Source organism: Dipodomys merriami, unplaced genomic scaffold, assembly GCF_024711535.1.
Source record: "Dipodomys merriami isolate MVZ:Mamm:240054 unplaced genomic scaffold, mDipMer1.0.p SCAF_11, whole genome shotgun sequence".
Lineage (NCBI taxonomy): Eukaryota > Metazoa > Chordata > Mammalia > Rodentia > Heteromyidae > Dipodomys > Dipodomys merriami.
The window spans coordinates 30411963-30556141 of record NW_027202382.1 but is presented as its reverse complement, the minus strand read 5'-3'; the positions used below and the strand labels follow the sequence as shown (position 1 = coordinate 30556141).

At 42.4% G+C, this 144179-nt stretch overlaps 1 protein-coding gene across 3 annotated transcripts; it reads left to right on the top strand.

Annotated features, from left to right (window-relative positions):
• The first annotated feature begins 50158 nt into the window (after positions 1 to 50158).
• Positions 50159 to 134825, top strand: Tnc (tenascin C). 3 transcript variants are annotated; one of them, XM_070012291.1, is made up of 28 exons: positions 50159 to 50261; positions 72602 to 73190; positions 75879 to 77288; positions 77959 to 78222; positions 79668 to 79783; positions 80477 to 80633; positions 84230 to 84499; positions 85431 to 85616; positions 85883 to 85972; positions 87318 to 87581; positions 94286 to 94558; positions 95070 to 95342; positions 95954 to 96226; positions 98878 to 99150; positions 101425 to 101697; positions 107629 to 107901; positions 109288 to 109560; positions 114234 to 114356; positions 115381 to 115524; positions 117733 to 117852; positions 119479 to 119622; positions 120572 to 120702; positions 123607 to 123739; positions 125785 to 125936; positions 127125 to 127221; positions 128140 to 128301; positions 131329 to 131492; positions 134110 to 134825. In XM_070012291.1, exons 2-28 carry the CDS (start codon positions 72734 to 72736, stop codon positions 134218 to 134220), a joined length of 6606 nt encoding a protein of 2201 aa, XP_069868392.1. In that variant the 5' UTR covers positions 50159 to 50261; positions 72602 to 72733; the 3' UTR covers positions 134221 to 134825. The 3 variants fall into 3 exon arrangements, with proteins under 3 accessions (XP_069868392.1, XP_069868378.1, XP_069868387.1); XM_070012277.1 differs by lacking the exons at positions 94286 to 94558; positions 95070 to 95342; positions 95954 to 96226; ... (1 more) ...; positions 101425 to 101697; positions 107629 to 107901; XM_070012286.1 differs by lacking the exons at positions 94286 to 94558; positions 95070 to 95342; positions 95954 to 96226; ... (2 more) ...; positions 107629 to 107901; positions 109288 to 109560.
• The last annotated feature ends 9354 nt before the right edge of the window (positions 134826 to 144179 follow it).

Sequence of the window (144179 nt, the reverse complement as noted above, 5' to 3'; positions counted from 1 at the left end):
GTACTCAAATCTCTTTTGCTGTCTCTCACAAGCTGAATGAATATTTTAGCTGACATACCTCTCAGTTTGCTCATTCATAGAATGGAAATCATCATCATCATCATAAATAATAATAATAATCATACCTGCCTGTCAGAGTTTGGTAAGGGAGTGACCAAAATAATTCACAAAGTTTCTAGCAAGGAAAATATATTTCAATAGATTGTTTAATAAAGATTGTGTTTGACTCCTCTTGACAAAGATAAATCAAAGCTAGTGAAAACTATTTGGAAGATATGGGGGATAAGTAGAATGTAAGATGCTCTATCTTGTGTGCATAAAGAATCTTCTAATGTGATAGAGTGATTGATCAGTGCTGCTCTTGTCAATGATGATACAAGGAATCCAATAAGCCAATGGATTCAGGCAGGCACAAGAATCTAGAAAACACAGGAAAACAGACTCTGCTCCAAAGGCTCCAGAATGAACACAACCTGTAGGTGTCTTGATTTTATCCCTGCGAGAATGATTTCTGACTCCTGACCTCATCCTAGAGTTTGAAGCCAGGGCCTTGCACTTGCTAGACAGTCACTCTTATTTTGAGTCTCACTTCCAGTCCATTTTTTGGCCTTCATTGTTTTTTTCTGATAGGGTCTCATACGTTTGCCTGGGGCCCACCTTATACTACATATCAGAGACCAAGAAGATTCTTCCAGTTAAAACTGAATTCCCATTCATGTATAACAACCTGAAACTTGGTAGGAAGGAATACAGCTAACTCCTCTTTCCAAAAACATACAAATCTCTGTTCCTATGCCTGTAAAACTAAAGATAGACATGTTCTATGTTTGATTACACCCCCCCAAAGTTCCTCTGGGTTTTATAATGCACTGGCCAAGATGAGTAGGAACAGTGCAGCTGCACAATATGCATTTTGAATAGCAGTGCTCACTGAGACAGGTACCATGTCTTTTCCTTATTATTCTCTAGTATCTGGCTGTACAGAAAACAAGTTGACCCAGAATGAATACAGGCTCTTCACTAGTTGATGCTCCAAGTGCCAAGAAACATGTTTCAGAACATCATTCTTCCCTTGACACCTAGGGACATCCTTGAAGTAAAACAATACTGACATCACCAACATAAGTCTGTTTTCCTGCCAGTGAGAAGGATCAGTAATAGGACATTTCAGTAACCTTCCTGGAATTAGAACATTAAAACTCCATATATACATATATTTGTGTGTGTGTGTGTGTGTGTGTGTGTGTGTGTGTGTGTGTGTGTGTGTGTGTATCTTCCTTATCCAAGTTCAAAACCAATAGAGAAAGATAAAGGAATAAAGGCAAGAGAAGGTCAAAATATCACCTTAGTTACTGGTATATCTTAAATTGGTGACTACATCAATGAACAAATAAAACGGGGATTAGACAGCCCTATCTCCCAAAGTTGTAGGCCATCCTAAACCCAGAGAGCCTCTCTCTTGATCTCAGAGCAGGTGGAGAATATGTTTCTTGGAGGCAGCTCAATCCCATAAGAAAGAACGAGACAGATGCAGTTCCTATAGCCAAATTTACCAGGAGGATGAAATCCTCTGTCTCCCATGCTCAGAATGAGTCCCCTGACCTCTCCTTGGAGATACACAGAGACCAAGAAGATCATGCTATGAGCATGATTTTTCTCTCCACATGAATCATTCTTATCAGAACACCCACTGTCCCTTGGTCCTGGGCCCAACCCTCAAAGAGTATTACCTTTCCTGTGTGCTACTTGATTCGTTTTGGTCAACAAGATGTGAGTTGAATGACAAGAGCCATGTCTCCACAGGTGCTCTGAGCAACACTGTATATTTCCATTATGTTTTTTCTTTTATTTTTTGCTACTACCAGAGACTGGAATGTTGCCCATCAAAGCTTCTCCACCAGCATTGATTTAAGAATGAAGAAGTAAAGTGAAACTGTGGTTGACACATAGCAGATGTTAATTTAAGTGAGAAATACATATTGTCTAGAACCAACAAAAACTAGGACATACCTCCTTCATCCTACGCTTAAAGCTATATGGAGACCCTTCCCACACAGACCTCCCTCATCCTACGCTTAAAGCTATATGGAGACCCTTCCCACACAGAGCCATCCACAACAGGCAGCTACTCCTTTTTTCCGTCTAGGTCTTGTTTCCTCCATCGATCCATCCATTCACTGCCTATGGATTTGGTTAAGGCTCCCATGGTGATCAGTAATGAGTAAGACATGCATGGGGGAGTGAGTCATCTCAAGAAATGACTTCAATAGGAATGAGTGCTGTTTTAGAAGAATGTACAAAGAATGAAGAGGGCCCAGAGGAAGAAGGATGATTCAGACCCCAGCTGAGGGGACTGGAAAAGCTCCAGGCAATCTCTGTAGGGGTTCTTCTTCACTCCAGAGGGCTCCCACAAAGTGCCACTGACAGACCAGATACATCTTGTTACAGCTCTTGTTCTCTGGAACACAGATCTAGCAATGGCAACCAAGACTTTAGATGACTCACCAATATATACAATACAGAAAACATGTCAACTTAGGAGAAATACTAGCATTCAGAATAAAGGTTCCAACCTAGAAGGGAAAAGTTGGTTGGATTCATCCAGGAGAGGGCTGGACAACAGGTCATTTCAAAAGAAGAAAAGGAATGTGCCCAGAACTGGGAGCAGTTCTATTTGAGAGATTATATATACATGCATATATATATATATATATATACATGCATATATATATATATATATATATATATATATATATATATATATCAGGAAAGTAGGTGTTGGTGAAGAGGACCTCAGAACCAATCCTAAATTCATATCTATGTCTCAGTTGCCAGGAGCCATGATGGTTTCTAACAATGGAAGAAACATGATAGGGAAGGCAATTTAGGATAATCTAGGAAGATGGTGCTGGTAGTATAGAGTGTGGGATCAAAAAGTCAACTGAGGATGGGGCACTGAAGTATATAGTGTCCTAGCCGAGGGTTGGGGGAGTCAAAGGAGAAAAACAAACAAACAAACAAAAAAAGAGAGACTGAAGGTGTTACACAATTGATGACGTAGGGATGCTACAAGCAATTTAGGCAGCCTTGGAAGGTGGTCATGTAGAGTCGTGACCAATGAACAGAATCTAATCAAAGGTGAAAAAAAGGTGAGAAAAGACACCTTTTAAAAGTAAGCATACACATAGTTGTGCTGATACTTTCTTAAAGGTCCTCACTTGCAAAAATCTTCTTGCGACCCAGTACTTTGATTTCATGACCCACATGCAATTGCAAAACCTAAGATATTGAGAAGAGGCCATAGGTCTTGGAAATCCCCTCCAACTTGCATGTTATGTGAGACTTCCTGAGTTTGAGTTAACATGGTTGAGGATATGCTTCAATAGCAAACACCCCCAATTGTTTAGGTAGCTTAAGCCAGCAAAAGTTTATCTTACACTCCTGCTAACTGGGAGCCCAGTTCTTGTGACTGGATGATCCATGCTTCAGGAGCCTCAAATCTAGCCACGTGCTATCTTAGTTCACAGCTCTTGCTGTGTGAACCTGGGCAAGTCATGTGACCTGAGCATTGGCATGTGGCCCATGCAATAGCACAAGGCCCAGTGCTCCAAAGGGACTAGTGCTTGGATACTGCTGTTGTCACCGTCTTGCAATTAAATAAGAGGCTCTACATTTTAATTTTTCTCTAGGTCCCACAAATTATCTACCTCATTTGCAGATAATCTTTTTGAGACTCCAATGCCTCATTTATAAAATATACTCACAATGTAGAACTCACAGTGTTCATGAGAGGACTAAAAGAAGGAAGGCACAGTGGTCTATATAAGACTGCAGTTTTTCACTTATTGGACTCATCTGAAACACCAGAGAAAATTCTATTGAAACTAGTATGCTTACCAGTATGTGTGTTACATATCATAATGGTATTTTTGTGAAATCATTGTTATTGCATATGTGTTTGTGTTCAAAGTTGACCAATTGTCCTTTTGTCCATGGGTCATTGTCAGGAAATGGTAAGTCACCATTCTAAATCATGTTTTCAACATAAGAGGGAAAAATGAGGCTACACAGGTTGCTCCAACAGCTGGGAGACTCAAATCCCTTTGTAAATTAGCTACATGGGAGGAAATGGGAATGTTGGTGCCAACGTTGTTAATACATTGGACTTTATAGTTTCCCAGATAGGAAGTGTTCCAGATTTTTATCCAATGTGAAACTTAGGTTTGCAATGTGCCTCTGAAACTCCATTAATTCTCTACACCCTTCCCATCCCTCCCGCCAACTCTTATTCTGCCATAAAAGAACTATGAGGTCATCATTTCGGATACAGGGGACAAACCCTCATTGTCTTTTGACACAGCTGACAAATTCTGGGCACATATGTGCCGGCTGGGGCAACTGCAGAAGAAAAGCAATAGAGAAGCCACTATGTCATGTCACCAGGCCTGGGCCTGGAGCCAAGCTGCCCTTCTCCAAACCCATGCTGAGCTGAACCACTGGCAAGTGAGTGAGTCATGGAGGAGCTCCAGCATCTGCCCATGGAAGGAGACACAGTGCTTGGAAAATAGTGGGAAATACTTGTGCTTTTCTCGGCCAGGCCAGCAGCCGTCACATCCTCCTTCTCACCATGGCAACTGTGGAGCAGAACACCGCCTCTCCTCCCCCCCCCCCAACTCCCACCAACTTATGACCAAAAAAGGACCTGGAAATAGCCTTTTTACAATTACTTGCTGAAAACTCCCAGATGCGAGCTGTCGTGGCACACATTTCTATTCTGAGTAGGGGGATATTTTCTCTAATTGTCTCCCACTGCCCTGCAAACTGAGGCCGGGAGGACTTTTGTTAGTCATCTCGAAGGCAGACCCACTCATTGTTTTGTTTTGTTTTTTTATCTTTAATAGTAATACCTTTAAGTAGTTGTGCATAGGAGGTGCCATATAACAAGGCAGTTTCTGAAGACAGTTGTAGCTTGATCAGTGTCGCCCCCTCCAACATTCTTACCTACCTTCAACTTACTCCTTCCTTTATTCTTCTTAATGGTATGGCATATACAATGAAGTCTTGACTGAACCCCCTCTCCCCCCCCTTCATTTGTTTACCCCTCTCTCCTGGGCCCCACCCCTCCTCTTGCATGTATCTACTTCCTGGTGTTGATTTTGTTAGAGGCTTTCACCTAGTTTTTCTAGAAGATTATACTATTTCAGCTCTCCATAGAGCTTATTATATTTCAGTTAATTCATTTGTTATCACTTGCATGCCACCCAACATGTTTGCTTAGAGACTCGCTCTACCCCAAATGAAGTAAACCGTGCCAACTTTTGTTTCTATGGGTCTGGCTTACTTTACATAATATAATTTTTTCCAAGTCTTTCCATTTCCTTATGAATAGTACAATATCATCCTTTCTAATAAATGAGTAAAAATTCCATTATGTATATTATATAATATATAAAATTTTTACATATTATATATTATGTTTACATATAATATATATAAATATATTATATATAGCACCTTTTATTTCACAGGTCCTGGTTTCTGAATTGGAGATTTGAGAGGCACTGTTCACCAATTTACAGTGCAAGACGTTTGTCATGGACTTATAGGGTTATTAACTATAGAATGACGTTCTCTGAGTGAGTCCATCTCTCCCTGTATTTTCAGGCTACGTCATCTCCAGACTGGCTCTCATATCCCTGCCCAGCTCTGCTTTAACTGCAAATCACAACAGCCCTTAAGTCCTTCTAGCAGTTCCAGCAGCCCTCCCATGATAGACTATGCCTTACCATGGTTGGCGGGAAAGGAAAATCTTCCCCCTGGGATCTCAGGGCAACTCAGGCTACTCTTCACTGGCACTTGGTGTCTGGTGACCTTTCCTATTTGATCTTTGCTAAGTGAATCAATTGGTAAGTTGCCACAGAGTCAGGAGATCTGGGCCTGGATGATTCCCTCCACAGGTTTCCTTAATGCATCAGGCTCTGGCTGGCCTTGGGATCGTTTGCTCTGCTCTTCTTGATGAACACATTTTTTTCTCTGGGCTTCCCAGCAACCCATAATGTTGAAACTCAATCACCTTGCCATTCTCAGCTGAAACATCCTTTCCTCCAGACCATCTGCCTTGTTCCTAAAACATATCAAGTCTCCCCATGACTTCTTCCATCATCTAATTTTCTATAGTCACTGTCATTATCATGAGAAAAAAAGAGAATGATTTCTAGCATCTCCCCCAACATACACACACTAAGCCAGGCTTCACAAGAACAAGGTTAATGATTGCTCACTTTCCATATCCATGTCTTAGCATCCTACCTTGTACATAGTAACTAGTAACCAGATAATAGTGGAACAAACACTAAAGCCACTTGAAAAGAGATCTAAACACTGCATAATACTTTAGGCTTAGAATTACTAAGAGCAAACTCAAAGAACAAATGATTAAATCTGTTTCGTTGTTTCTTTGGATCCTGGAAAACAAAGCCACATGTAAGACACACACATGCCTCCATCATGTAGGCAGATGGGTTTGCATAATTGTATTTTCTCTGTCCTTGGTCTTGATTTTTATATTCCTAGTTGCATTGTCTCAGCATGGGCTTTTGCCACCTCCCTCCTTCATCAAGACGTGTGACACCACCACAGCTATCACTGAAAACCTGCACAAGGGTACTCATGACAGAAGTTGTAGTTAAGTTATTTGAAGAAAGGATAGACATGCATTCTTAGGGTAAAACATCTGAAGACCTTCCATAGTCAAGATATGATAAGAGAATAAAGAAACTACCACCAGAGTCAGGAAACCCAGGCCACATGTTGTTGCTATAGGATCTCTGCAAGTCACAGACTCCTCATTTGTGAATGGAGAAACTGTTCTTGGCTTAATACACAAGGCTAGATAATGATTTAGGTGTGAAAAGTACCACAGACAGACAGACACACACACACACACACACACGTGCAAACACATGTACAAGGGATACATGGCTGTGGTTGAGGAGGAAAGCTTTGATGAGGTCATATTTTATTTCTCCCTTCAAAGAGTGGTTCATGGGCAAGTGTTCAAGTGAGTCAAGTTTTCCACCATTGTGCTCCTCCAGCCTCCCTCCTGGGTCTTACTCATAAAGCGTCTCAATGCAGTTAGTCTCAGAGACCCCCACTGGGGCACAAAATGATTATACAGACATTTCTCTCTTACTTCTTATTGTCTTCTGTGAAAAATTCCCAGTCCTAAGGACAGTTTCCCTGTAGTCTCCAAATTTTAAAGTCTTCTGAATTCCTGCCTGATAAGATGTTTCTGGGAAACTAATTAAGGCTCAAGTTGACTGACAATGTAGAAAGACAGATAACTGAACAATCCATCATAGTACAATGGGGGCTATGATGAGGGAGGCCCAAAGGAGGAGAAGCTGGGAGTACAGAGGCTCCCAGTCAGCAGGGGATCCAGACTGAGCCCCGAGTAGCAGTTGGAATTGTGGAAGTATATGAGGATCCTTCAGAGAGAGAAAACATAAGGAATATCCTGAAAAGCAAAAGAGTGGATACTAACATGGCCTTACACCCACTAGTTCTGAGCCACATTAAATTCTGGATAGCTCACATTCCCAAACAGGTTGTGGGCTGCCAGGGGCCTGCCAGGAGGCCACAGTGCTTCTTCCGTGCTTTAGTCCATCCAATCTGCTTTTGTTTGAGTGACTTAAACAGCAGATATTTATTTCACACGGTCTAGTTGGCTGGGACGACTGAGACGGGCTCACCAAGAGCCTGGTGATGGTTCCTTCCTGGTTCACATAGAGCGGCTTTCTCTGTGCCCACACATGTTATAAATAGAGAAGCAAACAAACTCTCTTGTGATTTCTGTAAGGGCAATAATTCCACTTGTGAGAACTCCAGTCTCATAACCACATCCAATCCTAATTAACTCCCAAAGACTTCACTTGCTAGTAACACTACATTAGAACATAAGGTTTCAACACACAAGTAGGCCTGGGACAACCAAGGGGTTGACTGGTTACAGAGGGAAACTTATGATCAGGAAGCCTGACCTGCTCACAGTGTTTCTCCAAGATCCTTGCTGGAGAAGCAAAAGAAACTGACAACGTCAGGCTGCAGCAAGCTCAGGTTTTGTAATGCATCTTTCCTTAGGAACCCAGCACTTGTTGCCCATCTGCCAGAAAGCTGAGAAACACCCCTCTAGCATCAGTAGCCCTTACAACCCTCCCTATCAGCCTGTCAATCAGATCCTGTTATTTGGTGGGTACCAGGCCACGACCTATGGAGAAAGTTGCACGAAAGCTCTGAGTCAGTACAAACAACAGTCCAATATACTGCTAGTGACAGAACAGTGAGTGGAGAAGAATGAGACTTGATTCTCAAGAAGGGTCACCTGAGCTGGTTCCTAGAGGCCTTCCAGTGTCACCATGAGAGTGAAATGTGGGAAGACAGCCTTCAGTCCACAGCAACTCTCCTGCCCCTCCCCACATCTTCAATAAGCTTCAGTCCCTATTTAGAAGGTATTCCAACTATACAAGCTTGGAATGATTGCCTGTCATCCTGGTATCATCTGAGGTCCAGAGTACCCATGTATCCCAATACTTTTTCTATCTTACATCCTCAAGTGAACAATCAACGCTAGCAGTGGAAGGCTGGGAGCTCTATTTTTCATGACTCATTACAATAGGCACATACCTTGGGACCTTAAGTATGCATGGATCTAGAACCCATTGACTCATTTGATTAATCAGCACTGATAGGAGAAGCTAGGCATGATCTGGTCAGTATCTTTTAAGTATAAGGCCATCTGTAGACACCAGCAGTAAAGAATGCATATTCAATTACAGTTCTTTCACTTATATTCCTGTGACTTTCGGAATGCTACTTAGACCTGCAAAGGTGTGTTTTCCTCACATGGACATTGCAGCATCTCCTCAAGATTACTGTGAGGATCAAATGATATTGAACCTGCCATGTTCAGATGATAGTGAACATGGTAAGTTCTGAGGAAAGTATTAGCTCCTAATGGTAGTGGTAGCAGAAATGGGCCAACCCCTTAGTGTGTGTCAGGCAATTGGCTAAAGAAGTTTACATAGGTTTTTTTTTTCCTCTCTTTTAATACTCACACAGGCTTTACCAACCATCCACCGCCTGAACCAACTATCATTCCAACTTACTAAGAGAGAACACAGAAGCACCAAGAGTTCAAGCAACATGTCTAATGTCATGCATTGGTCTGAAGCTGAGCCACGGTCTCAGCCCACACCAGAGCCTGAGCTCTAATCATGACCTTGCTTCTCACATATGGTCTCCAGCTTTGCCCTAAGTGAGACACATGAGGACCAGGAAAAGTTTATGTGATTTCCCCAAGATTGCACCACTGATTGCTAACCCCCAGGCTCTGAATTATGGTAAAAGGACCTTCTCACCACAATTAAGCAACAGAACCCTCGACATCTCCTGGAAGTGATTTATAAGAATATCAGCAACGAAGGATACAGGTAGACCTGTTGCAACAATGAGAAGTACAAGTTGTCATGTTGAAAACAAGCTTCACAACGTTGGTGCGGGGGGGAGGGGGGGAGGATTGGGTGGGGGTGGGGAGGCTGGGAAGGGATGTGAAGGGTAAACAAAGGAGGAGGCTGCAATGCTTGATAAGAAATGTACGCATTATCCTACCCATGTAATTGTAACCCCTCTGTACAGTGTGTTCACAAAAAAAAATAAAATAATAATAATTAAAAAAAAGAATATCAGCAACGTTTCAATAATGTTCAATACTACTATTTCTCAGCTGCTAATGACTGAGCTTTTCCTTTAGACTCACAAGGAAAGGAGAGCAACAAATTGCAGCCTGTCCCACCACCAGCCACCAGGGAAGAGCACCCACACCCACATAGTTTGCAGGTGGCAGAAGACATACTTGGCTTCTCTAGTTGGAGGGAGAATAAAGTACTGCATGGTCTGGCTCCTGTCCTCACCATACTCTGTCAAAGGACAGAGTTTGCAAGTCACACCCACGAGGGCATCTGGACTCTGTCATCGCTCCCCCAAACCAGAATTTGCAGGCGATACCCATGGGAACATCTGGGCGTGGTCACTACCCCGCCCCCCACATACACAATATCTATGCCAGTCTAAACACGCTGTCAGAGCTAGAGTGAAGTTTAGCTGACAAATGATGGAATGAAGATGGGCAACAGAAGATTATTATCGCCAAAGTATACTAAAGCTTCCCTGTGTGGCATACTCACATTCAATAAGCATAACACTCCCATGGACAAGAGAATCTATTAATATCATACGATCATATCAATTTTACATATAAAGATGGTGGATCTAGTCATTTTCCCCATAATTCTAAGGATAATATGAAAGCTTTCCTTCTCTTGAAGTACTGACTATTGAACCCAGCTCTACCACCAAGCTATATCCCAGCTCTTGAAAATTTGCCCAGAATTTCTAATACTCACTCTGTCTCTCTCTGTCTCACTCTCTCTTATCTTAGTGGATAATATCCTTTTGCTGTTTTTTACTATCTCCCTCCTTCCTCTCTTTAGAATCTTACCATGGGAGGATAGCTATAAAAGAAAGAGGAAGCTCCATTTTTAAATAATCCATTCTTTACTAAAACTATGTCAGGGACTTATTTCACATCTTCTAAATGATTCTCACAAGACTAGATATTGTCATCTTCTTTTTGCAGATAGAAACAGTTTAGTTTACTAGTTTAATTGCTTTACTTAGAGAATATATTTTTTGAGTATGATTGTCTGAGGTCTTAAATCTCATGACCAGGATTCTTCTACCACTTAGGAGAGCAAGTTAACAAGAAGATAAGGGAAAATGTCAAACAATAAGCTGAGTCAAGTATTTCTGGATGATTCACAAATTGGATGATATATCCTACAAATATGTGGCAGTCTATTTCCACTAAGGTGGTCTCTCTCTCAGAGGGTAAAAGAAAAAAATAAACCTAATAAATATGGTTTTCAAAGTATGTGTGTGTTTACATACACACATATGGATATAAATAAACTTTTTAATATGAATATGTATGCATTCTTGGGAAGAAAAAGATTCTGATCTTCCTGAACTTCCAAATAGGTTTAGATGAAAAAGAATCTACAAGACTTCTTTGAGCTGAACCTATGTTTTGTAGATTGACTCACTTCATTACTCATATTTATTGCTTGCTTTGCATTGTATAAGGTGACATGTTGGGCCCAAAGACAGGAACTTAACAATATAGTGTCCACTACAAATTAGGAACTTGAGTATCACTTGTGGAAGAAGGCAAATGAAGAATAGAGAAAACAAATGAATGACATTTAGTCCCTGTCAGAAGTGTCATGGCCCATATCTGACAGCTGGAGGGTTTTGTTTTTGTTTTGTTTTGTTTTGTTTTGTTTTTTGTTTTGTGGTAGTACTGGAAATTTGAATTCAAGATTTTACACTTTGCTCGACAGGCACTCTACCATTTGAGCCATGCTTTCCAGCCTCTTTTGTTTTTGCTATGTTTTTACTTCAGCCCATTTTACTTCTGTAATTTTTTTAACAGGATCTCACTTTTTGCTAGACTAGCATGATTGATCACTGGTCCTTTTATTGACATGTGCCGAGTTGCAGGGATGACAAATGTATGACAATGTACCCAGCTTCTTATTGGTTGCAATGAGGTCTTGCAAAGTTTTATGCATGGGCTGCCCTCGAATTCTAACCTTCCCAATCTCAGGTAGCTAGGATCACTGGCACGAACCACTGCACCTAACATGGAAATTGGCAAGAACAGTGTGAAGCCTTAAGTTCAAACAGTGACACCACAAGTCATGGTATAGCCTCCATATTGTGTATATTTGTGGGTCCAAATGTAATGTTTCCAAATAGAGTAACTACAATAATAAGAATTTCCTCTAGTGACATAAATGTTGTCAGTGACAGTGTGCTCCCATTTTTCTTAAACCCAATTCCTGCTATCCAATAGGCATTCAGTAAATAAAGCCCTCATGTGGGTTTCCCAATAGTCCTTTAGGATAGACAGGAGAGCTATGGATCAGTATCTCCATTTGCCAGATGGGGAAAACGTTTACAAAAGGGAGATGGGAAGGGATAAGAAGGGGAAACAAAGGAGGAGGCAACAATGTTAATAAGAAATGTATTCATTATCATGCCCATGTAAGTGTAACCCCTCTGTATGGTATTTTCACAATAAAAAATATTTTATTAGCTATATTAGTTGCATGGGGATATTCATCGTGACATTTCCATATATGCCTACAGTATATCTACCCTTCCATCACTCTCTCAGTCTTCCTGAAATTGAAACAATTTCAGCAGGCTTCACCCTTCTGTTTCTATACTTAAATGGAAAATACTTCGACCTTATTCCCCCTCATCGACCCTCATCCCCTCCCACTGATTCCCCGCTGACAGGACTTGTTTTACATTGCTCTTGTTCATTTTTGAAGTGCATATTAATTGTTCAAAGCAGTTTCACTATAGTATGTCACACAGAGATCTACTGTATTTTAATACAGCCTATTAATCTCAGATGGGGAAATTGAGGACCAAAAGAAGCTGAATATCCAAGGGTCCAAGAAAATCCTTGAGCAAGGAATGAAACCAAGTTTTATGTGTCCTTAGGTGGCTATTCTACTTACTGTCATGCTGGAAGCTAAGGACAAGATTCTTGACACTGACAGTCAGAAATAGGAGTTGATGAGTATTTTTTTTAAGAACAGTTGATCTTAAAATTTATTTTTCAAAGAGTCCTTTAAGTGAGGATCTGACTGTGGGGTATACAAACACAGAGAGAAGGCCGAAGGAAGGAGATGGAGTTTAAAATGCTGTAAGGGGACTTAAAAATTATTTTTCAAAGAGTCCTTTAAGTGAGGATCTGACTGTGGGGTATACAAACACAGAGAGAAGGCCGAAGGAAGGAGATGGAGTTTAAAATGCTGTAAGGGGACTTAAAAATTATTTTTCAAAGAGTCCTTTAAGTGAGGATCTGACTGTGGGGTATACAAACACAGAGAGAAGGCCGAAGGAAGGAGATGGAGTTTAAAATGCTGTAAGGGGACTTAAAAATTATTTTTCAAAGAGTCCTTTAAGTGAGGATCTGACTGTGGGGTATACAAACACAGAGAGAAGGCCGAAGGAAGGAGATGGAGTTTAAAATGCTGTAAGGGGATTTTAAAAAGCTAAGGTCTTTCACTCAAAGCTCTGAACATTCAGATTCCACTGGCTCTTACTGTGCTAAGTTGACATCTATGCATGTTTATTACTACTGACAGGCGACGTTTCTGCTCATTGTCCCTGTCCTCAGATCATTCTCCCATGACCCTGTATATGCCAAGCCCTCCATCTGCCTGGAGGGAGTCCTGGCGGCTGGGATGTGCTGAGACAGAGCTGGCGGACAATGAGGATTTCCAAGGACTCTGACCGACCAGTTTCTATATTCTGCAATCACCCCCTTATAAACAGGTCAGGAAAGACACAGATGCTGAAATCTGTCTGTCTATAGCCTGAAAAGCCACATCCTGCCAGGATAATCTTGGCTCTGGATCCAGGACCCTTCCTGCAGACTCCCTTCTTGGGCCAGGTGGTGATGAAGTCAGCCTCCTGGCTCTTCCAACTTATCCTTGGATATTCAGCTCAGCCCACAGTTCTCCCATATCAAATGAGGTGAATGACTAGAAACTAGAGGAAGGGGAAAGGGGAAGAAGGGACTAGAAGCAGCACAGAAGATGGTCAGTTGCATTCTGCTCTGACTCCTTACGGAAGATGTCATTACTGTTTACCTACCCTAAGGAGGTGAACACTGCTCACTCTGTCAAGTGACCTGTTGTGGCCATAGAAGCAGTATCAGAAGAAATGTATGCCACTCCTGAGAAGAAGATTCTAATAGCTAGGGTGCACTCTCGGTGTGCTATTTCCTCTGCCCATATTCTAATTCAAGGCTGTTCACTCACCTTGGTACCAGGCTAGGTGGAAGTTGGAACAGAGCCACAGCATGACAGAGAAACAAATCTTGTGGTAGCACGTTGGAATCTTGGGGTGATTTGTTATCAAGCATAATCTAAACTATTCTCTCTGTTGCCTTTCTCTACCCCATAAGGCCGACCATGTGTTCTATCTCTTTCTAGATCCCTCAGTGAGCCACACACCTCCCCCTCTGTGTTGCTATATCACATGTATTATTATACTTTGGATTTTCTGTCTATATATTCCATGATCTGTACCTACACAATTTATAATTTGTGGATAACAATAAATAAATGTGTGTGGGATGAACAAAATTCAGGGTTTTTTTGCAATGCATAGCTTGTATTATCCTTTCCTTGGTCATGTCTCTATACTCCATACTTGTAAGAAATGAAGCAAATACAAATGTGGCCTTTATCTGGTTCTCACGAGAGTCTGATGGATGTGGAAAATGCTCAGGAATCTCTTTCACCTACTCCCTCCACAGAAGCTGGAACCCCAACCACAGATAATAACACCATTTGGTTCTAGACAAGGAAATTTACTAGTTATTCCAGTCAAACTACCTTTCTGGTGAAAAAAAAAGATTGAATGTAGATAAGGTCACCCAATCCTTTCTTCCTTAAAATGAAGTGTGACTGCCAATGGGAAAAATATGAGAAAAGAGTTAAATAAAAATGCCAACCTTTGACATTATTGAGACCAAACTTCTTGATAGGTTGAAAAACATTAGCCTATTTGTGCTTCTCATTGTTAGTCAGATTTTCTGTCACTGACAACCAAACACATCCTCACCAATACCAGGATGAGCTGTTTAATTTTGGAATACTAACTTTCACCATTTTCCTTTATCTCACTCCTACTGACCCTTCCAGATGCAACTTGATCTCCCATAAAGCCTGTTTTGTATGTCAGGGAACAAACCCTAGAACCATTCTGCCCAGATTGATCAAAAAGTCTTCATTATTTTTAAATAGATCTGATTATTTTATCCCTATGTTTCCTAAATCCTAAGGGCAAGTTCTGTCTAGATATTTAATTTCTATAGACTCCACCTAACCCATTCTTTCTGAACTGCATGTGTTTTAAGTTCCTCCTTCCCCCAACAGACAGACACAGACACAGGCACAGACACACAGACACACAGACACACAGACACACACAGACACACACAGACACACACAGACACACACAGACACAGACACACACACACACACACACACACACACACACACACACACACACACACACACACACACACACACACACACACACACACACACACACACACACACACACACACACCTAAACTTGAGAATCTTTTCTGTATACTACCATGGGCCTGGATGTAAACTGTTTCCACCTTGGGACAGTGGGCAAAATATAGGGCGTGGAGGATATAGTATATACTCCATATTGATGGCTATCTTCAGACCCAAGAGTGATCTCTAGACATGTGTTTAGTTGCATAGTACCTGGAAATTTCTAAAAGTTTCTCCAAGAAGCATTCTTCCATCTCCAGTTCTTCCCATTGACACTGAACTTGAGCAAATATGTACCTTGTTTGACTTCTATGAAGATTTGACAATCTTACACTGTCCTCTAACCCAGCAAGCTCCCTTTCTCCACAGTATCTAGGACATCCAGAAAATATCTGCATGTCTCATTGAGTAAAGGTGTCTTGGGGACCCCAGACCTGAGTACAACCCCAATCATAGTATATACTGAACAAGGAAAGAAGTGATCCTTCAGGAAGGTAAGTATGAAGAAATCTTCTAGACCCCTGTTCATGGAGATCATGATATATAATCGAATACTACAGGCTCATCAATGGACTCAGAAAACCAAAGCCTAAGTATTGGCTCAGAACTTACTGGCTATGTGATCTTAGAGATGTTATATAACTTCAACATGCCCCTCACCTAAAAAGTGGTGACTAAAAGAATACATAGTTCATAGGTTGCAGTGAGGATCAACTAACACATATAAAATAATTAGCACATTGTTTGCTCAGTAAAGAGCCACTAATGCTCCTAAGTCATAAAAATAGAGCTAAACTGGATGGTCCCTAACATCAGAGCCAGGAACATCTATGAAATTTTGAAAGTGAAAAATGCATGCAATCGGGCAGCCTAGACGAGGACAGGGAACATAAAAACATAATTTCAATGACACTAGATTCGGTCAAAATACAATTCTAGAAGCTGGATTTGTGAACTTATAGGAAGTATCTCTGGAAGGTGGTCAAGTCATTTGGTTTGGGTAAATAATTAGATGGCAGACTGGAAGCAAAAATGACTCAAAGGAAACCAGGGGTAGCTCACTGTTAGAGTTAAGAGCACTTCCTCACTGTGGTTCATGTTTTCTGGGGATGATCTCAGATTAAAAATTTGGTCGCCTCCACAGAGAAGCTGAACAGCTGCTATTCATTTTCCATTCCTGTCAAGGAAGTTGGATGAGAGAAGTTGGGCAGGAATGCAAGGATGTGACATTGAGAGATGCCATATTCACTATGGGGGGGGGTGGAAATGAGGTAGATTCAGAGGCATTCATGATTCCCAGGCTGAAATGTAAATTAGGAAATCCTCAATGTGGTGAAATAAATTGCTCCAAATGTGCATTTTTCTCTGTGTCAACTTGGAAGTGGTCAAGGTGCACCCAGGGTCGATGCGCTGTTTAGATGTGTAGATCTCTGAGCCAGGGTTGGGAGCCTGCTATCTCCAGCCAACTTGATGAGTGACTTGATGAGTAAATGCCTTGCTTTCTCTGGGTTGCCACCAACTCTAATATGAATGAGTAGGGCCCTGTACAGGCTCCCTACAACTTGAGATGTATATGACACCTGACCATAAGAATATAATTTGACTGTCAGTGCTTCTTTGAGTACTTCCCATAAATGAGACTCTGTTTTCTTCCCACCCTCAAACTCAAAACCAACTGCAAAATTCAAAATTAGAGTTTTATCCAGAATGAAGATAAAAAGCATGTCCACTTCATTAGATTTTGGTTGGGGGATATGGGTTAAATTTGTGAAATCATGAGTTTTCATCCCAACCCCTAACCTGAGCTTAGCTTATAAAACACCTGGTCGCCAAGTCCTCTCCTAATTCCCTTCTCAATCATGCAGTAGGAAGCACATTAGAACACAGCCCTTCCAAAGGAGAATCTGCAGAGAATGAAGAAACCCAACAGCCAGTATTTCTCCAACCAGAACCAGAGTCAGAATCAGCTGGGTCATTACCATTATTGAACCTAGAGTGTCTTATTCAACAAACTGCCTTAGCTAAAGTCTGGGAATCTGAATTTTTCACATATTTCCTAGTGATATTGATACTCCTAGTGCTGGAAACAGAAGGAGAAATTCTGAGCTAAGGAAACTGGCCAGCAGCTTCCGAAACCCTCAGTCTCAGTAAGTCCCTTCTTCCCTATGGGAATTTGGGGAACAGAGGAGAAGAGTAAAGAGATTCAGCAACTTCAGAGTCTCTAGTCATGTACCTCCATGTAGAGGGAAGGAGGACATCCCCTCCCTCCCCCCCCCCCACCACCAACCACTAGCGTCTTTCCGGACTTGTTCATATAATGCTTAGTGGTTTGTTAAAAAAAAATCTTTTAAACTGCTCTTATGATTGTGAATTATCTCGACTGCAGGAATTGATCAATCATTTGAAAACTAGTATAATTTTCAATGTGTTAGTCTATAATGAGACAGCAGAAGAGATAAAATGGAGAATTATCTTTGTAATTCCAGCCATGCTGAATTAGATTTCCATGGACCTTACACTTGCTATCAATTCAAACCCTTTGCAATCATCATTAAAGAATCCTGGAAGGACTTAGATTTTGACTTATTGAGTGCTTGAAAAAGTCATTGTACTATACGCTACAGATGAACAGGTCAGCATTGTAGTTCATCTTGGAGGCAGCATATATATGAATCCTCCATATATATGTAGATATATAAAAAGAGAAAACTCGTTAATGATAATATCTGTAGGCAACAGAAAAATCTGTAACCCTGTATCTTTCTCTGAACAGCCTTAAGCACTTTCTATTTTTTTTGCAGGCTGTGAAATCACTTGGTGCCTATTGATGAAGGGCCCTTAAAATCAAGCAATGCATCTCATGAAATAAAGCAGAGAGGAAAAATAATCATCGAGATTTAGGAGTTATGCTAGTCAAATGAAAGCTGTCAACTTGTCCTGCTTTTCAACCCCAATTGATTTGATTAAAGGAGAAGATGAGAGTCTCTATTGCCTGCAGGTCTAGAGAACTCTTTATGCTAAACAAGCAAGTAGAAGTTTAAACTTGCCTCTGCTTTAAGATTTCTCTCAAGTTGACAAGGCTAAATTGAGTTAATGTATATCACTATCAAATATTCAAGAGCCACAATTTCCATCATGCAATTATTAGGAGAGCACAGTTTCTCTGCCTTCTTGAGGAAGAATGTAGTAGGAAGACCAGATAGGAAGGAAACAGTAGATGGGACTGGAATAGAAATAAAATGCATCAAGGTTCAAAACCAGCTAGAAGAGGGAGTTGGCTGATACTTAGTATTCAGTGCCCACAACTGGGAACTAGCTACTGAGTCCAGGCAGGAGTAGAGAGTCAGAATCTATTTGAGTTCAAGTCCAGGCATGAATGCGAGTATGGCAGCAGGGGAGGGGGGTCTGGGGGGGGGAATGGACCTCAAGACAGAAAGGAGTTTCACACATAACAGCAAACAAGAAGGGACATTAGAATAATCAGAATTGTACAAGTAGGAGAATGGTACAAATATCTATCAAGGAGACTTGGATTTGAACTAGGACCAATTAACCATATGCATTTCAGTAAATGATTCTGGTAAAATAAGAACCAGGATAAAGGCCACTGGGTTTAGTAAGGTGAAGACTGGATTGACCTCAGTGGGAACAGACTCGGGGAAGAAGTGGAGAGGAATAGGATGATTAAAATGAGTTGACAAGTGACTGAGATGAGAACAGGCAGGGAATATTGACTCTGTAGAGACAAGTTAGCAGAGCCTGTCACAGAATATGTGATCCCAAACATAGGCGGGGAGAAAAGTAAAAGAAAAGAATGGGGTAAAGGAAAATTAAAGATGAGAATAAAATGTCACATGGGCGCAGCAGATGAAGAGGCTCAGGTTTCCAGGGGGCTCTCTTAGGTAAATTAAGTTATGTATTATTCAAAGACATGTATCCATGTATCCATGAATTAAATTACAAGCCTGAGGCAACAAGAAAAAGGGAGGTCTCTTCTCCCTCTGGAAAGATTCTTTGCATCTTTGGCACATTTTCTATTCAGTCTAAATATTTATGGAGACAGCTTTACTTGGAGTTACACTCTCTCCTTGATAAAAAGATGAATGCAATAAGACAAAAAGCCAGAGAAACAGAGAGAGAGAGACAGACAGAGACAGAGACAGAGACAGAGACAGAGAGACAGAGAGACAGAGAGACAGAGAGTACATGAACAGAGGATGTTTTGTAATGGTAAGAGTTGGGTCCTGAAGTTCTGTGGACTGCATTTTCCAGAGATGCACGGGTGGAATCTTGTTTACAAGCAGGAATGCATTTATGGCAACCCATAGCAACATCTCAAGATGTGCAATTAGAATGAGTCATTTGTTTCTAGCTTTCTCCTCCCCTATTCATTGAAGTCATGGTGTTACTGATAATGCTGACCGAGTAGGAAGCAATGAGAAAGCCCTTCTCCATTCTGTCATCTACTCACCTTTAACCTATATATCATATGATCTGGTCCTGCTCTACACATCTTTATCTCTTCCCACAACAACCTTTGCTAACTCCTTTCTACTCATACTGGATTTTCCTCTTACGTAAATTTACCACATTGGATCCTGACTCAAGATATTGTCTTGTCTTTTCCTTTGTCTGGTAAGCTCTCATTACAGGTATTTGTAAAGTTCATGGTCTTCTCCTTTCATTTTCTGATCAAATATGTCTGCTTTTTTTTTTTTTGGTCATGGGGCTTGAACTCTGGGTCTAAACACTGTCGTACCTCAGCTCTTCAGCTCAAGGCCAGTGTTCTACCACTTGAGCCACAGCACCCCTTCAGTTTCCTGAGTGGTTTATTGGAGGTAAAAGTCTTAAGGACTTTCCTGCCTGGGCTGGCTTTGAATTGCGATCCTCAGATCTCAGCCTCCAGAGTATCTAGAATTACAGGCGTAAGCCACCAGCTCCCAGCTCAAATATGTCCTTTTAAAAGTACCCTCCCTGAATACCCTTTAAAAAACTAAATCCCCAAGCTTATATATATATATATATATATATATATATATATATATATATATATATTATATACTCTTCTTCACTATTTCTACATTGAATAAGATTCTATTTATCTGTATGTGATATACATCTCTCTCACCAGACTGATGAAGGCTTTCACTTTCTAAGTACTACCTCATTTAATACCTATCTGACAGTGTAGAAGCACCTATTCAATATTAGTTGTGTGGGTGAAATCATTAGTTACCTAATTACTCCTCCAGAAAGGATCCTATGATTTCCCTGACTGGGGTAGGTGAATCTATATCTTCCAGGTCTATGCAAATGTGATTTTATAATGTATTTTACAAAAAGCTATTCTCATTTGTGACTCTCCAACTTCCTGAAGCTCATGAACCTAAGTGCTAATAACTCACAAGCTATTGTCCACTGAACTGAAGGGAAAAGGCTTGGCAGACCAAAGGCTGATAACCACCAGCTAGAAAAACAGCCCTGGGACCAAAGGCAGACTCCTGGACTTAGCACAAGCCCTTGTAATACATTACATTTTTTTTAGTCAATCAACAAAACAGATTAAGTATTCATTCAGAGGAAGCATTCTGGATCACTCAACCTGTTGGTTGCTCTGGACCTGGCCTCTGTGTAAGTCTGAGCAAGGCTTTTCCCTGCCCTTGGTCCATTCCCAATAGTACAGGGGGAAAATCTGACTTATCCTTGGCATCCCTGATTCTATAGACCTAGGATAGATTAAAAATAGATAGTGGAAGAGGAAAAATATAGTCCAGCTCCCCAGAGAAGCACCATAAGAGACTTAGAGTCAGATACACTTGGGTATCCAGAGCTTAACAAATACTAGGAACATAGGAAAAATCCCTTAATCTAAGTTTCCATAAAATGGAAATAGTAATCCCTACCTACATGCTCAGAAAATGATGACTTTGCTCTGCACTTCTTCTTCATCTACAGTACAGATGGCCTTTTAAGCCAAGCCGACTGCAAAATAAGAAGACTCTTCTATAAACACCATCCTAGCAGTCTAGATATCTCAAGTGCTGTAGTTAGCAACTTCAGCTAAAACTCCAACTTAGAAGTGGACAGCTTCTCCCTAAACTTTTCCACCACTCTCCATTCTGAACAGATTTTATTTGTGTTACCCAGGAAGTCTCTTGGACCATTTCTTTTGCTCGAATTCCATGGTAAACATTCTTAAAGATGACTTACAGCCTGCCACAACTCTCTGTTGCTCTCTTTCCAGAAAGAATTCCTGCAGAATGAGGTCAGTCGCTTATACAAACCATGACTTCCATTTTTTTTCACCCCTTTTGGTCTTGCTGTTCAGATGCTGAGCAACTGCTTCTAGTTACGTCAATGGATCACTTCCAACAGCTGTGAGAGCAAAATATTCCAGCGGTCTAGGACAGAGCCCAGGGGAATCATCAAGACGAAGCACAGATTCCAAATCCAACCATAGGGCCAGTGGGGGAGATCCAAAGTTGATAGATCTCATAGAGTAGAGTTAAATGAAAGAAGACGTCAAACCTGTTTCTAAAAGGTCTGGAAATTGATAATATACAAAGGTGATTACTATTTGATAAATTTCCTTCAATGGCCCCATGATGACAGAATGATATTTCTTCTCACTATGCTTCCCAAATGTAGAGGGCCTTAAAGAACACAGAGATCTAATGGAATGGTAGTGGCAACTCCTTCTCCCCAGCCATGTGGAAGCACCAGCAGAGGCCCTCATGGGAGCACCTCATACTATTCTCAGGAGGACCATATATCTCAGAACAGTATACAGGCATTGGCTCACCTTCCTGGTCTCATATTGCTAAACTATGAATAAAGAATGCTCTATCTTTCATCTCCTAGAGCTAAAGTCCAGCCCATGAAGGTAGTAGAAATAAGAGTTTATAGATGAACAAAAGACTCTTAGTCAACCCTAACTTAGAAAAACGATCCACTGGGCTGGGAAGGTGGCTCAGTGGTAGAGCGCTTGCCTTGCATGCCTGAGGCCCTGGGTTCAATTCCTCAGCACCACATAAGCAGAAAAAGCTGGAAGTGGCGCTGTGGCTCAAGTGGTAGAGCACTAGCCTTGAGCTGAAGAGCTGAGGGACAGCACCCAGGCCCAGAGTTCAGGCCCCACAACCGGACCCCAAAAAAAACAAAAACAAAAACAAAAAAAAACTGCTCCACTTTCCATCTCCGGTAGATTATTTCCTTATGATTTCTTACTTAAAATACTAACATTTCAGAAGTAGCACCAGAGAATCTCCATTTCATCTGATCAATCCATTTTGACTTATTTATTCAACAAGACTGTATAGAGGCTCTAGGAAAAGTATGGACTCTAAAGCTATGACAGTAATGACAAAACTATGTCCTGGTTGTTGGGAGGATTCAGAGTCAGCATACTGAAGTAGTGCCTCAATAATATTAGCCGTCATTCCTGGACAATGTATAGCAGGAATGACAGCTCTCATGGGATAGTAATAGGGCACTCGTGTTACTAGTAGGGTAATAGTACTAGTGTGTTATTGCTAACATCAGAGTCATACAGTAGCGGTGATAGTAATAGCTGGTTGTCGCACATGGGCAGTAGTGGTATAACACATAATAATGCAACAGTGCTAATAGCAGTGAGAATGCCAGGGTTATGTAGTAGCAATAGTAGTCAAGGTATCATGCTAGTACCACACTTGAAATAACCTCAGCATACGAGAAAAGTAATCATAGTAGTAATAGCAGAAATACTTGCCAGACACTGGTCCCTCCCTTTGTTTTCAAGGAGCTCCTACTCTATCCCAGATTCCTGACTGCCTAAGGTAGCAGGTAGCTTCAAAGATCATCTAACTTCTGGCCCACATGGAGTCACTAAGGTCATTAAAACTGAAGTGACCTCAAGAGTACCTCAAGGGTCAGTGTCTGAGTCTGGCCTCAAGTTCTGACCCCATTACTCAAATATTCTAGGCTGGAGAGAAGTGCTGGATCAAAGGCAGAAGAAGACCACAGGTATGAAAAGTTGGGAGGACAGCATGAGGAGGACAGAAGTGCCAGGACAGAGGAACAACCAAAGATGCTCCCAGAAAGGGAGGAACCGTCAATAGAGCATGCTCTGCAGGCCCCATCACTCAGCTGGCTAGTGTGATCTACTTTAAGCTCCTTGAGGATGGGGTTTTATCTGGCTAACTACTCACTTCTTCACGCCCAGCACAATGTCCAATGCAGAGTAAACACTCAGCAAATGACTGCATAAATGAACAAACAAAGAATACAGGACACAAATGCTTTGGAGAAGCTCCCTTACTTGCTTGCTTTCATGCAGTGCAGGAGGGAAGAGTCAGCTCTTTCAATAGAATAATTTCATCCCCAGATACTGCAAACATCAACTCTTTATTTACCCCTATGTCAGAAAAACAACCTAAGAGGGTATTATCTCAAGAAATAGCCCATAGCTTTTCAGTTTCATGAATCTGGACTGAAGATAGGTGTTTGGTGTTTTAGAGATAAGAGAGAGAGAGAAAGAGAGAGAGAGAGAGAGAGAGAGAGAGAGAGAGAGAGCAGATTCCAGAATAATATCAGACTGAGCCCAAGTGATAAGAGAAATAAATGCCTAGAGCAAGAACTGCATTGAAAGAAACTTTTTGAAAATACTCAAAGTACATGAATCATCCTCTAACCATGCTGTCCCAATTAGAAGCCCAAAATAGAAATCGTTTACTTCTCCACTAATATTTCTCCATAACAGCTCAAGACCCACGGGAGCCTGCTGTGTGAGGCATTCCGAGTTGGGAGCTGGAAGGATTGACGTCAGAGTGTTACCTTGCAGCCAGTTCTCAGGCAAAACCACAGCATGGAAGTGCGGGCTTCCAGAAGCCTTGTAGACACTTCTCATTCCAGTTGAGTTACAAGACAGGGCTCCCTTACGGGCTGGCTAACAAAAGAAAGAAACAAGTAAAGGGTAGAGTCGTGCCAGGTAGGGGGCCAATCCCCACATAGCCCTTAGGGATACAGTTAAGGAGCAGGCTGTCAGCACCCTGCCAATCAGTCATGATGCAGTACCCTTTAAGCCTAGGACAACATGTGGTCAAGACTGCAGTCTTTTTTTTCTGAATTAATATACATCAGTGGCACAAAGAGGTCTCATTATGATAGTTCCATATACACATATAGAGTACTATGAGCAAGTTCACCCCCTCCATATTCCCATTGCCCTCTTCCCCTTACCTAAGATTAAAGACTTGACCTACACACAATGGCAGAGAGGGCAGAAAGAGAGGTGGTTCTCCAGTCCTGTCTATGTAGATTCAAATGCCGGTCATACCATAATGCCTATCAAACTAACTTTCTCAACCAAACTAAATTTCAAAATTATTGATTGAAATTGTTCTAGAGAAGAAATGAAAAAGGTACAGTGGATAACCTAAAATTATACATTAAAACAGTTCTTGGCATACAATATAACCTCATTAAGTTTTAGTGCCTGTGCCTGCCTTCATTTATTATCAATACAAGGGTCTTTTAAAAGGCCCAGAAATTCAGGCAAATGCATGTAAACTAGCTGTACTACCTGACTCCCAAATGAAGATAACTCAGCAATGAGGGAATGGCTTACTTTGGTGGGGGCTAGAGGAACAGATATGCATCAGCTGAACGTTCAACACTCACCTGACCCTCATGACTAATCAGGCTCTGACAAATCAGAACCCTCCTGGTTTAGAGGTTAGATTTAGGACCAATAAGGCCTAAGTGCAAATCTCAGTTCTACCAATTGCCAGTTGTGGAATTCTGGAACTAACACCTAATCTCAACTTCCTTACCTATGAATGAAAATAAAATCTCTATCTCATAGTTTACGTAGTCATTGGCATCATGTGCATGAAGTTGCCCAGTACTTGAGATACTCATTAAATTCATTCATTCATTTATTCAACAGGTAGGCAGGGACCACCTCCAAAGTACCCAGGAGATATTCTAGAATCTAAAGACATATTATGTCAGTAACTACCCAATAGCCCTGCCTTTGTGAATCCTTTAGGAAGAGATAAGCAATAAACAGAGAGATTTCTATGAGTGCTACGAAGGGAATTAACTCAGAATAACAGCATGCACAGGAATCTCCTTCTCTGTGCTCACCCAGATCTCTCTGTCCCTGAACACAGGTCTCCAGGAAGGAGGTCTGTTGAACTGAGTGATCTCACACCCTTTAAATAAAGCTGTGGACACCAATAGAATAGTATATGGTCATCAACAGGACAGGCGTAGTTGGGTGTCGCTTTGGAGACCCTTGGAAACACACAGCTATGCTCTGTCTCCAGCCTTGTCATAGCTGAATTACAGAGGCAGTTTTTAGGGAGTGAGGCTTCCCCCAAAAGGAGGCAGGCCTCAATAATGCCATCTTTGTTGCAGCAGAACTTCGGAGACCTTGTTCTGAGCTGGGTCCAAGCTGAAGGGAAAGAAAAGAATGGCCAGCTGTGAAAAGATCAATTTGTTTCCAATCTACTCTTTCTTATGGTCAGAGAGGCTGGCTCCCCACAGTGACTGGGTCTGTCAGGGAGGGATGCCAAGTAGGGCATAGTCTAAAGAAACACCCCCTGTTCCCACTGAAGCAGGAGCATTCAGCCTTCTGAGTGGAGTCGATCACACACACTATCTCCCTACCTCTAGTGTTTTGGGGAGACACAGGTTGGGACAGCTGAGAGAGATGCTTCTAGTCTGATATCGATTCAGAACTACTATTCAAACCCTTGCTTATTCATGGTTGATCAACCCTAGTGTGGGCCAGATGTAGGAAAGCAGACACTCCCATATTATCAGAGTTGGGAGTGTAAATTGGTATGACCTCTTCACACATGCACTTGGCAGTATCTACGGAAATTGAGAGCACATAGATCCTTTCTTACAGCCAATTCACTTCTAGGAATTTATCCTTAAGATAAATTCTTAGAAGGGCACAGAGATAAATGCACCTGAAAGATGTTTATTGTAGTATTGTTTATGATAATCCAAGCCTAGAATCTACTAAGCATTTTAGGTAGATAAAAAAACAAAACAAAATATAGAACATATACACATACAAATGAGACTAAAAGAATGATAAATACAACATTGAATTTTGTATGCATAATTCAAAAATATGTATGTAACATTACCCCTCCATCTATGTATATGACCTATTGTAATTCTGTTCATACTTCTACCCCCATTGTAATCCTGAGATTTGTTAATACTCACATAGCAAGAGGACTATGTAGGCCTTATGGATGTACAAGATGCTAAGGAAAAATATCATAGGTAGACATAAAAGGATGAAACCCACATACCTCTATTAACTCTCCTCTGTAGACTTGTGCTCTTGAGCTATGAGGAGGTAAACATAATGAAATAAGGCTACTGGATCTAACCAGTGCCATCCTGGCCACATGGTGGATGATAGGGGATTGGGTCTATCTGGCACGATCTTGTCTTCATGGAAGAGGCAGGGAAATTCCACCCACAGGTGATGGGCATGCCTGAATTCCTAAAGTCAGGGGCAGGGACTTGGATGATTGGTCACTGGACTTGTCAGTCCTGTGCTTTGAACTTGCAAGACTCCTGAGTTTCCCATGACCCTGCCCCCTGCCCCTGGCCCTATTTAGGCCCAGACCAGCTCAGGTGCTATTGTACCATGTCTCATGTCTCCTGTCTTGTCTCCTGGCTCTCTTCCAGTCACTAAGGCATCCCACTTCAGCTCTCCATTAGAGTTGATCTGGTTTGTTAGTATTGTTTTTCATCTCTTTCTTTGCTTAACTACTCGGATTTCTAATAGCATTAAGTGTATTTGAAGGGCTGCAGATCTTTGAGACAAGAGTCCACCTGAAGAAACTGGCTTTCTAATAAAGACTCCCAATTCGGCCTTTCAAAATGTGGCTTCTCTGTATCTTGTCAATCAAGTTCTGGCACAATAATAATCACTAGATGCATACTGAGTTGCTTATAGGAGTTCTCCTGAGCTACATGTGAACTGGCAACTATGGCTGCACTCAGTCTTATTCATATTTCACTCTTTTCATAATAGGTGAACCATTTCCTCCTTTTATCAATAGTATAGAGGACAAGTGGGAAAGAAGCTAAAAAGCCCCATAAAAGAAAGCGCAGTTGATATTTGCACAAAGAGAACTTGCTCCCTTTCAGCTCTAAAACATCTTCAAATGTTCCATTTGCAAATGTTACCAGCAAGTTCACAACGAGTACCAAATGTTGAAGAAAAACATATGTAATTTCACTCATCCCATCACTAATTAGTTAGGATTCTGGTCAATCTCCCTGCTCTCACTAGGCCTGCTTATCCTCTGGTCCAAAGGATATGGACTATGTCTATGTCTTTGGACCAATTCAGGAATGTTGAATCAGATCACTGGGTTCCTTCCTCCCTGCTTCTCCCAACAGGCATAACTAATCAATAAGAGTATTTTCGACAGATCTGAAATGATTTCTCCAAATCCTTTTTGGAATAGAAATCTAAGTAATCACTAATAATCCATGTGGATATACAAAGCAACATGTCATTGTCTTCTCCAAACTGAGGAGTATCTGTAGTTCATTCCTGATTTAGTATTCTGTTTCTATAATTGAAAATTTTATTTGAATCTTAGCCTGATCATGAAAGCAACTTAGATAGTTAAAATGTAAGTAAGGTTTTCTTGCTTCTGAGTTTTGGAGACTGGTCCATATAAGCCCATGTGAACTTGACTTTAGCATCTTTGCATTGTGACCCGTAAAACCAAATTAATCACAGTAAAGCTACATCATGTAGCAATTTGCAAATTGTGTCACACTGTACCCTAACAGATATGTAAAGATTTTTCCAAAGGATGTAGTTGGCAAAGAGTTTTAAGAAAATTTCAGACACTCATCTTCCTTTTGGACCTTTTGGGAATCTGAGACTAGAACCCCTATCTACACATGGCTTTCTCCCTTTACAGAACAAAGTCATGCTTCTCATTTATCTTCAGTTGTCCTGGGATTTAAAAAAATTCAAAAGGTATAATTCAGCCTTCTGTTGTAAGCATCAAGAAAGGGAATACATTCTAATGACCTGATAACAGGCTATTTTGCAACTCAGATAATCATTTTTGATGATTTAGTTATTTAAAAAAGCTAAGGGAACTTAATGAAAATAACAGTGGAGAAGGCATCAAAATGATTTTTGAAATATAAATTGTTGTAGACTATAAAATGGTGGAACGAATTCCTCTTGGCTACTTATATTTTATCTAATTATATTTTAGTATCTGTTACGAGTCAGGAAATAACATATTAAAAATGATAAATATTTGAGGAAATAGCAGTACAAATTACCCTGATACAATTATTCTACAACTATACATCTATGAAATTTTTGTGTACTATCCCTCTGATATGGTTCTGATTATTTTTTTATTAAAACTCACAAGAGTAAAGCAGTTTTCTCTTGGAAATAAAACTTAACATTGCATTTAAATACAGAAAAATAAACTTAAAAATACTTTTCAATGATTCAATCCATCTGATTTTTGGCACACAACTTGGCAGGGAGATTTTAATGATAGTTCTTCTTCTCCTATGTATTTATTTCCATGATAATTTCCTCAGTGCTTAAAAACAAAAAGTAAAACTATGAATAAGACTCACCCAATATCATCTCCTGGTATGATAATGAACATTTCCGAGCAGATAGTTGAAATTTTTAACAATTCATCTCATTATTCAGAGAAGTGCTTCCAATAAAAGTTTATGTTTGTGACATATTTACCAAAATGTTAATAAAAGCTTAGAAAAACAATCAACTGGATACAACAAAAAAAATTATTCTAGTTTAGTCTATTTTCTGCCACAACAAAATGCTTATGAAACATTGAAGAGTTTTTAGTATCAATTTTATGCACATTTTGTTCCACAAGAATATAATAACATGATGAGAGAAAGATCTATTAAAATATATTATATTAGGACATGCGTCTGTGGAAGAAATGGAATGGACATACATATTTAAGGAAATAAGAAACTAAGCTTTCATCTGTTAAGAAAGATCTTAATCTTATGTTTGTCAATGAATGTATAGTACATCAGAGCACTATGGAGTTTAGATTCCACAAAATCTATTTCAGAAAGTGACAAAAGTTTTATTTTTAAATAACTATATTTTAGTTGCTTTGTGTTATATCTTTTGCTACTATCCATTGGTCCATCTAAATCCCTCACATCTCAGCACAATGCTTAACACACAGCAAGTGGTAGGGGAATATTTATTAGATAAATGAGTAACTATTCTAATTCTCATTGCCATTTCAGAAAGAACACTATATGCTTTTCTAATAGATCTTTTGTGCTTACGAAAAAAAAAGATGATTACAAAGTTAAGTGAATTTCAGCATTATCATTAACTCAATGAGCTAGGTGACCACCCAACCACTCTCTCTCAAGAATGGCAAAGATGGCTTCATTATCCCCAAGGATTTGCATTCCTTTCAGGAGAAAATCTAGTGTCTCTAGCTCATCATCACTAACAACTACTCCTGTGAGTCTGGGAAGGCCTTCTGATTGTGGATGAGAACAGGATGAATTCTTCCCACCTGCTTCTCCAAAATAGAAAGGAATCTACTCCAATCTCTACAAGAGAAGGGCTTCTAAAGTGTTTTCTCATGAAAAAAAAATGGGGTATTCCAATAGATTGGGCTTCTGATTATTGAATGAAAACTATTTCTCACTCTTCCCTTTTTCTTCCTCCTAAATACACTACACTTAGAAACAGATATTTGAAGACTTTCTGAAATTATGGCTGTACCTACAGAAGGACTGTGCCTTATAACCTGTTTTATTGAGGGAGACATTGGTTTCCTAAGTGTTAAGAGAGAAGAGGAGAAGAGGAAAAACTTGAGGTGGCCCAAGATGCCCAAGCCATTCCCCTACTATGGCACACAGCTGCTTGGAATCTCAAGTGCTGGAAATCTGGTCCTGAAATACATCATGATGTCACTAAACATTCTATCTATCATAAGGAAGCCCAGAACAGTGCATGCCCTTTACCTTGTGGTAAGTGCCTACAACAACCTTGTGGTACTTAATCTCCTGACTATTTGAATACATCACTACTGAGTTTTCCTACCTTTTTTTAATGAGCCTTTGACGAATATTACATTACTTAATCTGGGCAAAGAAGGATTGCCAAGGATATTAATAAAATTTACTCTGCCATAAACAGGGAGCTCTTAAGCCATGCTAGTAGAATGTGCAGATATGATAAATGCATAAATGTTTGAGAATTCCAGGTGCTGAAAATCTGGGCACTTCTGTTGATTCGCTTTTAGTATGGTGCCATTAACGTTTGCCTATAGTCAATTTGAGAAGATTCCATGAAATACAATTCGTTAAACAATTATCTCAGTACCTGACACATAAAAGCTCATAATAAACATTACTCTCCTTATTTTATAATCTCTTGAAACAGACACATATGGAAGCAATTACAGAAGATACAAGCAAGGTGGAATAATCAAGGAACAGAGATACAAGTAAGATACTGCAAGACACTCTGAATTAAAGGTTGAGGAATGATTTACAGCACAGGTGGCATTTCGGTCAGGCATTGGAAAATCAAATGGCATTTTAGACCGAATGAGAAAGTTTCCTTCTCAGAAGTGTGTGTAACAACAGTGCATCATTTGATCATGAAAAGAAACACTTCCTGGCTCAGCTAAGTTGTTATTGTGTCATTTGTTAACATTATCAAATCTCTTCCATGTGGCTCTGCTTCCTATCCAAAAATAGATTACAGAGGAACAAGTGAGATGTTAGTTCCCAGTGCATCTTCATCCTTTGTCTCTTCCACAAATACTGAGAACAGTAAGTCTTAATAGGTTGATGACCATACCATGATTCAAACTTTTCTGGAAAATGGGAAGATCCATTGGTCCCCTAAGGATACAGGGGAAAAGGACAGCATTTACTGAAAAGTCTTTGACAAAGAATGGTTATGAAATAGATCATCTCTGTCCATTGTGACCCACAAGACAGCTGTGAGAGGTTATAATGGGGAGCAGAAATCGTGTATGGACAACAGCGTCTAGAGGCAGGTCCAGGGGTCACTGGTGGTGCCCAAATCACTGTGGGAAAGCAACAAGTTGAGGGCCAGATGGAATCAGGTCCCTGTGGTCTGACATGCTATGTCCATTGCAATTTGGGGATAGTTCTTTACTACCTTATACTCATCATGATCTATTCCAGCACTAACTTCCTCTCCCCTATGGATTCTGTGTCTATCTCTCTGAAACCACAAAGAAAATTATCTCCCATGCCTCCAGGACCTTTGCACATTCTGTCTTCCCCTAGAAATACCTTCCCAAATGGCTTTTCTCTAATTATGTTTTAAAACTTGGTGCAGAGATTAAATACGCTATTTTTCCCTATGGCTTGGGTTAGTGATCCTCATCCTGCTGGACTATTATGGTCTGGTTCCCTGTCTCTTTTCTTTTCCCATTTGACTATAAGCTCTTCATAAGCAAGTACTGAAGGCTTCAATTACTGATATTTAACATTCTATATAATATACAAAGCACACCTGGAATTGAGCCAGAAAGTGATCACAAGGGGCATTCATAGGAGAAGGCATGGGATTAAACTTGAGGTAAAAGATAGTAGGCATTCAAAACTAAATTCGCTTGTTTGGACTGCTTGCTGAAGATCAAAGAGGCAAAGGTATTTCTACCATTCAATGATTGGGAATTCATAGGTTAGTTAGTTCTGCTTTCTGGAAGACAGCAGCCCTCTCCTAACTAGAATCAAAATAACCACCCACTAAAACGCATCTAACTTAGTAGTTAAGACCGAGGCCTGATCAGAATCCTAGCCTTTCCACTGGGGACCAGGGAAAGCCTGCTTTCATGATGCTTCACTATTTCAGCTCTCAAGGGGAGATGCTGGTCTATATATACTACACACATAACACAAGGACCATTAGAATGGTGCCATGATTAGAACACTTCTTAGACTTTACAAATTACTGCAGATCAAATGTTTGTGTCATTGGTTGTTGGAGGCTCCCATCAGGAATCCTAGCTACTCAGGAGGATGAGATCTGAGGATCTGGGTTCAAATCCAGCCCAGGCAGGAAAGTCCACTCATCTCCAATTAACCACCAAAAAAGCCAGAAATGGAGTTGTAGTTCAAATGGTTGAACATTAGCTTTGAGCAAGAAAAGCTCAGGGACAGTGCTCAGGCCCTGAGTTCAAGCCCCAGGACTGACACCAAAAAAAGTTGTGTTCCTTAAAGTTCTTATGTTGAAAGCTCACTACTCTGGTATTCAGAGGCTGGGCATTTGAGAGAGATCTAATCAGTCTTGTTGGTGGCTCTCTCATCAATGGTATTAGGACCCTTTAAAAAACTGACTGAATACTTATCACATCTCTGGACTGCAATACACAGACAGAAGTAGCCAACCCCTGTTCTCAAGAGGGGTCATCCACATCCTTTTGGCTTTCTGTATTTCTCAGCCTTCTTTCTGATAGATTAAACAGCAAAACCGCCCCCCTCCTTGCTACTTTTGGGGTAAGTTTGGGGCCTGGAGGTGAAGGGCCAGACCACAGAGCACCAGGTGACTGTCTCTCAGAGCCAGAGCTGTTGTCCATGTAATTGGATCTGGCTGCAGAGAATGTGACTAAGTGAAACCCCATATGCGGGGAGGTTTCCTGGGGTTCCCCCAGGGACCTGAGCAGGATATGAAGTGTCTGAGGCAGTGGAAAGGCGAGGGGTCTGCACGGAAATGGTGAGTTCCCCACGCGAAGCGTGTCTCACCACAGCCACCACATGGGTCTCCCCAAAACATGACGTCATCCTGGCGCCCACTCCCGCTGCTCTGCTTTTTATGTGCTGCTCCTGCCTTGAGGCAGAGGACTGAGGGTATGTGCATTGTGCATGCATGTCTACATGTGTGATGTCATCTCAGTGCACATCCATGCCTGTGTGCATGCATGTGCACATGTGTCCAAATTCTTTGTTCAGCAGAGTTGTCCCAGCCATCTGGGGCAGTGAAATGAGTGGCTAAAACACTACAGTACTCAGGACACAGAAAGAGCTAAACAGTTGGTAAGTATTATTTCTTCTACATTTTCCTGTTTATTTAACAGCTGTCATTTAAACCATCAAGCCGAGTCACCTGCTTGTCTCTATTTCATAGATGACAACTGAGCACAGGTGGTGACAGGCTCATGCAGGAACATGCAGCTGGGAAGTACTTGAGCTTGGATTTGAACCCAGATCTCCATGATTTCATGTCTCAACTCAGAACCATTTGGCCTTTTGTTCATTACTCTGGAGTCTGTAGCCAAAAGTACTAACCAAAAAAAAAAAAAAAAAAACCTCAATGTCTGTGATTTAAACCAGTGGGGAGGGGCTGGGAAGGTGGCTCAGTGGTAGAATGCTTGCCTTGCATGCAGGAGGCCCTGGGTTCGATTCCTCAGCATCACATAAGCAAAAAGAAAAAAGCCAGAAGTGGTGCTGTGGCTCAAGTGGTAGAGCGCTAGCCTTGAGCTGAAGAGCTGAGGGATAGTGCCCAGGCCCAGAGTTCAGGCCCTACGACTGGCAAAAGAAAAAACAAAACAAAACAATGGGTATTTAGTAGGAACATCTACATTTAAATATCAGCCAAAAATAAGTGGATGGACTAAGCCAGACTAACACATGTTTATAGTCAATGTGAAATAAAATGAAATGAACTCCTCAGTTTGAGACACATATTGCCAGAGTAAGAGTAAATAATAGACTGCCTACAGAGAATATGTTTTAATGAATGTACTTCCACTAAACAACACTGTCCCTATGTAGGAGACTCATCACTAAAGACTTGAGGTTGAAAACAGATCGTTTTATGGTTCTGAGTTCTAATCCCAGATCTAACACTCAGCAGCTGTTTGACTGGAGAAAGCACTAACCATCTTGGAGTTAACTCCTCACCAAAATATAGATTAAAACATATATTAGGATTAGCTAAAGCTTGATAGGGAAAACTAATCTGACTGCCTCCTAGTAGTAGGCTTTTCTGCAACTGAGCTCCTCCACCTTTGTATTTATATGTGTATTTGCCCATGTATACACTCCATGATGTCTCATCTATGAGTGTAAACAGGGATTCCAACACTTCATATGTTTGATACTCACTGTTCACCTAAGGGCTGGAGAGGCAGCTCATCAACAGAGCACTTGCCTTGCCTATGTAAGGCCCTAACTTCAATTTCTAACACACACTAAAAACTCCCTGTATTTTCACTTATCATGACAAATTCCAGACACTGAAAATAGCCAAGCAATGGGAAAATAATAGTGTCTATCCTCTGTGTTCCTATCATAGCTTCTTATGGTGGTTTGTACTACAACACACATCTGTTTATCAAGTACTCCTTCTATCCTTACAAACTCCTTCAGGACTAAATAAATCACCAGTCAACTTCTGTAATACAGTCCTGATGTCTATATTCAAGGTATGATCTGAGTCTGAGTCCAAGAAATATTTGTAAAACAAAAGACATTGATGCTATTGGCAGGATTTGTCCACTGAATTAAAACTCAGACAAAGAGCCATGCACCTAGGTAGATCACTCCTATAATCCTAGCTGCTCAGGAGGCTGAGCTCTGAAGATTGAAGTTTGAAGCCACCCCAGGCAGGAAAATCTGCAGACCCAGCTCCAATTCACTTCAAAAAAGCTGGAAGTGGAGCTGTGACTCAACTGTAGAGAGTGATGGTCTTGAGCACAAGACTAGAGTTCAAGCCCCAGGATCAGAAAAAAACAAACAAACAAACACAAAAACAAAAAAACTCAGACAGAGTTCAGGCCTAGAGTTCAAGCCCCAGGATCAGAAAAAAACAAAAAAACAAACAAAAAAACTCAGACAGAGTTCAGGCCTAGAGTTCAAGCCTCAGGATCAGAAAAAAAAACTCAGACAAACATATCATTTCAGACAAGCATATCATTCTCATATCTATCAGATTGATAGATAGATGATAGAAAGATGACAGACAAAACAAATAAATAAAACAGATTATCTTACAGTTTGCTTATTGTGAATCAGACACTACCCAAAGTGCTAGTTAAATCTTGTTGTGTTTTCAAGACTTAAAGAATGCTTTGGGCATTGGGCATTATTTGTAGTAAAAAGAAACAATAGCTGTAAAGGGCTCAAGAACCTTAAAGACAATCTCTGCATCTTGCAATTCACTAAGAAAAAGTCACTGAATTTAGCCACATGCACTTCCTAGTTAAGAGATTAGCATCCAAAACATAGTGCTTGGGCACTGGAAGTGTAGTATACCTGCAGGTCTCATCTCCACAACCATCATGAAACATCTTGAAAACAGGAAACACTTATTTCATCTGTAATTGTTCTCTACAGGAAGGAAGAACGAAATGATCATTTTTCCCAGCTGGCCATAAGCTGGAAACTTTATCTATGTAGCCCTGTAATGGGCACATCAGAGTATGGGAGAGTAAGACAGTTCCGTTTTGTTTTGATTTTATTATCCTCTCAAGCACAAACATTTCCTCCTCATTTCTCCCCTAAGTGATGAGTAGAAGGTTCAGTCTCAACTGTGTTGTGATTTGTTCCCCTTGCATGTTGGTTGATTCAGGAACCTAAGCAGTCTTTCAAAAGTCTATGACATTTAGAAAACAGTTGCATACTTGGCCAAGACAGGTATCTTCAGTCTCAGGGCTTAAACCCCTGGAATTAAGTTGCTTTGATGCTGACAGACCCAACTATGATGCTTGGATTTGGGCCAGGCTTAGGGCCTACTTAAAGCAGTTTCTAGATGTACCCCTGCCCCCCCACAACCCCTATGGCTGACCAACTAAGGTATCTTGACCCCCCCCCCCGAATCAGGACCCTGTTTTGGAAAAATCTATATTTGTCCCCATTTTCACAAAACCACCAATCACACACACACACACACACACACACACACACACACACCCATACCCATACCCACTATGCCATTAGGAGTCTGATGGGTTAGTTCTATCAATGGTCATGAACATTACAATGTAATATTTAAGGTTAAATTCAGGTCTTTCCAATTTCCCATGTTACATATTTGTCCCGAATCTCACATTCATACACAGGTACTGGATTAGCATTATTCCATTACTCACATTGAATTCTATTGACATTTTAGGTCAAAACATTTAGGTTCTTTATTTAGGTTCTTTATTGTGAACACCATCTTGTTGTAGATTTTTAGCACTTGATGCCAGAAGCAACCCCAAACTGTGACACTGTAGTATCTCCAGATATCTACAAACACTCCTGGCTGGGAAACCTCACCCTTGAAAGTAAGTTGGAGAGGGGAGAGGCTGAATCTATGGTGTTCCCCACTGTGTTCTAATGTCTGCTATCTTAATGCCTTTGTATCCCATTGATATGCAGAGTGAAGAAAGGGCTGAGTGAAAGAATTAGTTAATTAAAGCATCACTGTGCCCCAACCCCTCCTGCTTTTATTTGCCTCTCAATAGAGCCAGCAAAGTTTTGAAATACCCTGGTAAAAAGAATTCCACATGATGGAAAGAGTTTTAGGTCTTAATCCCACCTCTGACACCAGATAGTTTTCTTTGATCAAGTAACTTCTTTTCCTCATGACTCCATTTCAGATATCTATTCATAGATTTGTTATGAAGACTAAATGAGGTTACTTTCTAAAATGGAATCCCACATCTAGTAGGTACTCATTAAAAATTAGCTATCACAATTTTAGGAGATCTCCAGTAACAGAAGTGATAGAATAAAACTGTCAGAAGACCTTCACCAAGTAACCATGTACCCACTTGCTTCTCCCAGTGTGAGTCCCCAAACCACGCCTTTCACCCATGCGCCCTCTTCACCTCCATCACTCTCTAAGGGCTGGAGTCTGCATGGTCAGACGCAGCCCCAGCTTGTGATGTCTTCTTGATCAGCTGTGTTATTAGTTAGCTTCCCTTCACTGTAGCAAAATACCTGACACAGGAAACCTAGGAAGTAAACAAAAATTGACTTTGCTTCACTATTCTGAAAGTTCAAATCCAAGACAAGGCAACTTCATTGGTTTGAGTCTCTGCTAAGAGTGGTAAGCCATGACCCCACAGGGTCAATGTTCATCTCTCCATCCAGAACGCATACAAAGTGATACACTTGGGTCCCACAGTCCCCTTTCTGGGGGACACAGCCTTCAGTGATGGAAATCCCTCCCATAAGGTTCCACTCCTTAAAGATCCATAGAACCTGCCAATACTGTCACTATGGGAACCAAACCTTAGGGAGACACCGATCCAAACTGAAACAGGTGTCTCTCTCCCCTAGCTGATTGTACACATAGCTTTGATATCTGCAGAAGACACACAGATGAGGGAAAAGAAACCATCAGCCAGCCATAGCTTGTGGAACCATGAGGACTGGGCTAACCTCATTGCCTTTCAAACCTCCCCCACACCAACTTCCCATTCCACTGCCAAGAGCAAGAAGGGGCACAGTCTTGAGCCAAATTCTAAATGTGCAATTTGTCTTTGTCACAGATTTAGTGATAAAGCTTGGAATGCATTAAGTTTAGCCATATGAAAGGAGGTCAAATATGTTTGAATCAGGACAGTTTCATGAGTTTATTATTAGATTAAGTATCAAAGAAGACTGCAAGTCACTAAAGAACCAATGGTTCCTTCAAAAGCAACCATTAACTACTGACTCCATCTCTTTAAGCCAGGCTCTCAGAAGATCTCCCCTTGCAATGCTATATTGCTTAGCTGAGCCCCTGCCGGAGTCTACTTCAAAGGCAGCCCCCTTCAGTTCGTTTCCTACTATGCAGCTGTCTCACTGATTCATCCTGGCCCCCATTCCGGCCTCCCTGTGGAGATTATCAAGGCTTTACCATGATTTCCTTATAAAGTATTTCCACTGGTGGAATCCTCTAAGATCAGCCTCTAATGATGAGTCATCTATCTGTGCTCCCTTTAGAGCATTCCCTGTGTACCATTCGTCGGCAGCAGAGGCAAGTCGAGTCCAATCATGGCCTGGACAGGTGTTCTGAAGAATTCAGAAAGCCTTTGAACTTCTCCCTGCACAGCCTACTCTACAAGATTGTGTCTGACAAAAACTTGTGTGTTGTCTCACACAATCCCCAGATACCAAAAGCACATTTAAGAACACTGAGAATCACAGAAACCAGAAAGATGGCAGAGAGAGAGAGACAGAGAAAGAGAGAGAGAGAGAGTCCAGACCAGACCTTGTGGGATGTTTACTGAAACACTGAGGAAGTGAGGAATCTGGAGTATATCCACTTATTCTTCACAGATCCCTTTTTGTGTCTTCTCTGTGGAAACAGAAGCAGCCCAGTCAGTGTGCAGGATTTTTTAAGTAATAAATTCAGTTGTGTGGGTTTTGTGCAGTGATCCAGACGCCATGTGCCCTCTCCCATGTACAGCACTGCATCATGGGTAAGGAGCCCTGGCTTTACCAGTATGTGGGAAAAGCAAGCAGCACTCTGAGCTTCACTTCTTATCTCTAGTGTGAACATAATCATCTCTTAGCTCTTTTTAACTTGACAAAATGGGTTATGGGTGAATCCTCAGAATTATAAATGAGCAGCTACCCAGATAATCTTGACACTTGCTGGGGTCAAGCTGACCCTGGGATGATAAGAATGAAATGTGTATGTTCCAATTTTCTCCTCGTGGTGAACTAAATCGGTCAGCACTGCGACTTCCACATCAACAGGCTGCTTCCAAAGGACCAGACTAAAGGTGAAGATTAACTCCCTCCAGTCTCCCTTTTATTCCCTGCTCTCCAGCCCACCCGAACAATCATCTTAAAGGACCTGCAACAAAAGTATATTTGGAAGTCTCAAGATACGTATACCATGCAAATATCTGCCTATGAAAATGTTGTTCCAATTTTCAAAAGAAATAAAAAACATTTCTCCCAGACAAATTATCTCTCAGAACAGCACAAAACATAACTGTTAGGTCCGCCCCTGTTTGGACAACAGCCCCTCCCCCCTTCTTCACCCACCTGAAACCAGTAATCACCTGACTGTAAATCACCTGACTGTGAGTCCGCAAAAGACTCTAGACTCTGCGGAGATCACCTCCTGAACCGCCCCAGTCACACCTCCTTCAGACAGTGAAATGTTCCCCAGGAGCTGAGATCACTTCCACATCGATGTGGTCACACCTCCGCCTTTCCCCATGTCAGCTCACTCACCCATAAGCCCCTCCCCTTTTTCTCTTCTCTCTCCACATACCTCCATCTCATGGGGGCCGGCTGTTTGCTCTCTCCCCAATAAACTCTTTTCTGCCTAAACCAAGTCTCCTTTCAGCAAACCTTACCAGTAAGTCATTTTCAAAGTCTTGCTATACAGAATACAGAAACATTATATATTATAATATATAATGTATAATATATCCCTAGATTCTGTTTCTTCCTGCTGCTATTTGAATGAGTATCCCCCAAAGTTAGTGGCTTAAAACAACAGACATGTATTCTCATGTAGTTCTGGACTCGGGACGTATGAAGTGCACTTCAATGTGTAACCATCACAGTGCCAGCAGGGCTAGTCTTTCTAAAGGTTCTAAGGGAGAATTCATTCATCTTTTTTACCTTCTTATGAGCACTAGCACTCCTTAGGTTAGGACTACTTTACTCCACTCTCTGTTCCCTCGTCATACTGGCTTTTCCTCTGTAGTCAAATCTCTATCTGGATTCCTCTAAGAAGGAAATGTACAGTTACACCCAAAATAATTTCCCAATCTCAAGATCTTGCTATACAAGATATATAACTATATATCTATAACTATAACTATAACTATATATATATATATATATATATATATCCAGCCCATGGGAACTGTTCAACCCTCTTCAAATGCTATGAAGTACATACTCGCACTCCAGTTTTATCAATACAGGGCATGAACTAAGGCTCACATACATGAGGGAATTTTAAAAAGGCCATACAGCAACAAGTGACAGGATTAAAGTCAAGTCCATCTCGTTTCAGATTATCAGCTGCTTCTTTTATACACTGGCCCCAGTAAAACTGTTCATAAAGCAACACTCTACTGAAGGTTCCTGAAGTGGAAAGCAAAGCTCCCTGGTGCTTGTGTGAGGAGCTCTCTATCAAACCACACAGTGGCTGTGCAGCTTTAAGCAAGTCTCTTCACTACTCTTCACCTCCCAGTCTTCACTTGTGATATAGAGGTATCCTGGTGCGAGGTCTGAGGTTGCAGAAAGTCTGTATTCTCTACAAATGTGAGTATATTTGCCACAACTCCTGCCGTGGGGTGGTATCTCAACCCATTTCCCATTTTCTGCTGCTATAAAAGAATATGAAATTCTGGGTAGTTTATAAAGAAAAGAAAGGTTTGCTTTTGGCTTGTGATTTGGGTGTCTATGATGTCCAAGAGCAATGGCATTTTTGAGCATCTGGTCAGAGCCTTATGCTGATTGCAGTTTTGCTCACAAGCAAAGGGGCAGCCAGGTGCATATAGAAGGGGGGGCAGTGATCTCTCCAAATAGCAACTACAGCTATGAGATAGGCCTCAATCCATTCACTCCCATACAGGACCCAGATACCTCCCTCTGTAGGCACCACCTCCAGTGCTGTTGCATTCTCTAAGTAAACAGGAATCGGAGGGGATAAGCCATAGCAAGTGGGGAAGTTGTAAAGTTAAGGATGTCCAGTCAGGACAAAGGGCCAGTTCTGAGTGCTCCCAAGGGGGAGGGCAATCCAAGTACTCTAGGATGCCAGTCCCCCAAACTCCAGGCAAAAGAACCTTCTAGCTCTGAAGCAAGTGATAGCTCCCAGCTGATTCTTACCAGTGGAAATCTTCCTACCTAAGAAAGCGAATGTGCAAATGTGTGGGGCACAATCAAAGACTAGAGTGCTCTTCAAAATCTGCTATTAAATGGATGATCAAATACAGTTCCTATTTTCAAAGAAAGTTAATACTACTCCAAGACAAATAATCTCTCAGAATGCTAAAATATGCCATCAGAGAATCATTCATTCATTTAAATGCATTCCTGTAATGTGTGTGTGTGTATGTGTGTGCTGACTACATATGTGTATTTGGAAGGAGGGAAAATTTATGAAGAATGTACAAACAAGATGACTGCTACATTTTGGCCAACCTTGGACTGACTTAATGATCCATCACCAAAATGAGATATGTAGTTTTTATTTGCATGTACCTCTTTTTGTTTGCCCTTCTTATTTTAGTGAACACATGGACAAGATTATCTTTTCCATTATCTTTTTCAGATAAGTAAATGAAAGCTCAGAGTAGAATAAGTGCATTGTTTATAACAGCCAAATGCCACCATCTTGAGATTACATAGATTGAAGCAAGAAAGAGCAAAAACCTTTAACTGTTGTCCCTTTGATATTATGAATGCCATCAAGCAGTAGTTTTAGGCCTGGCTGGCACCATATTGGCCACATGGTGGATTGTAGGGTTTGGCATCTTGTCTGTATGCTGGGGGAAGAAAACACCTCCACCCATCACCTGTCTCCTAGGTGATGGGCGTGCCTGTATCCCTAGAGGCAGGGGTGGGCACTTGGCTGATAGGTTACTGAATCTGTCAGTCCAGTGCCTAGGACTGGGAATTTCCTGTGGGTCTGCCCCCTGGGCCAACCTATTTAGGCCCAGACGAGCCTAGCTGCAAGAATGCTATGCCATGTGTCTCTGTGATCGTGTCCTGTCTCCTGGCTTGTCTTCGGTCATCATGGTGTCCCAATTCAGCTCTCCATTGAAGCTGAATTGGCTTGTTGGTATTGTTTTTGTTATTTCTTTCCTCTTTAGCATGTTTCCTAGCTGTGCTATGTATATTTGCATGCTGCAGCCTGCAACCTGCTACCTGTATAATAAATACTCCAATATTTCATATTTCAAATTGTGGCTTCTGGGATGATTCACCTTACAACAATTTTTGTCCCCAGACACAGATAAGGAGTTTTACCACTCTTTTCACAGGTAGTGGTTGCAGTAAGATTGGAATCAAGACCATGCACTTCTTGAAAAAGCACAACCCTAGAATTAACACAGCCACAGCTTTTCACCAAACCCTGCTGCTCCAGAGTCAAATCAATAGAACCAAAGACCTTCTTGACTCATCACATACCTATGTCCAACATCCATAATCACTCAGCAAGCTCCATCTGAGTGCATAAGAAAATACCTTTCCACAGACAGAAAGTTCATTTTGGTGGCTTTGAAGCCTCTCACTGCTATTTCCATGAATATTTTTTATACCTCCCTCTATTTCATAGCCCTCATTTGCAACACAGAATATAATGATAGAACTGGCACAAACACTCATTATAAATTCATTAAACTTGATTACAGAAGTTAATACATGCAAACGATTTAAATCATGTTTGGATCACAGGAACTGTTCCATAAATGTTAGTATCATCCATTGTTTCCCACAAAAGAAACCTAAGAAAAACCCAGGAGAGAAACAAGGGAAAATGACAAATTATACTTCCTCAGAAATATCTAACCCAGCTGGGGGAAATCACGCAAAGGAATTCAGTCTGTACTGAATTCAAAGCTGTGCATTCCCTCTGTGACCTGGATTAAGCCCAAAATGGCTTGACTCAGTTGCAGTCATCATCACAGCCTGGGCTTGAAGCAATAACATGACCAAATCATCTCCCCAGCCCACTCAGGGAACACATAAATCCGTTCTCATTTGGCTTTGGTCTATGCTGGTCTTTTAAACTCTCTCCTGTCTCTTCAGTGTGCAACTAAAAGGCTGCCTTAAAGTGTTAACAAGACAGCACCAGGTGGTTTCCACTCCCTGCTCTCCTCTGGGAATGCGAGCAGATCCCAGACGTATTTCCGGTAGGAGCTGGAGCTCATGCTTTCCTAAGCACAATACAACAGTGCTGAGATTGAAATTGGGAGTTTGAGTCTGGCTGCCACCATCTTGGCCACATGTGGATGGTAGGGTCTGGCATCTTGTCTTCATGGGAGGGGAAGGCAAAGTCCCTGCCTTCCAGGTGATGGGCTGAGTCCCTGGAGGCAAGGGCCGGCACTTGGCTGATAGGTTACTGAACCTGTTAGTCCAGTGCCTGAGACTGGGAATTTCCTGTGACCTTGCCCCCTGCCCTGACCCTATATAGGCCTGGACCAGCAGAGGCACCATTATGCCCTGCCATAAGTCTCCATGTTCTGTCCTGTCTCTGGTTTCCTGGCTCTTTCCGTTCAACATGGCATCCCAATTAAGCTCTCCTTTGAAAAGCTGAATTGGTTTGTTCATATTTTGTTCTTTCTTTCCTCTCTGGCCTTCATGGCACAGTTTCCTCATGGTGTTAAGTGTATTTGCTGGCTGCTGGTCTTTGAGGCAGGAGTCCAACATGCAGTTGCCAGCTTTTTAATAAAGGCTCCAAGATTCAAAATGCAACTTCTCTGATTTTCACCTTACAACAAGACGGCAAGGGAGGTACCTCATTCAGCACCAAGAAACCCTATATAGGACATTTGTTTGTGGTGAATATTGTCTTCCACTCCTTTATGAAATCACTATCCCAACTCTTGAAGTTTCTTGAGGTATGGATTCTTATCCCACTCTCCCAAAAGATGAAACAGAGCCTCATAAAGGGGGCTTTTTCCTCAAAATAATGCATCGTGTAAGTGGTAGGGCTGAATGGAACCCAGGACTCCTAATGCCAACCTTATACTTCTCCCACTTTTTCCAATACAGTTGTTCGGCTAGTGATGTCGGGGAGCCTTAATTGACTTTGGACATGTACAAATGGAAAATATAGTTTGCACCCTTAAGGATCACTCTCAGACTGGTTAGGACCTGGTGAGGAAACCAATGATGAATACTAAAGCCTCTAATCATCTGACAAATGATTTCAAGAAGGTTTTTGTTATTCATCTCCAAATTTCACAATAGGTCATACTCTCTTCTAAAAGTTCTGATATACAAAATACTTAACAAATGATATAGCGTCAGCATCAAGCGTAAAATAGATGCTACATACATAAACACCTCTGACAATAAGCAGCTAACAAGGCACAGTGCCTACCCTCAGAAGTCCACTGGTAGGACAGACAAGCCAAAGAATGAATACACAGTATATAATCTGCTAACAATGAAACGTATTAATGTGAGCACAGAGGAGGGGTTCTTCTCTCTGGGTATGAGTGTCATGAAAACGTCCCAGAAAAACTATGTGGTGAGCCAGGCACATGGCTCAAGCCTGTAATCCCAACTACTTGGAAGGTGGAGCTAAGAAGAAAACTAAACAAAATAGAAGTGCAGGGAACATGGCTCAAGTGGTAGAGTTCTTGCTGAAAAAAATAAGTTCTCCTGAAAAATAAGTAATATGGAATAAATCTTGAAAAAATAATAATTTATAATGTGTATAAGAGCATGTAATATTCTAGAGAAGAGAATGTGCAATGCTCACAAGCATCTAAATTATTACTTTGAATTTGAATGTAAACTTTTTGAGTTTCTAAGACCCTTAAGAAATGTCCATTTCAGCTGGGCACATGGCTCACACCTGTAATCCTAGCTACTCAAGAGGCTGAGATCTGAGGATCATGATTAAAGCCAGCTGTACAGGAAAATCTGACAGACTCTTATTTCCATTCAATTAACCACAGAAATGTGGCTCAAGTGAAAGAGGCACTAGCCTTGAGCACAGAAAGCTCAAGGACAGCACCCAAGGCCTGAGTATCAAGCCCCAGGACCAGCATATACACACACACACACACACACACACACACACACACACACACACACACACACACACACACACACACACACACACACACACACACACACACACACACACACACACACACACACACACACACACACACAGCCCATTTTATAACCAAGACACTGAGGGCCAGGGATCTAATTTGGTGTAGCACCAGGACTTAAACTCACAACTCACTACCAAAGTTCTTTCTACTCTTCTGTGCCAACCAATGAACAACTGGTTGATTATGTAGCTAACATGCCCTCTTCTGTCACTCAAGGAAGTTTCTAAATACCTCACCTCTCCTTCAGTGAAGACTTTTGGGGTTATTTGTTCTTAAATGATGAAAAAGAAGGGACCTCAACAAAGATACTTAGATAACTTGGAAAACAAAGCATAGAATCTAGAAGGAAAAACTAGTAATTGAATTGAATGACCAATGCACTAAGTTGGACAAGAGTTCCTTCATTGCTTGGGGAGAGATTGTTAACAATTATAGAATTATGTGAAACTTTTGAATGGGTATTAGCACAGTAGATGAGTTTCAGAAAGAAGAGGAGGAGGTCGGGGGCTGCAAAAGAACACATCATGACAGTGGAAAAGCCAGCCAGTGATCTCACAGAAAAGCAGACATTTGACTTCCTCCGATAAGCTAGTCCTAGCCAATATTCCAATCACTCTGTCTGGTCTGTCTGGGGGGTGGCAGGGGCGGATGGAGTCTTACATTTAAAGAATCTTTAACAAAATGAGAATGATCTCATCTGAGGCAAACCTCAACATTCCTTCAGGCCTCCAAACTACAGCCTCCACTAGCAACTCCTGAATGAGAACTGCCAGCAAGGAACAACCAAATCAGTCTTCGGTGAGAGGTCTGTGCAGAGGTGGTGTTTACAAGCATTCAATCTTCTCCTTTACATAGAAAAAAAAGTGCTTACTGTACTTAAGGATATGACTGTGTGAGATCATATGCCAAGAGGTGTGCAGTCCTTTGCCAAACAGGAGGATGAATTGGTGTGAATTCCCACAGACATCCTCTACTGTAATGCTGGTGGGGGATCTGGTTGCTCAGTTCTGACTGTGATGACCATTTGCATGGACAGCCACCTTAGGAATCTCTGATTAGCCATCTCTCCTCTCTGGACTCCCTTTCCTCATCTGTGCAAGGAATGAAATGGACACAGTTGTCCTGTTTCCCCCTCAGGTTCTATGGTGAAAAGGAAGAATTATAAAGCATAGGATGTTAGACATTCATTGGTTCTTCCATTGCTTCCTTCATTCAGCAAATATTTCTACAATATCTAAGCCTTACGCAAAACAAAACAAAATGCGGCTAGGATTTCTGACCACTTGAAGCCGATAGTCTAGGAAATAAAACAAGACACACACATGCATAATTATATCATACAGGCATAGTAAGTGTTCTACAGGTTTTGAAAATATGCATGGAAGCATTTCTTGGGGGAATAAATCTAAGAGATTCCATGAGAGCTGGATAAGAACGTGAAAAATGGATGACAGGTGCTGGAAATAAGGAGTCTAGAGAACACAAAACGTAAGCAAAGCCTTGGGTATGGAAGACCAATATGGCAAATGCAGACCCATCATTCTGGAACAGAGCCTGCGAAAGATCCAGAGACAGAAAACAAGTTCTAGTTTGAGGGGCCTTCATTCAATTGTCAAGGCAGAGTTAAGATGCTTCATTGCTTGCTTATTTATTTATTTATCTATTTATTTATTTTGGTGGGTTGTAGGGCTTGGGCATTGTCCTTGGGCTCTTCGACTCAAAGAAGCGCTCTGCCACTTGAGCCACAGCACCACTTCCAGTTTTCTGGTAAGTCTCCTAAACTTTCCTGCCCAGGCTGGCTTTGATACTCAGATCTCAGCTTTGCTAGGATTACAGGCATCAGCCACTGGTGCCTGGTGCCTCATAGCTTTATAGAGAAGGCATTCTTTACTAAAGATGCCTAAAGAAAGCAAATCAGCTCTTCTCTACAGTATGAGAGCCATTAACACATCAATTATTCATTCATCAGAGCCAGTAGCCTGATCATATTTGGCTTTGTTCATTCTCTTGCAGTACACACTGAAGGATTGACTCCCGCCTTATTCCCCCAGGTCAAGCAAGACACCAGGTGCACATAAGCAGGCTTGACTACATGCCTATCTACAGGCAGGTTATTCCAACCTAGGCCTAGCTGAAAGTCCTCTCACCCCAGGCTGAACATTCCACTCTGGGCCTGGCCAAGGACACCACCCCCAAGAGACCATAGCCCAGTTTTTATTTTCTGCTTCCTTGTTAAGACATATAGAAGCCCACCCCATAATCCAGCCCCTCACACCGCCTCTAAACCTGTGGGAAGGTCTGTGCCTTCTCTGGCAATAAACAGTCCTTTCCTGTTGACGATCGAGTCTGCCCCATTCCTTTTCCATTCTCCTCCATTTTCCTAACACACACAACTCAATGAATGTAGAATACTGAGATGGGGAGTAAGGCAGCAAGGCTTGGGACATCGCCAGAAGAAACCATACTTAATATTGAGTTGACTGACATGCTTCTTTGTCTTATCAAATGCAAACCTATGATTTCAAATATAAACAGTAGATCTTGGGTTCTAAGGAGACTACCATGAAGAAAAAGCAGTAATGTTCCAGATGCATGGGGTTCAGTTCTGTGATGGAGATGCTTGACTCATTTTTTTCCCATCTTAGCTTCTACTAATGGCGTTCTACTTTTCAACACATCTCAAAACTTCAATTTCACACTCAGATTAAGCACATTCACTTTTACCTTTTTCTGTAGGCACCATTTGCTTTGACAGAGGCAGGTTTTCACAAAATGAAAGGCAGGGATTCAAACACAACTGATGATAACTTGAAAATGACAGAGAGCTGTTCTACATCGACTGAGCCACCTGGCATGAGAAGAAATTAAACTTATTTTCTCTTTGAAACTTCTTTTGACTTTCTAATTTATTTTTTGACTGCATTTGGTCAAAACCACGAATAAGTGAAGTCTCTGTATATTGAAAAGTACATGTAAATATAATTCATTGGCCACACGGCATATACACTCTTGTAATGCAAATATAGTTTGTTGGCCATATGACATACATACTCTTTTAACATTTTATTTGCTGACCCAAGAGATAAGCTTGGTAGACTTAGGAAAGCCAAGAAGCATGGATGCATTCAGTACTAACTGAAAGACACAATCTCATGCTACTGAACTATGCTTTGGCTAAAACACAAAATTAAAAACTTCCAAATCGACCAACATGGGAATCCAGCAAAAATGGTTGAAAAGTCCAAATGAGCTGTTTTCTGACATGACTATTTATGGGCTTTCTTGTTATCTGAGAAGGTCACGTGATGGGAGAATTCTAGAATGCCAGAGCCAATAGAGATGATCTAATCCTGTCTTGCTTTCATCAGATGTAGAAACTGAGGCCAACAGCCATAGTAAATACTAGAGAATTCTATCATTCGGTTTTGAAAACAAGTGGATTAGCCATTAGTAAGTGACTAATTAAAAAATCAGAGATCTCTCCTAAATAAGTCTACACAACAAAGAAATATATTTTCCATATTTCAATATGGCATTAACATCTATACAGATGCTAAAAGAACCTAATAGGGCATAACACATCACTTAAACATCACCAGTCACTATTCCTGAAAAGACATGTGTTACGCACACACATATACACATGCACAAAGAACTTTGGCAACCAATGTTACAATCTAAATATTTTCCAAGGGTTTTCCTCAGTGAAATTGTATTACTTCTCTGAGCTTGGGATTCATTATCTGTAAAACAAACAAACAAATAAAAATGAGGTACTCGCTCATATTGTCCTTAATGGTTACCAGGATACAGTGAAATCATGTTCATGAAGTCCTCTGCACAGCACCTAACAGAGTGCTTGCTCAGTGAAAATCACAGGCTGCCTACTACCTGCCACTTCTTTTTTCCTTGCACTACTCCCCAAACGTGCTATAGCAAGCCCCAAAAGTCCCTCCAGCATGGGGTGACCGCTACCCTTCCACCGCCTTACTGCAGCTCTCCCGTGAGCCCTGGGGATACTTGTGCATGCTCACCATCTAACCACTAATGACTCAGAGCTTGGAAGCAACCAGCAGCAGACTGGAGAGAAGACGCTGGCTGGGCTCAAAGATTAAGTTGCTACCTTTTAAAATTGTTTTTCTTTCCAGAACAGGCAGCAGTGGACAAGGTTTAATACAGAGAGGAAAGCCCAAAGACCCTTCCCTGGGAGATCCAGTAGAGAAGGAACTTCCCCAGGGGCAGGAACGATGTCAAGGAAAAAAAATAGAGCCATTCCTGGAGGAGACCCTGGGGCTGGGACGGGGACTGGTCCGGGCAGCTGGGCAGGGCTGGCTGACTCGCGGAGCTCCCAACACGGTGGCCACCTGCTGAGAACTAATCCTAGGTTTCACTGCCTGCTGACCCAGAGAAACCTGAATCTCCCAGTGCTAGTGAAGGGCTTTATCTCCACTTTCCAGGAACTCGGCTCGGTCCCCAAGGTGCTACCAGGCAGCTGCTACCCAGAGCCCTGGCGAGCCCAGGTCCCGGCTTCCAGCCTGCCAGGAGCGCAGGGAGAGCAGAGCCAGAATCCCTCTCTGCCTCAGGCTCCCCAGGCGTGTGTGTGTGTGTGTGTGTGTGTGTGTGTGTGTGTGTTCATGTGTGTGTGTGCGCGCGTGTGTGTGCTCATGTGTGTGTGTGTGTATGTGTGTGTGCGTCTGCTTCTGTTTCACAATTAGAAAACTCCTTGCGAAAGCCGAGCCAGAACCACACTTCCCTAACAGCCAGTCTGTGGGGGTGGAGGAAGCGGGAATTCCGACTTTTGCCATAAATTGTATGCAAATAGATTCCGGGGCTGGCTGCGAGCCTGGCGCCCGCGTCTCTCATGAGCTAACCCCCTCCCCCGCCCCCACGCCCCCTGTTCCGTGGGGAGGGCTGTTCCTTTAATTCACCAACTGAAAAAGTGGGAAAGGATGTCTGGAGGCGAGGCGTCCCGTTACAGGGAAGGAGCTCCCTATATAAGCCAGCCCAAGCTGGCTGTGCGGCCACGGACCTGCACGCCGGCCCGCCTCCTCCTCCTCCTCCTGCGAAGACACGGGCTCCCGTCTGCGCAGACTGCTGCTGCTCCAGTTGGTGGTGGTGGGGGACCCCGGGAGGGGTGGCGCACGTGGGACCCCGCTGCTGCTCAAGGCCAGGTACTCTGCCCATGGAGCCGGTGCACCCACGGATCTAGAGCCTCCCAACCCAGGTAAGCCTGGCCTCCCTCCAGCACCGCAATTTAGGATGTGCTATGGGGCACTCTGGGTACCCAGTGGGTTGTGGTTTTCTGAAACTTCTGCTTTATTTTCACCGTTGTTGTTTGTGATCTGGTGTACCTGGGCTGGGCTCTGCTGGCTTCTTCCGGGCTTCTCTGTCTGATGTAGGTGTATGAAGAGTTGCACTCTGAAAAACTTTTTGGATTTTTTCCCCCCTCTGCTTCCTTTCAGAGGAAAAGTACGAATTTTCTCTTAACCCCTCACCTGGCTGATTCACCTGTGGATATTTGTTGTTGTTTTCCTGGAAGGCTGAGGGAAACAAAGTTCCAAAGTTTTTTGTGTGTGTGCAGACACCCAGATGGATTGGGGGAGCTTAATAGAGGACTGAGGGAAGAATAAAATTTTGCATCTAAGCTGGGTGCCAGTGGCTCATACCTCTAATTGTAGCTACTCAGGGGGGCTTGAGACCTAAGGACCTAAGGTTCATAGTTACCCCAGGCAGACAAATCCTTAAGACTGATCTCCAATTAACCAGTAAAAACTCCCAAAGTGAACTGTGGCTCAAGTTTCCACACAGAAAGATTTGTACCCCTACCTTCCTTAGATTCTGACAGGAGAAAGGAGGGGTGGGCTGATGCCAGATAAGGGGTACGGGTGGGACACATCTGTGAGCCGCCAGGGTCCGCACTCTGTTCTCCTGGACACCTCTTCATTCACTGATCTCAGCAGGGAGGGGCCTATGCCTACATGGGCTGCCTTAGAGCCAGGCCCTTCTATGTATCTGTCTAGCATCAAGCTCACTCCTCATTACATCACAGGAAAGCCCCAAGGAACAACTGCCTCCAGATACACCATGCCCAGCCACCTCTTCCAGGTGGACTTAGGAAAAACACATGGGGAGAAGGGGGGGGTACTCTTCCTGGGGCCATCAGTGTCACAAGGGGATTTAGAGCTCATGTTTTGACACCAGAGCTAAGCACATATTTGTCCTAGAAAACTATGTAACCTCCGTGTGTCTTTTTCCCCCCTCTTCTATGAAATGGGAGGGGGGTAATTAACTTCCTATGTAAATGAAGAGAGGAAGAGGTTTCAAGAGATGGATATTGAGTGCTCAGTAACTGGCGGTTTGCATGATAATTGCTGCCATTGCCCAATGCTGCTATCCCCCTAAAGTTAAAAGGGGTGCTCAGCCCATCTGGGATTATTTCTTGTGTATCCCTCCCTCCTTCTGCTCCCTTCTCCCACCTTTTCATCTAGCCTCATCTGAGGGTGCCCTCCGGGCTGGCAGGTCAGGTCTCTGACCTGGCTGAGGTTCACAAGCTAGAGGCGATGTTGGCACACAGGGTGCGGAGTAAAGGTAGCAGCCAAGGGCTGGACATAAATGTCGAGTTCTGGTTCTAGAATGTCATGAGGTTTTGAATTTCGGCATTTATGGATTCTAAAGCAAGGGGGTTATAAAGGACCATGTGGTGTGGAAAGCTCTGTAAATGTTTTCTGTTCAAGGGGAGAGCTGGACAGAGGGCCCTCTTTAAGAATGAGTACCTTTTTGCATGTTTTTGTGGACTTCCCCCTCCCTTGTTTTATAGAGGTTTTCCATATGTGCTTTAGAAATGAAAACTGCTGCCCAACCCAGCTGGTTTTCCATCTTGTCCAATGCAAGTTCAGGGCTGGGGAGAGGTTTGTTTAAGTTAAATAAGCCAGTGGAAAGTTGCCTGGCATCGTATGCATCTGAGCCCTTTGAAGATGTACAAGGTATCATGGCTTGGGCCCATGCATTCCAAGAATGTTACCATAGATTCTCTGACTTGATCACATGGTGTGCACTGGATGAAGAATTAAAGGGGTCCTGCCTACCTCTCCAATCATTTCTTCTTTGTTTAAAAGCCTAGCTTCCCTATCCCATTCTACTCTCTATGCTAATCCCTCTCTACCCCTGCTCAAGAGGTTACTAACTTTCAGCCCTGGTATTTTATCATCCATCTCCCAGGACTCTGCCTTTTTAACCTAGGATACTACATGGCAAATTCTTAAACAAATACCATCAGAAGGGTGTGTAGAGTGGAGTCTTCCATGATTTTCCTGATTATCAGTTTACACAAATGTGTTCATGATTCATGTTCTAAAATGATGGCCTTTTGAGTTCCTTTTTAACGGTGGAAACATTTATTAAATGAACGAATTAGATGAATTAATGAATTAAATGGTCTTGTCAAAAACAAAAAACAACCAAAACCCAACAGTGTGTTAGCAGATAAAGGTGAGGCTGCTTTGGTTGGAATGTTAGAGGTTCTAAATCTCACCCTATTGCCTCCATTTCTTGGGATGTTTGCAGCAGATCCTACAGAAGGGGAAACAATAGGTACAAATCCCTCCACAGGCAGGGTACCTACAGGTTATATTCTGCATTTCAAGAGGGGTTTTGTCCCACTGAGTCACTTGTCAGAAGGGGAATAGGACCAATTCCCCAGTGGGACAGTAGACTTGAGTAAGTGTGGGAGGTTTTTAAAACTTAAGAATTGTAATGCCTGTCATCATCAACATACATAAATGAGCCTGCGCTCTACACTCTAGCACCTCCTTCCTCACCATAGTGTAATTCCACAGCATATCTTTACAGCACATGACTGATGAGTCCTGATGGGACAAGAGTGCTTTCTGGCTTAGGGGCTGGGAAGGTGGCTCAGTGGTAGAGTGCTTGCCTTGCATGCATGAGGCCTGGGGTTCTATTCCTCAGGACCACACAAGCAGAAAAAGCCGGAAGTGGCGCTGTGGCTTAAGTGGTAGAGCGTTAGCCTTGTGCTGAAGAGCTGAGGGACAGCGCCCAGGCCCAGAGTTCAGGCCTCACAACTGACCAAAAAAAAAAAAAAAAAAGAGTGCTTGGAAAGCAGAGAGACTGAGTCTTTCTTCCAAGGTCTTAAAACTTGGAGTGATAGGGCTGGGGTTTCAGACAGGTTGCCATGGTCATCAGTCAGGAAAACACATGTTGCCTTTTGAATATTTGTGCTTCTTGCACAGCCTTCAGGGAAAAAAAAAAGAAAGAAAGAAAAAAACTTCCTTTTGGACTAAAATATGCCCCTCCAGGCAGACTGTGGCCACCCATAAATACAGCAGTAGCCTGATCATATAACCAGAATGGAATTTGGAAAGGGAATTCAAACTGACAGAATGAAAAACATCTTCCCCTTAATCCTACCCTTTTGAATGCTTGAAAGGAACTAAGAACACCTCTCTGTCTCTTCTCTCTGAATTTCTATGGGCATTACAGTCATGCTTTCTTATAGGAAAAAGAAATGCCCAGCTGGCACAGAGCAGAAGCCCCTTTGTACGGAAGCCACTGAAGGTCAAAAAGTACAACTTAGGTTACAAATGTTTAGTTGGTTATAAATATGCAATCCCTTGGTGGTGGTAAAACATAAGACTCACAAAAATAGTGAGCAGTCACGGCTCGTGACGTGTCACGTGTGCTGGGAGGTTGCCTGTGGTGTCTCATCTCATTCTCTAATTTTCTAGTTAGGAATTAATATCTCCACTTTATGAGTAGAGAAATCATGGCTCAAGGTTCAGTGACTTGGCTGCAGCATTTGCCTAAGTGAGAGAGAGAGAGTTGGCTGTGACCCCCAAGCTTTCTTAACGGAAACCCTAGCACTCTTGCTTCTGTTCTATATTGCTTCTGGAAGTTAGGTTAGGCTCATCAAGTACAGAACTTGAAATGTTGCCTTTCTATGAATAGCCAAGATGGTAGAGAAACCCCTCGCTGGCATTGATTTCTTAATGATTCACAGAGTAGCCTACAGGAATCCTTTATTGAGGTACACAACAAAGATCAGCACATGGTGATGCAACTCTCTGTCTTTATAAGAGTTCAAATTTCAGCCCTGAATGAAATTAGGATAGATAGCAATCAGGTCATTCCTGCTGATTTTCATCTTAGAAAAGTAGACACAGACTCCGGTATGCTCCACAGGTGGTAAACCAGAGCAGTACCTTTACCTCTCTGAAGTCAGGGTGAGCTGAGCATCTCATTTCAAAGGGGCTGACTGGAACCTAAAGAGGAGTGGATAAAGGGAAATGCCATGACAGTCAGGAAATCAGTTGCTACAGGCTATAGCTGAGGACTTATTCAAAGCCTCAGAGGGCAAGGATGTGATTCAAACATCTCTCACTCTGAGAAGATCATTGGGAATCCCCTTGAATTTCATCCTGGGCCAGTGTGAACACCTTCAACATGTGGGAAATTTTAGATGGAGGATTCCATCCAAGAAGGAAAATCCCCTCAAAGTGTGGCAAGACAAAACACAAGCCGGTATAGACTTGTAAGGGGCCATATATAGCTTGTGACTTCTTTATAGAGGAGAAAAATCTACATATATATCTGAATCTAATTCTGGTGATCACAGTTGTTCAGTATGCCTTCACCTAGGAAGGCTTTTTTCATTTCCTCCCCTTCATTTCATGTTTCCTCCACAACAGCCTACTGTTCAATACTACCACTGCTCTCTCTGACCCTCCATCACAGAAAAAAAAAAAAACAACATCATCAAGTTCGTGTTGAATGCAGGTTGAAAATGCAAATTTTACCTGTGAGTGGAAATATGTATATGTATGTATGCATGCATACATATACATATATATATATATATACATAGACACACATATTTCATGTCAAGTCTTGGCAGGTTTTTGAAATTTCCTCAGGTTCACAGTCCTTATTTTGTAGCATTTGTAACTCAAATAACTTTGGTTGATCCTTCTCAAACACCTTATGCCAAAAGCCAGAAGTGTTTCATAAGCTCAGCAAGTAGGCAGCTTTGCTTCGCAATTAACCACTGATCACCTCTTGCTCTAAAAGAGGTGAAGTGGCTTCTACTAGCTTGTATATGACCAGGTTCAAAGTATTTTTGTAGGAGAAACAGAGGATGATGCTAAAGCCAGCATTCCCTGAGTACTCCACAGGCCTTATACTGTATTTCATCCACACACAATTTCCAATATCTATGCCCCTCCCTGCTGAAATACACAAAACCTGGGCTGATAGAGTCCATAGTCTCCTCCTCATGTCTGTGGAGCTGCCTCTCCCCAAAGCCTAGCAACCTGCTGGTGGGTATCAGACCCTCAGAATTTACTGTAGATGAGAGACCCTGCTGTCCTCAAGGGTGATGGAACAGCAACACAAGATGGCGCTCTTCTAAAATTACTATTTGCACCTCTTTGTGACTCTGTTTGATGATCTATGCAGATCTTCCCAGGCAGGATACATTTTTAACATGTAGGAGACTCAGAGATTTATACATTCAGAGAGTAACTTTTCTGAGCATCACTCTCAAGTGCTGTCAGCAAGTATATAGCTAGTTTACAGGTAAGGAAACAAAGGCCTAGAAAGGTGGTCACTTGCACAACATAGAAAGTGGCCCTAGGGTTCTTCCCCAAGCTTGATACCCAGAACTGTGTTTTTCTCATTGTGCCATATTAATGCTAAGGAATTATTACCATTTTCAATGATCATTTTTTAATTCTTTTTCTAAAAAAACAGGTTAGAGACCATAGGCTATTTGCTAAAGAAGAATCTGTAATTTAAAAGATTAACAGGTACAGAGAGAGGGAAGGCTTAAATCAGTAAGGAATTAATTACCAATGGGGGGGGGTGTGAGACAAATACTTTGGAGGAGCTGAAGAGTTCAAATGTCATCACCCATCAATTGTATAGAGGGATAAAATCATATCTAGCAGGTTAGAAAGATGGCAGAGACTGAACACTGAGTGAAAGATATTGAATAGCTTACTCAAAACTCTTAAGCCTTGAGATACAATGCAAGGAAACACTGGTTTCCACCACTGGTTTCCAATGCATATACACTGATGTAACACAATGCGTGGGAGATTTGTCAGGTATGAAATGAAATACATACCACTTCACCTGCAGAAGCAGATATACCATTGCCAAATAAGACAGCCTAAAGCCCCACTAGACCCCCTGCCAGCTAAAGTCTCTCATAAATATTCTGCATAGTGTGAGCACCAAGATGAAGAATAATAGTAAAGATACTTTTTAAGCAGAGATGAGCATGTTCAGATAATGAGGCCATGATTTTCCACTAGGGAGATGAAAACAGAAAATAAATAGTAGAGGCAAATGTCTAAGGAGTTTGGGGAAATGGAGGAAGCCCATCTGCTAAAAAGCTTGGCCAACTAAAACTATGCCTAGCAGAGGACAGGTGCACCATCAGCTTGATCGCCAGTCTCTGACATATCCTGGACTGTGGATGATCATGCATTGGCAGTTTGATGAAGAGACATGACAGAAGAGTGCTCCTGCTTACTGAGAGATGTTGAAGAGATGGGAGGGACAGGATGGTAGGGGAAAAACAAAGGAGGAGGCAACAACCCTAGATAAGAAATGTACTCATTACCTTGTTCATGTAACTGTAACCTCTCTGTACAATATTTTCACAATAAAAAACTTATTTAAAAGAGAGAGAGAGAGGGAAGGAGAGAGATAATCAGAGGAAAAGAAGAGAAAAAGAAGGAAGGAAAAAAGGAAGGAAGGAAGGAAGGAAGGAAAGAGAAAGGAAAGAAAGAAGGAGGAAGGAAGGAAACAAGTCATTCCTTACAACTTCTAGAAGTCTGAAGCCAGAAGGGTTCATAAGCAGCCTCCAGGCAAGAAGGTTTCAGACTGGAGTTGTAAAAGCCTATAGAGGTGAGTTAAAGGCTGCCATGGAGAGATGGAGAAATTAAGCTGGGGTTCCATTCAAGCTAGTGCAACCAAAGCCCATCCACTACTATGTTTTCTAATGGAACTTCCATATGAGGTTTCACTTGATTTGGTGAACAGATTTTGTGGTTAATAAAGAAAAACAACAACCGTACAAGTTGCTGGCCTAGTTTGACATCCTCATTTTAAAGAAGGTGAAACTGAGATGTGAAGAAGGGAAAGATTTTTTCCTTAAGATCTCTTGCCAGTTGGCAGCAGGATGAGGATGGAATTCTAGGTCTTCTGACTCTTGCTTTGGGAATCCAGGGATAATATAAAAACTGAAAAATTAATATGTTCTCCTAAAAAATAAAAACAAAAGACTGGGCATTGGTGGCTCATGCCTATAATCCTAGCTACTCAGGAGGCAGCAATCTGGAGAATCCTGATTCAAAGCCCACAGAAGGGAAGGGAAAGAGGAATCGGGTAAGGCAAGTGATACGGGGAGAAAAGGGGAGAAGGGAAAGCAAAAGGAAATGAATGCATATTCTTATTCTCTAAAATAACAAGTAATGTTTAAATAAAGTATGTTTTAGTGCATAACCAATTATCATAAAAGTGACTTAAGATGCATGCATTTACAGGTCAAGAACTGAGTCACAGTGAACAGAATTGGCTGCTTTAGGCTATTGTCATAGTGTTGCACTGAGCTCAGGTACTAGGGAATGGTCAGCCTTGAGAATGGTCAACTTTATATATGTGGTTGGTGGTTGAATGATGGCTGGACTCAGTTTCTCAGAGAATGTAGGAATGAGAGTCTTAGTTCCTTACTGGCTGTTGTTCTAGAGCTACCTTCAGTCCCTTGTAACCTGACCTTTTCATCAAGAACATTCATTTCATCAAAGCTAACAAGAGAGAAAGGGACATCACCACATTTTACAGCTAATCATGGGTATCTACTATTTTAGTCACAGGTTGTTGGCTAGAGGGAAGTCAATAGGCCCATATTACAATCAAGGGAAGGTAAGTACCCTAGTCTGGGGGTTGCAGTTTCAATAGGAGTCCCTGAGTCTTCCTGTCACAGCCTCCAACACCCCAGCGGTACTTTTTCTTGGCAACTCCTACATTGACATGCTTTTCTTGGACATGTAACCAATTCTATTAGGGCAGCAACCAAGATAGACTCTTTCTCATTTAACCTCCCTATCTGAATATAAAAGAGAGCCAAGTGATTTATCTTGGATGTCAGAGTTCACTGGACAGCCCTACATTCTTCTGACTATCACCCTAGGACAGCATCGTCCAAGGCAATGGCTCGGACGACTTTGTATTTCATTTAAACACAAGTCATTGAAGATGACCAAATTGAAACTCATCTACTAGCCTTCTTGCCAACTTATTCCTTCCCACAAACAAATGAAGACAAAAGCCTGTGATTCTTTTTCCTTTTCCATTCTCCATAACATAGATAATACCTTGCCTTGATAAGGAAAGCAGTTTGCTACTTTTCTACCAGCTTCACTAGTAACCTCCACGTTCACTCCTTGGCATGCTCTTAACAGCGACATCTTTGGGCCCATCATACTAATTTCTTATTCAATACATCACTCACACTTGGGTGATAAGTGTCAGTATTCCTAAGCCTGAAGATTTCCTCTGGGTTTTTAGTTTGTATCCCCTAGCTAGCTTTCAACGAGTTTCATAATCTGGCTGCTTGCATCCGAACAGAGCCTGCACTTCAACTACAATCATGTTTCCTTTAGTTTTTTTTATGCGTAAAAAATTCTTCCATAGAGTATCTTCCCTTGCGTTTTTCATCTACTCATATTTGCCCTTCACATTTCAGTCTAGGGACCATCCCCTTCGAGTATATTAGCTGCTCCTCTCCCATCATCCCGTAGTACCACATGATCCTCTCTATCATCTTCCCTTATTATCCTGGAATCAGCTGTCCACTCACAGGTCAATCCAATTCTTATTCTTTTCACAATTTTTCTTAGCATCAATTAGTTGTGCAAGGGAGTTACATTTGACAGATCCACGTTTGGATATAATGTACCTTCATCAGACACAGCCCTTCATCACTCTCATTCCCCTTCCTACTTCTTAAAAGGAAAATTTTCTCCACTTTATCTGATACTCAGCACAACTTGAACACATTTAATCTTCAATAACTGAAAAGGGTGTCTATGATCCAGATTTAGACATCTCCTTTCTCACCAGTGCTTGTTTAGAAAGCACTTTCTGAACTTGGAAAGCAATATGAAATGGTGGTGCAACATTGTCAGGAAGAAGTTATTGCCTCCTGAGGACAGGAAACTGTACCAGGGCACAGACTACACAATGGGCTTGCTTTCAGAGGTGCCCCCAAATAATAGCACACTTTGCTTGGAATTAAAAATAAAAAAAACACAAAAATCCAGTACCAAGGACAGAGAAGGTCTGTCTGGGGATGTGAGGCTGAGTCACAAGAAATGGTTGGAAATCTGGAGGTTATAACCAAGGATTAATCAAGAGCTAGTGGGAGTAATGGATGAGCACAAGGAAAGAGATGGAAACAAAGAACTCTGTATCTTCAGACATGGAGAAATTTACAGCCCAGGGGAAGGAATGAATATTAGCTAAGATTTATGGCTCTGGCATCAGAAAGCTCTGGGTTCCAAACAGATGTGTTTGTGTAAGTGATCCTGATCAAATTAGTCACCTCCTCTAAGTTTCATTTTCTTCATCCATCTCAAAAAAACAATAGCACCTACTTCCAAAGGTCACAATGATGATTAAATGACCTGGTGCCAAGTACTTTGTTTAACATGGATCCTGACATTCAGGATTGGTGTTCTATTTCCACTTGACAATGCTGATGTTCTTACAAAGTCACAGTTCAAGTGTTAATCCAGTGGGTAGCTGATCATACAGTAGAACACAAGATAGGCAAGGTTCTTTAATATAGAGTTTATATTATGTTGAAATGTACTTGAAATGTGCTATATGTGCTGCTATAACAAAATATACACTGGACAGCTTAGAACCCCATATCTCATAGTCTGAGTGCTGGAAGTCTAGTCATAAAGTACCAGCCTATTTGGTATCTGGAGAAGCCCTACTTCTGGGTTCACTGAACTGCATCTTCTCCAGCAGGGGAGGGGGACAACAAGGGAGTTCCCTGGTACCTCTCCCAGAGAGCCTCTTAATACACTGAATCCATTCACAGAGGTCTTTGTTCCCATTACCCACTGATTCCAAGAGGCCTACAATCTAGTATTTTCATGCGAGTAATTAGACTGCAGCACAGGAATTTGGAGATGTACACAAATATTGGGACCATAGCATAAGGTAAAAATAGACAAGAAAATGGAGCAAAACCTTATAGTACAGTGTGATATGGGGATATTGGCTAAAACGAAATACAAGAGAACATCCGAAGACTGGCGAAAGAGGTGCTTTTACAGACAGGGTAGAATGGGGGAGGGGTTTTCTGAGCAGACAACTGAATCAACTGTGGAGAGTACAAGCTCTGTAGGAAGTGACTAGAGTTTTATTACCTGTGGCTCACACCTGTAATCCTAATTACTTAGAAGGCTGAGATCTGAGGATCCAGGTTCAAAGTCATCACAGGCAAAAAAAAAGTCTATGGGACTCTTATCTCCAATTAGCCAGCAAAAAGCCACAAATGGAGGTCTGGCTCAAGTGGTAGAGCACTACCCTTGGCTGAAAAAGATCAGGGATAACTCAAGGCTCTGAGTTTAAGCCCCAGAACCTGCATGAGCGTGTGTGCACGCGCACACTCACACACACATACACACACACACACTCGCTCACAAAAGAAAGAAAGAAAGAAGAAAAGAAAAGCTAATGGGGGGCAGCAGAATGCATGATTGGAGAAATCCTGTGACAATTAATAATTCCAACTTTGGTGAACCCAGTATCCCCAAACTGATTTGATCACAATTGCACATTTCCAGACAAGATCGACCCTCAAAACATCTCAGGCCATATTTTGAGAAACTGCCTGGAGTACCAGGCTTCACACATTTACAGGAACTGTAAAATTTGTACTCATTCATCTAAATCCACAGTAAAAAGCCAAACAAACCAAGCTACTTGGGCTAAAACAGACATGCCCAGGGCAGGAGCCTTAACTCGAGAGGTAGAGACATGTAGAGTGTCATCCTAATTAGCAATTCTTGTTGGCTAACATAACCTATGAGCACAGCCAGGCCTCAGCAGATTCTGGAACCTCTTCTAGGCCAAAGGGAACTTGGCAACATGTGCCCAGCAGCTAATAAGCATTTGCAAAACAGTACACCTTGGCTTAAGTGTTCTTCCAAGAGGAAATGAGAAAGCTGAAGATCCAGCAGATCTAGCCAGAAACTCTAGGAGAAAGACAAAGGTCAAATATTTTGATGCTTACTTGTGGACTGCCACCAAAGAGTTGCTGAAGGTCTAAGTGGAAGGTGAAGGAATACCCTTGGACTGTGAACTCTGCCTTTATGGACTAAAACAAGTTGCTTGAGGAGTCAGCCCAGTGTTGCTCAATGCAGTTGAAACCTCAAATCTGAGAGCAACAAGTCAGGGTTCAAAAACAGATCATGTCTGTGAAGCCAGTCTGAGTCTCAATTTCATTTCCAAACAGACATACTGATTTCACTAGGTTCTCATAACAACCAGTATTACAAGCATTTAGTATGAATTCTGGCATAACACAAATGTATATTTGGCACTCAACAAAATGATATTCATTCCTGTCCAGTTCGATCTGTTTTTTGGTTTATCATAGTAGCTATCATTCATTGAGTTATTACTCTACCCCAGCAACAGTCTGCAAACTATGAGGTGGCAACCTATTTTTATACATAAAGTTTTATCCAAACACAGTTATGGCTCATTCATTTTCACATTTTTCTATAGCTGCTTTCTCCGCAATAGTAGAGTTGAATTATTGGGATGAGGTATCTGACTATAATTTAGTATTTAACATATCTGGGGAAATGCTGACTGACCCTTGTCAATGATCACATTACATTTTTATACAAATCTTCTAGTAGCCATAACTTTGTAACATGTGTATTATCCATACATACATCAAGAGATTGAGACAGAAATAAAGGTTCTTCTTCTAAGTCTTTCCTCCAAACACACACCAAACTCCTTACCTGAAGGCAGCTTGGAAGAGTGCTAACAGGGAGTCAATTGTCTGACTCATCCTCTATTTGCCTCATGTTTCCTTGATTTTTATCTCTCTCAAACTACATTTCTTAATTCCCTGCCATTATACCAGATTAAGTAATCCTGTCTAGAAGGAGCTTCTCCCTTTTCCTTACTTCAGTTGTTTTTAACCTGTAAGTCTACACTTTCAGAAGTGAAAATCATCATTTTCTTCCTTCTGAAATACTCTCAGGCCTTGAATAATTTCTTAGAAGCCATACTTATTTTTAGTTAATATATAGTGTTAGGTCCAATTTTCCAGCAATGATAGGTTTTTAAACTCTCCTGTCTGCTACTTCTCACTTTTTCTCCCTCTCACTTACTAATGTTCTCTCCAGGCCAGACTGAAAGAGTGCAGGATTTTCTGTACAGGCTTTTAAGAAATAACCTGAACTCAGATATTATAGTTCAACTGGTTTTGTGCCCACCCCTTCAGTTAAAAACTGACAGGTGAACATGTTCAAAATATATGCACCTCCTTATATAATAATGTATATTACATTCCATACACACACACAAACACACACACACAAAGGATATCCTCCCTTTGAACTGTTAGTACATGCTATTAGTGTATGCACCCCAGTTCCCCAGGCACACCTCCATTTTTTTGTTTTAGGAATCCAATACCTCTATCTATATTAATGAATTAGAATTTCCTTCTCAGATTTATTATATAAATGTTAATGGTCATGGAGCTTGAACTTTGGGCCTGGGTGCTGTCCCTGAGCTTTTTTAGCTCAATGCAAGGGCTCTACCACTTGAGCCACAGTGCTACTTCCTAAATGTTAATTTTTAAAAAATTGAACAATGAATCATTCTTCAAAAGGTCACATGAGACAGGGAGCTGCTGGCTCATGCTTGTAATCATACCTATTCAGAAGGCTGAGGATCACAGTTAGAAGCCAGCCCAGGCAGAACAGTCCATGACACACTATCTCCAGTGCAAGTGGAAGTGTGTCTCAAGTGGTAGAGAGTCAAGTAAAAGTTCAAGACACTGAATTCAAGATTAAATGGTGCCTGGAAAACACCAGGCACACAATAAATATTAACATGTTTGTTTCCCTCTTGATTTAAACTGCTTGAGGTCGGTCTTCCATTCTGGAGCTTTACATGTTTTCACAGAAGGGTCAGAGTCAGTATTATCATCATCTCTATTAATATATGACTGAGGGAGGAGAAAATGTTCTAGTATTTGCTCTGTCCCCCCATTTGTCCCCATTATGTGTCATGAAATCTCATCCTCTGACGTACTTCAAAGAGAAGAACCAAGAACGTTTGGGAAACACTCTGTAAACTTTCCCATTCTGGAAGAGTCCCATGAACACATAAAAGACTCTGGAAAATCCTGAAGTTAAAAAATACTAACAATAATAAGCTGGGTAATTTGGCTTAAAATAACATTTGATTTAAAAATAGTATTTTCCAAACATGTTTAATTGGGAAATCTCTTTTGCTCTGTACTAATACCTCTCAACATGCTATAAATTCTACTTTAGGAAAAGCTGCTTATAGTTACTTGAGCCCAAATCAAAAGTTAGACATAGCTCTATTTTTCAGGCACTCGTTCAGATTCCTGAAGATTTTCCACCGCCCTCAGTTATTGGGGTCCCCAAACACTGGGTCCTTTTGAAGTTAGTCCTTTGAACATAGTCACACCAACCCATGGACATCATTAAAACACTGGCTCAAAACTGATAGCTAAAAACACTGCCTGGGACTCCTAAGTCAGAATTCAATTCCCATCTCGCCCCCCCCCCCCATGGCTGTGTGACCTGGTATATGTGAGCCTGTTATCTTGTCTGCAAGTTAAAAAACAAAAGGTAGATACTTCAAAGGTGTGTTGAGGATATAGAAACTCCTTTGTAGAACTACATAACAATAACATTTAAAAAAAAGTAATCCATGTGAGATACACCAAGCACAGATATGTTCAATTGTGTTAAGTTCTTGTAGCCTTGAAATGGTTCCATTTAGAGGAAGGGAAAGTAGACACTAAAACATTTGCCTTGCCTTGGGCCACACAAATTCATTGCTGGAGTGGGCTTAAATTTCCTTGAGAATCCAGTTTCCTATTGAGAGTGCTTGAGAACTTTTTTCACTTAAGAGTCATCTTCTATCAAGGCATATAGAACTTGATTGATCTTGTTTTTTTACAGACTTTGAGGATGGTCAAAGGTTCCATCTGGCTCACTGACACAAACCTCAGTTAAGCAAAATTCCATTCATTTAAATATCAACACATTGGGTCAGAGGAGATTACCAAACCTTTCTAGTCGTGCTATGCCAAATACTTCTGCCTAGAGTCACAAGCCCCTGTTCATCTGCTCAGTTGGGTCTGTAACCTGTCCTTCCTAGATAAATCTTTTTTAATTTCTTAACATGGGCTCCAAAATTTGACAACCCAATTTCCAATGCCTGTGAAACAGCCAAGTGTATTTCTTAAAAGTTTGGATGAAGGACAAAATAGAGGAGGTAATTGTTCCACTGGGGAGTGGATTTAAATCTATTTTTGAAATAATTTTCCAGAATTTTACAGGAATCTATAGTGTTACCTGTTAGAGCCACATTTTTTGTTTTCTTTTCTGTCTAGGCAAGAAATAGAAGACTGAAAGCAAGTGCTCTGTTGAAGTTTTATTTAAAAAATTGAAACCAGACCATACCAGAGTAGTTTGTGGCCTGAATGTATCAATAGACCTAGTCATATTTCATCTGAACATTCCTTAGGTATACTAAGCCACAAATATGAATCTCATTATTGTGTCTAGATGAAAATATTTTATGTATTAAGATGTGTGGATTTAATTTGGGTGCTAATTAAACTTCTGTCCAAAGAAAGGGAGGAACACACAGTACACTAGCAATGTTTGCACTAAACAACTTACAAAAGACACATTACATATTTGGGAAGTTTTGTGCTTAATGTTGGCTAGTTGCCTTGGGTCTCAAGTGAAATACAAAATTAATTTCAAGAGAAATGTTGCCAAATCACAAGAACCAAAGATATCCTAAAATTGGGGTTTACTATGTTATAGATAGTATTTGATATTAGGTATCCAAATATAATGTCTCAGATAAAGAATATTAACAGATGCACTCTGGCTGTTAGCTCAGAAGTATATACCATGTTTCCAGTCTGTAGTGGCACTTTAGGGTGCCACAAATGTCGAATCCACAATACATGAATGAAAAGCAATTGCATTTTGTGACCCTTCAGGAGGAGTTCCGTAAGCCTTATTATTATAGAGAATGTGTTTGTCTCTTTTGTCTTGGCTTAACTCATGGCACAGCACGTAGTAGGTCTTTGATCCATAGGTACTGAAAAGATGGGATGTTGGATGGATGGATGGATGAATGGGATGAAGGATGCTGGGGTGGGGGTGGATAAATGCATAGGTGAAAAAAGTCTATAGAACCATAAAGTCCAGAAATCTCATATCACATATACTCTTCAGATTCTCCCTGCTGTTATTTCCTTAGAATGATTTCAGAATGTGGTTAAGGGAAATGTCATAAGAACTCTGTTTTTATTTTTTCAGTTTCCCTGAGGTACAAGTGAAGAAAGACATATGACATGATAATTTATACACTGTAAAACAGAAAATTCACAAAGCCATCAGTTCAGAGTTACTTTTACACTTGTGCATGATATCCAATTTCATTTGTTCTATTGTATATTTCTTAGCAAATTGCAAATATACAATAGAATGATATTGACTACAGTCACAATGCTGGACATAAGTACTTCCGTTTAAAGATCTCCCAATAGTCTAGAGAAAGAGATGCAAATTGACCAGGAAGCAGTAACTCTGTGCTTTAACATCAGCTTTGCTAATCATTTTCTGGGTAGTCTGTCTGAGGGGGTATTTCAGTTCAATTTCTCTCCAATAAGTAGAGGCAATGGGGAAATAATTTTTATATTATTAAATTTTCATATTAGTACATTTTCATATAATGCATCTATCTAGTTGGAGGTGGCTTCCCAGAATGACCAAAGCAGTATCATTCCACAGAAATGGGTTGGTATTGATTAGCAATGTCTGCCATCTGCACCAGAATGATATGTGTCGATGACATTTATCATGGCTGGACTCAGTGATCCTCTACTGCTCAAGCATAAGTTTGATTCTATAATCTGATTTCTGTCCATGTATGTGGAAAGCCAAGTGTTTCCCATTAGGAACACAGTCTTGAAAGACTAAACCACAGGCAGGCTGTTGTAGAGGAAGCCCTGGCTCAGCAGCATGGACAGCCATCCCAACAGCAGCAAGACTTTGAGAAACTTTGGCAAGGGTCCTGACCTCCCAGAAAAGAACCCCACCCCAGCTTATTCAGTGATTCATCAGCTACTGAGTTAGACAAGACAGAGTAACAGTAAACTCAGGGCTGGAGTTCTAGCCTTTTATTCTCCTAAGGATTTTAGAGTATTCCCTCATCCTGAACTCTCTGAAACACTTTTTTTCTTTATGATTGGACATTTAGTGAGGATGAAGCTACTCAAAAGTTCTCTTATGAATCTCTCATCTACCAAAAACCAGTCTTCTGTTACTCACTTCCCCCCGACAAAGGTACACTCAGATCCTGCACACTATGCACACTAGTACCAAGACCTTCTTCCTTGTGTTAGCACTATTTTGCATGCAGTATCTCATTTGCAGTTTAAAGATATTTATTGTGTAGTTAATATTACTATTGCCACTTTACAGAAAAGAAAATTGAGAGATTGAAGCAATGTTATACATCCAATACCATAGCTACTAGATAACATCATAGAGTCCCTAAAAACATAACGTTACACAGAAGGAGATGGATAGATAGATAGATAGATAGATAGATAGATAGATAGATAGATAGATAGATAGATAGATAGATAGATAGATAGATAGATATTGGTACAGCTATACCATTTTCTTGATCTACTCAACAATTGTAGGGCACCTGGACCATATCCATAACTTAGCTATGGTGAATAGTGCAGTAAGAAACATGAGTGTACAAAGTGCCTTTACTGTATCCTGACATGTAATCTTTTGCATAATTGCCCAAGAATGGTATTATAGATCATAGGGTAGATTTATGTTTAATGTTTTAATCAAGATGCATTGTACTGGTAAGCTAGCATGTGGAATTGAAACCCCTTTGTACAACTACTTAAAGATACTAAAAAGTTAATATAAAATAAATAATAGAAAGACATAAGCAGAAAATAAATGTAAGGAAATGCAAATGTCATTGGGAGAGAAAGGGATGACATTGTCCAAAAAGAAATGTCCTCTTTACCTGACTTATGTAACTATAACATCTCTGTAGATCAACTTTATAATAGCAATAAGATTTGAAAAAAGAAACATAAATGCCAAACAATTAGCATAAACTGAAATTGCAAGTCTGCATACTCTGAATTACAAGCAAGTAGCAGAGCCAAGATTTAATAGTCTTTAGCTGATTCTAGAGCAAATATTTTTTTCCAATTTGGCATTTATCACTCTTTCCAATCAGGATCTGTTTATACATCTGTCATATTTACTGCAAAGTGAACTCATTGAGAACAAAACAGACCTGTCCATTATGGGTCTCTGAAACACCCCACCACCTCCACTCTTGCTGGGGATACCCCATAGACTATTTACTCATTCAGTTAATCTCTGTGAAATTCAAGGATTAATCATTTAACTGAATTAAAGTCAGGTGTGGTGATACCTACCTATAATCCCAGAAGTCAGGAGGTGGAAGCAGGAAGATCAAAAATTTAAGGCCAGCCCTAGGCTACATAGTGAAACTATGTATCACACGGAAAAAAAAAAAAAGCAAAGAAAGGAAAGAAGGAAGGAAGGAAAGAAGTTAGTTTAATCTGCAGGGACAATTGCTGGATCCACTAACCTTGGTAACTGGGTGCCGTTTTGGCATCTTGCTAATAACTAAATGGTTAACTGTTTTTTGGTGTTGTCATTCAAACCCTCAGGGCTCAGAGGATCTTTGGTTTGAATTTTCTCCATTCTTTTAAGATCCAGGTTGTACTGGACTCATTCAAGTGTAGGGATCAGATGTCCTCAGAAAAAAAAAAAAATCCACACTTCAGGCTGTTTCCTGGCTCCTGGTTCTTCCTGACACATTCCAAGTAGGAATTTATGGAGGTTGGGAAGGACAAGGGGTGAAGAATTTCTAGAACATTTAAGAACACCCATGACTGACTGGGCACAATAAAATTCTCTTGTTTGTCAGCGAGAAAAGTTTGGTGCAAGCTGCCTCACACGTGACCAAGATGAAGTGGAAACAAAGTCATCTGCATATTCTAAGCTGAAGGGGTCACGCTTGCCTCTGCAAACCTGGAATGTTTCACATTATACCTAGGTCAACAAGATAAATATACGCTGTGAGCTGCTCAATATGAAGTCATTACTAAGTCTGAAATGTGCCTCTCTAGCCAGTTGGGAGGGTTTTCTTTTATCTAAATTTAAAAAAAAAATGACAGCTTTATTGTTTATTCTCCAGCTGTGACCAGGGAAAAATTTAAGCATGTTGATTCCTGCTTCTAGTGATGGTCTTTGTCCTGTGGCGAGATGTCTAAAAATAACCATAAGTGTATTCCATGCTGACTTCAAAAGGTTAGCTACCAAATCACTCATGTAGGAAGATCTTGCTCCTGGGGTGCTAAAAACTGCCATCCTGTGACAAATCTCCCCAATATACCCATCCAGTGGCCCTTACTTTGTACTTGGAAGCTACAGAGACAAGCAAAAGTCTACTTCCTTAAGAATTCTACCCAGTGGCCTTGCCCCCCTCCCCTCCCCAACGTTGGCTTTCTCAGCTATAGGACTCACAAGCACAGGTCTACAGGCTTTCCTCCCCAAACCTTTCCTTACTGATCACTTCCTAGAAAGATAAGAATCATCAGGTACTTTCAAGGGAGCCTGATTCTTCGTGTCTCACTGGAATCTCCCAAACAACAATCTCAAGTACTTTTCCTTCAGTTTGACCTCACAGGAGATATAAGTTAGCCAGTTGTCTATGTGGAGACTATTTTGCATTCTTAAAAGTCATTATTTGCTCCCTCCTCTCTGGAATAAATATTTCTATTCCACGTAAATGGATCATCACAAGGTTTACCTCGTCATCCATCAGAGATTGCTGCAGCTCTTGTGATCTAGGTCCGAGATACTGCTGAACCGTGGACTGGATTCCAAAGGAGAAATCCAATTCCAGCTTAAGGAAAAGGAGATGAGCACAGATTGTTGCTAGGTTCTTTTCTCAGGAGTGCAACAATATGGCAGCTAGTGTTTACCTAGTACTTACTCTGAGTTTGACACCAGTCTGTGTACTCTATCCACAGATCTTCCTCAATTCTATTGGTAATGGCTTTAGAAATGGCATCAGGATAGGTAGTAGTTTGCCAAAGGTACAGATCCAAGGAATGGCATTTGAACCCAGATGTGTCTAATTGTAAAGTTTAGGCATTTTTCCACAATACTGAAGGTCTGACAGGTCTCACGAGCAGTATGTGCCAGTGGGCTTTCCAGATTTGCCTTTCCTTCCTTTAAGCAATAGGGTATTTGGCTGTGTCTGCATACATTTCTTAAGTAAACACTGAAAACTCCCTACTCTGCCACTATCTTCTCATTATTACACTACATGTTTTGTCCTGGCGTCTCAGAAAACAGCTCCAGTGGCTTTTTAGATGGAAATCTAAGTCATTTAGCAACATACACAGACAAGTATTAGGTAAAAGTCCATCCTAGAGCATTCCTTCCAAGCTTGGTCCATGGCCCTTCCTCAGCAAAGATTTTTTTTTTAAGAGCTAATAGTGAATGAGAAAAGGTAGGGGGAAAGAAGCACTTTGTGAAGGCAAAGAGAGTTAAAGCAAACATTCATTCTAATAGAGCATGCAATCGATAAATAGTTGTCCACTAAACAAGTAAGATAAATGGCATTGGCTTTCAAGAAGAAAATGTACAAACTCTCCTTCATAATAATCTTCATCCAGTAGCTTTAGCTATATCACAGATATATGGGATAGTTATTAAGGAAATAAATTTGAATAAGAAAGCATTCTAAAAAGAGGGGTTTTTGTTGCTTTGCTTTGTTTTCCCTAAACTATAGAGCAGATGATCTATATAGATATTGCTTAGATAGTTGGTTAGTTCTCAGTATAAGTACAGTAGGGATATGTATATAGAGACAACCTACTTAAATGCACAGCTAGAGGTCTCCAGAGCCCTGTAGTTTTCCATGCCAATTCCCTCTCCAGATGTGGCAAGGTGGTGATCCTTCGGGATCAAATGGATGGCTTTGTAAGATCTTTGTCAGGAGAACACTGATGGCTCATACCTCGTAGTTACTCAGAAAGCTGAAATCTAAGGATCCCAGTTTGTCACGATGTGTACAGATCACTCACCCATGCATCTACAGCACAACTTTATTCAGTATTAAAACTCCACCAAGTTTAGCCATGTCTTCCTATCCTCACTCAATGGTTTCCAAAGTCCCTTTGACATCTCACCTTTCCTCTGCTCATATAGGTGAATAACCACAAGACAGGTGAGTAGGACACTTTTGTAAAGTCAGAACTGTTTCATGGTACCCACTCTTGTTCTCTGCACTGTTTTTATCTAATTTATCTCACTGACATCATGAGATTAGTGGATTCAGCAGAAATTCTATCCTTTCCAATAAGGACAATTCCTTTTTTTACAAACCCCATAAGCAGTTCAATTCTATATCCATAATGCAGATCCTTTGCATTGTTTCTAACTCTGTTCCCTAAATATTCAATAGATGATTCCATTTTTCTTTTGAATTCTATTGTTAAGACCCTAAGGGTAAACACTTACTTATTTCTAATACCCACAGAACTCTCTAATGGAAAACTTGGTAGGAATTCTAGAAGTACTGTTTAACTGAAGGCCCATAGACACCCTCTCTGTTGCAGTGAATCTTGGTTAAAACAGTAGGTTCAGGAGCATTTTGCCAGGCTCTTGTAAACCTGGACATTTGAAGGTTCTAGATATGAACCAAGGAGAAAGGAAATGAAGAGCAGAGACAGAAGCTCAGCTAGGATGAAAACCTAGTTTGCTTTTGATGCCTTTTATCTTGTTCTCTGCCTCTCACAACAGAAGAGAAGCAGCAGATAGTGTTAATATTTTTTTTGGTAGAGTCAGTCATAAGAAATATTAGGACTTACAGAATATTTACTCAAGACAATTCACAACAATATAATTCACTCAGAGGGCATGGCTGTTGTAAATATTGGAGGAAATCATAAATAAGTGATAAAACCTGGCAGTAGTATTATAATCTTCACTCTAAGTAAAATGTGGTGTGAGAAAAAGGAGGTCTATAACTTGCCCATGGACCCAGAACTGGACCTGAGATGAAAGGGCAGGCCCATAGTGAAGCGACTAGCACAACCATGTTCCATGCAGCATTATTTACAACCACCAAGATATGGATCCAACCCAAATGCCCCTTAATGGACGAAAGGATAAAGAAAATGTGGTATATATGCACAATGGAATTCTATGTTTCCATCAGAAAGAATGATATTGTACCATTCATAAGGACATGGAAAGACTTGAAGAAAATTCTATTAAGCATAGTAAGCCAGACCCAAAGAAACATAGGTTGCATTGTTTCCCTCATTTCTTGTAACTAAATGTGCCTATAAATCTACAAGTAAACATATTAGATGGTAAAAGACAAAAAAATGTACTTGGACATTCATGATATTCCCACAGTGACACCAAAGAAGGCTATTCTTAGGAGAGGACAACAAAGGCTCACTTACTACATGCATATGACCATATAAAATGAACTCCAAGAAATTGAATCAAGAGGTTTTTGTTATTTGTTTGCTTTTTTTCTCCCTCTTTTTTCCCCCCTCTCCTTTGTCATTGTTTTTGCTTTCTGTACAGTTTTCTTGTAAGTTTTGTTTGGGGAGGATAAAGTGAGAGCACAGAAATGGTGGAAAAAAGGGTGAACAAATGCAGCAGTGCTACTCACTAGATACTATGTTGAAAATGAACTATTTAACTTGGAGGAGCATTGGGAGGGAAAAACTGGAAGAAAGTGAGTGAGGGTTGACATTGTTCAAAAAGAAATGCACTCATTACCTGACTTACGTCACTATAACCCTTCTGTATATCACATATATTAACACATACTAACAATTTTTTTGAAGGCAGGCCTATCTTACTCCAATGTTTTATACTTTTCTCCTTCTTTTTCCCCTTATAGAAATTGCACAGGGAATGAAATCATTCCTTTCAGTTCACAAAATTTTTTTAGAGACCTATTTTGTATCCTCGTTGCAGTATATATAAAGGAACATCAAAAGGTTTCAAACAAAGGAAGTATAAAGGCAAATTCCCCTTGGAATTGTAAATATTCAAATTCCAATAGTAGTAGATACTAACAAGTCTGTTGTTTTCCTTTGTTTACTTGTAGAAAATTGTTCTCACAAGAAGACTGAGGACAACTGGCTTCTATTCCACTCAGGACTTAGAAATCCCAAATTCTGCTGGGAGTAAGACCTCCTAGAACCACAGAGACACACACCTAGCCAATCCCTTTGCCATCATGGGATTCATGACTCGGCTACTGTCAGGCATTTTGCTAGCATTGCTTGCCCTCCCTTCTGAAGGTGGGGTCCTGAAGAGAATCATCCGACACAAGCGACAGAGTGGGGTGAATGTCACCTTGCCAGAGGAGAATCAGCCAGTCGTGTTTAATCATGTCTATAACATCAAGCTACCCGTGGGGTCACAGTGTTCTGTAGATCTGGAATCAGCCAGTGGGGAAAAGGACCTGTTCGCACCTTCAGAGTCCAGTGGAAGTTTCCAAGAACACACCGTGGATGGAGAGAATCAAATCGTGTTCACACATCGCATCAACATTCCCCGCCGGGCCTGCGGCTGCGCCGCTGCCCCAGACGTGAAGGATCTGCTGAGCAGACTGGAGGAGCTAGAGGCCCTGGTGTCCTCCCTGAGAGAGCAGTGCACCATGGGAGCAGGCTGTTGTCTCCAGCCTGCAGAAGGTAGGACCTGGGCATAGCCTGGGTAGATGGGAGAAATGATGGACACCATACAATCAGCCCACTTGTTTCCAATGTGGTTTCTTGGCAGACTCCTCTTGAAAGGTCTTCATTGGAAATCAAACAAAGAAAAATATTTAATGTCATGTAACTGTGGAGAATGTAGCCATCTCTTTCTTACTCCTAAAGGAGTCAGGGTGGCAAGTGCTTCTTGGAAGAATTGTTAGGCCTTTGAGAAATCTGCTTTATAAAATTCTAGTTGACTCCAATTCCATGTTGCTAAAACATATTTACTACAAGATCTACTAGTTCCCCACCCCAGTATCTATGAGCATACCATAAAATTCCTGTCCCAAATTGGCATTCTGAATAAGACACTGGTATTGCCTCATCATCTCATTGCACAAATGGGGAAACTGTGGCTCAGAAAGGAAGGTATGTTTTTCACAGTTCTATAGTAAGGAGCTGACTTAGGTCTTAACATAGTGTTCCATGCTCATTAGTCTTACAAATGTACAATGCTGCTTGGGGTAGTATTGAATCTGTGGGAGTTGAAAAATGTTCTAATGTAACAAACGTAACACTAAAGGTGGTGGCAATAATGATGATGGTGATGGTGGTGGTGGTGGTGGTAACCACCATCATGACTTAAGTCCTCTTGTCTACTAAGTATTACTATATTGTTATATTTTTCCAACTACCCTTTAATATAATGTTTGATAGCCCTCTACAGTGCTAAGAATTGAGACAAGTTAACCAAATTGCACAAGACAACACCTAAACAAGGAGAGATGGAGATAGTGAATGCTCCTGTATGCATTCAGAACTTATCCTGTACTCTTAATCACATCTCTCCATGTGTATCCCATATTAGAGAATGTGGCTGCTCTAAAATTTTATCTTCATCTTCAATTGCAGAAGGCAATAGACCTACAGGAATTTCAACAACAATTTCAAATAACAAACAACTGACGTTGTTTCAACAACTTCAAATCCCTAGTTCAACCACTCAGGACAAAACAAAACAAAACAAAACTACCAGAAAGTACTCTGAGACCTAATTACCCCACCTGGAGAAAAGTGTAAGACATGTTCTGGGCTTCTAAGAAAAAGTTTTAAAGTTTTCTGCCAATTCCATGGCAAAATGTCAGAGTTGGCAGAAATAATTATTTAGAGAAGCACTATCTGATTAAAATATGATGTGAACATACAGGTGATCTTAAATCTTCTAGTAATCTCATTTAAAAGTGAAAAGGAATAGGTAAAACTAATTTCGATCATCTATTGTATTTAACCCACAAGAACCAAAATATCCATTCTTTTTCAGACTAGAATCAATATAAAACTAGTTAAAGAGTGTTTTGTGGCTTATTTTCATGGTAAATCTTTGAAATCTGATATACAGTATATATATATATATATATATATAATGCACATATATTATGCTTACAGAATATCTCAGCTCAGATGGGCCACAATTTTCCATGTTTATCAGTCATGTGTGTCCAGCAGCCACATTATTGGAAAGCACCTCTTAGATTCTCATTGTTCAAATTAGCTTAAAAAGAATATATATGTCATCCCTTCCCTCTGTCAGGAAGGAGATAACACACACTACAAATGTGTTTAGGTGCAGAGATATGAAAGTCACTGTACATCTTTCTCCTTGAGTTCAGAGCAGTGACTCTTAAAACTTCAGCCAAGCTGCTGGGTATCTGTGGCTCAGGCCTTTCATCTTAGCTACTCAAACGGCTGAGATCTCGATGATCACAGTTCAGAGCGGGCAGGGGCAGAAAAATCCATAAAACTTCATCTCCTAAATAAATAACCAGCAAAAATTTAGGCTGGAGGAATGACTCAAGTGGTAGATCACCAGGCAAGCAAGCAAGCCAAGCAGATATGAGCCTTTAGTATTAGCTAGGGCAGTTAGAAGAATGTTTGAACTAAGCCACTACTCATATTCAAAATGCAGGCCTGACCTGCCTTCCTCAGACCCCCCACTACTGCCTTCCAGAAGGTGAAAAGGGAAAACACAAAAGCTTAAAAGTTTTTGGAGGCTGAGTGAAAGCTGACTGAATTAGAAAGCCATTCCTTAGCTATGGGAAATTAGAAAGTCTGTTATCTTCCAAATTCATACACTGACCTGAGCTAACCACCCCCCCCCAAAAAAAAGAAAACAAAACACAAAACTTTGATAAAGCAGCTAAAATCACAAGGAACTTATAAGTGAGCTCTCAATGTCCTTATTTAACCCTGCTCACTGTGTTCCCCCCCAATCCTCCCCTCCCCCCCACCAGGAAGTAGGCTATCAAGTCTTACTTGACTTAGGACCTAAGTCTAAATCCCACCTCAAATGTACCATTGAGACAACACACAGAATTGAGTCCACCTCACACCTATTTCTTGGACACCTAGTGGGAACTGATTGGGTACCAGGAAAGTGACAAACAGCCCTCACTTAATGCCTTACATAAGTCAGCGACTCAGTCACTGAAGTCTTGAGACCCCCTAGGAGGGCTGGAAACACACGTGCACGGAGGAAGATGGGTTTCTCGGTTCCCCACCTGGTATCACTCACTGGACACGAATCCCATCTGAGTTCGGGGCTGCTCCCGTCCGTCCGTGGGTCGGTCTGGAGAAGTCCCTCTGTCTAACGCCAGCTCCCCTTCCTCTTGTCTTTCCGCCCGCCAGGCCGCCTGGACTCCAGGCCTCTCTGCAGCGGCCGGGGCAACTTCAGCACGGAAGGCTGCGGCTGTGTTTGCGAACCGGGCTGGAAAGGCCCCAACTGCTCGGAGCCCGAGTGCCCGGGCAACTGCAGCCTGCGCGGCCAGTGCCTGGACGGGCAGTGCGTGTGCGCCGCGGGCTTCGCGGGCGCCGACTGCAGCGAGCCGGCCTGTCCCTCCGACTGCAACGACCAGGGCCGCTGCGTGCAGGGCGCCTGCGTCTGCTTCGAGGGCTACACGGGGCCCGACTGCGGCCGGGAGGTCTGCCCGGGGCCCTGCAGCGAGGAGCACGGCACCTGCGTGGACGGGCGGTGCGTGTGCCGGGAGGGCTTCGCGGGCGCCGACTGCCGCGAGCCCCTGTGCCTCCACGGCTGCCGCGGCCGCGGGCGCTGCGTGGAGAACGAGTGCGTGTGCGACGAGGGCTTCACGGGCGACGACTGCGGCGAGCTCATCTGCCCGCACGACTGCTTCGACCGCGGCCGCTGCCTCAACGGCACCTGCGACTGCGACGAGGGCTTCGCGGGCGAGGACTGCGGCCAGCTCGCCTGTCCCCACGACTGCCGCGGCCGGGGCCGCTGCCACGAGGGCCAGTGCGTGTGCGACGAGGGCTTCGCGGGCCCGGACTGCGCCGAGCGGCGCTGCCCGGCCGACTGCCACCACCGCGGCCGCTGCCTGGCCGGGCGCTGCGAGTGCGACGCGGGCTTCGCGGGGCCCGACTGCGGGGAGCGGCAGTGCCCGCGGGGCTGCGGCGGGCGCGGCCGCTGCGCCGACGGCCAGTGCGTGTGCGACGAGGGCTACACCGGCGAGGACTGCGGCCAGCGGCGCTGCCCCGGCGACTGCCACGGCCGCGGCCGCTGCGTCCAGGGCCGCTGCGTGTGCGAGCCGGGCTACCAGGGCTTCGACTGCGGCGACATGAGCTGCCCCGGCGACTGCCACGGGCGCGGCCGCTGCGTGAACGGCATGTGCGTCTGCGACGACGGCTTCACCGGCGAGGACTGCCGGGAGCGCCGGTGCCCGCGCGACTGCAGCCTCCGCGGCCGCTGCGTGGACGGCCGCTGCGAGTGCGAGCCGGGCTTCGCGGGCCCCGACTGCGCGCAGCTCGCCTGCCCCGCCGACTGCCACGGCCAGGGCCGCTGCGTGGACGGCCAGTGCGTCTGCCACGAGGGCTTCATGGGCCGAGACTGCCAGGAGCGCAGGTGTCCCGGCGACTGCCACGGCCAGGGCCGCTGCGTGGACGGCCGGTGCGCCTGCCACGAGGGCTTCGCGGGCCCCGACTGCGCGCAGCGCTCCTGCCCCAGTGACTGTCACGGCCTGGGGCAGTGTGTGTCCGGCCGCTGCATCTGCCAGGAGGGCTATGCCGGGGAGGACTGCTCCGAGGGTGAGTATGTGAGGCCCGCGGGCCCGGGGCGAAGACTTCGGGCTGGCGCAGCCCACACACGGAATCAGGGTCAGGATGCACGTGCCCCCCGTAGCGGTGGCCTGCGTCTGGGTTACAACTCTGGGGGTGGAGCCCGAAAAGGGTGAACGAAGGGCGTACTGCTGACCCAGGAACCCCGGCCTGAAAGCAAGGGACTGATGGGTCTGAAAGATGAATCAGAGCCTGTTGATGGTGGCTGACTGCTGTCACCCTAGCTACTCAGGAGGCTGAAAGCTGAGAATCATGGCTCCAAACCAGCTAGGGCAAAAAAAAAAAAAAAAAAGACTCTGAGATTCTAATCTCCCATGAACCAGCAAAAAGCCAGAGGGGAGGTGTTGTACAAGTAGGTAGAACACTAGAAACCATGCAAGAGTGTAAGGTCTTGAATCCAAGCCCCAGCTCCCCCACAGAATTAAGTAAATGGATGAATGAATTGAAAGAATGAATGGATGGATGGTTATGCCAGACTCCTCAGTGAAGTCGGCCTGCATTTTAGAGAAAGTGGTACAAGATTTCAGGGCACACAGCTTTACACCTCTATGCTGACAGTGAAAAGACAGGTCAAGGGAAGCAAACCTAGATTCTACAAGACACACTGCTGACCTCAGATGTCCTTTTTTATTTCTGCCAGTGTCCCCTCCCAAAGACCTTATAGTGACCGAAGTGACCGAGGAAACTGTAAACCTGGCCTGGGACAATGAGATGCGGGTCACCGAATACCTTATCATGTACACGCCTACCCATGCCGATGGCCTGGAAATGCAGTTCCGTGTGCCTGGGGACCAGACATCTACCACCATCCGGGAGCTGGAGCCCGGTGTGGAGTACTTCATCCGTGTGTTTGCCATCCTGGAGAACAAGAGGAGCATCCCTGTCAGTGCCAGGGTGGCCACTTGTGAGTGGGCAGAGCCCCTCTGGGTGGGCTCATCTGGCTTTGTCTCCCCCCTTCGGTGTGCCTCCCCCCAGTCCTTACTCCTTCAATCCTACCATTGTTCTATGTGTAGTTATTTTAATTTAGAACCTAGAACCAGACTTAAGTCCACTGAATATTTTCCTAAAGAAACTAATTTTCTACTTAATCTCCCTCTTTGCTTTCCTTGTGCCCTTTTAACATTGGCAGGTAATACTTAACCAAGTGTCTGCCATGCACCAGACTTCGTTTTCACTACTCTGCAAATATTAACTCACTGTTAACTGCATGAACTGATGGGGAAACTGAGACTCTGTAGTACACCATCTCAACCAAAATTCCACAGTTAATCAGCAGCAGAGATGGGACTTGAGCTTGAGCAGTCCAGGTGACGTTCTAGAGAGCTCATTAGCTGGTTCTATTTTTTTAAGCGGATAATACTTAGGATTCAGATTGTTCCTTTAAGTCTCAGTATCCGTATAATTCCCTTCATATCTGAAAAGCAAGTTATGGCTTGAAGATGGCCCTTAGTTGCTTAGCAATTACAACAGTGGCTGCCACTTCCCAAATCTGTGCTGCGTGACAGGAGCCAGTCTCTTGTCTATGACAAAATACATCACTCGGAACTCTTTGCATTCCCAGGCACGGCAGTCGCCTCCTTCTCTCCAATTTACAGGCAATTTACAGGACTTTCTCAAGGTCGCAATGTTAAGGATGGTGAAGCTTGCTGGGTGGCTCAGGCTTGGAATCCTAGCTACTCAGGAAGCTGAGAACTGTCAATCACAGTTTAAAGACACCCTGGGTAGGAAAGTCTGTAAGACTCTAATTGCCAATTAACCACCAAGAAAGGCTGGAAGTCACACTGTGACTCAAGGGATAGAGCACATGCCTTGAGCAAAATGAAGCCCAGAGACAGCACCCAAGCCCTGAGTTCAAGCCCCAGGACCAACAAACAGACACAGGCACAGGCACACAGACAGATAGACAGACACACACACACACACACACACACACACACACACACACACACACACACACACACACACACACACACACACACACACACACACACACACACACACACACACACACACACACACACACACACACACACACACACACACACAGAATGGTGAAGCTTAAGATTTTGGCCCAAGTCTGATTCCAAAATCTGGACTTAATTACAGTTAACTATGTAAAATTGCCAGTATCCTATTACATGGTTGGTCTTAATAGTTACTAGTTTTCAAGGAGCAAAATAGCAGACAGAATCCCAGAAGAACAACTTCTAGAGAGAGGCCAGTTCTGATTATCAGCCCCTGGATGACAGGCATCCATCATGAGCTGATAATGAGTAGAATCAGGGCTGTGTGGCTCCCACCACAGATCTGCCCCCTTCCTTACAGTATTGTTTGTGCTGTTTCTTATAGACTTGCCTGCACCTGAAGGCCTAAAATTCAAGTCCATCAAGGAGACATCAGTGGAAGTTGAGTGGGATCCTCTAGACATTGCTTTTGAAACATGGGAGATCATCTTCCGGAATATGGTGAGATACAGAGAACAGATGTATTTGACCTCAAGGATCTGAAAGGGAGTCAAAGGATTCTACAGACTCAAGTAACTCTTTCCTCAACTTTGGCGGGAAGACAAAGCTCCGGCAACTTGTAGTTTTGCATGTGCATTTTAAGTGATGTTGAGTGTTTCTCTGATTTTAGTAAGTTAGAAAGTGCAGGGTTTAGAACTGAGAATGTAGGCAAACAAGGTCCTCTCAAGTCCCACCTTGTACATTCCTAAATGTCTGCAAACACATGTTGGATCTGAGCAGCTGTTCCCCCAAGCCCAAAAGCATGGGAGAGGCCGGCAACATTGTTTCTGGGTATAAATCCAAGCTCTGCTACCAACTAGTTATGTGATTATAGGAAAATCACTCAACTTCTCAGATGCCAGCCTCCTGGTCTCTCAAAAGAAAGGTTGAATTTACAGGTCATAATTCCTTTGGCACTCACTTTCAGGCATTGGACTTGTGTATAAGAGGGTAGGTAGAGAGATCTACAAGAGACAGAAATGAACTTGAGAAACAAAATGTCTATCAATTCTGTATCCTCAGCACTCCAAATGCCAATCCAATTCACAGTGAACTACCTAGTGAATGAAATTGATGCAACAAAGAATGAAGCCCACAAATGAAAGCGGTACCACCTCTCTAAGTCTAACCCTACTGCTTCCTTCTATCTTGCAGAATAAAGAAGACGAGGGAGAGATCACCAAAAGCCTACGAAGGCCAGAGACTTCTTACCGGCAAACTGGTCTTGCCCCTGGGCAAGAGTATGAGATATCTTTGCACATTGTGAAGAACAACACCAGGGGTCCTGGCTTGAGGAGGGTGACGACAACCCGTGAGTATTACAATGATGGAACCAATTGTGCCTCAGGTACCTTCTGGTGCATCTGTGTCAATGAGCTTCTGTTCATTATCAAGAAGGCTCCATGTTATAGCTCACACAACACATTTCTACGGGTTCATGATTTTGGATTGATGGGCTGTACTAGATGGGCTCATTGATGCATCATGCATCTCCTTCCAGGGAAGAAGGGGAGAGGGAAGGCTTGCGGGTCTGGTATGACCTCAGCCAGATGGTCTCATCTTCACGAGACTAACTGGGACCTGTGCACTGGACTATTGAGCAGGCCTCAAACCGGCAGTCCCACACTGCTGTCACACAAACACCAAGATGAGCCCAAGTCTAAGGGTTAGGGAAACAGGTCCATCTTTGATAATAGGAACTCAAAAGACACATTCTCAGGAGGTAGAGATGAAGAAGGATATGATTTAAACCACTATGATGTAAACTATATACCCCATCATCTCATTTAAATCTAACACCCAGTGCTAAGGTAAGAAACAGGGCAAATATTCTTGTTATTATATTTAAAACGTAGAAAATAAGCCTGAGAAAATTAAGAGTCATTTTGCTTTTACGTTTTAAAAAAAATTATCTTTAAGTAGTTGTACAAAGAGTTTTTGATTTAACGTGTCATTTTATTAGTATACTGCCTCTTGGTCAGTGCTATCCCTTGGATCATTAAGAAGCAAAATCATCTTAATACCTCATAGTTTGTACAGTCAGTGCTACAACTATTAGAACCTTAGTCAGGACAACTATTAGAACCTTACCTCCATTATCACCAGCACTCAACAGGCTACTTGGTTGTTCTTGTTGTTTTCAGAAAGTTGATTTCATGTATCAACAGAAATCTAAACAAGATTTCACTCAAAATGACTGTTATCAAAACTTCTTAGAGTAGAATAAGCTTTAGCATAACTAGAACATTTTTATTTATTTATTTATTTATTTTGGGTCTGGTTGTGGGGCCTGAACTCTGGGCCTGGGCGCTGTCCCTCAGCTCTTCAGCTCAAGGCTAGCGCTCTACCACTTGAGCCACAGCGCCACTTCCGGCTTTTTTCTTTTTGCTTATGTGGTGCTGAGGAGTGGAACCCAGGGCCTCATGCATGCAAGGCAAGTGCTCTACCACTGAGCCACCTTCCCAGCCCCTAACTAGAACATTTGATAAGAAAAAAAATATGAATTTGGAGTTGCTTTTCTAGGAAGAAATATTTGTCAAAAAAAAGAGAAAGAACCTAATCTTGCATTGCCATTTAGGAAAACCTTTTTTTTTTTTCAAGATTGCATATGTGCTAGTTCTCTAAGGAGTTGAATCTTCTTGGCAGGAGGTTGCTGGAAAAGTTAAATCTGTTGACTAATGACAAGAAAGAACAGCTTGCACTAAGACATTTGCACATTTTTGCCTAGCTCAGGGCCAATGCATAAGACTGGCTCTTTCATAGTAAGTGTTTTCCATCATCATGACAAAATCTCTCTGTGGTAGGTCGAAAGCAGGTACAGGCAGGAAAAAAAATCATTAGATCACCAGAAAAGCATAGAAAGGATCAAGCAAATGCTTATTCACCGAACAGAAAACACACCCAAAACACAAAGGACAATTCTTTTGCCTGCCCTTTTCTTTTTATTCCAAATGTAAGGAATGGCTATTTTCTTCTTATGGAAGAACAAACACCTCCAATGTTTGAATTTTCAGAGTTACGCAAATAGCAACTTAAAAGACGTATACTAACCTATTCTTTTTAGTGACATACTGGAAGTTTGTCCAGTTCTGAATGGCCTTAAATTTTTAGTATAAAACATGTTTGTTCTTTCTCTCTGGTACCTTCCTAAGATCGTATTGTAGCTCTTTTTGATATGTAGAAATCGATGAAAGGCATTGCCATAGAAAAGAGAAACAACAAAGGTCTGGATCTCATCACTCTTCAGTTTAACTTCTATTTTCACTATTCACTAGCCTGGTGGAAAAGTCTTGATTATTTAAACCCCAGATCCAACATGCATTTACAGTATTTTCCTTGTGAGGTGGTTCTACAAATAGAAACATACATGACACAAAAAAAGCCTGTTCTGGGGAGGAAAGGGATGGTAGGGGAAAAACAAAGGAGAGGGTAACAATGCTCAACAGGAAATGGACTCATTACCTTGCTCATATAACTGTAACCCCTCTGTACAGTATCTACAATTTTAAAAAGTATAAAATGATTTTTTTAAAAGGCCTGTCCTGTTAGTATGCAACATTCAAAGGACCCTAAGCTAGGAGGATATCAGTGACCTTAGATGAACCCCGAACTCTGTAATGAAAAAGTTCCCAGAAAGGGAGGAAGAATGGTCTGACTTCTTAAACACCAAGCAGGAGGATCATGACTCATTTGTAACATCCTTCTCATTATAAGCTATCATCTGCAAGCTGAGACCAATACCTAGACTTCAAAAATTAAGACACTACAAGCATCATCACGATGCATGGTGAATTAGTTCTCTTCTTGCTCCTTGCACAAAGCTTACAACCTTTTATCAGACATTTTTTTGACCAAAGCTGAAGACACAGACTTATTTTAGAAAGAAGAAACATCTTCCAAATACCAAGTAGTGGCATGTTATCACATTCCTGTCTCTATGCTAGGGATCAAGAAGGGACAAAGATTCATTCTCTGAGTAATGAATGAATAAGTGAGTAAATGAATCAATGAGTGACCCTATCTGAATCACGTCAAACTGTGGAGAAATCTGTTACAGGATAGGGAGGAAAGCAGACTGTTAGCCAGCTCTTTCAGGACAGGAGCAGCCTTAGGGAGAGAGAATGGGTTTAGGTGATTGCACATGGCTAAAGGAGGCTTCGGGCTGGGAGATAAACTGTAAGAGAGATTTCCAGGGATGGATGGGAACATTTTGGACTGGGTAGGATGAGCTCAGGAAAAAGGGGAAAGGGAAAAAGGGAAAGGGAAAGAGACTAGAAAGTGACAAACTCCCTGGAAGTGTGCTCCCATAAGTCTGAGCAGCCTGCTGCCAGAGCACTAAATACGAGTGGCTAGAGCAAGAATTGAGTTTAACAGTACAACAGGACAAGTCAAGATGCAGATATGAAGACAAGAAAGGACTGAAAGAACAAAGAATTCTTTTCATCAAAAGGAACTTCCACACCCTATAGCAATAGACCACTGCCTCAAATCTCTGCTCCATTGTTCAAATGGAAAAGTTAGTAAGCACCCAGGAAAGTTTGGCCTAATTTTTAAAAGGAAGAGAGCAACTAGATCAATTTTGTTCAGAGGAGATATCCTCTATGTTCCCTTAACTAATCAGAGTATTAATGGTGATAATAACAACAAAATCTTTTATTATATAATAGCCCATGTCCCAGGCTCTATGCTAGATGGTTTCTTTGTGAGCATTATCTCCTTTCCTACTTAGAAAAAATATACACTCATGACATATCATAATCCCTACCTATAGCTTATCAACTAGGAAATTGAGGTTCCAAAAGATAAAATAAGAAGTCAGTATGTATCTTATTCATTCATTCATGGGTCTGCTCAGTCACTGGCTCTGGCCTTGATCTCTGAATCTGCTCTGTCCTCTGTCCCATCCAGGCCTAGATGCTCCCAGCCAGCTTGAGGTGAAAGACATCACAGACACCACAGCTCTAGTCACCTGGTTCAAGCCCCTGGCTGAGATAGACAGCATCGAGCTCTCCTATGGTGCCAAAGATATGCCTGGTGACCGCACTACCATCGACCTTACACATGACGAGAACCAGTATTCCATCGGAAACCTAAAGCCTGACACAGAATACGAGGTGTCCCTCGTCTCCCGCAGGGTGGACATGTCCAGCAACCCAGCCAAAGAGACCTTCACAACAGGTAACAGTCCTTTCCCTGTTAACAGGGATGGGAAAGGAAGATGGCAAGATTTCTACCCCACACCAAGTCAGATGTTTTCTGGACTCATTTTCATTGAAGACAGTATTTCCCTTCCTTTCCATTTATTTTTTTAAAAAACTATTGCAATTGATTGTCTTTTCAAATAAAAGAAAAAAATCCCTATTGCCTTCCAAAATACCTTTTTAGTTTTTATGTGTATGGAAGATACTGGAAGGATAGTCTTAGATCAGTGTTCTGGTTAAAATCCAATTCAATTAAACATTAAATGTTTTAAAAACCAAGTTCCTTATGGCTTATGCCTGTGATCTTGGCTACACAGGAGAAGGCTGAGATCCAGAACACTGTGACACAAAACCAGCCTAGGCAGAGAAGTCTAGGAGACTCTTCAAAATAAACAACAAAAAGCTTGGCCGGAGGCATAGCTACAATGGTAGAATACTAGCCACACAAACTCAAAACCCTGAGTTCAAATCTCAATACCACCAAATAATATAATATACATGGTGACAAAGCTCCCAGCCTCTTGGCCCATGGCATTACTTTTAAAAGTATGAAAGTAGCAATTGTTTATCCAAGAAATACTTTGCAAGATTTCTGTGAGTTCCGTATAAGTTATTAGAAATACAGTGATGAAGCACAGATACTAGGTCTTACACTCCTGACCTTATTTAAATTGTCTCTTAAGTAAAACTGAGAAAAATACAAGTGATTCAAATGTCACACACATCAGTAATTGGAGAACTCCCAAATGTATAGTATTCGTTGAGATCTGTGGTCAGCCACAGACACAGGTCTTGTCATTCCTTTCCAATGGCAGGTGCCTTCTATATCTCAGCTTGAACTGTCAAAGGCTCCTGTTCTTCTAGTATCTGCCAAAGTCAGTTCACATGTTCCTTCTTCTTATACACAGGCCTGGATGCTCCCCGGAATCTCCGACGTGTCTCCCAGACAGACAACAGTATCACCTTGGAATGGAGGAATGTCAAGGCAGCCATTGACAACTACAGAATTAAGTATGCACCCATCTCTGGAGGTGACCATGCAGAAGTTGATGTCCCAAAGAGTCAACAAGCCACAACCAAAACCACACTCACGGGTGAGCCCTATTTGCACAGTCAGGTGTTCCTAGGGGCCCTCAGAGGACAGGGATCTGCTCCTACATGTCCCCCATTTTACAGTGACCCACAGGGAAGTAATTCTAGTTCCTAGGAATTTCTCTCACTTGGACCACAAGCATTATAACACCACATTCTGGACACTGAGAAATCACAGTGTGCAGAGACCAGTCCAGAGCTGCCATTAGGGATCATCTAAAAGCCTTTCTACTTCCAGCCTCCTCTCACCCTGCACATCCTCTCATAGGTCTGAGGCCAGGAACTGAATATGGGATTGGCGTTTCTGCTGTGAAGGAGGACAAGGAGAGCAATCCAGCAACCATCAATGCAGCTACAGGTGAGGCACACCTGGAATTCCCATGATGACCACACTGGTTTTTATCACACCTGTAGGGCTGTGAGGCCAGCCCTGCGGTGGAGATGCAAACTCATCCACACGGATGCTTCCACAGCCACTTCCCTCCATCCCTCTCTGCCTAATCCTGTTCATCCACTTCTGCTATTTCATGAATTCTGCATAAATGGAATCCTATTTGTATTGGTCCATTCTGTACTACAACAAAAGTACCCTGCATTAAGTGCCTTATAAACTGAGGTAATTTATTTCTCATAGGGTGGAGGCTGGAAAGCACCAGGTCAAGTTGCTAACAAATTCGGTGAGGACCTTCCTGCAGGTTCAGGGAAATGTCTGTCTTTGTGCCATGTCCTTCCATGTCAGAAAGGGACCAGGATCTCCTCCGGGGTCTTTCCTTATGAAGCCACTAGTTCCATTCACAAGGCCGCTCAAAAGATTCCCACATCCAAATACTATCAGTTTGGGGATTCAGTTTCAAAATACAGATTTTAGGGAGACACAAATATATCATCCATACAAAATGGTCTATCACCTTTTGAAACTACCTTTTTTCTTCTGCCATAAATCTTTCGAGATTCGTATCAATTGTTTCTTGTATATAGCTTGGTCCTTTTAAATGTATGGTGTGTGTGTGTGTGTGTGTGTGTGTGTGTGTGTGTGTGTGTGTGTGTGTGTGTGTGTGTGTGTGTGTGTGTGTGTGTGTGTGTGTGTGTGTGTGTGTGTGTGTGTGTGTGTGTGTGTGTGTGTGTGTGTGTGTGTGTGTGTGTGTGTGTCCTTTTAAATGTATGGGGTGTGTGTGTGTGTGTGTGTGTGTGTTGTTTGTTTTTATGCTGGTACTGGGGCTCGAACTCCAAGACTCATTCTGATCCCTTTGCTTTATGCTCAAGGCTGAAGCTCTAGTATGTGAGCCATACCGCTGCTTCTGGCTTCTTTTCTTTTCTTTTTGTTTTGTAATTTTTTTGTTTTGGGTTTTGCTAACTAGAAATAGTCTCACAGATTTGTCTGCCTCAGCTATCTCTGAACCATGATCTTCAGATCTCAGCCTCCTGAGTAGATAGGATTACAGGTATGAGCTACCAGGAAACATTTTGTAGTATGGATATGCTACTACATTATTTTTAAGCTTCCAAAATCCAACCAGTAGTTAGAGTAGTATAGAGCAAAGTAGGCTGAGGTAGAAACTAAGGGTCAGAGAAGTGACTGTCTTGAAGGCACACAGCCTCTCATCAGCAGTCTAGGAGTCCAGCCCAGAATCTGGTGACCTTCCGCCCTACCAGCACCTGTACCTCACAGCCTTATAAGTCTTCCTCTTTTGTTTTTCTCCCAGACATGGATGCACCCAAGGACCTCCAGGTTTCTGAAACAACAGAGAACAGCCTGACCCTGCTCTGGAGGGCACCACTGGCCAAGTTCGACCGTTACCGCCTCAACTACAGCCTATCTACAGGCCAGTCAGGAGAGGCCCAGCTGCCGAAGGACACCACATCCTATGTCTTAACGGGGTTGGAACCAGGACAGGAATACACCATTGTCCTCACAGCCGAGAAGGGCAGGCACAAGAGCAAGCCGGCACATGTGAAGGCGTCCACTGGTGAGTTGCCCTGAACCACCTAACCACCTTCTTAAGCCCTTTGGTGACTCTGATTTGCAGAGTACTGCAGTCAGGCTGAGAGACCCAGATGGTAAATGTACGGCTTTCTCTACCCAGGAAGTCCTTAAATGCCACTTTGAAACAGCTGCTTCCTTGTCTTTCCTCCTGATTAACTTGTCCTCTTGGCAACGGAGGGAGCCAAGTTCCCTGGCAAGACAAAGTGGTTTTTAACTCTTTCTTCCTAGAACAGCTTATGGCATCAGGTTCATTCGTCCTTTTTTGTCGTTAATTCTTGTTTCACAGTTACTTTTAAATTGTTTCTTTCTTCTTTTACACCTAACCATGAGTTACTTTCTTTTCTTAGACAAGAGTGGGATGCTAGTAATCATCCTCTGGTTATTTTTCCAGGAAACTGGGTTTTTATTTCAGGTCCCTTGCTTTCTTAGAAGGTGACCCTGATGACTCACACGTGGTCCCCCGAGCCTCCTGCCCTTCTCATGCTCTTCTTCCTCTTAGTCCTGCAGAGGTTCACCTGGTCTATCCTGGTTCACCCTGCCTTCCAGTGTCTCTTGAACCCTCCACACTGGATTTGCTACCATGTTTCCTCAGGAGCTGAGTGGAAGAGAATCAGAAAAACAAACAAAATCAAAAAAGAGATTTTTTTTGTTTTTATTTTGTAAAGCAACCCATTCAGAGTTTGCCACTGAGCACTGAAAAAGTGTGGATGTGAAATAGTACTTCTTCAGGGTTTGGCAAGAGATGGTCTTAACTTCCAATTTAAATAGTTGTCATGAACTGAGCACCTGCTGACAGGCTGATGTTTGAGGGGAAGGTGTCACGCAGATTGTACAGTTAGGTACAGTAGAATGCCCCTGCTCATGGTCCCTGGGACAGACCAGATACCTACGGTGTGAGGCAGAGCCCAATCACAAAAAATGATCAGGGGATCAAAAGTCAGGAGCATCTGGCAAAGGCATCCTACCTGACAGAGATGCCACCTCAGCTGAGCCTTGATGATTCAAAAAGGGATTGCAAGAGATGTATATAAAAATGCCCTTCACAAATATCTTTAGCCAAATAGAATTTTCCAGTCATTCATAACCACTTATGTAAGATAGAAGTTATTTTCCTCTGTTATAAAAAGAATCCCAGTGGTTTGGGGACAGCACAGTAGTTTCAAATAATCAGAGACCTGAGCTACTTCTGGCTTTTTGTTTTACCATCCTCAGACCTTGGCTTCGATTCCCAAAGTCACCTCAGTGTCACAATATAGCTACTATAAAATTGTCATTCCTTCTGTGTTCTAGGCAGGGGGAAAATAGGGCTACCTTCTAGATGAACCTTCCTGGAAACCAGTAATCATGTCTCTCCTTGCATCACTGGCCTTTCTTAGCTTTAAGTGAGACTAAGTGGAGTAATCTTATGTCTGAACATGCTGTTAACACATACTATCATAGTTGCTTTTAAGGAAAAGAGAAATTTGGTGGGCAAAGATCCGTCTCTGCCAGAGTGTTTGAAGTGAACCTAGATGATCTGTTTTGCTGATCATGCAGGGACAGCTTCCCACTTAGCCGTGAGATGATTGCTAAGGTTGCTCAGGAGAGGAGAGCATTTAATCAAAGGTGGGCAGAGGCCAAAGAGAATCAAATTCTAAAGCAAAGATTTGAGTCTTTCAGGGCTATAAACACGGGTTATCAGGTCAGGGAAGGGGTAACATTGTTCAAAAAGCAATGTACCCTTCATCTGCCTTATATAACTGTAACCCCTCTGTATATCACCTTTATAATAACAATTAAAAATACTCGACAGAAAAAAGAAATCCCTCTCCTTTCTTATCTTTTCCTCTCCTGTTATCCTTTCTTGTGTCCTCCCTCTGCCTTCTGCATTTAACAAATGCTACATCAGAGAGACTCTCAACAATCAGAACTTCAAGCAACAGCCATCCTCCCTCTTTTCTCCAGTGGGGAAGGCAAGGCCTCAGTGGCTCAGGAAAGGAGAAGCTTCCTGTTGGACCACAGGCTGGAGTTCCTATCTCTGTCTAGGCATCAGGACTGGCATTGCAAAGCCTTGGTACAGCATCTCCCACACCACACCTCCTTAATGGTATTTCAAAGAGACCATATTCTATATTCGAAGATTGCTCACTACAGGAAAAAAAAATGGGCAAAGTCATTTGTAATGGCTCTTCCTCATTATCTCCAGAATATGCCACCATAGTGTTCTCTCCAGAACAGTTTATTAAAAGTATGGTAGATATTTCTTTCCATCTCTTGAGTTCTGTCTTTCTCAAAAACCCAAGTCTTCTGTATTTCCCAAGCCAATACCACACTATAACCAAACTTTATGTTAAATTCTAAAGCTTCTAGAGCAAAGAAGACATGTGATTCCCGAGAGCTCTAGTCCACAGCACTGTGCTCTGAATGATCAGGGTGTGGCTGGGGGAATGGAATCTACCAGCAGAAAGCCAGAAACGGCTGAAGATGGGAAGAATCTCGAATGCAGTATTCCAGGGCCAGCGTTGTTTCCATTGAGCCCTCTGGTCCTTTGTTTCTACCTCTGTATTATCTTCCTCAAGAACTAAGGGAAAAGGAAGAGAAAACATATCACTGAAAAGTTTTTAATTCAGCTTAATACAAGAAAAAGCAGAAGAAAGGAAAAGAGTAAAGTACAGAAAAGAAGGGAAGGGAGGAAGAGGTAAAAGATACTGTCCCTGTTAGTGATGAAGGAAATTAGTATGTGCCAGGCTCTCCCTTTCTATTTCTGCCTCGTTATTTCTCCTTTCTCTCTTTCACTTCCTCCCTGACCTTCCCACCTCTTTTCCTTCTTTTTCTTATCTTCTTTCATCTCTTCCCTTTATCCCCTTTTTTCCTTCTCTTTGCATTTAAATTCTGAAAATCCACTTAAACTCTGCTTAAGGACAAGGCCTCTGGGAGCCATAGAAACATGAATCACAGACCATAGCTTGAATACAAGGACAATGGAACACCTTTTCCACAGCACTGTAGGATTCAAGAGTGATATTCCAGAAATTGGCATGAATTTAGAAGGCAGAAAAGTGAAATCTCCTTTTTTTTACAGCAACAGGCATTAGAAGACCTTGTCCTCTGATTTGCCAGTGTGTCTCATGGAGCAGGCTAAAACTTACTAAATATGTATCTTTCCAAGAAATATTTATTTGGGTTAGGAAATGCTCTTAGGTGTAGGGAACAACACAACAGACGAAATGGTGGAGGCTTCAATGAGGTAGAAAGAATTATATTAAGAACTACAGCAATGTCTTACAGGGGCAGCTAGAAGCCACAGGAGACTAGAGGCAGGTCCCTATCACATATCTGGCAAAGGGAAGGAAAATCTCAGAGAAGTAATGGAAGAAATGGTGCTTGGATAAGCCCTTGTAAAGGAAAACGGAAAGAAAGCCATGGCATTTCCAACAGGAAGGACCACATCTGAAAGGCTCAAAGACACAGGAAGTTAATTTTTGTGCAAGATAAGCATGCAGTCTACCTAACAGAGAAAGTGGAGCTCAGGGCTAGAAACATTTGCAAATGACCTCTAATGTGATGCTCAAGGCCTTGGTTTTCATTGCTGATAGTTACAAGGAGGCACTAGAAAGTTTTAAGGCAGTTGAGATTTTATGTTTTAATTATTTTATCTCTACGAGAGCTTAACTCCATTTCATCTACCTTTGGGGGTCTTCAGGCTTGGATTTGATCACCCCTCAGTGGAGGAAGAATCCATCTTTCTCCCATGAGAAAGAGTTTTTTCATTGTGCCTGTTTTGGTAATTACCATTGACAGGGTGGGAATCTAAACATTGGACATTGGTACTGCCAGAAATTCCTCCAGGCCAGCTGCTCAACCCACTATAAGCACCGACATCAAATTTCAAAATTCTGATTTCCCAGGCCTACTGACATTGTTCAGAGGGTAGATTCCAATGCACAGCTGTAAGAAAAAGACAACAGCCTTTTCATCAAGAAATGCCAAGAGAGTCAGTGTGGAAGTGTACAATGAGAACCCTTGGCTTCTGGGGCAGGAAGGCCACAGTGTGTCATTTGCTATGGAAATGTAGAGCCAGCACTTATGGGAAGCTTCTTAAGTCTCTAGCTCTACTCCTATATGCTGTGTTTCTATTGATCATTTTCTTTTCACAATTCTAATTCCAGTCTCTTTGTTATGTATTGATTTTATTCACAAAGGAAGTTGTATCTTTTACCACTCTGAACATCTGTTAAGTGGAAGAGTTGACCAGATGCCAACTGTATCCCATGTAAACCTGACCACATGGTGGTCAGTGTCCTTTCCTGATTTACTTACCAAAAAACAAAAAAGTGGAGGAACAGCCAAAACTGTTGATATGATTCTTCCTGCTTAGTGACTGAACTGGTACAACATGAACAAATGAAATAACCTGGGAGGGTCATTGCTTAAAAGCATCAATGACATATTCAAAAGCTGATTCACAGAGCTTGAATTATTATCCCCAGAAAGAATTTTGAATCTCCTTTCTATCCATCATTACTATAACAACAGTTAGGTAACTCTCCCACATCATTTGCAAAGTGGTAGATAGATGGATGGATAGACAGACAGACAGACAGACAGACAGACAGACAGACAGAATGTTATACTTCAATGTCATACTTAAGGATAAGCCTAAAACAAAGATACCTAGAACAGAAATAAGAGGAAAAGAAAAGAGAGTTTGAGAACCCTAAAGATCAAAACAATTATTTTTGCTTCGTTTTGGTTTTGCCTTATTTCTCTTTATGTATGGGGGCTGCTGGAACATATGAACACATGCTCCTGAGTTTACTTATGCTTAAGCCCCAAGGTCAAGGACATAATTGTTGTATTTGGAGACCCTTTTTCCTAGCTTCACATAGTTCCATTGTTTCAGAGTATCTTGGCCCTCCTTTCTTTTCCTTAAATCTAGATACATAACACCTTGAGTTCAGGGCCTCTCCTTCTCATAGAGGCCATGTGAAGATGGCTAAGAACTGCTCTAAAGACTTGGATATGAGCGTAAGGGATAAAATGGGATAAAATGAAGAGTCCATAGCATGTAGTTCAAGCTCAGGCATCACAAACATCTTCTTTACAGGGCAAGATGATAAATATTTAGACTTTGCAGGCCAATCCCTCTCATGAATATACAGCTAGCTGTGCCACTGTAACACAAAAGTAGCCATCAGTGATGTCTAAGTGAGCAATTGTGGCTCTAATCCAATAAAACTTAAGTTTATGACACCCAAAATTCAAATTTCACTTGATTTTCATGTATCATGAAATATCATTCTTCTTTGCATTTAAAAAAAGTCACCATTTAAAAATGTAAAAGCTGATGTCACCATGCTAGCTACAAACTAGTCAGAAGGTCAGATATGGTCTTTAGGTTATAGTTCATGTATCTATATCTATGTCCTACATCAAAGTAAAGCTAAAGAAATTTTAAGGACTATAAGCTTTTCCAGTATGAAGTAACAGAAAGAATATTCTCGAGAATCTAGAAAAGTCAAAATTAAATAGACTCCAACAGAGAAACTTTACCCTGCTGATAGGGGTCTTCAATCAGATTGCAAGTTAACATTTTTGGAGTTCAAAGGCTGCATTCATGGACATATAGGGCTCCCTGGAAATTAGCAACAAAGACGAGGCATAAATAGAAAGAAGACTTGATCTTTCAAATAAACAAAGGCAGTTCCTAGTCTCCCTCTTGTTTATAGGATCCATTTCCAGAGAAATCCTTTGTTCTGAGGTCACACAAAGTCCACTTAACTCAGCCCTGGGCCAATGAACTCTTATAATTAAGATTCAGACAAGTGAGATTCTGCTTCATGTCTATGTTCAAGAGATAGAAAAGGATGAGACATTCTGGGTTATTTTTCACATTTTGTTTTATTAGCATCACTCATTTGAACAAGGGGATTTCCTTGTGACATGCCCATATATGTCTACTTGATCCAACTCACCCATCACTTTCTCCTTTCTCCTACTCCATTGGCCAAACTAATTTCAACAAGCATCGTAGTTCCATTTTCATATGTGTATATAAAATAGTTCAGCTATTTTCAAATTGATCTTATTAGTAAGCTGTTTCTCCCAGGACTTTATGGTCTTTATTTTCTATCCAAAAGGGGACAGTTTTTCAAAAGACTGTCACCTCTCTTACATTATGTTAGTCTTGGTTCTGATCTTTATTGAAGTAGTTGGCGTGAACTGATTTGAACTCCTGAACTGACAAAACTCTCTATATCTACTATAAGAACCCAACTAGGAAAGACTGAGACACCACAATTTAAAAAAAAGCTAATCTAAGGACACTGCTCAGGCCTCCAGAACCATTGAGAGGCACCCTCTTTGGTGAGGGACACTTTCCAAAATAGAAACTCAGCCATGAAGCACCCCAGCTTAGATGTGTGGTTTATTCCAAACCTGGTCAATAGGAAAATGAATTTTCCAAAGACTGACTAAAAAGCACAGGAGTGCAAATTGAACGTGGTTTTGATTTTTCTGTTAGTGGTTGAATGAGGATGGCAGTACTTATGGGAATGTGCGGGCGGGGGGTGGGGGGGGGGGCGTTGCAGTGAGTACACAGACTCCCAGAGCCTTCCAGCACTGGCAGTAGGGTTGCCTTTGCTGGATTATAGGAAGGAAAGTATCTGGGGGAATAGTTTCACTGACGCCATCTCTGTCATTATTCAGAGCAAATCCCTGAGCTGGAAAATCTCACCGTGACTGAGGTTGGCTGGGATGGCCTCACACTCAACTGGACCGGAGCTGACCAGGCCTATGAGCACTTTGTCATTCAGGTGCAGGAGGCCAACAAGGTGGAGGCCACTCAGAACCTCACAGTGCCTGGCAGCCTCCGGGCTGTGGACATCCCAGGCCTCAAGGCTTCCACTCCTTACAGAGTGTCCATCTATGGGGTGACCCGGGGCCATAGGACACCCATCCTCTCTGTTGAGGCCTCCACAGGTACTTCCTACCTTTCTACCTAAAGCTTCTGTTTCTTCCAACAGGTCACTGCCCAAGGATAATCAGACACAAGAGCTTTGGAAGGGCCTTGCTCTACCATGAGCCATAGAGCCATGGGGTCTGATGATCCACAGCCAGGCCAGTGCCAAAGCAATCTTAACATTTCACACCATATGAGCAACACTCTTTGCATGTGGAAAGATCTACAGAGCCACAGAGCCCCATGGGGAGGACTGCTAACTATAAAAACAGGCAACTTTCTGTGAACACTACATTTAAAGAGCAGAAAGAAGGGAAAAAGCCTCACAAAATGTCTGCTCATCCGCTGTGGTTTACAGCAATTCCTTACTAAGCTAAGAAAACAAAGATTTTTCCCTCCCCTGGTTTTAAAATGGAAAGTTGCATGATGCATGCTCCTCTAAAGGCAGCCACGCTTTTTAAGTGACATTCTTGTATTTAAGATGCCCTGGATCTCGTATGTGATTTCAATGAGTTCTTTCTCCTTCTCCAGGGGAAACTCCCACATTGGGAGAGGTCATGGTGGCCAAGTTGGGCTGGGATGCCCTAACACTCAACTGGACAGCTGCAGAAGGGATCTATGAGCATTTTCTCATTCAGGTGCAAGAGGCTGATGTGTTAGAGGTAGCCCAGAACCTCACAGTTCCCGGAGGACTGAGGTCCACAGACCTGCCTGGGCTCAAAGCTACGACTCGCTATAGAGTCTCCATCCGCGGGGTCACTCAGGACTTCAGCACAGCCCCTCTCTCTGTTGAGGTCTTGACAGGTATTCTAGACAAGTGCACACCTCTACTTCGTCTTCCTTTTCTCTGCTAGAGGGACCAAAGCTCTAAACTGGGTTTAGCACCTGCTATATCGGGAAAATGCCGATGAATCATCTCTGCCTCTTCTTCCCAAATGTCATACCCCTTATTTGGCCAAGCCCTGGTCATAATCTAGTAGCCAGTTCCATGGAAAATTCCACCTCCTCTTTCTTCACAAAAGTGAGAGGTGATTTTTCTTGCAAAGTGAATTCCAGCCATAATACCTAAGGAGTTGGAAAGCCCAATCTGTAAGTGAAATAGAAAAAAGAAAAATAACGCTGAGCTCATTTAAAAAACACTAAAGGATTCCCCAAAGCCCTATTTGTGTGTCAAGAATGGAAGTTGTGAACAATTCCTAAAACCACATTTCACTCCCACAGGCTGAGCAGAAAAACCCAGCTTTAGTGCCAACAATCAGACTGTGTTTCAACATCACCCTCAATCATTCATTCGTTGTCAACACTGACCAGACATCCCATCTTAGCCTTAGCCAAAACACCGTCTCACCTGAACCCCAGCATGCAATGGGCTTTTTTTTTTTTTAGTAACTCAGCCACTCTATGTCCTTCTGCAGAGGAGGTTCCAGGTCTGGGAAACCTCACAGTGACCAAGCGGGGCTGGAGCGCCCTCAGGCTGGACTGGACCACACCAGATGAGACCTATGACCAGTTTATCGTTCAGGTCCAGGGCGCTGACCAGGTGGAGGAGGCTCACAATCTCACCGTTCCTGGCAGCCTGCGCTCAGTGGAAATCCCAGGCCTCAGGGCTGGCAGTCCCTACACAATCACTCTGCATGGAGTGATCAGGGGCCACAGCACTCAACCTCTTGTCTTGGAGGTCATCACAGGTACATGTCTCACCTTCCACCCCAGAGATGTGATAGCAGCCAGTCTGTCTCTGGAATGGAAAAAAATCCCCATGTGTCAGGAGGTCCTACCTCAATGTGATTGGCAGATAACACAAGTTCTCTAGCTCAGGAAGCCCTGGGTTGAAATTACATCTTGGTGGCTGAATAATGTTGGGTCTATCACTATATCTCAGGCCCTCTCATGTTCAAATCAGAGATACTATCCCTAGTTTAGGACACTGTTGTGAGAAATACATGAACTAATGATGGAACTGTTTCACAAAGTGCCCATCATGTAAGGAATAACCATGAATAGTAAACAGCTAAATGTAGAGCTACCATCATGGTTTTAGAAAATAACACAAAAGGGTGGGTAAGCTCTAGAGAAACCATAGCATTACTGGTCTTGAAGTCACTAACTCACACAAAACTCCTAGTCAGATGTCTAAGAAGTAAATCTGGGAAATGATATGGTCAATCTTCTTCTAAAATTGCCTAAGTCCTTTTCCTTACCAGATATCAAGGCTAGGACATTTGCAGAAAGGACAGCACATATGAGTACAATGTTTCACACTTGTCTTAGGGAGATAAAACAATTCATCTCAATTTGTCGACTGAAAATATGGTGTTTCATTGATCATGGAGAACTGAGTTGTCTAGAAATAGCTTCCAAAGGGGCCTATGGGCCAGATTTGTGGTGCAAAGGTTTTTATGCTTGGCCCTAAGCTCATGCCCCTTCCCACATACTTTGTATTTGGATAAAGTTACCGAAGTATCTATTTCAAATGTACCACATAAACCTGGCCATTCTTTGATAACACATAAATTCCAAAATTAAGAAGCATGATGTAATCATGTACTATGTAGCCAAATTATTAGTGTGTCATGTTCCTTGAGATATCTTCAGGTCAAAGAAGAGCAGAAAGGGACCTTTAAGACTTGTGAGATCTATAGGGTGCTGATGATCAACCTTTTTATTGTGCAAAGTGTTGTCTGCAGCATGATAACTTCTTTAGCAATAAAATCTCCCAGAGAGCCCCTTTATATGACCGATAAACTGCTATTCTTAGTGAGCTGAGAAGGAGGTGGGAATTCTGCATTGATATGTCTAATGTATGTCTTCCAGAAAAGCACCACATCTATGTGGGACATAGTTGGAAAACAGACCGTTAAAATGAAGAAGTCACTCAAGCTTTCTTAGCTCACTGGGGTAACTGGAAATAAAAATCCCCCCACCTTTTGTGGGGGTTGGACTCGCTAAACATACATACTTCTCTAGCTTCTAATCCATAACCACTGCAGCTTGAAGGAAAAAGGCTGGGAGATTGCATTTAATCTTGAGAAGCATCTCTCAATGCCAAGGGTTTTTCCATTGTCCAAATTCAGCAATAGCAACTATAATAGCTGTAATAGCTATAATAGTTTCCTCCCCACATAGTAGAAAACAATACATGGCCCCTGCTCTGCACCATTTTCTCAGCAAAACAGCACACATGCACACACAGCCTTACTGTTCATGAATAGTGTTTCTTAAAGTACCAGTCAATGATGGTGGGAAGGCAAAATGCATGCCAAGAATCAAATACATAACCTTGGATCCCTGAAAGCCAAGAAAAGCCCAGAGATAAAACATCATGCTTGTCCAAACTTGAAACAGTGTATGTTTTAGAAAACCAAGTGGGTTGCACATGGTCAGCAGTGAGATGAGGTCAATTGCTTTCACATGACTAAACTCCAAGGGGAAACCTACAGAATGAGGTTTTCTAAGCTACCACTTAACAAGCACTCACTATGCATTAGACTAAATGACAAAGCCGATAAAATCTCATCACATAAGCCAATGAAATGGTACTGTCAACTCCACTAAAAGGTGGAGAAAGAAACAGGCAGAAGTCAGCAGATACACAGATGGCAGACAGCAGTGTCGGAATCATGACCGACAACAATCTACCTCCAGAGTCTGCACTTTGTGTATGTGTATGTGTGCTAGTCCTGGGTCTTAAACTCAAGGCCTGGGTGCTGTCCCTGAGATTTTTTTTGTTCAAAGCTAAGGCTCTACCACTTGAGCCACAGCTGCACTTCCAGGTTTTTTGATAGTTCATTGGAGATAATTTCATGGACTTTCCTGCCAGGGTTGGCTTCAAACCAAGATTCTCAGATCTCACCTTCCTGAGTAGTGAGGATTACAGGCATGAGCTACCAGTACCCAGATCAGAGTGTGCACTTTTAAACCATGTTCCTTAACAGGACCCACACTCCTCCTATCTCCCTGTGGCCTTTAGCACACATTCCCAGACTTCCCCCTAGGTTGTGAGCTGACCCAATACATTTCCTTTCCATTTAAGGATAAACAATGACCTGACCATTCTCAATTCCTAAAGAAAGCTGTGGCCAGAGTACCAAATTTGAACTCATTTTGAAAGTTTCCATGCTCCCTCACTAATACCCAAAGACCAGTAATTACCCATATATAATATATGGAAGAAAGTGAGGGAGGGAGGGAGGATTGAATAGAGGGAAGGAAGGAAGGAAGGAAGGAAGGAAGGAAGGAAGGAAGGAAGGAACTCTTCCCTGGAGCTGGGCTGTGGGACATTTGATTTCCTTGGTTTCTGGTTTGCAGCACTGACAAACACTTCTCTGTCCTTCTTTAGAGGATCTCCCCCAACTGGGAGACTTAGCTGTGACTGAGGTTGGCTGGGATGGCCTCACACTCAACTGGACCGCAGCTGACCAGGCCTATGAGCACTTTGTCATTCAGGTGCAGGAGGCCAACAAGGTGGAGGCCACTCAGAACCTCACGGTGGCTGGCAGCCTCCGGGCTGTGGACATCCCAGGCCTCAAGGCTTCCACTCCTTACAGAGTGTCCATCTATGGGGTGACCGGGGGCCACAGGACACCCGTGCTCTCTACTGAGGCCTCCACAGGTACCTCCTTGTTCACTGTCATGCTCTTTTCCCAAGGTCCCTGTTCCTGTTCCCTCTCCAAGGAATGGCAGGAAACTGCTTCTCTCCATGGCTGAATCCTTTTCGTGTGCCCTGTGGCTGCTGGCCATGCATGCTCAGAGCCCTCCATGTAGACTGTCTTCCTCCAGATGTCCTGGTCATGAGAAAGATGAACTATGCAGAGATCGTCCTTTCCAGTCTCCACCTCCCCTCTCTCTGTCTCTGTCTCTGACTCTGCTTCTGTCCTTCTCAGTCTCTCTGTCTCTCTGTCTGTCTCTCCATCTCTGTCTCTGTCTCTGTCTCTGTCTCTCTCTCTCTCTCTGTCATAGTTTACCTGGACAAATGGCCAAATGGCATTTCCTTGGAATGATGTTTTTTTTGTTTTAGACATCAGCCTGAAGATTTAAATTCCTTCCTCCATTATTGACATATAACCAAAGCATACCTTTATGATACATGAATTCCAGTGGAACACCGTTTATTCACTTTAGAGTCTTTTGGCTCTTGAAATGATGATTTACAAGCTTCCCATCACTCAGGGGTATCAGTCCTGTGAATTTTGCATTTAATACATGTTTCTTTTAATGCACTGAGAAGAAGAAATAGTTTTAGACCAAAAAGGAAACACACACACACACACACACACACACACACACACACACACACACACACACACACACAGAAGCCTTTTGAGTGACAAATGTCCAGGCCATGAATACGAATGCACCTACACCTGTTTAGCTGTGTGAATCAAGAGTTGTCCTCTGGAGTGTTGGCTACTGGCTGGCAAACCCCCAACCTCAGCCCAGGGAGGAAGAATTATATTTTGCTCATCACTCTATTCTGGTGACAAGGCATTCTGTTCTTCCCAAGGAGCTGCTAAAGTGAGAGTCTTCCCCTTTTCCATTCCTGTGTTCCATTGCTTATCATTATGATAGGCCCCACTTGGCAAGCTCAGTAGATACAGTGTTGCCTTGATTTGCATGATAATATATAATTATTTCACCAAATCTCTCACAGTAAACCAAAAGCACAGTTCAACAAGTTAGCCTCTGTCATTTCAGTACAAGTCTCACTGAGATATTTCATTAAACACTGAGATGTTTCATTGCAGTAAGCGCAAGCTTAAAATGCCTAGAAATCGTAGCTGAGGCTGCCCTGAATGTGCCCTGGGCTTTTTGTTTTTTAATCTAATATCCATATACCATCCCTTCCCCAAAAGGCAGAGCCATCACCTGCCACTTCTGATCTTTCCTGCAGATCTTGTGGCTTGGATGTCAATAGTATTTTTATGTGTGTGTTTTTCTTTTTAGTGATAGCAGCCTTGCTTCTGATGAGTTGATCAAGAGGAAGGCAGGCCCATACTTCATCTGATCCATGTCTCAACCCATCAGTTGGGATAGTCTCCAAGTTGTAGGGTCTTCTTTCCTACAGAAATAGGACTAGATTTTAAGTCCTTTGCCAACCTGGCCTATGCATGTTTCATTCCTGTTGCTCAGAAAAGCACTGGCAGGACATCTCAGAGACAAAGTATTATTTCTTGGCTCAAAAGGTTTGTCTGAACTGCCTTGTCTTGGCTTACCTCCCTTGGTTGGCAATACAGTGCTAGCCTTCTTGGCCCACATAGACACAAGAGGGACAAGCTATTCTAGTGAAATGTGAGAATGTGAGCTCTGATCTGAAGTATGGAAAAAATGATAACAATTACGTTGAGAAATTGGCCAGATGAGAAGCCGAAAGGTACCACTTTGAGAACACAATGGTGTCAGAATGATTTAGCTCTCATTTGAATAGATGGGTGCGCTCATTCAAAGCAAAGGACGTCTGAGGAGGCACCCAAGAAATCTCCATCTCCTAGAGACTGAAAGCTGTCAGCTCTCATATCTTTTGACCCACAACCTGTGAACCTGAGGCAGGGCTCAGAGAGTCAGGTACAGCTAGGACAAAGCAGCTCCGACTCAAGCCATCCACCATGGCTTCTCTCTCAATGCATCTTGCTAAGTCTGACCATGCATGGCAAGTGCAGAGCTAGGAAATCTAATTGCCATAGCTTACTTTTTGAATGTTTCCCTTAACAAAACCCCTTTTCTCTCTCATTGGCACTGAATGGTAGCATTGCTTCATTTCATCCTAACCTTGAACTACCTCATCTTTCTCCCCAGAGATGGTCCTATTAACCACCTCAGTCATAAAACACAGACAAATTATTAATAAGAATTTGTTTCTTCTCTCCTACCCTCCCCACTTCTTTTTCAGTCAAAGAGCCTGATATTGGAAACTTAAATGTTTCCGACGTAACTCCTGAGAGCTTCAATCTCTCCTGGACAGCTACTGATGAAATCTTCGAGACTTTTACCATTGAAATTATTGATTCCAATAGGTTGCTGCAGATGGTGGAATATAATATATCTGGTGCTGAACGAACTGCTCACATCTCAGGGCTCCCCCCTAGTACTGATTTCATTATCTACCTCTCTGGGCTTGCTCACAGCCTCCGGACCAAAACCATCAGTGCCACGGCCACTACAGGTACATGAGCATTCTCTCCTTTCTGACATTTCTTTCTCTCCACAGGCTTCTTTGCAGGCAGAAGCTACTCCTTCTCCTTGCCCATTGGAGTATAAGCCAAGGAAATGATAGTTTCCTTAAGTCGTTCATGACAAGAGGCTGAAGGGCTATTTAACATAACTTTCTTCCAACAGCAGCCCAAATGGAGTATTTGAATAAAGCCTCCTGCCAGGGTTTATCACTGGGCAGAATATTTACTTCACAAAATGTACTTTGGTCTAGCTTCCCATTATAGAGTCTGGAGAAAAGAATTCTCCCTTTTGGTTACTGAAAAGCTAAAATGACAGTTGTTCTTAGCTTGGAAAGGTTTTGTCACCAAAGAGATCTTGAAGGTTCTATTTTTGTGTAATCCTCGTGTCTTTGTCTTCCTGAAGTCTTGAGTATCCTCATTCCAGGATATTCTAATGACTGAAGGAAATCATTGAGAGCATTTAATTTTGTTTCAAACTGAGAAGGTGAAGAGAAAGAACAAGGGTAACTCACCAGATGAAGGCACAAGGTAGCTACCCTCAACTTTAACACTACCTCTAGCTGGTGTCTGTCCTTGGAATAGTGAATGCTACATGGCTAAAAGAGAATAGTCCTATTCACACAAGGATTTTGGTTTATACAGTGGCAAAGTACTCTCACTTGAAATCTGTGCTGTCTGTGGTATTTATACATGATTTCTGCCATCCAACTGAAGAAAAGTCCCAAATGAACTTAGGAAAGAATGAGTTGACAAGTCAAAATAGCACTTACACACAGTGTCTTAATAGATACACTAACATCACAAACTGAACAATACACATCTCTAGAAGAAAACCAAATATTTTCCTTCAAGATTCTCAGTTCCTTAGGAACCTAAGAAAAAGATCAACACTCTAGCATCAATATTATCACTGAAGTCACCATGGCTGAGGGAGAGTCTACCTTCCTTCTGCAAGTTGAGACTGCAAGTTGTATTCAAGGTGGTTCCTAGAAGGAAGGGAGCCAGCAATATCTGGTTCCCAGCTCAGCCAGAAACTGAGGGGAGAAAATTAGTCAGTTTAGTTTTCAACAAAGGACAAGTTCTTTTCCAGGAAGGTAGAGTCTAAAGCACTACAGAGTTAGTGTTATGTGTTGTGATTATTGAAGTGCAATGGTGATGTCACTTGAAATGCTTTCATACGTTTTCTTCTTGCATTAGTCACTGAACCTCTCCTTAGTCAATTCACTGTCTCCCATGTGACCTGGGGCAATGTGTCTACCTCGTGATAAGCTCAGAAGCCCGACTTGAATAGCTTTCTTGTAGAAGCTAGTCATTCTGCAGTGTCTCCAGCTCATGGAAAGCTCAGGAACCTGACTTTGATAGCTTTCTTATAGAAGACAGTCATTCTGATCAACCTCAGGGGACTTTGGGGCAAGCCGAAGCTCCATCACCACCAACCTCAACAAAGCCTCTTCCAATTACATTGCCCACCTTCACAGGTTAATTGGCAGGGGGTGTGCTCAGACCCTGATGGTCCAAGCACCCACAAGTGTCTCTTCTAATGGACTCCACTCTCCATTGAACTTCTCTGAATAGGCATCTAAAAATCTACCACTATCCACTCTCCATCCTTCTAGTTCTTGAATTTGATAGAGCCAACAACATCAGAATTTTAAAGCTTTCACTCACCCCAAATTAAGGAACTTCAGTGTCTGACATCTTTTTTCTCCCCTAAACATCCACTCCCCTCTGGATTACTCTGTTTGTTTAGAGTTAACATGACTTGCTTGGTTTGAATTTCTAAACCATCCCCTTTCCTCTGATCTGGAATAATCTTTTCCAGTACCAACCATTATCATCTCTCTGTGGTATTTCTAATCAAAGTTTTCCTGGGTCACATTCAAAGAAATGTGTGCATGCCAAATGGTTTGCAGTCTCCTTTCTACTAGGATTTTTTAAATAATGGTGACCCCAGCATGCTGAGACCAGACCTCAAATCACTGCCCAAGAGCCACATGAGAAATCCTAGTGGTCACATCTTGTTCTTATTTTTTTTTCATTAGTCTGGGTTTCCTATAGACAGACAGCTAGTCCCTTTTTCACATTTACTCCAGCAAACATGTGTTGTCACCCACTGATTGCTGTTCCAAAGGGTCAGCATGTGCCTTCCATCCATTGTTTTGTGAAAATCTGGATGCATGTGGTGGATATTCAGAACATTACACTTTTGAACATATCTATCTTTTCTGGAAGTTGGCAACATATCAAGAAATTGTTTCAAAGGGTTAGGAGTGAGGAAAGAAAAATGTCCCTTGCTTGCATGGACCTCTCAAGCACAGCCTAACTAGCATCTTCTTTCTGAGTTTTTTTCCCCAGCATCTCATCATTGCAGCTTGTTTGTATATTCTGTGAGCTGATAGAAGGGAAGGTAAAACTAATCAAGAACCTAAGTCTTACTCTGCCCAGTAAATATGTCAATACTGCTTTCCTTTGGTTGCATGAGAGAGGACAATCCCAGCATGTATACTTAATCAACAGACTGATTTCACACTTAATTATAGCAAAAGGACCAAATTCCATTTGGAGGCTTTATTGCAAATGTTATAACTGAACATTGCAACAGCATTAACTTCGCAAACAAATTGACCATTTGGCTCTATACTGCTTCTCAATCAGATTCTTTAGTCTCAAAGATTATAGAGCAGCACAATAGTGCAGTTAAAGTTTGTCCAGATGAACCCTTTCTTTTCTCTAGATAGTAGAGCTAAAACAAACCACTTCCAAAATCCTTCAGGAAACTCTTTCTTCTTGACCTTAAATTCTATTACTAATATCTTAATCAGCCAGAAGAATTGCTTCTGTCTAAAATACAATCTAGATTGAGCTCACTTTAGTATCAGTATTTTGTTCATTGTTTTCCAGTACTGGGGCTTGACCTCAGAGCCTGGGTGCTGTCTCTTTGTTCAGGATAGCATTCTACTACTTAAGCCTCAGTTCCACTTCTGGCTTTTTGCTGGCTAATTGGAAAGAAGAGTTTCATGAACTTTCTTGGACAGGCTGGATTCAAATCAGCATTCTCAGCTCTAAGCCTCCTGAGTAACTAAGACTATAGGTGTGAGTCACCAGCACCCAGCACTATTTTTATTATTTGAAAGATGAGCATTTAGGAAGCAAGCCCCATGTATATCTAGGTTAAAACTAGCCATATCAGCCCCTTCCATCAAATGAATTCCTCTCATCATTAACTGCCTAGATTGTCAGGGACAAGAGAAAGATAACGTCAGTGGAATCACCAATCTTTCCCAGTTATCTAACAAGTAAATTCCTTAATCTTTAAATTCAGAGCTTAGCTTCAAGCTTTCCTTTAGCTTTTGCACCTACCAAGAATTTTGAAGTGGAAACCATCTCTGCCTTAAAAGATGAGGATAAGATATATATTTTCCTATGATGCATATATGTCTACAAGGCCCTTGGTTCAATCCCTTGCCATATGGAAACCAAACAAATAATAACAAAAAATAAATAAATGCCTTCAAGGAGGAAAGAATCTAGACTCTGTTTAGGATTGGAGATGTGGCTAAAGAGGCAGAGTACTTGCCTAGCAAGCTCAAGGCCCAAGGTTCAAACCCCAATACAAGAAAAGGGAAGAGGAAGGGACATGTAAGGAAAAGAGACATGACAGGGTTGGGCATGTAGCTGGGTAGCAGAATGCTTGCCTAGCATTCAGGAATACTCAGGTTAGGTCCCCAGTATTGCAAATAATAAATAAACCCAAATAAAAATAGTAGAGTTATATAGTTACAACTTCCCTAGTATTTGCAAGAGACAATTAGATATATATTTTATGTAAGATTAAAAAGTGGCTCTTTTTTCTGTCAAATTATCAAATGTGGATTAACTTAGGTAGGATAGAAATAAGAACTTGGGAGGGGTAGGAGAAGTCAGTGTGAAATGAGCCTCATTGCCCTAGGAGAGAAGGCTATAAATCTAATCCCATTAGGCCCTTGTTTCTAGCCTCCTGCAGGACTTCTCACTGAATAGAGAAGAAAAAAAGGGCCCAAAGTACTGCTTCTCAGGAATTCTAGATCCAGTTACAGTATTATCTCTACTACTCCTTGATATGAAAAGACTGCATCTTAAAAGCAGCAGCTTAAAAAAGAAAAAAAAAGGGGGCTGAGAATGTGGCTTAGTGGTTTAATGCTTGCCTAGCATACATGAAACCCTGGGTGCAATTCCTCAGTACCAAATAAATAGAAAAAGCCAAAAGTGGTATTGTGGCTCAAGTGGTAGAAAGCTAGCCTTAAGCAAAAGCAGCTCAGGGACAGTGCCTAGGAACTGAGTTCAAGCCCTGGGACTGGCAAAAAAAAGAAAAAGTACAAACAAAAAGGACTGTGGGGGGGGGGGGGACTCTTGACAACTAATTAGCCTGAAAGCAGGATGCTTTGAAGGACAAAAAGACACTTAATCTAAATAAAACCAGCCACAGAATTTAAGAACCCTTGTTTCACAGACCAATAGGACTACTTGCCCAGTATATGGAATTTCATCGTTATCTTTGATAGAGTTGATGATTCTTTGGAAATCTTTACATGAAAAAAAAAAAGCCTCAAAAATAAGCTTCACTGTTTCACAATAAACACAGGAAACGTAAGCTGCTGCAACATTTAAGTGTCTGCTTAGGGGTGAGAGCATTCATTCGCTATTCATTCCTTTAAAACATTTTCCTTCATATCCCATGGATTTGACCCTAAGCATTAGTGCAAGGTCACTTATCTCTTTGAAAATTCCTATTTAGCTGCAATGGGAACGAAGGTTCTGAACTAGAGGCTGCTAAGGAGCCTTGGCCAAGGAATTCCCATCCTTTCCCTCTTATAACACAGAAACATGTTCAGCACTAGTGAGTGTTGTTTTACTGGAGAGGCGGGACTTACTGAGCCCTCTCCACCCAACCTGCCTATGCCTCAGGACTCAGCACCACTTACTAATTAGATGTTGGCTGGGGATGTGGAAAGAATATAAAACTTGAGAATTGAAGACACTGTTGGACACCAGCTTCGCCATCCAAACAGATATGTCATCTTGGATAGCTCGTGTTTTTTTGTTTTTTGTTTCTATTTCCTTAGATGTCATAGAGGTTGGGGCTAGGTAGCCATGACACCCTTTTCAACATCACTGTGACAATTAAATAAGAAAACATGACACCTCCTCTGCAGCTAAGTACTGAGCAAAATATAGCTGTTCCAAGCTCCCTCTTTGGGAATCCCAGTATGTGACAAAACCCCTTGGCATCCAAGGAATAAGAGGGACTGGCACATCGCTATTAGGTAAATGAATGAACAAAGAAATAATAACAGAACTTTCTTACGGTCTAGAGATATCTTTATTTTCTACATTTATCCAGAAAAATAAATAGCAAAAGAACTGGCAAATCTTAGAATTCTTTCCTAAGCTGTAAACATAAATTGTTAATCTGTCTAGATAAAAATAACCGTTCTGCCTCCTCTTAGCCTAGGAAGATGCGTCACTAATTGGCCTAATTGACCCAATTCAGAATATGAACTAGAAGTGGAATAGAAACATGTGAAGTATACAAAAGCAAAACAAAAACAGATTTGCTTCAAGGACAGAAGTAGGCATGAGGCCCAAACCCAACACAAAACAAGACATCCTATTTCTAAATAAGAGACTTTAGAATCAGGCCAAGTCAATTGACTTTGTTGAAATTAAGTTTGGTCACATGGAAGTGGAAATAATACCTACTTCCTCATCATTTTAAGGGAATTATTCTATCTGTCACCTGTTCATCCTTAAGATTCGTTTTCCCAGCATGTAACACAATGGGATGATTGACTGGTTATCTATGAGTGTTCTTGCAGTGTACACTGTCCTGGCAGAATCATTGCTGTTAACCTGAGTTCTTTTCACCCCCTCCCTTCTTTCAGAGGCCTTGCCCCTTCTGGAAAACCTAACCATTTCCGACATTAATCCCTACGGGTTTACAGTTTCCTGGATGGCATCGGAGAATGCCTTTGACAGCTTTCTAGTAACCATGGTGGACTCTGGGCAGCTGCTGGACCCCCAGGAATTCATACTTTCAGGAACCCAGAGGAAGCTGGAGCTTAGAGGCCTTATAACTGGCATTGGCTATGAGGTTATGGTCTCTGGCTTCACCCAGGGGCACCAAACCAAGCCCTTGAGGGCTGAGATTGTTACAGGTATTTCAATTCAAGTGAACCATTCTTTCCTCCTGTAGTCTCTCCCCTTCCATGTGGTCTGTCTACAGTAGCATCATGATTTTAACATCATTGTCCATCTTTCCCACTTACGCTGTGGATAGGAGGTGTTCTTCCTTGTGCTCTCCATACTTGTGTGTCTAATGAGCAACTCCCTATTCCCATCCCAGAAGCGAGAAAGTGGAATGTTTTCTGTTGGTGTCCCAAATTCCTTAGCCTACATCTCAGCCATAGTCCTTGTATGCCTGCTCCCTTCCCCTTCCCCTTTGTCTTCATCCTGGGTGATCCCCCAGCTACATTTCAACTTTCTAAAAAGAAATATGCAAATGAGTATATTTTGTGAATGTCTTCATCTTTAACTCTATACCACGATCTTCACAAACTTACTCATTGGTCTTGTGATTGGAAAGCTACACTGCAACTAATTAAATTGTCAAACACTAGTATCAGAGAGATGCTTTGACACAGATAAAATCCATCTTTTTCTCAAAACTAAGAGTTCCTAGAGAAAAGCAACATGAGCCTTTGTTTCCCCAAGTCTTCCTAAAGACTACTAGCTCCTTAGACGATTGCTTAGTGAAGAAAGAAGTTCCATGTTCAAACAAGTTTAGGAACAGGATCCTTAACTACAAGACTTTTCAGATCATCCTCCTGATATTTCCCAAACTTCTCTGACAAGGAACCACCTTTAAGAAAGAATATCCAAAAAGCATAGTTACTTTGGGTACACTTTGGGAAATTCCATTTCAAATTTACCTTATCTAAGTGCTTATCTAGTGGTAAGAATAGCAAGGAAAGAAAACCAAACAAGAAAGGCAAAAATAGGAACCTTCTTTAGTCTATCAGCTCAGAGAACAAAGCAAAAAGACCACAACATTTTGCAAAGCCGTTTTGCTTGGGCTCAAGAAAAATATAATCAGCAGAATCCTCACAGGCAGCTCTACAGATCATTAACGCTGGTTTATTTGTCTTTTCCAAAAGGAAAGAAATAAGCCTTGTAGTAGATGGGCACTCGGCCACTGACAGAGAGCAAATGTAAACAAGTTACTGGCTTTGAACTTGTTTAATAATGCATGGGAGGGGTCGAGGCTGAATCCAGATGTGGATTTCTAGATCGATTTTAGACAAAGCTCACAGTTGCAAGCATATGGTTGGTTTGTGTTGAGTGTGTCTACTCTGTCCTTTCCACATCCTGGCTCTACCATTCTCGTTAATGTCAAATGATTTTGTTTTCACTATCTCAGGACACCTCTGCCTTTGCAAGCCAGGCATCACTGCCTACTGATACCCCACCACCAGAAAGAAGAATATACCCACTGCTATAATGATCTTTTTCCTCCTTCTTCCATCATTTTTTTCTCCCTCTAGAAGCAGAACCGGAAGTTGACAACCTTCTAGTTTCAGATGCCACCCCGGACGGTTTCCGTCTGTCTTGGACAGCTGATGAAGGAATATTCGACAGTTTTGTACTCAAAATCAGAGATACAAAAAAGCAGTCTGAACCACTGGAAATAACCCTCCCTTCCCCTGAACGTACCAGGGATGTGACCGGGCTCAGAGAGGCCACTGAATACGAAATCGAACTCTATGGAATAAGCAAAGGAAGGCAATCCCAACCAGTCAGTGCCATAGCAACAACAGGTACTGTAAACAAACAGGAGGGAACAGAGAAAAGCCATGACTTGGGGCACTTTCTCCTACAGGGTTGGGCAAATACAAGAGCTTTGGACACAGACAGGCTGGCATTCAGACTGGCTCCTTCAATTACAGGCTGTGTTATCTTCCCCCAACTCCCTCCCCCCCCACAATGTGCCTGAGTCTCTATGCAAAGAGTGCCATTTACCTAATAGGGTTGGAAGGATTCAGTGAGATAACTCATGTAAAATCCTCTGCAGAGAGGCTGGCTTGTGGCAAGAACTCAGCACAAGGTGAACCAGTCCCGTTGCCTTTCACAGCACTCTCCTCTTAGCAATGGCCACACTTTGAAATCCCAGGGGGAACTCTTCCTTCTGCCTATCAGTGTATAAGATATTATCCAGCGATACTATTTGCAGTTTCTTGCTTTTGGGTGCAATGCTCCAGTTGCACTAGGTAGGGACAAGGGAGAAATAACACTTCCACTTCTAAGTTTATTTATAACATGTTGCATGTGAATCATAAAAACTAATCATCAAGGAAGATGGAAGGAGATGACAAGGCTAACAGATCATCTTCACAAACCTCACTACTTATAACAACTCCAAAAGACATCTAGAGGAAGAAAAGCAATCCCTCTCCATGTAAACTGTGGCAAGGAGGGAAAAGAAATGTTCAGTAACAGGACTCCTCAGAGTAATAATGCTAATACTTACATGGCTAAGACTTTCTTTACAAAGCAAAGGAAAGCCCTCAAACAGGTGGAGTGAATTCTGTCAGGGCACTGAGAGACAACATTGTCTAGAGACAACTTTTTCAAAGAAAGCAGAGAAAAGAATCACAAAATCACAGGATAAGCAATAGGGATGTAAGCAGTTATTAGCTTAGAAAAGTAAAGTGATTTTCATAAGATCACATAGCAAGATCTGGAGTAGAATCAAATAATTAGTTTATTCCAAGCATATAGGATGACAGATAACCAAGGAAAATACATTCTCGCCATCTCCAACAGGCATGAAAGGCTGACATTCACTAGAACTTGCTCCTTTTTATATAAAGCCAGTTTTACTTTTAATGTCAAATTTCAGACCTAACAAGCATCAGGAATCTACCCATAAAAACCATAACCAGGATTTGTAGGCAGAGAGTAAATGCTTGAACTCAACAAGAGAGAAAGCCCTACTCTTCATGTACAGGGACAGACACCCTGCCCCAGATGGAAACGTGGGTCCCAGTCCCCTCTTCCTTCCCATGGCGGCCAGTGAAGTGGCTTTGGATGGGAGCAAGAGCCTAATTCTGACCTTGCTTTATAAACATGGCTCTTCCAAGTTTACTTCTGACTTTGTTTTGCTGCCCTTTTTTTTGTTTGTTTGTTTTGGAAGTCTTGCAGTTTTAAAACAAAAAGGAAAATGAATAATCATATATTGCCTTTTATTTTCATTAAGAACAAAAGAAAAGAAGAGCATATTCTTGGGGAAGAATCCCTCAGATCTCTCTGCCTGAAGGTCTTGGAGTTCACAGTAAAAGTGGGGAGGAGGGGGGGGCAGGTCGGTGCCCCTGGGTATGCCCAACAGAGCAGATATAAATTTACATTTTGTTTGTTCAGCCTCTCCTCTGAACTCTCACCCCACCTCCCACCACTGTGAACCCTCCTCTGTGAAGTCCTGTCCCTTTCCTCCTGATAAGGAGCTGTTGTGACTCCTCCTTGCCTACAGACATCAGACATCTCTCCATGGGGCATCAGCTGCCCATCCTGAGTGTGTGGACTCGCAGAAAAAGCAATGCACCCCAGTGCTTAGCCAGTGGTCAGTCTCCAGGGACATTCTTGGAGTGTAATCATGGCTTCCCATCATGTGACCTCCAGCGGGTTTCTTTACTCTCTAAGCCTCGATTGCCTCACCTTGGAAAGTAGAACTTATCTCAGGATCAGACACAGAGTTTAATGAAGATCATGAATGTTGAGTGTTAACACAATTATAGTTGTATTAACACTGTAACATAGTAACAATATTAATTTGTATGATGTTCAATGGTTTAATGTTTTTGTTTGGGGTGGGACTTAGGATGGAAGTCAAAATCCTTACATTTTGCTAGGCAGGTACTCTACCACTTGAGCCAGGTCTTCAGCTTTTTAGATAGGACCTCATTCCCTTCATCCAGGCTGGACTCAGACCATGATCTATTTTTGCTTCTGAGGGAGCTGAGATTACAGGTGTGTACCACCACATCCACCTGATTAAATTTTATTTTTAATGGGCCAATCAATAGTTAGAAAAAATATACATTAGAGTCTATTCAACTGTGTTCCTCTACCTGCTGGCTCTATTTAGAAGCAACCAATATTCCAATATCACCACTTTCTTGTCCTCCCAGGCAAATGCCTCATGGAACCTCCAAGACACAAACGATCAAAATATAGCTACATTCAGGAAATCCTCAGCCCATTTCACAGATATGAAAACTGAGACCTTAACTGGACACTGGTGGCTCATGCCTATAATCCTAGCTACTCAGGTAACAGATCTGAGGACCACGATTCAAAGCCAGCCCTGGCAGGCAAGTCCATGAGACTCTTAGCTCCAATTAACCACCAGACAACCCAAGCCTGGAATTCAAAACTCTCAACCTACCAAAAAACAAACAAGTCTTAGGAGCTAATGTATTTGTATGGAATTTTAATTTTTGTCAATGGTCACACTTGTTGAACCTTTGAGGAAGCCAATATTTTTATGCAGAGAGCAGGCAGAAGAAGCCCTTCCCAGCTTTCTTGAGAGCTTTTAAAAACTGCAGATGTTTCTCTAATGGGATTGTTTTTCCCTAAAGGGTAAACTGAATACCCTTGGAAAAAGAGACAGGAAGTATTTCCTGCATCTCCCCAACTGATAGACATCATTTACTGATCCTACAGCCATCTGCTATAGGGCTAAAGAGCTGTTAGCTATATTCATGAAGGAGATGGATTAATAAGGGGTTTCAATACCCAGGAACTGATCATGCCCACTGTCCCAGAATGCCACCACTATTGTGCTATTCGTTCAAGTTATGCATGGCTATCTTCCTACCTCAACCATACCTATAATCTCCTGAAAGTTGCAACAGATGAGACCATTATTAAGACAAAGTAGATATTACTGTTATTTTATAATGAGAAAACTGGGGTCTAGAGAAGAAAATTTTGATTCTAAGATACAGCTTCCTAAAATAACCCATACCAACCAGTGAGATTTTCAGGGCAAAGACAGAACCAGACAAGCAGTGGGAGATTTTCCATGCCTGAGTCTCACCTAGGTCTTCTTTCAACTGGATTCATCTAGATCCTTCCAGAGGAATAACCTGAACATCCAGGTAGCTCACAAGAAAAAAAAGGTCACATGGCAACTGAAACAGAGACAATAACATTTATTGGATGCTTACTGCATATCAGATTCTGTGTTAGGATTTTATATGCATTGTCTCTGCTAATCCTTGAGACATTCCTGTGGGTGAATGCCTTTCCACACTGGACAGACAGATAGAGCACTGAAACTCACAGAACTGAAGAGACTTGCCCCAGGTAGTCCAGCCTCCTGGTGGTATTTGGACAATCAAGACCTTACTGGTTCCTAAGACCTTGTGGTTTCTGAAATGTTCTACAGACAGTACAAAAACTAGGCAGTCACAGAGCCTAGGAGTGGTTCCCAGCTCACAGAAGAAAGTTGTAGGAAGCAAGAAATGACAAAGTTAGTGTGTTGGTTCTTTTTTTTTTTTTTGGATGAGATCAAAAAGAAAAGAAAATCAAATGGGTAGGAAAAATAATCTCTCCCTAAATTTCTGTGGGTTTTCAAACTTAATGATCAACGTGGGCTGGAGAGGGGAAAGGATGAGGAAGTAAGGTCCCTTGAGCCTGAAAATTATTTCATGGTCATCTAGTGTAGGCAGAAACCTACGCCAAAAATCACAAAGAAGAGCCAAAGGAAAATGTGTTAATGGAGGAAGGACTAAGGAGCAGAAACTCTCCGTGGACCTTGGTTTCCCAGCAGATAGACCCCCATATCCACTGGGTGTTTGGCCTGATATTGCCCTCTTGGCTGCCGATCTCCTTCCAGTTCTAACAGCAGGCGTGTCAAGGTCATCTTCCTAGGGAATATTATTTCCAGGATCCTGGGCTGTGCTGGGTTTGGGATCCAGAAAGATCCCATTTATAAAGAATGGTAGCTGGAGAATGCGGAGGTACTTTAGTCCTTTGTCCGGCATCTATAACTTATTCTCAGTTTTCCATATGGGGAGATTAAGCATTATAAAGTACAAAGAACTATACACTCATACTGTCTTAGCTTTGAGCAATAAAAGGAACTAGGAAACAACAATTTGAAAAGTACTTGAAATAAAAAAGGGGAAACATATTCTAATCTGTGAAGTTGTTCTCCCTCACCTTGTTGAATGCCTGCTCAGGTGCTACACTTTCCTCAAGTGAAGCCAAAGGACAAATGATGGTGCATAGTCAGTTCTATACCCTCTACCTGCAGTGAAAGATGGTTAATATCACAACCTGACCACTGATCACAGATTCTCCATCCTAAAGGCTTGGCAGTGACATCAGCTCTAAACATTATGTTGTCCTGGATAAATAAACAAAAACTCCAAGGAAAAAAAAACATCGATGGAAAAGATAGGAAACATTTTTGCTTTCTTCTTGACAGCCATGGGCCCTCCAAAGGAAATCACATTCACAGACATCACTGAAAATTCAGCCACAGTCAGCTGGACGGCACCCACTGCCCAGGTGGAAAACTTCCGGATCACCTATGTGCCCATGACAGGAGGTAGGGGATTCAAAGAACACTGAGGCAGGAGGGATGTGGAGGTTTGGGGTGGCATATGAAACTCCCATTAACCTAAATGCACAGACATTGAAAACTACTTGCTACAAAATTGAAATGACAATCTACAGAGTTTATTCATTAAGTATTGTAAGATCTTTTGGAGTGAGGGGTAGGAAGAACTGTGTTGAAAAGGATCATTTTATTAAGATCCTTTCTAGTGTTGAACTCTAAAATTCTATGAGAAATAGGTCCCTGGTATTGCATAATACAATGATGACAGAGTTTTATATGCACTGAACTTTTTATTCCTGAGCACGTTCATCTGAAAAAATGGTCTTGGTATGAGTGAGATTTTGCCCATAGTGCCAGATATCCATCTTTACCATAGGGAGTTGTGAGTTCTAATTCAGAACACAGGGGATAAAGGGGATGAAGTAGAGTAAAAAAAAAATCTGTCAAAAGTCCTCCTGTCATTTAGCAAGCTCACAGTAAGTGGAGAGGATGGCTGGTGACAAGAATGCCATAATAGGATTGTGATCAGCTGGTATTTGAGCTGTTTGTTCATTGGTCCTGAAATTTGCAGAAATAAGTATTAGAGCTCAAATTTGACTATATCCATCCTTTCTGAATTCCTGCTAACAAGGGAATCTATATCATCCTAACTCAAGTCAATGGGTTGACTAGAGCTTTCCATATACTTTGTAGGGGTAAAAAAAAAAGTCAAAAACAAAGTTTATACACCATGCCAGCTCTCTACTGAGTGGAAACTTACAATTTTGGGTGGTTGTGACTTCATGTCTTTTTCTTTCCTGGATTGGTTTTTGGCATCTGCACCAACGGAAAAAGCATTATACACAAAGTTAAGGCCTTTTTCCCCTTAAGCCAAAGGGTGGGAGAAAGTGAGAGGAAGTCAAGAAAATGGTATTGCATAAAGAAACAAATCTGTTGCCAAACCTCGTCCACCGCTCTTGGGGCCGCAGTGAATAGATGTCCATGAGCTAGTCTCGCTCCTGTTCTACCTCAGGTGACCCCTCCATTGTGACAGTGGATGGAAGCAAAACTGAGACACGGCTGGTGAAACTCACACCAGGGATGGAGTACCACGTCAGTGTCATCGCCATGAAGGGCTTCGAGGAAAGCGACCCAGTCTCAGGGTCACTCACCACAGGTGTGTTGGCCTTTGCTTCTGGTTTTCCTGAGTTCACTTTTATAGGATCCTTATTCCTCATCTCCAGTGTTATGTCTTATGACTCACCAGCTGGTGAGGAAAGGGGTTATTTATGAAACCCTAGAATCAGAGTGCCAAGAAGTTAATTTGTGTGTCTACTCTGATCGCTTCTGAGCTGGGTAACCTTTGGAGCATCCTTAGACATCTCAGGCCTCCACTTCCAGGAATATTCTGGAAGAAATAGCCCATGTTTGGGAATCATACTGACTTCAGTTGAAATCCTAATTATACCACTGGCTAGCTCCGTGTACCTGTCAGTTAATTTCTCTGGGCTCCAATTCCTCTGGAAAATGGGCAGAATCCTGCTTCCCTCCCACCTCCTCCCTTCCCCCATCTACTTATCAATAGTTGTCAGGACTCTTAGAACAAGTGCTTCATGAGGAAATGTGATGGAAATGTTTAGATTAATAGCCACTAGTAGCTAGTGTCTATTTGGCAGTCCCTGCGTTCCAGACACTGCTGAACACTTTACATGAATTCCCACAGAGGTTTCCATCCCCAGCTCACAGAGAAGACACCTGAGACACGGGGAAATTATAAGGCCATATAATCAGTAAAATGTTGGGACCAAGTTTGAACCTAGGTCAATCTGACTGAAAGCCCTGCATTCTTCTAAAATAAAAGAGCCTTTTCCGATTAAAAGACCGATTTGTACAGTTTGCTCTAAATGACTGGAGGGATAATGAATTACATTGAGGAAGAATGAGGTGGAAAATTTCTTTCAGACAGTTCTGTCTCTATAAACAATTTATCCTTTGAGATAGGAACAATTATCCAGTCCAGCCCACTAAGAAATCCAAAGAATGGGCCTCATAGGAAATTTCAAAAATATCCTAATGTCTGAGAAAAGGTTGTTAATATACAATTGCAACATCCCATCTGAAACCAGAGTCCCATCCACCCTATTCCGTGGGCCTCTGTTTTTCCAAAGAAATGTTTTCCCTCATGACTCCCTATAGTAGATCCACAAAAGCTGGGTGTGTTTCTTTCTGAGGCCCCACTGTTATCAGAAGTTAATGGAGATTCTGTGCATGCACAATGAAATGAGAAGAGACTAAGAGGGGTTGATGTGGGATCTCAAATTTTCTCTGCACACCCGTATTCTCTAGCCACTTCTTTTAAGTTCTTGAGGCCTAGGTGTTCATCTGTTAAATGAGCTGAAGACAATGGCCCACATCACTCTGGGCGGTCATGAGGTAGCAGAGTAGCAAGTTAGAGAGCAGGCAGGAAACAATCACATTCAGGTTGGCTTCCAAGGAAGAGATGCTGGGGAGAAAAAAATAGTTTTAAAAAAAAAGGCCAAAACTGAGAGTGTGGCTTCGGTGGTAGAGTTCTTGCCTAACAAGTGTGAAGACCTGAGTTCAAACTCCAATACCGCTAAAATCAAAACAAAAGAGCCAGGGATGGATATCTTCTGAATACCCTTTCTCGGTACAAGTCACTTAAGCACAATAGCCTCTATTTGAGATAGGGTCCCTCTACATGGCCAGGCTTGCCTCAGTTTCCCAAGCACCAGGATTAGAGAATGATGAATATTCATAGAAATACTGATAACAACTGCAATTCCTCTAGCATGTTTTATATGCCTCATCTACTCAGGCCTCACATTAGGAGGAAGGAAGGAAATAAGGAAAGAAAGGAGGTGTGGGGTAGGGAAATTACCTTCCCATGTGCACAGAGACACACTCCAAGTTGCCACAATAGAACCAGAGACCAGTGGCCTCCAAAACCTGGCTCCACATAGCCTGTCATTCTCCTAACCAGAAACATTACCCAGCACCCAGAAAACCTTTCACAGCTTAGAGCCGGTCTTCCCTTTCTGTGTTAGTTCCTCCCCTGGGTAAAGGGATATAAGCTCTGATGCTGGTGCTTGTCTGGTGCTTAGCACCCCTCCCGCCCATACTACAACATGAACCATGCCAGTCAGAATGATTTTATCCTCAGTGAACAAGTGAGAAAATACCCAGCCAACAAGGAAAGGAATCATGACTCAAAGCCAGGTCAGCCTGGCTTCGGGCTCACGCACCATGTTCCTGGCACTGACCTAACGGTAGGAGTCAGAGCAGCTCATCTTGTAGAGGACAGCTCATCTTGGGTCTGAGGTCCTCCCCATCATGACCAGCTCTTTCCCATCACCTTTCTTTGCAGCTCTGGATGGCCCATCTGGCCTGGTAACAGCCAACATCACTGACTCGGAAGCCTTGGCCATGTGGCAGCCAGCCATTGCCACCGTGGACAGCTATGTCATCTCCTACACAGGGGAAAGAGGTAAGGTCTTGTTCAAAACTCTCCTCTCCTGACACATGTCTTACTGCAGACTCTTCCCATTCTCCTGTCCTGTGCCACATTTGGTAGGTGGGGAAGGCCAGTATTGTCTGTGTAGCTCTCAGTGCAGCCTTCTTAAGAGAGTCTAATAGTACATCTCCAGCCTCCACATAATTTCCTAGTCCATCCCTCCACTCCTGCTATCCTCCTACCTATTAGTACAAGACTCCAGATAGTACCTCTTATCTTTTACAAAGAAAAAGTCCAGAATCCTGGGATTCCTGGGCTTTCAGAAGACACCAAAGAGAGTATTGAAGCAAATATGATTGTGTTTCTGCAAGCATGTGTGCTAATTTACAGTAAAGCATTGGTTATAATAACAGTCAACATGGCCAGCTGAAAATAAAAGCCAAATGCAAATAAGACAGAGGGGAAAGAGAGTCTCTTTCAATAAGCCCATATGGTTCAGTATTGCTTTGCTTTCAGTGACAATATGAGACAGAATCATAACCCATGCCTGGAGACTCTAAAAATTTTAATTCCGTCCTGACAACAACCTGAGGAAGTCCCTTGTGAGCATAGAACAAAGGCAGGGGCAGGAATTTGTGTTTACTCATTTTATTCTTTAATTCTGATTCCTTGTGAGCAGACTCTTCTGAGAAAGGGAAGACGATGTTGCTTCATCTAAAATAAACCAGGGTTGGGGCTGGGAAGATGGCTCAGTGGTAGAGTACTTGCCTTGCATGCATGAGGCCCTGGGTTCGATTCCTCAGCACTATATAAGCAGAAAAAGCTGGAAGTGGTGCTTTGGCTCAAGTGGTAGAGCACTAGCCTTGAGCTGAAGAGCTGAGGGACAGTGCTCAGGCCCAGAGTTCAGGCCCCATGTCCGACACAAAAAAATAAACAAACAAAAAAAAACAAAAATAAAATAAACCAGGGTGCTATTGATGTGATTCATGGAAATCATGGATTCAGGGCTAACAAAGAGGAGCAGAATGGGAGTGGGGTTCCTGGATGATGGGTTGAAGCAATCAAGTTATCCCAGTTCACCAATGTCTTTCCAGCTGTAGGACTGAGCATTTCACACCTGGGAACTCCTAGTCCATGCCTAAGTGATAAGGTCCCCTATGATTAGACGATAAACACAGTGGCCAATTGTTTTTCACTATTACACCTGAGTGACTCAGGGGTCTGAGGGGTTAAGTGACTTCTCAACCATCAGGGCTTTGTGATTCTTGATTTGACAACATTTGGTAGCACAAAAATTGTGTGAGTGGAGGAACAGAAGAGAGAGAATGCCATGGGGACAAATTCAACTTGGATAACCCAAAGATCCAGAACTCCCCCCTACCTCAATCCAGTGTTTCAGCAATGCAGTGCTGCAACCAATATACCATGTGGAAAATAGCCCCTGAACTCCAGCTCCTTTCCTTCTGATCTGGTCTCCATATCATCTAGCCCCTCTCCTATGAGAAGAGAGGTGGGATGAGTATGTCAGAACTCAAACTAGACTCTCAGCAGGTCACAGAAAGATTCTGGGGTAGAAGAAGGAATGTACACTGTTATTACCCCTGTCGATGGCTCACAGACCGAGAAGTAACCACCTGGTTATGTGTTTTTCATGTTCAGTGCCAGAAATCACGCGCACGGTGTCCGGGAACACAGTAGAGTATGCTCTGGCTGACCTTGAGCCTGCCACAGAATATACACTGAGAATCTTTGCGGAAAAAGGGCCCCAGAAGAGCCTCACCATCACTACCAAGTTCACCACAGGTACAGAATTACCAAGAACAGAAGCTCTGGCTTATGGGATGCTTACCCACAGCCTACATCTTAAACACCAAGCCCTTACAAGCTCTTCCTTAAGTCAGCCTCATGTCATGTGATGAAGTAGGCAGAGGTTCAATCCTCCAGTGCCTATTCTGTAGATACCTGAGATACACACCATTTCCTTTTGAACTGAAATGACCTCATTCTCCCAGTGAATGAAGAAAAGATTTTTGAAAAGAGGGTTTATAAGCAGAAAAACAGTCACAACTGGCCTTAAACTCAGCAGTTAATGATCCATGTTCCAGGCAAAGAAATATATTTAAAGAGAGGTTTTTCAGGCAAGCTTTCCTAGCTGTCCATACGCATTGAAAATATTTTTTGTCAGTCATGGGACTTGAACTTGGGCCTGGGTACTGTCCCTAAGTTCTTTTGCTCAAGGCTAATACCTTGAGCTACAATACCACTTCTGGTTTTCTGGTGGTTAATTGGAGATAAGAGTCTCACAGACTTTCCTGCCTGGGCTGGCATGAATCCTCAGATCTCAGCCTCCTGAGTAGCTAGGATTACAGGTGTAAGCCGCCAGCTCCTGGCCTTTTTTTTTAATGAACATCCACCAGCAGGGAAATGGAGAATTGTCCTCTTTGCCTGGTGAGGGTTGATATGATATCAGCTACTATGTGTCCTCTTACTTAGAAACAAGGGTGTCAGTAATGATGTGTACAGCTATATCGCTCTCCCAAGTTGAACCAAAGCCAACCAGAACCTTGTTGAGCTCACAGAGACCTGACTCTTAGAATGAGCTGTGGCTTAGACTATTTGTCTTTGGAGTCCTGGGCAACAACCTCTTCATCTGCAAGTGAGAAGTTTCTTGCCAAGGATCACATTGGTTCGTCCTCTTGATATTCTGTGCCTTAGACTTGCTGCCTTGCTTAACATTAATCATCTCCTCCAGACCTCGATTCTCCAAGAGACTTGACTGCTACTGACATTCAGTCAGAAACTGCCCTCCTCACCTGGCGACCTCCTCGGGCATCTGTCACTGGCTACCTCCTAGTCTACGAATCCGTGGATGGTACCATCAAGGTAGCTTCACGTGTGAAATAATTCCCCACATGTACTCTTAAAAGTGAGGGAGAATTCACTGATGCTATTTCTCTACTCCAGTACATTTAAGGAGCTTAAAAAAAACTTAGTAGGGCCAGGACCTTCTGAGTCATACTCTCCAGCCTCTCTCATTTTAACCAGACCCTAGTTTTGAGAGTCAGCCAAGATCCAGAGCCACCACTAATAAGCCTTGACATTTTAGGAGCTAGATTCTTAGCCACTGAATATTTTCTTGAAGAAAGGTGGACAGTTTCTTCTGCATTTTTGTCCTAGGTATTATACCACAGATGGTATCATCACATACAAATTGCAATATATTTCACTATGCCCTTGAGACAGCAACTAATAGCATCCACATTCGTTGTGAATGCAAGTCTGTTCTTACCCCATGAACTTCTTCCTGTTACTTTTCAATTTTCAGTAACTTTATAGCTTCAGACCAATGAAAGGGGTATTCTGAACTTTTCCTTTCAAACTTGTTCTTTTAATGTCAGTTATCCCTACTGTGTCTAAGAGTTCACTAACTTCTGTACATTTGTATTATTTTAATCAGCTTCTTGGTGTTTCAGGTTATCATCTGTATTGCTAAAATACGTGGGACAAGTATTTCATTCTGTAACCTGTAGGTCATTTCTCCCAACTTTCTTTTCTTGCTTTTCTGGCTGTCCTCTGGCTTCATTTCATGGGGTCACCTTTCATATAGGATGCTCCTATGTAATGTTTATTGCTCTGGTTTATCCTTTTGTCCTGGAGCCAAGAATGAAAGAGTTAATTGGGACCTCCAGCTGCTGGCTCACCAGAGTATGAGGACAAGCATCCAGCAATATGTTTTATTTTGGTCTGGGGCAAACTTTGGGCTCTCACTGTGTGTAAAGGTTCACTTTATCTCACGTTTCTAACTTGGCACCTCAACATTAAAACAACTACTTCTGGAAAACTTGAATCCAGAGCTTCTGTGTTAGCTCATTCTCTCCAGTCTTCCACCTGGAATAGGAGGAGATGAGGAAATCTGAGGAGCTAAACTATTTCAGTACAAACCAAACTTTGTTTGGGAACACCCTTAGAGGCAGTGTGTTCATGTTCACACTTGTGATGGATTCTGTGTATTACTGAAGCCATCTCTCAGCACTCTGTCCACTCTTCTTATAGTCCCAGCTCTGGCATTCCGCTCTCTCAGGGGTCTCTCCTTTACCACCTTCCATCTACCATAACACCTGGTGCTGTCTCCTCTCCAATTCTCCTCAGCTGTGTGGAGTTATACTTTATATTTCTTTATTTTCATTTCAATGGATATCATAAGCAGATACAGTTAAACAGCCATTTCCAATCTGTCACATGTTACTACATGGAGACATGCATTTCTAATTATTCTCATCACCTTCCTGGAGTTGGTACATAAAGAACGAACTCACTGTGTGAGCCATAACAAATCCCGTATCTCTTCCAAGGGCCCGTGTCCACATCTGTGAAATGACTACATGGCACTCATGATGTCCAGGGTCCCCTCCCAGCTGGAATTCTTAGGGTTATGTTTATCTTGAATTTTGAGTCTCACGTCAAGCTACCCTAATTGCTTAGAAGACAACTCTGTCCAGCAGCCCAGAGAGATGACAGGCAATTTTATCCCCAAGTAATTCAATGAGCCTGGTTTTATACCTGACAGTTGATAGCTCTCTGAGGGCCACAAAAAGGTCACTAGTATTAAATGGGTGCTCACTCTGGCTTGTTTTCCAACATATTTGATCCTCAGCTTTCTATGTCTCACTCAAAAATAAATAGATAAAGGAATCAACTTAGCATAGGAGAAAGAAAGAATATCAGCCAGAGTGTTAGGAAACCTGGGTACAAGCTCATCTTCTACCACCAACAATGAAGTGGGAGTGAGTTCCTTAGGTTCTTTGAAATTGAATTCCCCACTGGGAAAACTCAGGATAACACAGTATCCCAGGATACAGAAGGAATTTCCATGTGCCTCTGCACTAACCCATTACAGCCTAAATCCAGTGGGCCTTGGTTAAGTGTTGTGCAGAGCAATGTTGTATTTGGTTTACCTGACTATAACTTCAGTTCCAATCTCAGACACCAAATTCACCTGTGACAAAGCATTAGACAATAGTGAGAGGATTTAAAAACAAAGATCCTCTCCTCCAAAAGGAAAGGATCATCCATCTGGACAAGAGCCCAGAGACCAGCCGCAAGCACAGTGGCAATGAGTCACTGTGGGTATCTTTGGATATCTTTGTTCTGGAGGAGCCAGTGCTTTGGGTCAGCTTACGCCTCCCTCAGGCCCACCTTCAGAGCTATTATGGTCATCTTTCCACTCAAGAAGAAAGCTTGCTAAATATATACTAGTCAGGCCTTGTTCTTCTCTCTCTGATCAGTTAGTCGAGTTTAGGATGGAACATTGTACTTTTTTACAGCTCACACACAGAGATAGCCATCCTCATGCACTTCCAAGCCTCTTGCCTCTAGTGCAATTCATTTTGCCATAATTTTAAATTTTTTAAAGCACAACTGTATTCATGACACTCATTTGCCTAGACACACCATTGAGACCTTCCGTACCAGTCCATAGCCTGGCATTTAAGACTCTGTAATCTAGTTATTCCTTACCTTTTTCACCTCTCTTGCCCACAAAAACCCAAACCAAGAACAACTGAGATAAGTTATTGTCTCATCTTATTTTAACTTCCCTGCTCCTTCCGGCCCCAGGACCTTTGCTTAGGCAGCAGTTTCCCTATCTCTGATATCCAGTTAGGGACTTAGAGTTGGGCACAGATCTTGTGTGGGGGGCAGTGACTAGAACAGGACAGGTATAGAATGCTATGCCTATTCTCTGAGAATATCTGTGAACAAAGTGCTTGTTCCTTCTTCTGTCCTCAGGAAGTCATTGTGGGGCCAGACACCACCTCCTATAGCCTGGCAGACCTGAGCCCATCTACCCACTACACAGCCCGGATCCAGGCACTGAGTGGATCTCTGAGGAGCAAGCTGATTGAGACCATCTTTACCACAAGTAAGAACCGCAGGACCTGACTGGGTCTTGAGGTCTAACTTTGTGACATTTAACCAAGCCTCCACCTTCCATTTTGGCTTCGGCTTTGAACGTTTCAAACATGTTTCTGAAAAGTATCCATCTTCCGCTGCTGCCTGGAAGCCCAGGGAACGTGGATGCTAAAGGCTGTGGTGTCCATGGGAGAAGGGAAGAATGGGCTGAGTGGCTCTGGGTTCACGGGCCACCGCTCCTCTTCCTCTGCATGTCTCAGGGAAGGAGGTTCCTTCTCCATTGACCTCATCTCTGTAGAATGGGATTAACAAGGGCACTGCACAAGGACCCGTGGGAGTGAATCAGCTCTTTGAATTCCTAGCTCAGTCGAGTTCAATCTAAGCCCAATTTAAGTCCCCTTCTTCTTTAGCTTTCAATGTTTACAAGGCCTGGGCCATACACAAAATCTCAAATAGTCTTATGATCAAGCTGGCCTAGTAGGTCATGCCTCAGTTTCCTCGTTGGGAAATGGAGGCTTCCAGAGACTTCCTGACCTGACCAGGGCAACTATCTTAGAGTGAACGTTGGGCTCAGAGCTCCCACCCTCCTCTTGCACTTAGCACTGGTCATCTTCGCAAGAAGCAGGCTATTGAGCTGTGCACTGGTGAGTGCAGTGACTGAGCAAAGGCTGTGGAGCAGCTCCTGCCTTTCACTCCTCCCTTACAGTGGTGCTGAGGAAGGTTCTTCCTCTTCACCAGATCCAAGGCCATGTGCTAGGAATATTGTGTGCCCTCAGGGTGCTCTCAGACTAGGGCTGTGAAATGCACAACAACACAATTTATGCTGCAATCCCAGGTGATGGTAAATACAGCAAGGAGAGCTGGTGAGAATTCCTAAGACCAGTACTCTCTGGTGGCCTGCTAAGCAGAGTGCCAGGACTGTCTATCACGTCTTTCGTGTGTGTGTGTGTGTGTGTGTGTGTGTGTGTGTGTGTGTGTGTGTGTGTGTGTGTGTGTGTGTGTGTGTGTGTGTGTGTGTGTGTGTGTGTGTGTGTGTGTGTGTGTGTGTGTGTGTGTGTGTGTGTGTGTGTGTGTGTGTGTGTGTGTGTGTGTGTGTGTGTGTAATATCATTTCACTTGAAAATCCCCCAGGTGTCATTACTATATGTAGGATTTCTAGGCTAAGATTCTCTAGTATCAAATAAGAAGCCAGGCACCCGTGGCTCACACCTGTAATCTTAGCTACACAGGAGGCTGAAATCTGAGGATCACAGTTCAAAGCCAGCCTAGGCAGGAAAGCTTGTGAGGCCTGTTATCTCCAAGTAACTACCAAAGGAAAAAAGAAGAAGAAAGAAGGGGGGTAGAAGAAAAAGGAAGAAGAGGAGGAAGGAGGAGGAGGAAAAAGGAGAAAGAGGAGGAAGGGGGAGGGAGGGAAGGAAGAATGGGAGGAAGGAAGGAAGCAAAGGAAGGAAGCAAGGAAGGAAGGAAGAGAGGGAGGAAAGGAGGGAGGGAGGGGAAGTGGAGCTGTGGCTCAAGTGGTAGAGCACTAGCCTTGAGCAAAAAAAACTATAAGGCACTGAGTTCAAGCCCCAGCACTGACATACACATACAAAAAAGCAAGTGGAGAGTTTAGAACTCAGGTCCTTGACTCAGAATCCTCTGAAGAAGCTGATGATGTAGTCCTAGTGTGGACAGAGATATACATTTGTCTGAAAAGCTCAAAGCTCTCAAGGTTTCATGAGACTCTCAAAGAAGCCTACACCTTAATAGGATGCCCTGGTCCACAGTGTGCCATCCTTGGAGTGCTAGAATGCACACTCTAGCCAGTACCTGAGAATTCACTGGGCACTATTTGATGTAGCAGGTGGAACCAGGTTAACTTCACACCACAACCCTCACAGCAATAGTATGAGACCATATCTATAACCCCTACGCCACAAGGCAGACTTTCCCCTCATCTTGCACATGAGGGAATAGAGACCATTCCTGTTGCTTGCTTACACACACTTAAGCTGCAATCGGCAAGATCTACCCCAGTCCTTCTGCTCTGAAAGTTATTTTTCTCCTCCTTTTGCAGTTGGACTCCTGTATCCGTTCCCCAGGGACTGCTCCCAAGCCATGCTGAATGGAGACACAACCTCTGGCCTCTATACCATTTATCTGAATGGTAACAAGTCCCAGGCACTGGAAGTGTACTGTGACATGACTTCTGATGGAGGTGGATGGATTGTGAGTATTCAAGGTGGACTCCTGGGCCCTCAGCCATGGGAAAGGGGGCTGGGCACACAAGGAAAGGGGTAGGCTATGTCCTCTGTGCAAAACCTTTCATAACACTATGGCTCATACTTGGAAATCTTCTCTTTAAGCAAAGGAATGAAAAGAAGCTGAGGATTAAAACACAATAATGCTAGAAATTTTTTTATAATTTACCTCATCTGAGCCTCTTCAAATTCTGATAAATAAATGAGGGGGATCATAAAATCCACTAAATTTATTAATTAGCAGCAACCAATCACTTACTATCAACTAGGCATTATGCTAAGAGTTTGATCGGAATTCTTCCAACCCCCTTATTGTATGAGCTGAGTTATACATTTTTTGTTTTGTTTTGGGTCCGGTCGTGGGGCCTGAACTCTGGGCTTGGGCGCTGTCCCTCAGCTCTTCAGTTCAAGGCTAGCACTCTACCACTTGAGCCACAGCGCCACTTCTGGTTTTTTTCTTTTTGCTTATATGGTGCTGAGGAATCGAACCCAGGGCCTCATGCATGCAAGGCAAGCACTCTACCACTGAGCCACCTTCCCAGCCCCTGAGTTATACATTTTTAACTAATAAACTTTAAGAGTTTAAAGGTTCACAGCAAAATTGCTGTCCAGTTTCCATCTACTTCCTGCTCCAGCATACCATCTCCACCATTATCAGTATCCTTCACAGAGGAATTCGGGATTAGCAGGGATGAAACTACCTGGATATATCATGAGCCCCTAAAGCTGAGGGGGCATTTTCTGTCCCTATTTTTCAAGAGAGATTATGTACTCAGAGAGGGCAGGTGACCTGCTCAAAGTCATATGCAAATTAGTGATGGAAAGATCTGCGAATAGGTTTTTTGTTGTTGTTTTTGTTTTTTTGATGGTCATAGGCCTGAACTTTGGGCCTGGGCGCTGCCCCTCAGCTCTTCACCTCAAAGCTAGTGCTCTACCACTTGAGTCACAGCACCACTTCTGGCTTTTTCTGCTTATGTGGTGCTGAGGAATTGAACCCAGGGCCTCATGCATGCAAGACAAGCACTCTACCACTGAGCCACCTTCCCAGCCCCAGAATAGGTATTCTTTTCACAGCCCAATGCTATTTGCTCAAAACAATTCCTTCTCTTTCCTTTAGTACCTTAAGTATGCTCAGATTCATCAACTGTATTTGTAGGTATTTCTGAGACGCAAAAATGGACGGGAAGACTTCTATCGAAACTGGAAGGCATATGCTGCTGGATTTGGGGACCGCAGAGAAGAATTCTGGCTTGGTAATACAGCCCTGCATGTCTGTTTCTAAAGTACCCATTTCTGCCCTCCATTTCATTTGTCCTAGCTCATATGATCAAGAGAGGAGAGAAAAAGATTATGGAGAAAGGAAGGAAGTCTGGGACACAGATATCACAGAACCTCAAACTCCCAAGACCAAGTGCTCTGGGTTATTAAAAATAAAAATTTAATCAAGAAGGAACTTTATGAATGAAGCTTAACCATTCATAAGCTTGTCTTCACTGGTAACTTGGCTGCCTTCCTTCTACGTGTCAGGCACCTGACACTTAGGAGCCATAACCTTACAGCCATAACCTCTTATCTACAACTCCCTTACAAAGTGCAGAATTCCCTCTTACACATGAGGAAACTGATCCTCAGAGAGCTGGAATGGCTTATTCATGGTAGTCTAGCCAATGAGCAGTTTAAAATCTTCCAAGCCAGCACTGCAGTGCTGTCCACATAGCCATCATCCATCAACCCATCCATCAATCGTCCACTCATCATCCATCCATCAATCCATCTATCTGTACCACTCATAGTTTTCCATAATCTATCTGCACAGAACTCTAGTCTATGCACTGCTGTGGGAGCTTAGAGAAGTACATCCCAACATCATCCATTGTCTTCCCTTTGTAAAGTGCTTTAAAAGGAGAAAGATATATTCATTGTCTTACTGCCTTTGACCTTTGCAATATATTAGGATATTGGAAGAGCAAAGATGTCAACCCAATTTTATCTAAGTTTTAAGAAGCATCATGTGTTTTCCCTGGTATGCTACCAGTGACTAGAACACATTTCAAGGCCAAGTCTTTCTGACACTCTGTTCAGTGACCCAGCTGCAGCTCTTACAGGAGAAAATAGAAATGATTGCATGAGTCACTTTTTCCCCTTAAGCAACCCTTGCCTGTCATCCACAGGGCTGGATAACCTGAGTAAAATCACAGCCCAAGGACAATACGAGCTGCGTGTGGACCTGCAAGACCATGGAGATACAGCCTATGCCGTCTATGACAGGTTCAGCGTGGGAGATGCCAAGACGCGTTATAAGCTGAAAGTGGAGGGCTACAGCGGGACAGCAGGTAATGGCACAGCCACACCTCCTAAACCATGGATGACTCCTTCCCTCCTTCCTTCCCTTGCTTTTTTCCTTCCTTCTTTCCTTCCTTCTTTCCTTCTTCCTTTCTTCCTTCCTTCTCTCCCTCGATCCCTCCCTTCCTTCCCTTTATTCTTTTCCTTCTTTCCTTCTTCCCTTTCCTTCCTTCTTTCCTTTCCTTTCTTCCCTTCCTTCTTTCTTTTTTCCTTCCTTTCCTTCCTTTCCTCCCTTCTTTCACTAATCCATCCAGTCAACAAACCCTCAAGAACTTCAATATATCCTAGGTGTTAGGCCAGAAGAATTGAAACCAAAAGAGATCAGATGACTGTTTTGGTCACTAAAACAATGTGATGGGAAAGAGCCATCAAGACTGAATTATAACTACTCTCACTTTAAAAAAAGAAGTGCTTTATCCCCTTAAAAAAAAAAAAAGTCAGTTATATACACTGAAAGAAAAAAGTAAGTCTCCCAAACCCTTAACCTCATGTAACACAGTACTTTTCTGCTATGGGCATCTGCCCCCTGGGGGTCCTGCTTTGTGGGGCTGCTGCTGACACAGGATGCCTGGGTGGAGCTGAGAGAAGTATTGACCTTTTTTCAAGTTCCCTGGAGGTGCAGTTGTTGCTTATGTTGCTGGGGACTGCCTTTCAAGTAGCCCTTTTATTCCCTATGTGCATCAGAATGCTAATTCTAGTGCTGAAGATTCCTCTGACTTGAAATGGCTTTTGTGCAGTTTTCTGGCTCCACATCACAGGAAAAACAAGGATCAACATATACTAAGGCCTACAAGAAAGCATTCTCTTTGTATTGCTCTCATGTAATAGTCACTGAAACCTTTCAGTGAGATGTTGGTATAAAGGGCAGGACAGGACATCTCAATGCTTTGCCCAAAGAGAAACGGCTTATAGATGATGCATGCATGATCTATATGTCTTGGTAACGAGGAAAAGTGAGACCTGAGCATACATGCCTATGCAAGCCATGCCCTCCTTGAGCGGCTTCGTTTGTTCTTATGAACATGGAAGACTGATTCCATAGCAAATCCCAAACCCTTTGGAGCTCTAAAAGGAAACAACTAGAGAGGAAAAAAGTCTCCAGCTATGGGTGGCCAAATCAGGGCACCGTCTAGGGAGGCAGAGTTGTTCTGGTGACAATGGAAGAGAAAGAGCCAGGAGTGGAAATTAGTTCCTGCATGCTTCAGTGCATTCTGACATTTTATTACTTGACAATAAATACCTGTCTGGTGGCAATGGCTTCCAGGAAGATAGTGTTTTGTGGCACACAAATCCGCCAAGTGGCTGGAACGGAATTTGGCCCCTGTCTACTCTGTATTTCCAGGGAGAGAATGCACCAGTACTAAGACAACAGTGGTCAGCTGGAACAGCACTGTGTGCCAGTCTCTAAGAGAGCGTCCTGTCTCCTCAGTATCTACTGCCACCTCATGCCCGGGGAGCTTTATCAGTCTAAAAAGACTCCCGAGTCTCTCTGAGAACTTGGCTCCCAGATATCAGTATGGAATACCTGGGATTCTTTGAATATTTGTGCACAGTACCTGACCAGCGTGGGGGGGGGGGGGTGGAGACTGTAGGAATACAAAAAGAAATGACATTGCCCTGTTTGTTAGGAAATGGAAAGACTTGGAAAAAATTATATTAAGTGAAGTAAGTCAGGCCCAAAGAAACATAGGTCCCATGGTTTCCCTTATTTGCAATATCTAGTATATGTCTGGGACAGGCAGAAAAGCTCAGATAAGGTGATGTTAGGCGAAATGAACCCCAAGATAAGGATTCAAATGGTTTTTCTTTCTTGCTATTGTTTCTAACATATTTATAAGATCTTTCTTTGTTGCTTTGTATGTCCCTCCCCCACAGTATAACCCCTGTTTTCACTGTATTTGATGTTGGTATAATTTGTGGAGGGGAAGGGAAAAAACAAATTGTTTAAACAGGGATACAGGTGGGCCTGTACATGAGATGTACAAGCGGGGGGGGGGGGGATGGGGGGAGGATGGGAAGGGATGGGAAGGGGAAACAAAGGAGGAGGCAACAATGCTTGGTAACAAATGTACTCATTACCTTGCCCATGTAATTTTAATCCCTCTATATGGTATTTTCACAATTTTTTAAAAAATGACAGTAAAAGGCTTCCAACAGCTATCATCCTAAATTACAAACGATATTCCCAAATAGCATTATCAGCAAACAATAGTCTTGTCTAAATACTAAATAGTCTTGTCAGCAAATACTTTTCTAGTAAATACTTTTATAAGAACTACATGATACTGTACTTTAAAATAATTGTGAGACTATACAAATAACTATACTATCTGATGACACTTAACATCTGAAAGACTTAATTATAAGAAAGCCAATAAACATTTATGGAGGAGGCACATATGATTGATGACTTTTTTATTTTGTTTGTTGGTTTTGATATGTGCTCGGGTTGATCTGGAACTCATGATCCTCCTACTTATAAATCATGCTTAAAGACAAATTCTTTAGCTTATGTTCTGATAAATTTTTGTACACACAGACATTTTTTTAAAAAGGCTCTTTTCAGAATGTGGAAAAGACTAAAAACTATAATAAATAAGATTTACATACCCTTCTACCTGCTTAGGGTACACCTTTGTGTCCACTCTCACAACAGCCTATGAGGTACACAGACGTAGTGTGCTGCTCCATTTCACAGAGGAGAAACCTGAGGGTCAGCAAGAGGTTTGAATTGGTCAAGGGCACAGAGAGGGAAGGAGGTAGGACGTTAAGTGGGACCTCCAGAGCCATCTCCAGCCTTCTTCCTACCGAATTACGCTGCCCTGAATGCTGCCGTGAGATTGCCCCATCCATTCTCAACTTCGATGGTGACTCTGTGTCTGAAGTCCAAGGCCATCCCACCCTAAAATGGAATTTTTCAGCTGTCCCCTTTGTGTTCTGCCTTTCCCAGCCTCAATGGAAGCTGGGATTTCTCAGGCCCTTACTTTCCTCCTGACCCTGCTCTCTTCCCTTCTCAGGGGACTCCATGGCCTACCACAATGGCAGATCCTTCTCGACCTTTGACAAGGACACAGACTCTGCCATCACCAACTGTGCCTTGTCCTACAAAGGAGCTTTCTGGTATAAGAACTGTCACCGTGTCAACCTGATGGGAAGATACGGAGACAACAACCACAGTCAGGTGAGTGGATTGTGATGTTCAGAACAGGTTGGATGAGGCAAAGGGAAGGGATCCTGGACCAGGGGATAAGACAGTGACAGAGACCTCAGCGGTAAATAGTCTGTCATCTTCCTGACACAACAGGAGATCTCAATAACATGGCAGGTCACTAACATGGAAACAGTATATGTTACCCCTTGCAGATCCCAAAGAGAACCAGCAGTCAAATGAATTCCAAACTTCCCACTGATAAAAGTAGAGGCCATTCAAAGGAAGTGGGGGTAATACAGACCCTAGAGGAGCCCTGGCCAGAGCACGTTCAGGACCCCAAGAATGCCTAGGATGAAGTCCACAGACACTAAATCCTCTCACTTGATGCAAAGATCAAGGCCCAGAGACAGGTGACTTCACCTAAGGTCTCAGAATCAAGTTATTAGGCAGATTCAAATCTCCCCACTTCTGGTCCCTTGATTTTTTCCCCCTGTACCACAGCCAAGTAGAACCCGATTTCTAAAACAGTTTTTTGAGATGCCCTTGAGAAATAAGTAAACAAACCAAACTCAAAAAAAATCTACGTTGCTCTGAGACCTGCCTGTGCTGGCATGTATGAAAGGTGAATAGGGCCACGTAGAGCCAGCTACTTAGTCACACCAGCCCTGCTCTGGTCCCTGGTCAGGTGGGAGGGGAGGTGGGTGAGCTCACAGATCACACCATCTTCCCTATTTTTTGGACCTTATAGGTTCTCTCCAGGTCTGCTCCTAGGGATCTCAGGAGCTTTGTAAAAAAAGTTACATATCCCAATCCCAGGCATATGAATTGGGTATTCTAAGGGTTTGTGCTCATTTATATTTATCTTGGCTATTTGGGGATTTTTTTCAGGGGGGTATGAGGTAGCTCTACAGGTGACTCCTGAGCTGCCACAGGTACTGGGGGCTGCTGTTCTCTACGTTGATTCTTGTGTTTTTGTCTATATCAATTGCTAGCAAACATGAACTCTTGTCCTTCCATGGGTATCTTACTTTTGATTAGAATTTCCGGCCTTTTTTTTCAAAGCACTCTTAGGATCTCTATGCCATTACCCTAGAGGGAATCTGGGTATATTTTTTTCATTCTGTGTTTTAGAAGAAGCAAGAGCTGAAAGATACCCTTCGACACCAGGCCTACCCGGCTTTTCCCATCTTAATAGGACGCTTCATTTTCCAGCCACAGCATTATTTTATTACCTTCACTGTCTTGTCCCCAAATACCAGCATAATACAAGCTCCTTCTGAAAACCAAACCAAAAGTTATATATCAGAAAGGACACCTCTTTTTTCCATGCTTCTACTGATATGTACAAGAAGAAGGAAAAAAATACAGTATTAGAAGCCACAAAGAAATCAACAAGGGCAGAGCCCAGCTCCAGCTCTATTCAGCTACATGGTTGGCTTCTCTGAGGTCTCTTTTCCCTGCCTTACTTCAGTCTTCTCCATTGTACAAGAAGGCTTGAATTCTAGCCTAGAACCCCTATGAGAGCAAAGCACCAAAGCAGAGGAAGGGAACACGTGCACTAAGCTATGGAGCTTCCAGGGTTTACTGTCACTGAGTGATTATAAACATGTTTCCCCCTGGAATGAACTAGCCTTTCCTAGATAATCCCCAGAGCAAAGTACCAAAGCAGAGGAAGGGAAGACGTGCATTAAGCTATCAAGCTTCAAGGGCTCACTGTTACTGAATGATTGTGAACATGTTGCCCCTGAAATGAACTAGCCTTTCCTAGATAATCACCTCACCATCAGGCTCCAAGATCTCCCCAGGTCTCTCCATTTCCTTCATCTCACTAGCCACTAACCTGTCTGTGGACATGTTCCCCGCAGCCCTGCATAGCTGGTGGAGGAGAAGGCTCAGTGCCTGGGCTGGATGCCTCAGGAGCACTGCCTGAAGCTTAGATTACTCAGTCCTGATCCTCCTTGCTGTCGGGGCAAGATGAGGAGCTTCATGCACTTGAGGGCAGACTTCCCTATCTATGAACTACAGAGTCTCCTGGAACCAGGAAAGCCAGACCCAAATGTAGTCTTTTCCTGTAGAAAAGCTTTGGGCAAATTTTTAAGGATATTTCTCTCTCCTCGACAGAGCACTATGATAACACATTTGAAACTCAATCTTCATGGTACCTTCCAGAGTTGTTCTTTCTGCTATTCTATTCCAAACTGTGACTGAAATACCCTGTAGGAATCCTATGATTTATAATCACAATGCACACACACACACACACACACAAATACTGTGTACCTAGCTATTCAGTTCTTCAGCCTCCATTCATGAGATTCCTTAAAAATGGCAATTTTGAAGATGTCAGGTCAAAGTTCAGTGAAACTAATTAAGCGGTTCTGACTATTGGTTAACAGAAAATAAAATGAAAAAAAAAAAAAAAACCAGATTAAAACAACAACAGATTGAGCCAGACACTTTGAAAGTCTTTACAACACAGACCAAATAGAGTGATTGACAAGAGGGAGTTGGTTTATTGTCATATGCCACATTGTGTGTCATATGGTCACAGGAAACAAAACTCTTTTGTTTGGACTGAGTGGAGAGGATCAACCAGCGACCACCATGCCTAATGGAGACCAATGTGGAAGCCTTCTCTGTTTTGCAGGGTGTCAACTGGTTCCACTGGAAGGGGCACGAATACTCAATCCAGTTTGCTGAGATGAAGCTGAGACCCAGCAACTTCCGAAATCTTGAAGGCAGGCGCAAACGGGCATAAATTCCAGGGAGAACTGGGTGAGAGAGGAGTGGGGCCCAGAGAAAGGAAAAGGACTTTTACCAAAGCATCCACACAGCCAGTCTAGTCACCGAGCCACACCTGGGCATTGGGCATGCGTTGAAACTGGCCTTGGATCATCAAGACACTGGCATCAGCCACTCTGCGGTTAAATTCCTTCACACCAAAGACAACTGTCTGCAACAGGTTTCTATTCTGTCGTCTGATTCAGAGAAAAAAAATCTTCCAGTGTAACAACATAATGGTTTTTATTTCTCTTGGGTGGCTCTGGGAAGGGGTGAGCGGTAGGCTCCAGTGGTAGTTTGTTTTAGAAGCAGCCATATTTTACACAAAGCTGTATAATTAATTATCATTATTTTTGGTAGCGAAGATAAAACGTGTGTCATTGGAAGTTGTTCTCCCACCATCCCCATTTTTTTTTACATTTCATACAATCAAAATCAGAAAAGCAATACTGTTTCCATTGTAAGGAGATGATTAATAATATTAATATAATAATGATGATGATGATGATGAAAACTAAGGACTTTTTAAAGATGTCTTCCCCCAAACACATCTGAACAGTACCTGATTGTATTTTTTTTTAATAAAAGCACAAGTACTTTTGAGTTGAGTAGTGTTTTGCTTTTCATCGCCAGTGAATTTCACCAAAGTCAACATATTGGAACAAAAGGAGCAACCTTGGAAACAAAAGGGAAGGAGGGGATGTGACACTAAAGCTTTTAGATAAAAACAGGAGAAACATTCACTCTACAGTCACTCTACATTGTGTGTGTGTGTGTGTGTGTGTGTGCGTGTGTGTGCGTGTGTGTGTGTGTAAAAAACATACTGAGCCCAACCCGAGTGGCTCACACCTATAATCCTAGCTACTCAGGAGGCTGGGATCTAAGAATCATGGTTCAGAGCTATCTCAGGCAGACAGATTCACAACACTCTTATCTCCCATTAACAAGCAAAATGCCAAAAGTGGAAGCATGACTCAAGTGGTAGAGTGCCAGCTGTGAGAAGAAAAATGTTGAGCCAAGGGCAGGAAACATTGAATCAAGGCCAATGCCAGCACATACATATAAAAAGTACTACTACTACTACTACTAGTAATATTAATGTGCATCAAAAACTTAGAAAAGGAGCATGGAAAAGGGAGTTTGTTAACAGAGTAACATAGATGGGTGTACTTATTATCAGGGTATATCATATTAAAGTTGTAAATACCACAAACCTCTTTCTACAATTAATTTTCTTCAAAATTAGTTTTGTTCAAGAAACAAGAATCATCCTAAAGATGTTCATATGCACATACACACATTTGCAAAAAGAGTTTAAAATTAGGCATGCCTAGACTGAAAGACACACACAAATGAGCTCAAGAAAAGTAAAAATCTAAATCAGTGGCCGTAAGTACATTGGTTAGTTACTTCTAGGAATTCCAGATACAAATTGAGTTGTGCCCAATGTTATTCTTTCAGGACTCACTGGTTAGTAGAAGTCCATGTTATTACCCAAAGCAAGAGTCAATGAAGAGTGCTTTTGATCAGTCTCTAGTAGGACTATGGCCACAGCCATCAGAATCTTAGCCCCATCAAATCAATCATCCTAGACACAGACCAATAGAACACACACAAAACATCTAAAAACAGTTGCATGAATTCAGAGTGCACTTTCAGAAAAGCCATCCTTTCACCCTTTTTCTTTCCTTTTCAAGTAGACTAGTCAGCTAGAATACTCTGTAGGCAACAAAAATAGACTTAACCCATATCATTCTTATACAAATCACAACAGGAAATCTCCAACACAAACATCTCATTTTTTTGAGTGTGCATTTTACATCCTTCCCTGCCAATTGCCAACACAAAGATCAAACTTCCCAGTCACCAAGTGCAAAAGTCCTGACTACTTCAAATGAACCCACATGCTCAGAAGAGCCTCCAAACCCAGCTATCGAAATTTCCTTTGTCAGAGAAATGGCAAAAATCCAAACAGTACATATAAACTATCAGGAGGGAGTAAAGAAGGGGAAAGGCCTGAGATGCACCAATCTAGGAGAAACCAAGGTCACATTCCAGGGCCCCTAATGTGTAAAGGTTTGTTTTTCTACCTCAGTAGCTACTGTTAGCTGAAATGAAAAGATAAGAAGAAATTCAATCTTTCCATTCCCATTTGACCAACTATAAGTGGTTAACACCAAAGGAGTGTGTGTTCTCTGGCACAGCTTTCCAAAGGTGAAAGAGGACCCAGTGCTCATGGCTCATGTCTGTAATCCTAGCTACTCAGGAAGCTGAGATCTGAGGATCGAGGTTCAAAGCCAGCCCAGGCAGGAAGTCTATGAGACTCTTATCTCCTATTAACTACCAAAAGTTCTGAAATGGAGCTATGGCTCAAATGGTAGAGCACTAATCTTGAGCAAAAAAAGCTCAGGGATAGAACCAAGGCCCTGAGTTCAAACCACAGAACACACACACACACACACACACACACACACACACACACACACACACACACACACACACACACACACACACACACACACACACACACACACACACACACACACACACACACACACCAGTAGAACATTGATACTCACTAGATACTATGTTGGAAGTGAACTTTAGAACTGGGAGAAAATGAGGGAGAGGGTAACACTGTTCAAAAAGAAATATACTCATTGCCTTACGTATGTAACTGTAACCCCTCTGCACATCACCTTCTACAATACAAATTTAAATTAAAACAAGAAGGAGGAATTCATAAGATGGGAGTGTTAGCAAGTATTTTAGAATAACACAAATAGGATAATGTTGGGAGAAATACAAAAAGGGGAAAAGAAACATTTTCTGCTCCCTAGGCAGAAAGTGGGAATGAACACTCAAAATGGTAGTTCTTATTTTCTGAGCTGGGGGAAGAAGGGACAACCACCCCTACGCATTAGAGACAGTGGTTCTGAGTAGCCTAATGTGGCCAAGTCAGGTGCTGTTCATAACTGAAGAAGATTGGCGATGTGATGGAAGTCTACCCAATCACAGGGGCAATCGATGAGTTTCAGTTCTTCTCCGTCCACTTGTAATAAGATGGCAGCTTCCTAGCACTAGCAAAGGAGAAGGCAATTTAACATCCTCACATGTAAAAGGTGGTAAGGAGCCTGTACGCTTGCTATACTAGTTTTCCAGTTTACTTCCGGATTCTGTTTTCTAAGTCTGGCCCTTCTAATACTTATTATCTTTAATTTCCCTGTTGATTCATCAGTCCTGCCTCAAGACCTTGTCTCTAAAGAAAACAAACCAGCTTTATGCTCAGCATTCTAACACTAATATCTGAGGATTTAAAAGATGCTCTGATGTTCACTTCCTAGAGTAATATGGAAATTGTGTGACAAAGATGAAGTGGAGGTTACTGTCGGATCAAAGTTAAAACCCCCAGAGATTGAGTGTCTGTGAGATCCACTCTTCCCCTGAGCCTCTGCTTACTCCTCTGTAAATTGAGAATGTACACACATCTTATTTCCCAGCATTTCTGTAAAGAATATATATTAGATCACACTTTAGAGACCTTTAGGATGGCATTTTATTGCTAACAAACATCAGCTATCTCTACAATTACTTGATATGGGACAGACTGAAGTTCATAAGCTTGGCTATGGCTATTGGCCCAATTAATAACAGAACTCAGATTTCAATCCATGTCTTCCTGCTCTGTTTTAGGTACTCAATGAAAAAGTTCTGGGCCTCATGGTGAGTCACAGCAAGAGGATGGAATTTGCATAGTGGAGGTGGGAAAGGGACTTTCAATTAGATCTTGATTGGATCCATGTCAGGGTCCTACAGTCCTAAATTCTTAGATTCTAGAAAGACTGTTTAGAATACCTGCTCTTCCCCTTATCCAAAGTCCTCTAAATGCAAGTGAACCTCAACTTGGACACTTGTGCTTAGCCCAGCAGGTCTGTTAGCATTCAGCAATAGATTGACTCCAAGTCAAGCAGTGTACAGCATCTCTCTTAAAGCAAGGGAGGAGGGGAATCCCCCATTCATTGTCTTAGGAGATTCTCAGCAAATTGACTTATTTAAAGAAAACTTGGGAGCTGATAGGCCTCATTCAAATGGAATGTGATGGCTCAGAAGCTAGGATCAAAGGAATTTATGGCTCCCACCAGATCCTTCTCCACTGAGTTTATCTTGCTTTAATAAATGCTGTCATGTTATATACACAATTTGCTGTTCCACATCACAAGATCTGATGCCTGAGATTCAGGCATGGCAACGCTCTCTTGGCTGCGCAAAACCAAACAAACTGGCTTCCCCTAACAACCAAAGCTTTAAGTGGGAGGCTTAACTCTCTCCTGGCTGGTGAGGTCTGTGCACAAATCCCACCCTCTCTGCAGAGCTGTGGATTCATCTAACCTTTAGATGTTCCCGAGAAGCCACACAAGAATCAAATTCTCATTAGTAAAGGAGCCACATCAGACGAGAATCTTGAACCAACTATGAATTGCAGGAAGTCATGGAGGGTTTGAGACCTCGGCACTCAGTACCAAGGTCTTCTCAAAACATTCTTCAGTCCTTGACTGTGTAGATTTTTCAGGCCAATGCCTCTATCTGAAAAAGTCTCTTCAAGTACAGGCTCCACCATGCTCCATGAGACAGTCAAAAGGTCTCCAGTGAACATGAATCTTCAGGGTATTTTGCTCTTTGTTCCTTATCCCTTGTGCTCCCTTCTCTTCTCCATATTCTGGGCGCTCTAAGGTCACCGGTAGGAATTCTATCAATGCCTTCCACCTTTGAGTGAATTATAGAAATGGAAGGTGCCAGCCGGCCATCGAAGGGAAGCACTGGGCAGGTGAAAGTCAAGACACTTGCGTTCCCGCACCATCTGCACAGCATATCTGTGGGCTGATAACCCCCTCGGGAGACTCGTTGGTGTCACAAAAACTCTCCCTAGGGTGTAGATAGCTGCTTCTCTCACTTGCCCTTCAGGTCTAAGAGGTAGTCACATCCCCAGCCTGACAGAATCACACTGGCCCTTCCTCCACGCTGCCCACACCTCACCCATTGTATTTCTATCTCGGGTCCCGCTCCCTGTTGTGGCCATTGGTCTACTTTCAATGCCTTCCCAGAATCCAAACTCCCGTGGAGTTTTCAACAATTTCCACCATGGAGACTACGGGAGAAAATACTCCTTCTTCTTTCCCATGGTGGCCACGGCATGGCCTATAACTCAGGCTTTATCAACTGGACAGTCATGGAGGCACTTTGACTAAGGAACGCAAGTCAGTGAGCTTCCTAAATTGGCTTCCCTACAGTGTCTAGCAATGAGACTATGTTACCTACTAGAGGCTCAGTGAGCCCCATCCACTGGAAGGGCCATGAATGCTCAATCCACTTTGCTGAGATGAAGGTGAAATCCAAAGTGACTTCAAGATCTCAAAGGCAGCTACAAACTACAGTCTTCCTCTGTGAGAGATGGCCATGCTCAGCAGGCCACGAAGGCACACTAGTGCATGGCTCCTGCCGCTTGGCCTCTTTTGCTTCCTGAGAGTTATCAAGCCTCCTTCTCCAAACTTCCAGTCAATGTTATGAGCTTCCTGAGATCCTTCCAGTAAACGCCTTTTCTGGGATAATGCACGAGGGTGCGGGGGGGGGGGGGGGAGAGCAGGGTGCAGAGATGAGGTGCCCAGTATTGTTTGTTTGCTTGCTATGCCAGTCCTGGGATTTAAATTCAGGGACTGGGAATTGTCCCTGAGCTTTTTTGCTCAAGTGCTCTACCACTTGAGCCACAGCCCTACTTCTAGCTTTTGGTAGTTATAACTGGAGATAAGAGTCTCACTGATTTTCCTGCCCTGGCTGGCTTTAAAGCACAATCCTCAATCCTCAGCTCTCAGACTTTGCTTGATTTGTGTCACACATATTTGCTGAGCACCCTCCTACAAGGAAGGGATTCATGAGCTATAAAACAGAAAAAGATCCCCTGCCCTTATGGAACTAACCTTCTAAGAAGAAATACTGTTACTGTAGGAGCATATGAAGGAGCTAGGATAATAAGCGTGAGCTACTGGTGCCTGGCTCCAGTTTGTTGTTGTTTCTAAATATGATCTTTAAGAAGTTGTATAAAGGAGTTTCTGTTTAACCAAGCAGTTTATAAATACAATATATCTTGATCAATGTCACCCCCTGCAACTCCTCACCCATCCCTCCCTTACCCACTCCTCCTCACCCTTTTGAATTTTGTAGAATATACATTGGATTCTTGACTCCATTCTCCCCTCTTAATTCCTCTACTCCCTTCCCCTTCACCCCCACCCCACTCCTTTCAATTACCTGCTTCCTGGTATTTTATGTTGCTGAACTTTGATTTTGCCTTTCTAAGGAATTACACTATTTGACATCTCCCTTGAATCTATTTTAATATGTCAGGTAATTCATGTGTATACACAGTATTGGTTTTTCAATAAGAAAGAGAAATGAGCATCTTGGAAGGAGAAGCCCAATCAGCCCCATCCCCAGGAGTCCCAGGAATCTTTGTGATTGGTGTGGTGGGAAGGAAAATGATGTGGGACTGCAAGATGAACAAGATGGTGGAAGGTAGGGTGGTAAATGGAGTTCCAGACCACAGTAGCCAAACTTATATTTGACTTATATTCTCCTCCCCCCCCCCCCAGCCCAGAAAACCCTCACTCTTACTGACTTTCCTATACTTGCACTATGCTTGGAACTTTGAATACTTGAACTCATTTGATTATCACAGTCACCTAAAGACAGGAAGGATCAGTCCATTTCTCATAAGAAACTAAGGTTCCAAGGAGTCAGGTGATGTGATAGAGATGATATCATACCAAGATTTACAGCTAAGTTGCCTGTGTCAAAATTCCAAGTCCATTGCAGTGCAGCTGTCTTATTCATTTCACCAAACAAAATCCACACTATATTGAGACCTTCGCTTGATTTGTGTCACACATATTTGCTGAGCACCTGCTACAAGGAAGGGCTTCATGAGTTATAAAACAGAAAAAGATCCCCTGCCCTTATGAAACTGACCTTCTAACAAGAAACACTAAGTGTTAATATAGGAACATATGAACTGCTACGTTAAAAGTCCTGAGTGCTACAAGGAAAGGAACAAGTAGAGTCGGATAAGGGCAAGAGTACCGGGGCAGGAGGTAGAATCAGGGAGGATCCCTGGAGGTGACTGTACTTAGTATGTGTTCAAGAAAAGGCTATGTTGAAGGGTAGTGTAAAGATGGAGGAGGGAGCGACGGCCTTAAAGGCTCTGTGATTGCTAATGCAGCTGTGAATTTCTGGAGAGTCTGAGAGCAGCTGGCACCATCAGCACTGGTCAGTAGAAAGCCAAGGGTGTGGCCCATCCACCTGTGTTCTCCTGTGTCCTCAGGGAAATGTCTCCAAGTTTGCACTGGTGTTTTCTATTACTGGCCAGCAGGGGGCTCACTCTCCTGAGCATCCTGCTTCCCCAAACCACCCCACCCAGGAATAAACACTCTAAAGGCATTTTTGAGATTCAATTCAAACCCAACAGGCTAGAGAAATAGAAATCAATATTTTACAGTACACACACACACACACACACGTAAAATATAAGTAGCTTCCACACTGGCCCAGAACATTCCTAACTACAGGTTAAGAAACTGGGTTTCTGAACAGTGAAATGACTTCCCTGAACCTTACTTAGCCTGGAAATGCCAGAGCTGAGCACTTAAGGCCCCTTAGGCCTCAGAGCCTTGAGGAATGCCCATCGTGTGTTAATTCCCCTAGCTCACTCTTCCATTCTGGATCTTGGCATCCCCTGCCATTCACTTTCTCTATGGCACTTTATAGTTTTCAGAGCAAATGTAAGCCAGAATCATAGCCTTCTTTGTAACCATCTTTCTTCTAGTTCAGCATACATATCTAATTTTTTTCTATTACTGAGCCACCTTTACTGGTCCTTTAATTTTTCTGTGTATCCCTACAAATGAGAACGATGTTTATTTACCTTGCTCAGAGTGTGATAATTACAAGCAGAAAATGGACAGTACTTGGTCTGGAGAAAATGCTTCCCATGTAGGTATCCTTCCCCAAGTATTGGAAGACTGAGCATCTTGGTTAATGGCATAAGCTAAATTACTTAACTAACCAGTAGGTGGCAGCCTCTCCCCACCATAGAAGGCCACTGACTGTAGGGTGCTCAGGATGGATATGTTGATGGGGACCTGGCTCAGGGCTCACAGACACCTTTGGAGAGGCAACTTCTTCACATTCACACTAATCCTCTCCATGGTTGGAAATTAAGAAGCAGTACAGCAGGCCACTATTCAGCTCTTGTTTCCTCGTCTGCTGCACCAAATCTCCTGCCAACGACCCCAAACCCTCCTGCTGTCTTCTTGCACATATACTCTAGGGGAGGGGACAGGTATGAAACACAGGGAGGAAGCATTTCTGGTCAGTCCTATTCCGGTTCAGCAAAGCTCCATCCTTCAACCTGTTTAAAGGCTCTTTTGCAGCCACACCCCACTGCTAGTTTACTCTGATTTGCTAATCCCTTCTTGGTGGTGAAGGCAAAGTGTACCTACATCTATTATCCTGTGCTTGTTCCTGTGGGATCTGTCTCTTGGCCCTCAGCCATGAGGCTTCTGCCTTCCTCTGCTCTTGGCTTGCCATGGAGTGAGACACAGAGGGAAATGTGGATTTGCTCCCATGTCCTCGCTCTTCCTTTTGTTGCTTACTTTCTCTGCATCTGGAAAGCCTGGTTTAGATGTTGATCCCTGTGGATTACTCGGAGCATTCTGGGCCACATGAAGAATGAAGTCAAGGATTCTGAGTCTTCAATGCCTGCCTCTGAGAGCCTTCCAACATCAAAAAGAGCCAGGGAGGTCATCTCTATGTCTTGGCCCTCTGTTCCTCACACCCTCCCGGTTGCCTCTGGCAACTTAATTCAACTTCACCTCATCATGAGGATCTGGGTAATTGTTCCCCGTCTACTCTACTCTGTCCTTCAACCCAACAAGCCCAGTCACAGCCCAGCCTGGCTGTGGGATGCTTTTCCCAAGATGCATGCACTCACATCCTTCAAGCATCTGCCAGTGTCATCATTTCAGTGAGACGGCCCCTCGTCATCTCACACAGCACACACACACACACACACACACACACACACACACACACACACACACACACACACACACACACACACACACACACACACACACACACACACACACACACACACACACACACACACACACACACACACACACACACACACACACACACACACACCCTCCTCCACCCCCAGTGCTCTTCTTTATTTTCTCCACAGCACAGATTACAGCTGTGCTTTTTGGAAACCAAGCTCATGACAACAGGGGCTTTCTTCCATTTTCCTCTGCTCCATCTCCATAACCCAGAACAGAGTCTATTCTGTCTCTTCCATGTCATTCATTCCCTAGCAATTGACTCTAAAACAGAACCACGGTGGGGAAACGGATCCAAAAATCCTATTGTTTCACGTAGTATCTTCTTAATTTCTTGAGTGCTAACTAATTCTATTCTGATACCAGATCATCATTGTACAGCTAAAACAGAGACAATGATCTCCCGAAGACACCCCAGAATCAATGTGGATTTGAATTCACTGCCACTCACCCACACCATTACCTCAACAGGAGAGACCAAAGAGCATGGTTTCAAGAAACAGTAGAGTAATTGCTCTATCAAGAACTCCCAGAGACAGCCTCTCCCACTGAGAAGCAGATTGCTCTCCAGTGGACAGGTCCAGCAGGATACTGGAAGCAAATGACATGAATACTAGGCTTCTGTTATCATCTGTCTAACTAGAGCAGCTCATCCAAGAGCTCGCCCTGCACAGACTCTCTGCAGAGGCCCCACTACCCAGGCACACTGAGAACCACCAGTTCCCAAGAACCAGTAGAGAAGTAGGCAAAACTCACTGACCTTTCA

Coding starts and splice junctions, on each gene's coding strand:
- Tnc (XM_070012291.1), top strand. CDS start 72,734: ATGGGATTCATGACTCGGCTACTGTCAGGCATTTTGCTAGCATTGCTT. Junction 87,582..94,285: donor ACATGTGAAGGCGTCCACTG/GTGAGTTGCCCT, acceptor GTCATTATTCAG/AGCAAATCCCTGAGCTGGAA. Junction 109,561..114,233: donor CAGTGCCATAGCAACAACAG/GTACTGTAAACA, acceptor TCTTCTTGACAG/CCATGGGCCCTCCAAAGGAA.